This window comes from Abramis brama (assembly GCF_963993115.1).
Source record: "Abramis brama genome assembly, chromosome: 5".
In the NCBI taxonomy this organism is placed as follows: domain Eukaryota; kingdom Metazoa; phylum Chordata; class Actinopteri; order Cypriniformes; family Leuciscidae; genus Abramis; species Abramis brama.
The window spans coordinates 38,668,414-38,807,060 of record NC_139967.1 but is presented as its reverse complement, the minus strand read 5'-3'; the positions used below and the strand labels follow the sequence as shown (position 1 = coordinate 38,807,060).

At 38.2% G+C, this 138,647-nt stretch overlaps 6 protein-coding genes across 13 annotated transcripts in view; 2 read left to right on the top strand and 4 right to left on the bottom strand.

Annotated features, from left to right (window-relative positions):
* Nucleotides 1-1,144: 1,144 nt before the first annotated feature.
* Nucleotides 1,145-6,220, bottom strand: LOC311082915 (annexin A1-like). The gene is made up of 13 exons (XM_084114099.1): nt 5,461-6,220; nt 5,185-5,258; nt 4,921-5,035; nt 4,408-4,502; nt 4,052-4,165; nt 3,842-3,932; nt 3,686-3,765; nt 3,526-3,582; nt 3,105-3,198; nt 2,898-2,993; nt 2,541-2,599; nt 1,434-1,556; nt 1,145-1,306 (listed from the first exon to the last, which is right to left on the bottom strand). The coding sequence occupies exons 2-13, from the start codon at nt 5,227-5,229 to the stop codon at nt 1,250-1,252; spliced, it is 1,026 nt and encodes a 341-aa protein (XP_083970225.1). The 5' UTR covers nt 5,230-5,258; nt 5,461-6,220; the 3' UTR covers nt 1,145-1,249.
* LOC311082914 (annexin A1-like) lies at nt 5,889-16,788 on the bottom strand. Of its 2 annotated transcripts, none has more exons than XM_084114097.1 (13): nt 16,755-16,788; nt 16,534-16,616; nt 16,291-16,402; nt 13,380-13,474; nt 12,467-12,580; nt 12,234-12,324; nt 12,072-12,151; nt 11,924-11,980; nt 8,132-8,225; nt 7,931-8,026; nt 7,581-7,639; nt 6,604-6,726; nt 5,889-6,367 (listed from the first exon to the last, which is right to left on the bottom strand). In XM_084114097.1, exons 2-13 carry the CDS (start codon nt 16,585-16,587, stop codon nt 6,311-6,313), a joined length of 1,032 nt encoding a protein of 343 aa, XP_083970223.1. In that variant the 5' UTR covers nt 16,588-16,616; nt 16,755-16,788; the 3' UTR covers nt 5,889-6,310. The 2 variants fall into 2 exon arrangements, with proteins under 2 accessions (XP_083970223.1, XP_083970224.1); XM_084114098.1 differs by having other exon boundaries at nt 16,742-16,766.
* A 5,977-nt stretch (nt 16,789-22,765) lies between these two features.
* On the bottom strand, nt 22,766-40,518 carry tmc2a (transmembrane channel-like 2a; the record flags this gene model as incomplete). Its single annotated transcript, XM_084114129.1, has 20 exons — nt 22,766-23,130; nt 24,365-24,488; nt 24,626-24,704; nt 24,781-24,906; nt 25,372-25,611; nt 26,373-26,440; nt 26,525-26,653; nt 26,805-26,963; nt 27,114-27,293; nt 32,105-32,293; nt 32,544-32,691; nt 34,075-34,217; nt 34,716-34,814; nt 34,987-35,093; nt 35,313-35,394; nt 35,753-35,843; nt 37,098-37,247; nt 39,617-39,974; nt 40,266-40,304; nt 40,479-40,518. 20 exons carry the CDS (start codon nt 40,516-40,518, stop codon nt 22,922-22,924), a joined length of 2,760 nt encoding a protein of 919 aa, XP_083970255.1. The 3' UTR covers nt 22,766-22,921.
* A 7,659-nt stretch (nt 40,519-48,177) lies between these two features.
* On the top strand, nt 48,178-76,388 carry srek1 (splicing regulatory glutamine/lysine-rich protein 1). Of its 3 annotated transcripts, none has more exons than XM_084114768.1 (12): nt 48,178-48,450; nt 51,573-51,706; nt 57,693-57,808; nt 58,363-58,527; nt 59,215-59,393; nt 59,522-59,652; nt 59,748-59,853; nt 62,323-62,433; nt 62,532-62,663; nt 72,408-72,476; nt 72,563-72,677; nt 74,583-76,388. In XM_084114768.1, the coding sequence occupies exons 1-12, from the start codon at nt 48,323-48,325 to the stop codon at nt 74,736-74,738; spliced, it is 1,542 nt and encodes a 513-aa protein (XP_083970894.1). In that variant the 5' UTR covers nt 48,178-48,322; the 3' UTR covers nt 74,739-76,388. The 3 variants fall into 3 exon arrangements, with proteins under 3 accessions (XP_083970894.1, XP_083970895.1, XP_083970896.1); XM_084114770.1 differs by lacking the exons at nt 48,178-48,450; nt 51,573-51,706 and adding exons at nt 51,737-55,046; nt 57,231-57,361; XM_084114769.1 differs by lacking the exon at nt 58,363-58,527.
* Nucleotides 76,389-87,595: 11,207 nt separating this feature from the next.
* LOC311083319 (interleukin-31 receptor subunit alpha) lies at nt 87,596-112,695 on the bottom strand. Its single transcript, XM_084114767.1, has 16 exons — nt 112,431-112,695; nt 112,277-112,312; nt 111,921-111,977; nt 110,688-110,805; nt 110,322-110,485; nt 109,940-110,088; nt 107,985-108,120; nt 107,557-107,654; nt 101,820-102,033; nt 101,510-101,689; nt 94,322-94,450; nt 93,741-93,890; nt 90,942-91,085; nt 90,696-90,789; nt 90,530-90,611; nt 87,596-88,719 (listed from the first exon to the last, which is right to left on the bottom strand). Exons 1-16 carry the CDS (start codon nt 112,465-112,467, stop codon nt 88,105-88,107), a joined length of 2,403 nt encoding a protein of 800 aa, XP_083970893.1. The 5' UTR covers nt 112,468-112,695; the 3' UTR covers nt 87,596-88,104.
* Nucleotides 112,696-133,657: 20,962 nt separating this feature from the next.
* Nucleotides 133,658-138,647, top strand: part of mast4 (microtubule associated serine/threonine kinase family member 4) — a 141,195-nt gene continuing 136,205 nt past the window's right edge. For all 5 annotated transcript variants that reach the window (XM_084115362.1, XM_084115364.1, XM_084115361.1 and 2 more), the window contains exon 1: nt 133,658-134,137. In XM_084115362.1, coding sequence (XP_083971488.1) covers nt 133,868-134,137 — 270 coding nt within the window. In that variant the 5' untranslated portion in view covers nt 133,658-133,867. The remainder of the gene's footprint in view (nt 134,138-138,647) is intronic.

The window sequence follows — 138,647 nt, the reverse complement described above, 5'->3', positions numbered from 1 at the left end:
CGGAAAACAAAAGAGCTGCATGGACACACAAATCAATCTGAACAGTTGCAATACACAGTGTGGACATCATTTTAGATCAGATTCCAATCGGATACAAAAATATTCGGATTTGTACTGACAGTGTGAACGTAGCCATAGTGAACTACTTTACGGCAACATTTTAGCCATAGTCAACGCTTCATTTACACATGTGGTTGATGAGCTGATGCTGTGCCTCTCTCAACCACAAACGCCTTCTTTCCTCAATTTTTTGCACTCTTCTCTTTAACTTTTGACAGACTATAGAACTCATAATATCTGTTTCATGTACAGAACCTATGGGATGTTGCACGCATGCGCGATCAGCACAAAATGAACCGGTACTGCAGTGCAGTGCATTCAAATGCATATGGGCTGTCACGGCCCAGACGGGTCGACTGAACTAACGTAACGAAGTTCGAACCCGAAAACACGAGGTGGGGAACAGATGTAATAAATTTGAAGTTGCAAAAGAAAGAACGTCTTAAATCAGGATGTGAGTTGAACTAACAGACTGCAATAGCCTGAACTTAAGACCCAACTAATCAATTAATTAAACATTTCGGTTTCTTATAATTTGGATTTGGCTGCATTACTCTATAGTTTATTTTTATTTTTTCAAATGAATTAATTCATTTTGCTGAACGAGATTCAAAGATCCGAGTCAGTAAAATGATCCGAACTTCCCTCTAGTTCACTGGTGTTTCTTGCTAGTCATTAGTCTTGTTTTATAAAAACACCTGTGAACAATAAAGATGATCAACCAATCATAACATTACACAAGACAAGAGAAGCACAAGGCATGATCACATGAGGGCAAGGAAGTCACATGACAAGAAACATGACTGCTAATTTCAAAATGAAAGACATGAGACAAAAGGTGCACCAAAATCCAAAACCAAATGTCACAAAACTTTGAAAATCATATTTGAATGTACATGAACTACTTTAAGAATCATTTAATGATGTGGATACATTATATATATATATATATATATATATATATATCCATTTTGTTCTTAACTAATCATGAAAGTTGCTATAAAGTGTCCTGAAACATTTAAACCACAGACTTTTTGAATGTTCAACTGAATGTATTGGTCAAAGAAATCTATTACACAATGAGTTGCAAAAAGAGTTTTAATGAAATACTCCTGAAGAGCCACACCTGAGAAGATTAAGTGTTTACACGGGTCATGCATACACCCATGTAATGAGCTATCAGATGTATTTATTGAGTGCCACAGAGAGCCAGCAGGATCTTTTCATAATCTCCACTCGTTTCCTTCTGTAAAAACCAAACACAGAAGCCACTTTTCATTCAGACATGCTGGTTTTAAACATGATGGATCTAAGAATGTGAAATTTAATTCAGAAGTTTTTCAGATCACCCATTATGAATTGCAGAGACTCACCAGAATGTCCTCCTGAAGGGTTTTGCCATACATCCTCTTGTATTCTTGAATGATTTTCAGCAGGTCAATTTCCGACCGGCTCACAATGATTCTAGTCAGTGTGTCAGTGTTGGTTCCCAGTCCCTATAAAGCAAGACCATATTACAGATACATTTGTCAATTATTCATAAAGAAGCAATAATCTGAGTCAAATTATTAGACAAACAGCTTAGGAGGAGTTTGAAAGATAAGGAAATTCAAAATGGCAGATTTTATTTATTTATTTAGGAAAAATGTAAAGCCATGGGATTCAGAGATTGGTTTGGTTTGAAATTAGTCTAGTCCATACAGCTCCGGAAATATAAGAAAACGTAAATGTATTGTCCCCCTTATTGTCAATTCTCACAACATTTAGCCTACAGCCTATTGTAGAATCCTTGCTCATTGGCAGCCATTTTTGTTGGTCTGTCCATTTGTTAAAGGGTATCTAAACCCTAAAACTTATTTAGTTAATGATCTGTAAGACTGGGGCTTTATTAATGCTGTTCATTGATTCAAGTAATTTGACATTTGTGTTTAAAGTGTTTTAATTCTACAAAATATGGTGTAAAAACGTCTGAGTGCTGCCCTCTTCAGGTTGAACGGTGGCTACTGCAGTTGAATTTTCTTACTGAAAGTTGTGGTACCCTCTGACGTCAGAGGGTACCAGCTAACCACGCCCTTGCCTACAGAGAGACGCGTCTCAGATGCACGCCCCCCGTCCGCTGGGCTCTGCCTACTTTTCCAGCATTTTTCAAATATTGCCAGTGGGTGGAGTCAGGCTCTGACCAGGGGTTTAGTTACCCTTTAATAATAGTATCTTAGAATTAAAAAAAAAAAAAATTGCTCTGACCAATTTGTGAAAGCATAAATTTGGTTATTATAGTGATATCTAGAGTTGGACAAAGTACATTTTTTTTCCCACCAAGAGTCTGAAGCCCTGATGGACACACTTTAGACCAGAAAGAGACTCATTTGAAAATCTCCAGAAATACAAAAGGTTTCCAGCACGTTCGGTCCTTGGACCAGATAATAAACAGATTCTGAAAGTTTTAAATTTAAGTTCCATGAATTCCTCTGCAGCTTTACCTTCATAGCCAGTTGAAGCTTTTCTGCGAAGTAGGCAGGTTTGTTCCAAGCAGACTTCACTATAACATGAAAAAAAAAAGAAAGAAAAAAGACAGTGAGAACAGCTTTTGCAAGAACCTTTTTCAATTTAGTATAGTTCTTGGATATTTGTATCTAATCTGATTGCGAAGTTTGAGTGTGAGAATGGAACCGCCCTTAACACACAAAGCTGAAGAAAAAAAACCTGCTTTCAAACAGGTTTTTATGGCGCTGCCTTTATACAGATGGCCACTGAAGCATTTAACATTTAAAGAGAAACTACTCTCACACACCCACAGAGATATACACAGACTAAAATTAAGGCTACTATATATTTACCCAAGGTCATCAAGCAGTCTTCAAAGCTTCCATGCAGCTCACCCTCCAAATCTTTGGCCAAACCGTCTTTGCTCAACTGGCCATAATATTGTAAAACTGTAAATTTTAAATAACACTGTTAGTGCCTCAGAAAACATGGGCTGGAGTACACCAGAATGGCATTAAAAGTCAACTATCACTGAAGAAGAGTTATATTGCTTGACTTACTTTTGCCCAACTGAGCTTCACTCCTGTTTGTGAGGATGTCAATCAGAACAGAGCAAACAGTGCCAATCCTATTCTCTCCTGCCTCAAACAGAGCCTAAAACAACAACATAGCAAAGTCAGAGACAGTACCTACACTGTTTAAATGTATAATGCTTATTGCATGGCTGTCTGCTTGGTCCAATTGGTCTAGCATTTGTCAGATTTTTTTTATAATGACTTCAACTGTATAATGGATAACTGTATAACTGTATTTGTGCTTTCTTGTTTTTCATACTAACACAATTTAGAAAAGCTACTGTAAGTGGGACCATCTTGCAACTTCAGTATAATTAATTATGGCGAATGTAAAAATATTGACTATATCAGCTGACTATGTATCTTACATACTTCACTGGCCATAGTGTAAGTAAAGAATCTTTACCTTTGCATCACTTTTAGCCACTCCATCATCAATGTTACGGTCTTCACTTCTGGTAGCCTGAAGTTATAAGATATTGATATAGTAATATATCATTATTAATACACATAACGTATTATTTTATTGTGCTGTTACAACAATTACACTGAACTATGTTTTGTACCTTGCAAAGGGCAACTAGGGTAGTCTCAAGATGTCCTTTAACTTCAATTTTAATATCTTCCTCCAGCATCTCTCCATAGACTGTACAACAGAAAGAGGTTAGCAGCGTAAACATACATCTGCTTGAGGAAAAACATGTTTTTATCTTTCTTGTTACCTTCTTTGAATGTATTCTTCAATGCTGTGATCTCCTTGTTTGATCTGGTCCCCAGAATTTCATTTAAGACAGCCTCACTTGTCCCGAGACCCTGATTATCAATACAATTTTAGTATTTAGATTAAAGTATTGGTATATAGTACATTAACTCTTTGAATAAAATCTACATTTTTAAATTAGATATATTTCAATAAGACTAGTAAGTTGTACCTTCATGGCTCTTTTCATTTCAAAAGCATCATACTCAGGCGGTGTCATCAGCAAAGCAAGGACCACCTCCTCAAAATCTGACTTCAGAGCTTTTTTCAGTGCATCTGCCAGAGGCTGAGGATTAATGATAAAACAAAAGCTATAAGCACAGAACAAAATTTTCATCTGTGTTCCTCTAGCATGGATTTGACTTGGACATATATAAATGACTTGGCTCATTCATCTGCATTGTTTCATAAGTCAAGTTTAAGGGTTGATGGAAAACAAAGTAACTGGATTCAAACAATTTCTGAATATTGAATTTAGTTGAATTGTATTTTTATCTAAAAGATGTTGAAGGATGTGAATATGCTTACTTTTCCTGTACTCTGCTGATAAGCTGCTTTGATCTGTTGTCTTTGAGCATTGCTCCTCTTTACTAGAACCTCCACAATGGTGGCTTCATCCACACCTTCATGAGAGGGAAAAAGGCCAAAATCACATCAGTTTATCATATTAGAAGCTGTTTATGATCATTCTACAGAGTACTGGTGGATCTTGATATAATGCACATATAAAAATAGGTATAATAATTGCACTTGATACCAAGACTACAAATCACAGATACAGAAGAACAATAAAGCTAGATGCATATACAAGTCCCAAGAGAGCTGTATATTGGGTAAAAGTATATTAGCTTTCTTCCTGGTATGACATAATTGGTGGGGTGTGTCCTCCATTCATGCAACAATGCAAAAAATATGTAGGGTCTCATTCATTTGAATTTTTTACTTGATTTTTATCAATACCTGCATCAGGAACATGAGAGCATGTTAAATTTGCATTTTGCATTCAAATACTTTGAATTTAGCAGGATATCTCTACTTTACCTTTGGTCTCAATGGCTTTCTTTAATTTTGCAACATCATTCTGGGCATTAAAGTTTGGATCAGCCTTGACTGTTCCAAAGTATCCTGTCTCAACAGCAGGAGCACATTTAAAACCCTGAGATAAAACATATAGAAACATGCAAGTACAAATAAGTAATGATAGGTTTCTTTTTAGGTAGATCTAGGTTAGTCATCAACTACAGCAGACCAACTTAAACTTTTATCCTTTTGACTGACCATAATGAAGGAAATGTTTTTACTTACCGTGTCATCATTAACTTGTTGGAATAATTTCTGGAAAAAGGCCATCTTGAGAGCTTTGAAGAAGCTATAAAGAACTAAGCAAATGCATAAGGATGAGCTTATGCCCAGACATCACAAACATTCCCCAAATATAGGTAAATCTAAATTCTCATATAAATTACATCAATCATCAATTGCTTAATTATAAACATAGCATAATTAAGACATGTTGCACATTAATAATGACGATCTTTAGTAGAGGACATGCAGTTAAATGCATTTACAAAGACAACTCACTTGTTGCTCTGTGAAGTCTGTGAGAGCTGATCTGAAATGGGTAATTTTGAGAACAGAACCTGTATTTTTATTCCTTGTACACACCCACTGAAAAACTTTGGGCTGGGTAGAGGTGTTAGACCAGGTTGTTCTGGTTGTACCTGTCTGTAAGACTTGTGATAATCTATCATTTAATGGGTTTGCTGTACTTTTCCATTTGTAGTCTAAACCAGGGATGGGCAAACTCGGTCAAGGAGGGCCACTGTCCTGCAGAGTTTGGCTCCATCCCCTGATAAAACTCACCTGCCTGTAATCCTGAAGACATTGATTAGCTGGTTCAGGTGTTTTTGATTAGGGTTGAAGCTAAACTCTGCAGGGACACTGGCCCTCCAGGACCGAGTTTGTCTATCCCTAAACCTAATCCAAAACACATAGGAAATTATGTTGTTCACTAGATGATGCTAGTTTATTAGTTGTATCAACTTGTGGAAATTTTTCTCTTTAATTATGACAATAGACACACAGATAAGGTCAAGTAAGTGCTCTAGCCCTGAGTTCTCACACGGTAAAGAAACCAATATGTTCATCCCAGTGTAAAATACTGCCAGGATTTACAAAGTGATTTATTACAATAAAATATGAATATAGAGTTTAATTGTGATAAACTGTTGGATTACTACTGAGAAAATATGCCAAGTTGTATCTAGGAATATTATATTGAAAATTCACACTAACATTTACAGTGTGCACAATTGACATTTATTCCATATTTAAATGTAACACTTTTCATGAGCCAACTATGGGGAGATTAACTGGTGCTGACATGGACCATTTAATGAATGTTCACATAATCCAGACATGTAAGAGATGGTTATTGAGTTCCACAGAGAGTCAGCAGAATCTTCTCATAATCTCCTCTTGTTTCCTTCTGTAAAACCAGAAAAGGGATTTAAATAGGACAGCTATTGTATTTAATAGGACAGCATGATGAAACAGGCAGTAATATACAATGAAAAAATAAATGTAGAAATGGGGTTGATTGAATTAATTGGGAATAGATTCTGAAAAGTGACCGTTTCATTCCAGAACAGATGTGATTAAGAAAAAATTTCATGTTGACTTTAAGCTAGTTGGTTAGAGCTTTTTAAAATTATGGCGACTTACCAGAATGTCCTCCTGAAGCGTTTTGCCATACATCCTCTTGTATTCTTGAATGATTTTCAGCAGGTCAATTTCTGACCGGCTCACAATGATTCTAGTCAGTGTGTCAGTGTTTGTTCCTAAACCCTAGAAATCCATAATTAGTTAAAGGGTCATGAAATGGAAAATCAAAATGTCCTTAATATTAATTTTGTGTTTTCCACCCTTCTGAAACACCAGGATTTGAAATCGGTACAATCATGACATTATGGTTTTCCTCTAGATGCCATACAGATGCATTAACATGCGTCTGTAAATCAAGGAGGTGTGCTCATCTCTGTCCATCAATTACAAGAGTGATACAGCTGTGAAATGTCAAGAAAGTTGTTCTGTCCTTGGTTGTGGACAAACTGCACTTCCAAAAACTGGACATAGCTACTCTTCCAAAAGAACAAAGTATTATAAATGCATGGATGAAGTTTATTTTTAACAAATAAACTTCATTTTTTAACAAATAAACTTCATTTTTTAACAAATAAACTTCATTTAATCGCTCAAGTGCCTGAGCGATTCAACGACAAAGTTCCCTTTCGTAGTCAAACTTCGACGCCGCATCATGGAGTTTACGCTATTGGGAGGGCCATCAGTGTGACCCGTGTATGAAGCGTGTGTGACGAACACATCAATTTATTGGCTGACAACAGTCCATGGCGTCACAAGCGAAACTTACTGTTTTTAACAGAGAATGAAAATGATGGAAAATAAATTTATTTACAAATATGTGAACTTTTTTGGCACAAAAAAACTTTGCTAACGTCATAAGCTAACCTAAAGAAACATAATATAAAGATCTGAAATGCATTTTCTGCCCCCTTTAAATTCATGTGAAAATACCTAAATAAAGAATGGCTGAGGATATCAAAAACATGTGTAGCACTCAGAGTGCTAGTAACTACATGGACGTGCTGGAAGACGTTCCATACATTCCTTTGCAACTTTACCTTCATAGCCAGGTGGAGCTTTTCTGCAAACAAGGCAGGTTTGTTCCAAGCAGACTTCACTAAACATGAAAAATAAGAATGTTGTGAGGTTTGTATGTTTGTAAGAGGCTGTTGTGTGTGCACAAACCAAATATGTGACTTTGTACTGCTTGATTTAGTTTCTATTGTATCTTTGTACCTATATTTGTGTGATAAAGTTTTGTGTGAAACTACTGTCTGGATCCACCCACAACATGCAGAGCTGGAAAAACAAGCTTCCTAAATAGTCTTTCGCCACTGAAGCATTTAACATGTCTAGAATCTCTTGCAAACACCCACACACAACCTAAAATGAGCACTAGTTTCCTTACCCAGTGTCATCAGACATTCTTCAAGGTTTCCATGCAGCTCACTCTCCAGAACTTTTGCTAAACCCTTCTTGCTGTATTGGCCATAATACTGGAAAACTGCAAATACATTTTGAATAACACTAATAGTGCCTAAAAATAAGTAAAGTCAACTATCATAAGTGTATCATCTATATTATTTTTTATAAGTGGTCTTCCACTTACTTTTGCACAGCTGAGATTCACTCCTGGATGTAAGGACATCAATCAGGACGGAGCAAACAGTACCAACCCGATTCTCTCCTGCGTCAAACAGAGCCTGAGAAAACAATGAAGTGAGCTGGGTAGAGGATATGCACACCAATATAATGGCACTTACATGACCTTACACACTGTCGGGATATTACAACCTATAATGCATACATCTATGTATAATATGTGTTAACCTTGTTGTAAAGCCTGCTTGTGTGAACAACTTATGTTTTCCTGTCCACTGAACAAGAAAACCAACAAGGAAACAGAAAAGGTTATCTAGGTCAACTGAGAAACTTCAGCAAAGAGCTTGACTGTCAGGAATTCTGAGAAGGAGGACCCCAATACAGAATAAACAAGGGGTGTTATTTATTGACAGCAATTAATTGCACAAGATAGGTGAGGTAGGAATACAGTCCAAATAGGGCTGGGCACACAACTGGAGAACAGGTAGGTCCAAGATGAGACAGCAAAGACGTGACGGCTAAAGATGGAGACAAGGCAGCGGCTCAGGAAATCAGAGGCTTGACAGTTGGTAATGAGACTGGATGTAGCACCAGACTAGCTGCCAGACCAGGAGAGTCAACGACCAGGGTGCAACAGGATGCAGGGCAGGAACCAACGCGAGACAAGACAAGACTGAACAGGCCAAGACAACAAGTAATAAAAGCAAAATAAAACTGATAATGAGACTAGAGAAAAATAAAGAAAATAAATACTGTAATAATAGGATCTAGCAAAATAAATGAACAAAAGATCTAGGCTAACTGAAACTTGCAAAAAGAATGTTAAAATATTAATTATGTTTAAATATGCTAATGAGGCATTGTCTAATTAAATATGCACTAATTTGCATACATTTCTAGAACAAAAAATCTGAACAATGGATGAAGGAAAATATTGTTTCATTTATTTGATATATTAAAGCCAAAGGTTTTTACAGAGGGGATTTTGGATATCTCTATTTGCACTCCACAAATCAGAAAATACAGTCAACAGCCAAAAATAATTACATTTTCACCATTTTTTGGGGGAATAAAATGTTGTACAAAATCAGTAAAATTATATAAGAACAAACCCCTTTGTAAAAACCTTCATAATATAGATAAAAATAAAACTGTAAAGTTTGGTGTAAGTGTTACTGAAGTGTAGATTTAACTTTATTTGAAATCTACAGATGCAAATAGATAAAGTTCTCTAAAATATACAGTTAAAAGTGTATTTTGGATGTTTTTTGTCCACTAGTCTGAAAAAACACTTTATGAAAAGGCCAAAATCTCAAAATTGACAGATGCATGAAAAAAACAAAAACAAACAAAAAAACACTGTTTTTGCCTGTAGTGTCTCTCCTTAATAATCAAATCAAAAATAAGAGAAACCCAAAATAATACTTGGAAGAACTTGATCAAGATAAAGACTAGAACTTGACTAGACTTTTGCAGAGCACATGAGGAACAGGTGAACACAATTAGGCCAACGACCAGAGAAGGACTAAACAAGTGGGCGTATTAACGGGAAACAAGGAGGCGGGGTGAGAGGAGTACATGGTCAACAGAGACAGAGCCATTTGCTCAAGCACAAGACAAACAAGGAAACATTAAACAAAGACAAAACAGACAAGATTGTCAGGACAGGGCAGGTCAGGAGGGTCTGATGACTTAAAAGGCAACAGACAGGTCTAACAAGAGAAACAGTGACATATTCAGGAGAGGAGGACAAAGGCAAAGGCAGGGTCCTCCTCTCCTGAAGATGTCACTGTTTCTCTTTTAAGACCTGTCTGCTGCCTTTGTAATGTACAGTAAGTCATCAGACCCTCCTGACCATCTTCTCTGAACTGTGATCACAGGATCTCAATTTTGCTGTCTTGAGAATTAGTTCAGAAACAAATCCATCAAGGCTTCCATTAGAAAACCACTGGGGTGCCTCAGGTTTCAGTGCTTGGCCCCCTCCTCTTCTCAATATGCAAAACTTCACTGAGCTCAAATATAAAGGCATACAGCTCATATCACTGCTACAGTACATGTTGTCCATGCCTGACAACATGTAACAGCATTGTTTAGCTCAGGGATGGGCAACTTCAGTCCTGGAGGGCCACTGTCCTACAGAGTTTAGCTCCAACCCTGAAAAAATCACCTGCCTGTAATTTTCTAGTAATCCTGAGGACCTTGATTAGCTTGTTCGGGTGTGTTTGATTAGGGTTGAAGCTAAACTCTGTAGGACAGTGGCCCTCCAGGACCGAAGTTGCCCATCCCTGGTTTAGTTTGTATCTCACCCTCCACTCAGCACAGGTACAGCAGGGTTCAGTAATGGTAATGGCAGCTAAGTCGGCCAAGAACTGAGTGGTCGCATATGAAACAATTAAATCAGTTAAACCTCACTCTCAACAACTGCCAGGTCATGAAGATTCCCATTTTGTATTGGCATTGATGGTTACATGAACAATCAGCATCAAACTGCTAGTAGAATTAAATTTTAGGGCTGTACCCGGGGTAACGGCCACCCGACACCCCTCTAACTCAATCACTAGTGTCAACCACGCATGTATGAGCCTCCGTTTACCATATTTGATGTGCATAAGAAAATAATCTTCAAAAACAAAATGTACTTTTCAAGCAAAATAAACTTGTAAGGAGTAAAAAGTACTTTTTTCCCCTTCTGAAATGTAATGTAAAGTATTCAGCTGAGTATAGTACAAATACCTCAAAATACTTAAGTACAGTAAACAAGAAAAAATACTTAAGTAGTTTACACCCCTTCTTGTCCAAAGGCACTTCACTTATCCATTAACTCTACTTAAGGCTTAATAAAGGCTAAAATAACAGTAATAAATAACTTTTCTGGTTTACTATCGAAATTCAATATTATAACACTGCTATAATAGTTGTCTCCTCTGTATCCATTGCTTTTGTTATCAAGAGATCTAAATACACCAATAATCACCCTCTTTTTAAGTAGTTCCAGATGCTTTTTTCACATTAATCTTGATGGGCAATAAAACAATCTGTAGAGTTCATAGCTTTAAACTGAACCAACCAGCTTCAAAATGAATCACAACAAAAAAAATTAGGATTGATTATAAAGAGACAATGCAATTATGCCACAATGTTTCAATCATATAGAATACAATTGCCGAAGCACATATGATGTGAAAGCAACACATTTGCTAGTACCTGTAACTTGCAATTTTAAGTTTTAATCACAGATGACAATAGAGAGGCCAAAGTGAAATCTAAATCTTTTGAAATCTAAGTTTCAATATTAACTTCTTCACTGTAAAAAATTTCTAACCCTCCCAAATCAAAAAATTCAAGTGACCGATAACATCTAAATTTTTCAATTGGCCCAAGTGAAATTCTTGTTGCAATAGTCTGTTAACATTGGCTCAATGAGAAATAATACGTCAGACTAATTGAAAAATTTAGATGTTATCGGTCACTTGAAATTTTTGACTTGGGGATGTAATTTTTTTTTACAGTGTTGTTTAAAAGTAAATAGGCCATATATATATAAATAAAAAACCTACTAAGTAATATCATATATTTGATGTTGCCTAATTCAAATGACACTGACTTGTAGCCTCTTCAGAGGAATACACTATAGTGTATGGAAACAATGAATGGGATACTTCCAGATGCCTACCAACCAATCCAAATTCAGAACAGGTTACATGGAAGTGATTTATACCCAGACAAATCAGCATATACAAATAAATCAGTTCATGTGATCAGAGTTGTTACAATGTGCCAGTGGAATCAGCCACAGTACCTTTGCATCACTCTTTGCAAGCCCATCATCAATTTTATAGTCTTCACTCCTGGTAGCCTGAAGTTATGAGATATTCATTTAGCACACATAACAGATTTAGCTTTCTTATCGTGTAACATAAATACATTAAACACTGTTATTTTTGTACCTTGCAAAGAGCAAGCAGGGTAGCTTCGAGATGTCCACTAACTTCACTTTTAACATCTTCCTCCAGCGTCTTTCCATAGACTGTACAACAGAAAGAGGTTCACAGCTACATACACATCTGCATTCACGAAGTACTTGCATGTATTTGGATCTGTGTTGTTACCTTCTTTGAAAGTATTTTTCATCGCAGTAATCTCCTTGTTTGATCTGGTCCCTAGAATTTCACTTAAGACAGCCTCGTTTGTCCCAAGACCCTGATTATCAGTTACATTTTAATAGTAACATATATGCTTTTTAAAACATATGGAAATATTAAGAGACACATTTTTTAAATAGTTTTTTTTTTTTTTTTTTACAGAATAAGAATTATTGAAGAAAAAATATATAACATTGTACCTTCATTGCTCTTTTCATTTCAAAAGCATCATACTCAGGCGGTGTCATCAGCAAAGCTAGGACCACCTCCTCAAAATCTGACTTCAGATCTTTTTTCAGTGCATCTGCCAGAGGCTGAATCATAAAAATAAAATAAAAAAATATATAAAAGTTATTTACATAATACATTACAATTTTCAGTCTAGACCAAGGTTAAGACCAAGGCACTCAAAAGATATTTTGAATGTTAAATTGTATCCTAAGCCTTGTATTTTTATGTCCACTCTAAAAATGATTTTAGATTAAATAAAAAAAAAAAAAAAAAATTGAAATAAGAATAAATTTTTTTAGCCTTTAACATAAACTGCACAGTTTCCTGAAAACTTTAATTTAATAATTTGGCAAAGTCTGGTCTCTTTAGATTCCTTGGGTCATACAGAATACAATACTCAGTGTTCCAAGGTCAGACATACTGCCTGCCAGCCTATTTATTTATTTGTTTGTTTGTTTGTTTGTTTGTTTGTTTGTTTGTTTGTAAAATGCTGTATTTTAAGAATGCTTTCATGCACTGAAAAAAAAAAGACCTACGATTACCATAAAAGTTTGGTGAAAGTGCCACCTGCTGGTAAAATGTTGTAAATTTTATCTAAATTGGCTCATTACCTTTTAAACAACTGTTCTGGCACAATCATATATCATAAAAAACTGGCACAGAACATGAATCGTGTTTAATGCAGTTTAGACAACATCATTGATGTACTAAATTAAAGTTCATATTTCAATTAAAAATAACTGAGAACTATGAAAGGACAACCTCAGCAAGTTACATTTGCCTCCATCCAATTCCTCCAATCTCACATTTACATGCCAGACCATCTTTACACATAAAAATAGGCCAAAGACAAATGTTGTTGGAAGATGTGAATATGCTTACTTTTCCTGTGCTCTGCTGATAAGCTGCTTTGACCTGTTGTCTTTGTGCATTGCTCCTCTTTGCTAGAACCTCCACAATGGTGGCTTCATCCACACCTTCATGAGAGGACAGACCAAAATCAAAAATGAGCCGCTTTGTCAATGCATTTGATCTTGGTGGACTAGATCTGCACACTGTTGGGCTGTTGATTATTGCTGCTGCTGCTGTTGCTGCATGAATAGAGAGACGTGCAGGGATGACATCAAAACCCAGAAGACTAATTCACCACTGGTTCCCTTGAAATGGGGATTTATAAATAGTGATTTTTATTTTATTTAATTTTTTATGAGTTTGTGAGTTTAAGGTCAGTGGTAAACAAAACTTGACGTAAATTACACACCCCTTATCGAAAACGTAACTTTTGAAGCTGTTATTGTTAATAGTCAAGAATTTGGCATATTGTTGAAAGATTAATGCTGATGTTATATTTGAATATATGCCTATTTCTGTCATGAAACTCTAGATGGCGCAGGCTGATGGGTCATTAACGCAAGCTGATGATATTTACAGTGTTAACTACTTGACACAAACTGATTGGTTCATGTCGCATCTTCAGCCAATCAGCTTGCTTGCTCAACAGTTAAATTGCTGGTTACCATAGCAGCTTGCTAAAGGTGAAAAAAAAAGTGAATAAAGAAGTTGTCAGTGTCCGAGGGTTTTATTTCAATATTCCTACAATTTTCTTAGGATTGAAACCCAGAGAACACCCACAAGCAAATATTATATTATTTTTATAAAAAAAAAGACAAGAACATTTTGGACTGTGAGTGTGTCCAGTTTACGTTGTAGAACAAAACGTTCAAGTATGTTTACCACAGACCTTATTTTACTCATAAATTGAAAAGCCCCATTATAAAACCCCAAAGGAAAATCTCGAGGGAACCAATGGCGAATTAGTCTTCTGGGTTTTGAAATCATCCCAGCACCACTCTATAGGCATACATAAATCCAGTAGTAGCAAATCTAGACAGGTGGAGCTGAGGGAAGTGGAGGGTTTCATTGGAACTCTGATAGCATGTTGCAGGACCAGCTTACAGCAAAAACTGAACAAGACTATTTAAATGTTGAACAGACAAGCTCACTGGCTGCAGAATTAGCATAGGCTGTGCTAGTAACTGATGTGATTGTTAGCAGATTGCATTAGCCTGCGCCATCAAGAGTTTCATGACTGAATTTAATCTGGTGTTGCTGTTTCCATTAAAAAACAAAACAAAACAAAACAAACATTTAAATTAATTGGACATGGTCACTAAATGTTCTTAAAACAAATGTGTAATTTAATTTGATTTTGAGCTGAATGCAACATTTTTCGTATAATATAAGTGATACTTCACTTGACTGTACAGGTTATTTTTGTATCTGATTATGTTGATATACACTAAGTAAAACAAAAAATTAGAGAAAAACATATTTTGTGAAAATGAAAGCAGAAGAAACATCAAAAACACCTATGAACATTCTGAATAATTATAGATTAATACATATTCATACAAAAATAATTCCTTGGTACATAAACATTTATTTTTGTCATGCTACCTGTTTTGTCCCAGTGCACATGAATTAGTGTCATGTAGCCAGTGGCTCTTTGCTTTTCAACTATTTATTTATATGAATGCATTCTAAGAACGTTTTTCAGGTATTGCAGGGGTGTGTCCTCCACACCTTTTCTAAAATAAACAACATAAAACTTGAATACACATACATAACATATATCTAGCTGAAAACGAACAATGTTTTATAGCTGGTATCAGGGACATGAGATCATTGTACATGTTGACAATGTATCTACACTGTAAAAAAAAAAAAAATCTGTAGAAAAGGTACATGTAATTTTCTGCCAGGATATTATCCATTAGGTTCATGGACCTTTAACCCTAAAACACAATGCAATGTGTAATTCAAAATACACATAAAACACCTGAGAAAAACCAAACCTTTAAAGCTACAGTCCGTAACTTTTTTGGGTTAAAAATTATCCAAAATAAATTTTTGAGCAAATACATAACCAGCCAGTGTTCAAAACTATCTGCTTGCCTTAGCTCGATTCAAAACAGTAAGCTTGTAATAATGTTTTTAATTCCAGTGGTACTGGTGGATTTCCACGGGAAATTCAAGCATGTCGTTGCGTCATTACGTAGACACATAACACATAAAGAAGGAGTCTCGGCTAGTAGGCTATGTTGCTTGTGAGGATGTTGGAGGTGGAGATTTATAGCCTTTTCTCACAGCACTTGATGTAATTAAACTTATCAATTTGATGGCAGATCCAGAAAGGTTCAAACGACAATCACCAGTGACAACTTGATATTCACCCTTTGTAAAATGCAAAAGACTTCAGACTTCGGAGTGGCTACAGAAAAAAAGAGACTGCAACCGGCCCATGCGAAAACAAGGATAATATCGGAAGGGCATTAAATGTAGTCATGCAATGCTGATGTTGTTAACATTAACAATTTGAGAACAAAGTATAATTTGCAAGGTTTGACGTGATATGATAGTTAGATCGTTAGATTTAATCAAATCGATTTACTGCAATGCTTTTTTCACCTTAGTTGGTCAGAACAAAAGTGGATGTTACTTACTTGTTCAGATGACATTTTGTTGGTCATACTTCCAAAAAGTAGAATCTGTGATTGCGAATGACTGACTGACAGCCGCACATTCTCCTCAAAACATTGGATTCATCCGCGCTGTGCCGTGCCGAGGCACAACCCACGTAAAGTTGATAATTCCGTGAATAACTACAATTCCAGATTTCGAACAGAGATGGCGACAAAGAGGAAAAACTACGGACTGCAGCTTTAAGTAAACTTCCTTCAGAAAATTCCTTCATATTACCATAGTACATTGGGGCCTTTTTGAGTGTATTTACCTTTGGTCTCAATGGCTTTCTTCAATTTCGCAGCATCATTTTCAGCATTAAAGTTTGGATCAGCCTTGACTGTTCCAAAGTATGCTGTCTCCGTAGGAGCTCCTTTAGAACCCTGTGATAAACATATAGCAAGTGCTAAAATATCAGATCATGGACTAATTATTAATATAAGTAATGAAGTTGAGGTGTATTTAATGTGTGTTGGCATACAAAACATTGATTATGTATATATTCTGAACTTACCTTGCTACTGTCATCATTAGTAATTTTCTGGAGAAATTGTTTGAAGAATGCCATCCTTTAAAACCTTTGTTACCTATAACAAGCTAAAAAGAAATGCAAGGTTGCACTTGAACAGTTACAATATTTTTAAATCATTGATTCATTGTCAAATGTCTTCAAAGAGCTTTGTTAAGATAAGTTATTCAAGAGCACTGTAAAACACATTTACAATGATATCTCACCTGTTCCCCTGTGAAAGCTGGACTGAAATGGGTTATTTCAGAAACATAATCACACCTTTTATTCTTTTGGCTGCATGGAGGAGTTAGACCAGGTTGTTCTGGTTGTACCTGTCTGTAGTCATTTAATATATTTGCTGCACTCACCTCAAACTGTAGGATTTGTGGATTGTGTAAAAACTGACATGCAATACAAAGCCTAAACATAAAACGTGTACATGAAACATTGTTCACTAGATTTTGCACAAGACTGTGCACATACTTCTATTAGTTTTCATTTTCTTCTATTTTAATCATAATATTTGTGCACAATTATAGGAGCATAAGTGATAGTTCATCCAAAATGAAAATTCTGTCAGCATTTACTCACTCTAATGTTGTTCAAAACCCCCATAACTTATGTGGAAGGCAAATGGGAAAAAGCACAGTGAATATTCTTCAAAATTTCGGTTGCACAAACTCGCATGACTTTTTATTTTTTGGGGAAAAAAATCTTTCACCCAATTTTTTGGAAGCTCGTAATTACGAGTGGGAAGCATTGGTGGAAGCAAATAGTTTTCAATCATGATAAATGCATTTCTGAATGCTGACAGTGCAATGTAGTTTGTACGCATTATGTGTACTGTTAATCAAGAAGAGAGATAAAGTTTGCCAGAAAACACTACTCATTTAGCCAGTGATAGGCATGAGTGACCAAACTACAATTCCCATCATTCTCTGTGGCAGTATAATAATAATAATAATAATAATAACAACAATAACAACAACAACAATAAAACATAAATGACACATAATGTGCATTCTTTGAGTTTTCCGAACTTGTAAAAACAAACTTCCCAGGAGAACTTGAATGCACCATATGGTCCTAACCCTATGATACTGCCTGAACAAAAGTGGTCTAACTGCACAGTGTTGCCCTAAGGCAACAACAAAACAAAAAAAAAACACAGTTTTAGTAAATGAATCAAAACAAAATAAATCTTTAAACAATCAAACATATGTCTTTACATACTAATGCACATGCATAGATTTTTTAATATAAAGTTATTTCAACTTAAACATGTTAAAAAGTTATATTTATCTTACTAATTGGTGGCACCGTGCCATGTGACTGCTTCATTAAAGGACTGCGCCACCCCCAAACAAAAGGTCACACCCACTTGAGCCCCTCATTTCATTGAACATGTCAGGTGATATTATATATTGAAAAAAAATAAAAAATAATTATATATATATATATATATATGTATGTATATAAAGGGGCGGTGTGCGGTCCAAAAAGGTAGTTTGTTGCCTGAGGGCAACACCATGCCATAGAGGGTTAATTTTACAGTACCATCACTAATGTGTACTTACATGCAGTGTACTTACCTAAGAAAGTGTAAGACTTGATTTTTCTGCTAAGACAAAAGCTGAGATCATACCCCCTGCAATAAAGTAATAAAACACACCCTGGAGAGAAGATCTCAAAGAAAGAGCACAGGACATAGCCTTTGTCCAAACTTATCTCCTCATTTATATATATGCATCACCCCTCTCCCTACTCCCTTCCTTTCCCCCTGATTCAAGTCACTAAAAGTTCACTAAGAATGTCTATATACCACAGATGATGTATCTCGTTAATCTATTGTTTTTTCCTTTTCATGTTTGGTGTCATTTTAAATGTCTCAGTGTGATTGGTAAAATGGTCTCAATTTCATTGCAACTGGTATTATGAGAAAGATTGAAAACTTAGGAGAATTCTGTTCTCCTTTTGGGTGTTGTCTCTTCAAGATATCTGAGAATCCTCTCCACCCCGAAACCAGGTGTTTGTGTAGTAAATATTTACAACCTTTTGTTCTGGTCTGGGTATTTAAGAGTAAGTGGCAGAGCAGTCTTTGGGAACCTGTAACCAGAAAACCCCCATGCAGTGCTGTGTCAAGTGTATTCCTGAGTCTTGCACTCGAAACACACTCACACACCACTGTGTGTCTGTCAGGAATGCATTTCTTACTCTTAGAGTCATCTTTGAGCAATTGATGTCATTTATTTCATATTTCTGATTTGGCTATTTGTGTAAATGACATGATACATTTTTACCTGACAATTGTTTTTGACTCCCCTGAAATCATTATGACCAGTAGATTATGAGGAGGCTGGTGCTACACTGTAAAAAGTGAACAGTTGGATCAACTTAAAAAAATTACTTCAATTGGTAACACCTAAAGAAATGAAGTTTTCTCAACTTAAATTATCACGTTTTTCACGATAAAATGTGATAATTTAAGTTGAGAAAACTTAATTTCTTTAGGTGTTACCAATTGAAGTAATTTTTTTAAGTTGATCCAACTGTTCACTTTTTACAGTGTAATGCAGATCTGTGTGTCCAGGATAGGTCAAACTAAAGGCACATGTATGAACAGAGCAGTAGGCAAATCATCTGAAGACCTTTGGATTTCTGTCTATCACTGGCTTGGTAAGGCCACGGAAATGTACGGAAAATGGCTAATTAAACTACACTTTTTTTACGAGTGAGCAGTAGGGAACCAACTAAAGAGGTATTAGCTAACCCTGCACCCTCTGACCAAGATCAGACTGGCAAGACTGTGTCTGTGAGATCCACGTAATCCCGGGGCGTGTGACTCTGTGCAGCATTGGGTCCCTTAATGAACGAATAATTGAAAGTATGGGATACCCAGAATAATCAAAGATCTAAATTAAATCATAATCAATATTTATGATTATATTCTAATAAGAAACACAATCTAAATTTGATAATCATTTGAAATTGGAGTCAGATTAAGCACAGAGCTAAAGTAAAATCGAAACTAAATTCTACAAATTGAACTTCACAGAACGCTGAAAAGACATACACGCATTATACCTTCGCCCACACCGTTGGATTCCATCGTTGGGCTGACGGGTGGTCTTTACAAAAGTATTGGGTTACTATAGGTAACTATGGGTTAAGGTTATAGGTTTAGGGGTAGGTTCAGGGCTAGTACCTAGTTATAACCCAGTTATTGCAATTACTAATTAGAACATAGTATGTACAGGAAAAAAAAGTGCTACAAAAATTAGAGTAAATGATGACAGAAGTTTCATTTTTGGGTGATCTCTTTAAGATCAAGCTACAACTCCTGACCTGAGTTCTGTCTGTCAAGATTTGTTCTCACGTTGTGTGTGCAAACACATGGCCTGTGTTTTGGGCTATGTGATTGCGTTGTCTTGTGTTGTTTACCACGCCCCCTTGTTCTCCTCGTTAGTCTTGATTGTTCATCGGTGTCACCTGTGCCCTGGTGATGATGTCTCTTATTTAAGGTCCTTGTGTTTGTTACTTGGTGCTTGTTCGTTTTGTATCTTGTCATCCTGTTCTGTGAGCTGTGTATTCCTGTGATCAGAGTTTGTATCCTGCCTGTTAGTTCTAGTCTCATGTTATTGTCAAGTTTATTAGTCTAGTCCTGTCTATGTTCGTTTGCCCCCTCGAGGGTCTTTGTTTTCTGTCTGTTTAATAAATCTGTGTTTTATTTATTACTGTCTGCATTTGGGTTCATAGCCGTATCCCGTGACAGAACGAACAAGCCATTTTTTTAACCCAGCAGACAATATGTCTTTTCCTGCAAAAGGCCAGTCAGAGGACCACGAAGAATGGTGGCTGACGCTAACCACTGATATGAAGGGAGGTAAGACACCGTTTCCTCCCCAGGGAGAGGAGTCCCTGGAGAGATATGTCCAGAGTGTGTATGAGAAGAGGAGATTCATGCCAGAGATCCTCCTAAACTCCTTTTTCATTGCGGGTCTCAATGCACCTCCTCCTATGTGTGAACGGGAAGGGCTGATCCGACGCCCGTTCAGTGAAGTGGTGAACTGTGTGTGTCGGGGAGAACGACAGGGTCCTACTAGGACAGTGACATCTTCATCATTGCCGGTGGTTCCGGAGGGTCGCGTCCTGGCCGTCACAGCGCTTGGGGACCATATTCCCTTCACCTCAACTCCCAAAGCACCCGCCGTAGCTGGAAGCCTTCGCGGAAAGCGAGGAGGACGGGTGTCGAGGGAGTCTGCATCGGAAGCCACATCTACTGAGTCAGCATTGCCTGTGGTGGTCCCTCCACTTGCTGTAATGGTCCCAGTACCAATTACAAATTCGGATATGGTTTCTGCTCCGCGGTCAAGGAGGAGAAGGAGGAAAGCTTCATGTCCTCCGTCCCAGTTTTTTCCGGGACCCGCATCGACTCTCCAGGCCACTGCGGCCAGTCCTGTCCACGCTGAGGTAGATGGGAAGGTGAACGAGTCCAGCCCTGTCCCAGCTAAGGAGTCCAGGCTTGTCCACGCTGAGGTAGATGGGAAGGTGAACGAGTCCAGCCTTGTCCCAGCTAAGGAGCCCAGTCTGGTCCCAGCTTCAGAACCGTCGGCTACACCGTTTGTCTCAGGGTCACAGTCGTCTGTTTTGTTCCCTGTGGTTCCCCTGGCTACCCCTGCTACTGTGTTACCCCGATCTGTCCTCCCCAAGACTGTACCTTATGTGTCTCCACCCAGACCTGTTCGGTTTCCTTGCCCTCAACCCTCGGCCATGTCCAGTGAGTCTAGGACCGTTGCTTCACCGATCCACTCTGGACCCCTGCCGATTAACTCTTTTGTTCCCCCACCCCCCCTCCCCTCCCTTGTGTGTTATTTTTATTGAGTCACCACAATCCTGTTATTATGTATTCTTGTTTGCCATTGTTGTTAGTAGTTATGTTTTGTTGGTTTGTGTCTGATTTACAGTCTGTTATGTCTCATGTGGAGCGTCTGGTAGCCGCTCCGTAAGAAGGGGGTTATGTCAAGATTTGTTCTCACGTTGTGTGTGCAAACACATGGCCTGTGTTTTGGGCTATGTGATTGCGTTTTCTTTTGTTGTTTACCACGCCCCCTTGTTCTCCTCGTTAGTCTTGATTGTTCATCGGTGTCACCTGTGCCCTGGTGATGATGTCTCTTATTTAAGGTCCTTGTGTTTGTTCCTCGGTGCTTGTTCGTTTTGTATCTTGTCATCCTGTTCTGTGAGCTGTGTATTCCTGTGATCAGAGTTTGTATCCTGCCTGTTAGTTCTAGTATCATGTTATTGTCAAGTTTATTAGTCTAGTCCGGTCTATGTTCGTTTGCCCCCTCGAGGGTCTTTGTTTTCTGTCTGTTTAATAAATCCGTGTTTTATTTATTACTGTCTGCGTTTGGGTTCATAGCCGTATCTCGTGACACTGTCAGTCTACAGAGTCGTTTTAGGTGACATAAAGAGCTCATGAGGTTTGAAAAAGAAAAGTTGTATAACTGGGTTCTGTATCATACTATCACACAAAATAAAAAAATACAGAAACGTTCAGAACCAGTTTAAGCGCTTTAATTCATTATTAGTCATTTATTTATCTAAGTGATCATCATCTTCATGAAGTTCTGTCACTAAAGTAAAGAAATGATTGAAATCTTCACAGATCTTGGAATTATTATAAAACACAAAACAGAATAGATAACAAATGCATTGTAACTGTAGTTCAGTTTTTCAACAGGTATATAGTGGTATGATTTATAACATCTCACATACAGCAGCTCCAAAGAGTATTTACACACTTAAAACACAATTAAAAATGCATGGATGCAAAGCATAAGACAACAAAACATCAAAGCAAGCTATATTTTAAAAGAAAAATATTAGAACACACTTTACAAGCAAAACCTTTCACAATTCTTTTTTGATGATAAAACAACCGATATCCTGTTCAAAATGAAGACAAAAAGTATTAGGACACTTTTGGATGTCCAATGTTAATGGAATATGCTTATAGTTAATATGATGAACAACACCCGATAAACTGACTTTATCTTTAAAATCACTCAGTTGTTTAATAGTCACTGCAAAAAAAAAAAAAAAAATCAGTAAACGTAGGGAAGAAGTTAGTTTTAAGAAAAGTTCTGGCATCAGTTTGAAGATGCTAATTGCATTCTAACATTTTTAGATGTGACTGAGTGTCCAAATTCCTTTTGGGGCCACTGTATGTATATGATACGTGCAATTTACAAAGATATTAACCATTTAAAAATTTCTGCAGATGTGTCCAAATAATGTCATAATTTTAAAATTTTCTTTCTCTGGAGAAAACAACCAATGCTTACATTAATTTTAGAGTGTGTGGGAGGGCACACGATAATGAATAGATCAGACATTAGCGTCTAGGGGGTGGCCCTTGACCCCTGCCTGCCCCTGGTTGGCCAGGTAGAGGTCCAGGTCCCCTGGGGCCTGGTGCTCGAGTCACAGGCCCCCGGGCATTAGGATTGGCTGACGCGAGTGACACATCTTTCTGCAGACGCACGTCATTTCCAGCTGAGCCTGGTTTCACTTTTGGAGATTTTCCACCCTGGTCATGCTTTTTTTCTACGGCAGAAAGAAACAAATGGAATGAAGGGTGATACCGTTTCACTGAAAGGTTTTACCTTATTTTTGGATAAATTCTGTAAAACTATTCAAATACACATGACTCACATAGAATTATGCTACCGTTAAAAAGTTTGGTTTCGGTAAGATTTTTAAATGTTTAAAAAGAAGTCTTTTATGCCTACCAAAGCTGCATTTATTTGATTGAAATACCGTAATTATTTTATATACATTTTAAAATGTAATTTATTCCTGCGATTGCAAAACTGTGTATTCCGCAGCTTTTACTGCAGTCTTTAGTGTCACATGATTCTAATATGCTGCTTTGGTGCTCAAGTAACATTCCTATTAAAGTCAATGTTGAAAACAGTATTCTTTGAAGAATAAAAAGTATTAAAACTAACTTTCAAAACCTTTGAACAGTAGTGTATATTGGAAAACAGCAAATGTTATCTGATAATATGGTACACTTTTAAAAATATAGGTTATTTATTGGCATTGATGGTTCCATGATGAACCTTTAACATTCATAGAACCTTTCCATTGCACAAAAAAAGGTTATTTATTACAGTAGAAAACAGTGTCAAGGTTCTGCCCTGTAAGTTCTGTCTGTCTTGTCTTTGTTCAATGTCTCTATGTTAATCTTATGCTTAAACACATGGCTGTGCCTTTGTTTATGTTGCCCATGTTCTCCCCTTGGTCCTGCCTCTTGTTTCTGTTACCACACCCCTTGTTTAGCTCCTGTCTAGTCCTCGCTTACCTGATAGAGCTCACCTGTTCCTTGGTTGTGTTTAAGTCCAATTTTTTTATGCCCTTCCCTCACTAACTTCCCTCCGTCTCATTCACTTGGATGTACACCTATGCTTACGTTGCATCGCCCATGTTTGACATGTTTAAATTGAATTCCCTAAGCCCATGATCACCCAATCTGCTATGGAGCTGATTTATTATTTACAGTCACCCCCCCATCCCCCCTCCCCCCCTGGTGTTCTATGCACCATTCTATAGGCCTACATGTATGCTTGGGCTGTTAAAAAGATTATAAACAAATATTAAATATGAATATATCGTTATGAACCGTTCACTGAAAGGTTCTTTGGGGAACCAGAATGTTATATTTTTCTTTCTATGGCATCACTGTGAAAACCTCCCTTTTGGAACCTTTTTTTTTTTTAAAGACCACCAATTGCTTATGCATGATTGTCAGTAACATAACATTCTATGCAATGCACACCTGCATTTTTCTCCGGATGGGCATGGGACGTCTGAGCGTTTTTGGGAAGTAGATCCTCCAGGTCCTTCATCACCTGGTTAGTGCTGTCTTTGTTGTTCCGTCTGTTCTTATCCTCATCTCTTGCCTAAAAATGAACATTAGAAATGAACACTGGCTAAGTTTTAAAGCACAATTAAATTTTTTTTTTTTTTTACAAACTGGTGCCATCTAACAAATCTTAGCATGGATTGTTGTGTATCTCTGAACATAAACACTACTAACCATCTGCATTTTCTTTTTTAGCTCCATGTTGGCATTCTGGTAGGCCTGTGACACTGAATTCAGATAGTAAATGGCCAGACTGTAAGAAATAAAACATACAAATATAAGGATTTTTTATTGTTTTATGTGATCATAGTTTTTAACAATTTCCTTACACCATGAGAAGTACTGCTGCTATAATGAGTCCAGGGTTTGCTAGGTAGCCTAAGATCATCCCCATAAACGCAGGTAGATCCATATCAATGGTCTCCATAACGATGTCAATCATTTTTGCCTTCCCACTGTGGTAACAGGAAATTAAACGAGCATGAGTAAATTTGATAATAAAAATGAATTTGGGGTATTATGCATTTATGTGTTTGTGTGCATATGAGCTTATGTTTGTGTGTGGTGGGTGTCCTGGTAAAAATTTCAAACAAAATGTCCCCACAAAGACTGCAATATCCGAAGTCCTTGTAGGGACATTTTATGGTCCCCACGAGGAAAACAACTTAAATATCATACAGAATGATGTTTTTTGAAAATGTAAAAATGCAGAAAGTTTTCAGAGATGGGTAGGTTTAGGATTAGAGGATAAAATATGTTTTTTACAGTATGAAAATCATTGACTTATGGAATGTCCCCATAAAACATGGAAACCAAACGTGTGTGTGTGCGTGCGTGCACGTGTGTGTGTGTATGTGTGAGTACATGTGTGTGTGTGAGTGCATGTATGTGTGTGTGTGTGTGTGTGTGTGTGTGCATACCTGAAGGGTCCACAGTCAAAGGAGGGAGGCAAAGTCATGATGGTGTAAACCACAGGCAGGAGACTCAGAAAGAGAATGAGCAGTAACAGGCCCATGTAGAAGTTATTGGATTTAGAAGCTTTAAAGACCCTCTCATGTGGGACGTTACAGGCCATTACAGCCCAGCACTGGTAGTACATGGAGCTCAGGAGCCGGAGAACATTGATGCCCACCAGACCAGGAGCATAGAACGCCCCCATCCTGACAAACAACAGACAAATAAATTGATATCTACAGGTACAAAAGAGTATGTGGCTAAATATTGTTTTGGAATATGTCCAATGTAGAGTTGATAGTAATTGAAATGTCTAAATTGTCTCAAAAAGATGAAAAGCTTCAAAGCATTTTAGAACCTAGTGTCAATCCTGCCTAGCTCAAACTTGCCTCAACACACCTGCCTGTAAATTGAGTATGCCTAGTAAGACCTTGATTAGCTGGTTCAGGTGTTTCATTTGGAGCGGAAGCTGAACTCTGCAGGACAGTGGCCCTCTAGGAGCAGGATTGAACACCCCTGGTTTATTATACACACCTGATTCATTTAGCTGTTTACAGGGACTAGATCTCAAAGAAACAGGTGTGATTTCTCAGGAAAACTTTTTGGTAACACTTTATTTTACAGTGTCCTTGGTAAAAATGTTACATGTACTTACTATAGTAATAAGAGTAAATTATGCATAATTACATGCAACTAACCGTAAACCAAACACTAACCCTAATTATATGGTAAGTACATGTTGTTAATTAATACTACTCAGTACTTGAATGTATAGTTATACACTGTAACAAGGAAACCATAAAGTGTAACCAATTTTTTATGCATTGTAATATCAGTCAGCCTAAAGAACGGTATAACTATAAGGCTAGCTGTGCACTAATCCAGAAGCTTTTATTAATTTTTTTTATTTGAGCCATTGCTTATATTTTTTATGTTGTTATTGTGCTGTTTGTGCATTTGGTCCTACCAGATCATTCCTTGGTTAAATACCAATCCCAGCACATTGCCGCTTATATCAAATTCACCATAGGAAGGCTGAAAATGAAAAAAGGCTGTTAGTTATCAAAACCTAAAATGGCAGTTTAGGTTGCTGGTGATGAACCTATATAACGGACTCACCCAGCCAGCCTCCAGATCCCAGCACCAGCAGTAGTTCAGGAAACGTACAATCAGCGCTCTCAGGAAGTCACCAATGAGGATGGTCAGATAAGTCACCTGTATATCTGATATGGTCAGCTTCACAAACTCCTAATGGTGGGGTGGGAATGGTTTGATGTACAAATATAAAGCCACAAGAAATGTGCAAACAAATGTTTAGATCAGAATATTTCATCAATTAATCACAATATACAGTAATTTATATATGATTTCTGCTGGAGAAATTAGATGGACACTTTACTAATCCCACTGCAGTTTCCCAGCAAGGGCCTCTGATGCCATCAGAGGGATCAAGAGGAGGTGGGGTGCCTGTGTAATTTGGGTTGTTGGCCGTGAAGTTGGCATAATACTCCTTAACGAACCAAATGCTGGCATTTTTTATAGAATCCTCTTCTGCAAGCTTGAAGAAAGAAAAGGTTTTGTTCACTTAAAAATCACTGATTCCCAGCTAAAAAAAATCTTTTTTTAGCTTCCCAGGTAGCTTTTAGCTTTTTTTAAAACTTTTTTTAGATTCCCAGGAAATAAAAAGGGTTATCATCAGAAAACTTACTTTCGAATTGACCTCATCGAACAGAGCAAGCAAAAATGTGTAGAGGTTGCCAAGGAAGAGTGCAAATATACGTCCCAGCTGCCACTTGAGAGCGATACGTGGATGGTATTCTTCCAGCTCTGCGATAGTCTCAAAGAGCATCGGACCAACCAGCCCCAGCAGAGACATGATTATCTCCATCTGAGATACAAATATTATTGTTATTACATCATCTACAGGGGTTGGACAATGAAACTTAAACACCTGGTTTTAATAATATATTTGTATCATGTAGGGCCTCCTTTTGTACCCATTACACCATCAGTTCATCTTTGGAATGACAGATACAAGTCCTGCAGTGGCCAGAGGGATTTTGATCCATTCCTCTTCCAGAACAGTGGCCATGTCACTATGTGATGCTGGTGGAGAAAAACGTTTTCTGACTTGCTCCTCCAAAATACCACAAAGTGGCTCAAAAATATTTAGATCTGGTGATTGTGCAGTCCATGGGAGATGTTCAACTTCACTTTCATGTTCATCAAATTATTGTCACAAGTCTAGCTGTGTGTATTGGTGCATTATCATGCTGATACATGGCACCAACTTCAGGGTACAATGTTTGAACCATTAGGTGAACATGGTCCTCCAGAATTGTTCAGTAGTCCTTGGCAGTGACACACCTATCAAGCACAGTAGAGAATGCCATGATATTGCAGCCCAAACCATCAATGATCCACCCCGTGCTTCACTATGGGCAGCAACAGTCTGGGTGTTAGTTAGTTAGTTTTATTTAAAGTTTGACAAGGCAGGATATTGAAGGACAAAACCCTGAAATGTATCAAACAGAACACATACTCAAAAACAACCTTACCTAATTGAAATAAATTAAATAAATAAATAATAATAAATAAAACAACCAGGTAGAGTAAAAACAGATACACAAAAAACCTGGAATACATCAGGCATCATGCAAAAAACAAACAAACTGTAAATTATTTATAAAACAGTTTAAGAGCACGTGGAATAAAAGAAAGTTCATGTCTTTTTGATTTACTCCTGGGCACAACAAACTCCCTATGCTGCCGTAGTAGGTAAGTAGGTCTTGGAGCCACAGACAGGAAACAATGCAGTGGTGATGAACTGTCCTTGAGTAGTTTTGTAAAAGTACGTATAGTGGCCTCGTCGCGCCTCTCACTCAGTGATGGGAGAGTAGAAGTTGGAACACCTATTATCCGACAGCAACGTTTTTGGACCCTCTCTAGCTCATCAGAGAGACCTTTAGGTAGTCCACCCCATACTGGGCTAGTGTACTCAAGGACTGGCCGTATAAATGTTAGATACACTTTCATTAAAACATCACAAGGGAGACCCGCATTTTTAGCAACACAGAGATAGTGTATTCTAGGACGCACCTTCGAAATCATGTACTTAATGTGGGCATCCCACGACAGATCAGAAGAAATTTGGACTCCAAGCAGTTTAAAAGTGGAAACTCTGCCAATTGCATGTCCTGATATTACGGGAGAGGAAGGGCAGGGAATGTTTTCATCTTTCCTGGCGCTTATGACCATGTCCACTGTCTTACCTCTATTCATTGCCAATGAAAATTCCTGTCCCCAATCCGCCACTGAATCCAAGGCCCTCTGAGTTAATCCTGGTAGGGATCCCATTAAAAATTCAGTAATTGTTAAATCATCAGCATATTTTACCGGAATTACTGAAGGAGGCAGAAAGGAATCCAAGCTGTTTATGGCGATGACAAAAAGCAGAGGGGATAGAAGACCACCCTGAGGAACACCAGCTGTAATTGGATAGTAGTTAGACACACAGGAGCCCCACTTCACCTTTTGCTCTCTGTTACTCAGATAGCTCCTTACACTGAGCCAGAGCGGTCGTCTGACATTCATGTCAGCTAAAGCATAGAGCAGTTGACAATGATCAAGTGTGTCAAAAGCTCGAGTAAAATCAACAAAAACAGCATGGATGTTCAATTTAGGATTGGCGTTAAGTGCATCATGCCAGGATTGCAAAATATGAATCAGAGCAGTATCAGTTGATCTGTTCGCCATGAAGCCATGTTGTGATGGTTGAATTTTAGCAACTGTATCCTCCAGAATGGCATCTCTGAGGATTCCTTCATACACTTTTCCAACACAGCTGAGTAATGAAATCTGCCGATAGTCTACTGGAAAACTAGGCTTTGTTTTTTTGGGAACAGCCTTGACCACAGCCTCCTTCCATTGTTTTGGGAAAATATTATTTTGCATGCACGTGTTAAAAATATCACATAGCACCGGTGCCAGTTCCTCGTGAAAGGTCTTTAATATCCAAGGAGGAATGTCATCAGGACCAGCCGCCTTTGCTGCCTTCACTTTGCGGAGTCTGACCTTAACTTGTCCAATACTCAAAGGAGGTATACTACAACTGGATAACTTGCCGGCAACCTCTTCCTCAGACGGAGAAATATGACTCGCATAATCCCACACAGAAGCAAAATGCTTTGCCAAGTTGTCACACTCATATTGCATGATGTTATGATCCTGAGACACCACATGACTCTTATCTCCTTCCATCCCCATTAAAGCCTTCACAGACTTAAACCATTGTTTAGGCTTGGTGTTTTGCAGTTTCTCGACCTCATGTTTATAATATTGTTTCTTTGCATTCTTAATTTTTTTGGCAATAATTGTTTTTAGTTTACTATAGGATGTTTTATTGCCAGAACAAAAGGCACGCTGTCTTTCTTTTATCAGATCTTTGATTTGTATGGTCATCCAAGGTTTATCATTATTTGTAATAGAAACTTTCTTAAATGGAATTGTTTTGTCTAAGATAGACTTGATCGTGGAAGTGAAGGCACTAACCTTAGCCTCGGGGTCCGTAGCCTCATGAATGTGAGAAAAATCAGAAGTATTCATGAGAAGGCCCAATTGCCTATTTGTTTCAGAAGTACGTTTTCTACAAAAAATGTGCTTGACAGGCTTGGTGGGCCAGTTTCCAGCATTTAGCAGGATAGTCTCATGGTCAGAGGAGCCAACAGGAGGCAAATGCTCTGATGACTCATACATGGAGGAAATGTTGGTAAAGATTGAGTCTAATTGACTGGTCTTCCTTGTTGCTCCAGCCACTATTTGTTTCAGACCATGTCTGCTACAGATGGTTTCAGACTTGTACTTATTTGTATCACCGAGTATGACAATTGCGGCCTGTTGGTAGTTGCATTCAATATTCCTAAGGCAGCAATCCAGGTACTGAGTGATTAGTGTGTCAGGTTGTGCTGTTGTTGAAGATTGCGGAGGAAAATACAGCACAGCTGCGATAATACAACTTAACCCTTGAGGGAGACGACTGGGACGTAACCAGACCCACAATGCTTCATGTTTGTCGTCTTCTAGGTGAGTCAGTCGAATCTGAGTGATGTTTTCATCGACATACAAAGCGACTCCTCCTCCCCCACAGCCCTCACGATCCTGCCGATGTATTGTATATCCAGGCAGAGTTACAGTTGAGTCTGGGATATCAGCATTTAGCCAGGTCTCAGATACAGCAATAACTGCTGAGTTATTAGTCACAGCTATACTGTACAGCTCATCGCACTTGTAGCGTAAGGAGCGCACATTAGAAAGTAGAAAACCAGGCATGATTGGCATTGATTTATGTTGGTTTATCTTAATGTAAATTAGGTTCTTAGGATGGTAGCAACAGTCAGAAGTAAACAGGCTTAGCTCAGTCAGCTTGCTCTTAACATCCACTGTGGTCCCACAGAAAGAAGGACGATTTCCAACAATTGTAGATATTGTGCGAATGTAATTTTTCCCAGCTTTCTTACCCCTTGGGCGAGATCTAAGTCGTAGAATCCCAGTTTGCTGCAAGATGGTTTTAACTTCAGGAGCCAAAGGGGATGAATATCTTTTCAAACTTATTAAATTTTTTAAATTGTTCTTAAAACCGAGTTGTGTCATTATTAACTTGGGGAAAGACAGAGACAGTTACTTGAAAGGTTGCAGTGGAGAATTTTCATCCATCCAGCTGTAGTCGAGTAGGCCGCAATTTTCCTAGAATCCATCAAATATCTCCTCAGAGTAATTCCATCCAAATGTCCTGATGCCCAATTTAGGAATAAAATCACACTATAAGGTGATCTGTTCGTGCATTTCTAGACTTTGTTAAGTTAGTATTGTTTAAAAAGCTAAAAAAAGGTATGTTCTGAGCAGCTCAAAATTCATGCGGCTGCCCTTAAAAGCGCCACCTAGTGCGCAAATGTTTTTTTCTCCTCGCAAATGTTTTTTTTAGCCTCTTTGGGGCTTCTCCACACCGTAACACTCACGGACTCATCAGAGACCAATACATGTTTCACATTGTCCACAGCCCAAGATTTGCACTGTTGGCACCATTAAAACTGACATTTGGAATTGGCACGAGTGACCAAAGGTTTGGCTATAGCAGCCCGACCATGAATATTGACTCCCGTCAAACAGTTTTGGTGGAAACTGGAGAGTTGAGGTGCACATTTAATTTGGCAGTGAGTTGGGCAGCTGTGGTTTTATGTTTTTTGGATACAATCCGTGTTAGTATCTGGACATCCCTTTCAGACAGCTTCTTCTTGCTTTGACAGTTACTCCTGTTGGATGTGGTTCGTCCTACGTGGTGGTATGCCGACATTACCCTGGATACCATAGCTCTCCATACACCACAAAGACTTGCTTTCCTGGTCACAGATGAGCCAGTGAGACGCACACCAACAATTTGTCCTCTTTTGAACTCTATGTCTCCCATTATGTTGTGGATTGACATTTTTTTTATGTCCAGATGTGCTATTGCTTTGCTAATTCAAGCTTCACACTGTGCTCATACTGATAGAATGTAATATCAGTAAAGATTGGCCACCAAGTCTCACATATACAGGCGTGAATCACAACATTGGTCAGTGTTTCAGTTTCATTGACCAACCCCTGTATCTTGTTAGTGTACTTAAGAAAAGATATTGAATGTGGTTTTGTGCTTATATTTACCTCATTCTTCTCGTACCATGAGAGGTTGTCCATGTTCGCAAACTCTTGGGATCGTTTGACCACAAAGTAGATGAGATAGCCACTTCCACCTAGTGTACAGGTGATGAGAAAGTTGGCTAAGACACGCAAGAATCTCCTCAGATGAATGTTCTCATCCTTTTGGTTCTCCTGCTCATCCACAATGGACTCCTGCAGAACACATTAGAGGTTCCAAACTGAGAAAATCTCATGCAAGACCATTTTGGAGCTACAGAGTGATAAAAAAACATTTATTTAAACCATATCACTTGATCTGGCCAGATTATTTGGTCTTACAGAGAGTTGACCACCTCAGATCTCTGAAAAGACAACCAGACCATGAAACAAAAAAATGCAGTGGTCAGCACACACACACATCAACACCTACCCAAAACTTCCACATATACACAAAAGCACATACTTTGAAGCTGGTGGTGATGGAGGCGTATTTATTGTCGGCTGTCTCCGCGTTCCCAATAAGATAATCCCAGCTGGTGAACATCTTCCAGGCAAAGGTGAACTCACTGTCTTCTCCATCCCCTCCCCCCACATCTGCGTTTTTAGCCATCCTAACAGCGAGAGTGGACTTTATTCAACACTTGTAAAGAATCCATTCTCGCCGGCAGGATAACAGAAGCGCAATTTCCAATTGCAGTCAAACAACAATCATGTTTGTAATACTCATAGAATGATACTGTGTGGTGAACTTTCTTTTAGGCTATCTGGAGAAAATGTTTCGTATTTAGGTGAAGTGGTTCTTTTTTTAATGTTAAATATGTCTTCCATTCCCCAGAGGGTTGACTGCCCATGTTCACTAAAAATATGACAATACATGAAAGGATCAATAAAAAATGGTGATGTTTCTTAATTTGAAGCGGTGGAAGGGAAGATTATCATTAATTTCAGTACGTTCATAGAAAGCAACCATGACATGACATGAGGGTGAGGAAATGTAAAAAAAAAAAAAATGTAGTTCCTCAATTGCAACTTTTTTTCATAACTTTTTTCTTATATTTGCGCCATTACTTTGTGCAGCTGAATTTATATCTCACAAATACATCTGTATTTATTTTATATATCACAAAGCATATGTCATGATGATTGTGACTTTACTGCTAACAATACTGACTATAGTTCAAACATTTATATCACACAATTTTGACTATTTCTCGTAATTGCAACTTTATATCTCAAAATTGCTACTATTCATAATTGCATCTTTTTTTATCTCACAATTGCCTTATTTTTTGTTTCTGACATGGGAAACATTCTTGCATATTTCTTTGACAAGACTCAAGCTTCTCCCTGTTATAGTAATGCTAAATGTCGATCTTTGCATCTGCAGAAATTTTGTTTTGAATGCATGTGTAAAATGCACATGTAAAGCAGATTGTAGATATACAGATAAACATTCAGAAAATTCAGAAACTACAATTATTCAATCAAAACTGAAATGTTTTGCAGCCATTTTCTGTGACTTTGCAAGACCTCTGATTCATTAACTGTCACAGGTAAATAACTAGAAGAGTGACAAAGTGCGGTAAACGGTAAAACTATCTCTGCTACAAAACAGTGTGATTATGATTACCATAATAAATATGATAACAAACACCAGTTTGCAGTATCAAGCAGCATAACAGACTGTTTTTTTTTTTTTTTTTTTTTACAATTCCACTAGTGCTAAAATTAAACACTTTACCTTTAAATTGGAGTTATTTGTTTTTCAGCATTAGCTGTCTAATCTGACAAGAACTTTGTTAACCATTATAGATGTACAATTAAAGACAATTAACTAGATTCTGTACAACCTTTTGCCATCTACAAAGAACAATAATACTTTTTAAAGAAATTTTTTTTTGGTATAGGCATACACATTCACAGTCATATGTACTTCTCAAGAACATTTCATGTCATTGCTACAACATCTAGCAATGAATGAAAGAGGGACTCACGTTCGGATCACAACCATGAGACTATACCCGAAGGACCCAATGCCCACCAAGAGGTAGGACAGAGGGAGACGAAACTTCAGGAAGCCAATGGTTCTCTGGTTATTATAGTAGCCATAGAAAAGTACTGAGTACTTGCAGTAACCCTGTCAAAGAGAAGGCATCAAAAAGTGTTATTGATAACCATACATTTATATTATGGTAATAAGAAATGTGACAAACACTGCATAACTGTCTAATTCCATGACACAACTTTCAAAGAAAATATCAAAAAATCTGGTCAAAAATCTGAGACTGTTTTAATAATCTGGGGGTTTTAAATCTAATTTAAACCTGTAAATAAACAGAAAAATTAAAATGATGCAAAATTAATGAAACTTTTTAGATTCCGTTGTAGCACAAGATATTAATTCTCAAATCATGCTGGAGAACATGATCATTAGGTTTTACATGACCTTGTGGAGTTCTTGTTGCTGCTATATCCAAAGGGTGACATAAAATACTAAGCCGTTCTGAAATTCATGTTTATTTTCAACTTTCACTCTAAATGTTTTCTGAAAATTTTATATAAAATGCAAAATAGACCTTTTCACTAGTGGTCTCAATCTTTCGGACCCCATTGTATACATGTATCATGATCTTACATTGAAATCCGTGAGAACAGCATAGTCCATAGCAGTGGCTTGCTCTGGTCTCGGCACAGTTTTCCGAGGAATGGACCCATATGGAAGTCCCATGAGAACCTTGCAGATAATTCCATATGTTTAAATCATTTGTGAAGGACAGCAGCCATTTTTTGTAGATAGAAATATTAGAAAGATACTTTATTGATCTCCGGTAAGCCAAATTTAAAGCGAAAGAGCATCATTGTATACTTATGTAGGTAAAACACAACATAATTGACAAAACACTGACCTCTGGTATCACAACCAGGCCAAAAGTCAAGCCAAAGAGGACCAAGTTCATACCGTACATCCAACGGAGGAAAATAAAGTATGAAGCAACTGAGGAGCCAAAGTGACCTGCAAATGGATGAAACATCGCCAAGGCTCAGAATATGGAACTTTTAGTCGAGTATCTATTTTTTTTTTACTTGCAAGAAAATTTCAAATAAATGAATATGGCTCAATTTCTAATTCGGTCAAAGAAATAATTTTCTATCATCAGTAAGACAGCTGAAATGATACGCACCATTCCTGTATGTAAAGTGAATGGGAGGGGATCATTAGTAGGCTACTTACTCTCAACTTCCTTTATTTTCCGCTCCCATGGGATGCACGATGTCCTAAAATTTTCAAAATCTCTTTGAAACTTTATCCATTTCTGTATGATGAGGCACAAAGCAAACAGGGAATGTTAGGAGGCTGCAGGTAACTAGATATTTATGTTTTTCAAGAAAATGTTATTGGCGTTTGCCTACAGTATACACGTTGCCACCGTGAGTTTTGCAGTGTGGTTGCTAAGGTATTCAGGTTTTGTTTTAACCCCTTGCTTTGTTGTTGCTAGGGAGTTCTGGGTGATTACTAGGGCATTGCTAGGTGTTTTCTTACTGGCTCTAGAGTAAAAAGTCCACTCCAAAATCTCTATCTGACATTCTGGTCTGATCTCTCTTAAAATAGGAATGTTTTATTTTCAGCAACAGTCATAGTGATGCATAAAGTGAAGATGTTCATATTCCTACCTTCATCATCATCACTTTGTAGGCATACAGCTTCCTGCCTTTTCCTTTGCCCAATGCACCTTCAAATTTATCCACAAACTGCTGAGCCTCTCTACAAACACAAGGAGAACATGGGATTGTTAAAAGGAGGAGATTAAAAACTTTACTTTACTGTAACAGAATGGTGTTTCATAGAAATCGCACAATGGAGGAATCTCAGAATTTGTAGGAGAAAATGCAAACCACATAAACTGAAACGAAAAAGAATGAACAAAACAGGGAGTACTTATACACACGATTAACAAGGGAACACAGGTGAACAAAATCAGTAATGAAGGCGACAAACAAGGAGAACTTAGTAACTATAGAAACTAATACTGCACATGAAACAAAGGAACATTAACAAAAACATAATGAAACATAACATAACATTGACACTTAACTGGATCACTGTATTAATCAATAAGCTTCAAGGACTATAACTATCTCTTTTTAAAGCTACATTTAAGCTAAAATACACAATAGAGACAGATATGATGTGGATGTCAATGCCTAATAAAGAAATAAACCCACTTAAACTACTAAACTTAAAGGGATACTCCACCCCAAATTGAAAATTCCATCATCATTTACCTTCAAGTTAGTAAATGCTGACAGAATTTTCATTCTTTGGAGTTTTAGAGTTTGTTTATTTATTTAATTTTCATTTCAGGGAGTATCCTTTTAAGTTACATCAGTAACTATATCTTTTAGTGGAAGAATTAACTTAACAAACCAATTAACTGGTCATTTTTGACTGTTTTTTTTTTTTTTTTTTACTTATTGGAATGGTATGAAACTTGATAAAGGTTTTGGCTCTTGCTATGTGAACACAGAGACCCAGACAAAAATCATGGACATTATTCAAAAAGGTTAAATGGTCCTAAAAAAAAAAAAAAAAGTCGCACATGTACTTCTCGGGGGCAAAAAATATCGCATTTCAAATAAATGGGAGACAAATTTAATCTAGTGGAAACGTTTGGTACTGCTCCCAAACAAAATCTTTTGAATGCTCATTTCTTGGAGCACAACTTGTTTAAATTTATGGCTTTGATTTTCTCATAGTTTTAGAGCAAAACATGTTTTGGAAAATATATATTTTTCAGGTCCATGCTCAAAAAGTGGTTAACATGTAATACAGTAAATGGATCATAACTATTCCATTAATATAAGTTAGTACCATACAATCCCCTAAATATATTAATTGTTTTATAAAAACAATAAGGCCTTGCTGTATCGTGAATTTAGTCACGTCTTAATGGGGTGTCTTGAAGCTTATTGATTCATTATAACATTTTTTTGCATTACATTTAAGATTTCTCAGTACTTGAGGACTTTAAGTCGTCTTTTCATTCGCCAGGGCTTGTTCCTGATGTTTGCTATCAGCTTCTTCTTCTCCTCCACCTCCTCCATCAGTTTGGCCATTTCTCCTTCAGACATGGACTCCTCCTCTTCATCTGATTTGGAATCATCACCACTAAGACATAGAACATGATGTGATCAAGTGCTTCATTCATAAAAATTAGTTGTTTTGTCTTGCATGAACTTCAAAAGTGTTGTTTAAAGCTGGAATACACAACATGAATTGTGTACAGATTTTTGCCCACATTTTCAGTCTGGATGATTCAACACTAGTTGTTTGTTGTGCTGAAAGTCTGGTAGTGTGTGATGCCTCAGTTGTTTAGTGTATAACCATTACAAAATCTGCAAGTGTATGATAGTGTTTTTAAAAGTTGTGTAGTGTATTCCAGCCTGTAAAGGCTTAAAACAACAAAATACAATTTTAAAGATAGATTTTATAAGGATAAGAATTATAAAGATAGTATAGATTGGTAACCCTTAATTTTTTTATGTTTTTACTATATGTCACATTGTGTTTCTGTCTGAGTCTTGTTTTCATTAGTCACGTCTTCTTTTGTTCTGTTTTCCCGCCACTCATTTGTTTCCACGGTAACCTTCATTAGTTCTGTTTCCCTATGTATTTAATCCCTGTGTGTTGACTTGTTCATTGTCTGATCTATGTTGTATTAAGTGTGTGTGAACCTTCTGCCTGTCTTTGATGTACCTGTATGATTTATATTGTGAGTAAAAGTTTGCATTGGAACTTTTGATTCTTCTTCATCTTCTTCTGCCTTCTCACCACACCGTGACAGAAGATCGGACCGCCCAAAATGGACGATAGGGTTAGAATTATTGTCATGGCTCAGGAGAGCCAAAACTTTTTTTCATTTGCCAAGGACTTTTGCTGCCTTGCTGTCACCAGCGCCCTTGACGACAAGGTGCCCTTGCCCTGATGCAGCGTTCACACCGCACGTGAATTGGGCACGTCAAATTCGCGTTTATCGCGTCTAGTTGGACGCTTGAACATTTTGAATCCACTCGTGCGTCCAAAGCGAATTCGAGGAAAAATTCTTCTTGTGGGAGGGGCAAGTGCTAGGCCGGGTCTGTTTGCAAGATGGCTGATGTTGATCGAGCATTCAGCGAGAGAGTCACCGCTCGTATTTGCTCTGGAGAGCAGAACAGCGGCGTAGGGGTCATCGTCTCCGTACTTGGGTCCACCAGACCCTCCAGAGGCGTACCCAGTTTGGCGAGTTTCACCACTTGCTCCAGGAGCTGCGCCTGGATGACGGCCGCTTTCAGCGGTACTTCCGCCTGTCCCACGCCCAGTTTGATGACCTGTTGTCCCGAAAGTTGGCCAAAGTTCCGATTTTTCAACTCGGGCTTCAGACGCGAATTCGCTTCAAACGAGTGAATTTGGAATTGGTCAAATGGTCATGCCTTAACTGCAATTTCTAGTATTGCATTAGTATTGCATCCTTCTCATGGGGATTTTATAATTTTTGACTTTTAAGTCTGAGTTAAATCTCTTTTTTGGCTTATTTTATTTGTAAAAGAAAACGTGCCTAATAATTATGCACACCTGAATATAAGGCGTTTTTCTTTTCCAGCCTTCATGAACAATTATATATCAAAATGATTAAATACAAAATTAATAGTAGTTATACGATTAATGTGGTTTGGAATTGGTCAAATGTGCCTGGAAACAAAATATGATCAGAAAATCAACGTGCCTAATAATTCTGCACGCACTGTATAGTAAGTACATGTTGTTAATTAATATTACTGCATACTTACCTGTATAATTACACTGTAACAAGGGCACCTTCAAATAAAGTGTAACCATAAAGAAATCCTTTAGTACTTATTTGTGTAATTACTCTGTAACAAGGACATATGAAAAGTAAATTGCAAAATATATTTTTTAGAAAAAACAAGACAAAAATTTAGATTAGTTAAAATCTAAACCACCACCACCACCCCACCATCCCACCACACACACACACACACACACACGCACACACGCACACACACACACACTTTGTAAATGTTCCTACACCCACAAGACAAACCAAAATATCGGGCGTATATGGTTAGAAGTTGATAATGGAGATTAATGGCATGAGCTCTAACTAGTACACGTGTGTGTCTAGAGTGTATGGGGAGACATAGTATTAAAAATGCAATGGCTTTAAATAGTTAAAATGATACTGTCGCGGTTATAGGAAGAGGCTCGGATAGTTGACCATATGTTTTCTAACAACACTTACCACTTTTATAAATAATACGGAAATATGGCATGTAAATTACACCTTAAAAATAGCAACATTTCACTAAAACTTTGGGGATGGACTGTAAAAGAGAAAGTTTAAGTTGGCCTATCTATTACTGGAATTAAAGAGTTTTGTCTTATATTCAGTGATCTCTTGGTGTAGGTGTTGTGACTCGTGAGCAGTTAATGAAGTCAATTAATTATCATTTAACTATCCAGTTCTTGTGTCAGCATACCTACTGTTCTTTTTCTTCTTTTCATCTTTGTCACTGTCTTTGTCATTGTCCTTGTCTTTTCCTTTCCCCTGTTTTTTGTTTCCACCTCTCTTGCTTTTTCTGCCGGACTTCTCGTTTTCCCCATCTCCCCCACTTCGCACTTTTCCTCTTCTCCTGTTCCCAGCACATCTCCTCTGTGGAATATCATCATCGCTGTCTTCCTCATCTGCCTGTGCAGCTTTCTTTTTCTTGGCTGCTCGACGACCTCTGGGGGGTTCATCATCCTCATCTTCATCCTCACCATCCTCACTGGTGACTGCTTTGCCCCGTTTACCGGCTGCGTTTTTTTTAGCACCTTTGCCTTTTGCTTTTTTGTCCTCTGAGAAAAAGAGAACACAATTGGATTGTCATGAAAATGCATAAAAACAATACATTCTTGCTGAGTAACAAAAGATAAACACAGATTGTTACAAATTCTGAAAGAAAAATAGTGAGGTTTGCCCCTTCAAAACTTGCTGTCACTAGTCACTTGTCACTATATGTAGAAATTTCTAGTTGCTGAGTATTTTCTAGGTTATGAGCAATAGAAATGTTGATTATGTTAGCCTTATACACCAACATTCTTAAAAATGAAAAAGGAAGGCGAAAATAAGGAGATAAAATTTCTTACCTTCAGCACTCTCCACTTCTCCATCAATATCTATTCCCACTACCAAAAAAGAAAAAAAAAATATGAGTAGCTCCCTAAGTGCAGATTTTCAACAGATTACAGGATTTAAAAAAAAAACAAAAACAAAAAAAAACTTATTATTAAAATAATGGTCATTAGGGTTTAATGTAACTATTAAACTATTATACATTGGAAACAAAAGGTACAACTCACCATCTTCCAGTTTTCTTGCTGTATCACTTTTCTTTGGCATTTTACTGCCCTTCTAATCTCTATTAGCCTCTGAATTATTTCCCTTGCATCTGTGGTCTAACAAATTACCACACAGGTGTGCAGCTGCTCTCGAGTAACTGACTCCCTATTGCCATAGCAACGCCACGTGACCTCACCTGTGCGATTGATATTAGTATGTTAAATGAGCTGGAACAGTTGTCTGGTCGATTTGAGTTCAGATTAAATCTTTTAGAGAGAAAAAAATATAAATAAGACAAAGGAATTTATACAAAGCACAAACACAGCTCAATATTAAAATGATCTGAGAACTTACATGAAGTAAAACAAATCTAGCCTTTCAGAAGCGTTTAAATTCCATCAACGTTTAAAGGAACAATCAAAAAGTATTCTGGATGACCCGCAGGATGGTGCGCCACATCCATTTAAACTGTTTGATGCACTCTCACTCATCGGGACACATGACACCTAACGCTGCTGTCACAAGAAGAGCTTCCTTAAAGATTTAATGAAGGTTTAGGTTTTCCTTCAAAGACAATTAAACACATTTCACACTATGTTAAGTTTTGCACTTTCGTTTTAGCATGCACATTCTTTAAAATTGCTGTGTTTGAGAATCTGCAACAAGAATTATTATTATTACTAACTGTCAGCAGTTGTCACAGTAGAGAGATTCAGCCTGCAAAGATTTTGATAGCAGAAGGTATCTTGACCAGTGTGTACTGCATGTAGACATATAGTAAACACACTTAAATATACAGACACTCAAGCACACGGTGAAACTCTAAGCAGACAAACAGATATATGTGATCTCCTGTCTCGTCTGCACATATGACACCTGGTAGATGACACTGCATCTCAGTTTTCACGTGCAAGTCATTACATGTTCATTAGTGTGAAGCTGCAAAAACATACAATGTGTGCACATGTGCATAGCACTATCTATCTATCTATCTATCTATCTATCTATCTATCTATCTATCTATCTATCTATCTATCTATCTATCTATCTATCTATCTATCTATCTATCTATCTATCTATCTATCTAGGTTATGGTTAGGGGGGGAAACCCTACCTGAGCAATAAAATCATTTGATAATCATATTCAAATCATGTATCAAATATGAATAAATGGTTTTGTCGCCAAAAATACACATATAAATCCTATACATAATTAACAGCTTATAATAATTAATATTGATGAGCAAAGCCATTGCCTTGAGCAAATAAGCGGCTGCTTATATAATATCAGTGATGCCGACTTACAACACACCAAGTTATAGGTTACATATGAGGTTGCATACAGGTTACTGTAAAAACTGAACATGTGCAGATGTTGCTTTAAGATGGTATTTCTACCTGATTCTACCCATAAATTCTAATTTTGTTGTTGTAACCTACTTCAATCAGTTTTATGTAACATAAAACAAGGGAATACTGTTTTAACTTAATTGAGTTACTGTAACAATTGTCCGCTGAAAGCAAGATTGTAGAGAACTCAAGTGCAGTTTATTTACAAAACGTGATCAAACATAAAACAAAGGCATGACATTGCATGAACTCAAAACATAAACATGGACATGACGCTTACCACAGTGGTTACAGGGTAATAATACTTGAAAAGGACACGAGGCAAACATGAGGGCTTAAATACATACAAGACTAATGACAAGACAAGGGACACTTGTGAACAATGAAACAATGAACCAATGACAACATGACACATAAGACAAAGGAACACATGGCAGGATCACACGACTAACACAGGGAATCACATGACAAGACATGAAACATGAACCAAAACAAAATGTGACATACCCCCCCCCCCTCTAAGGGTGTTCCCGACGCCCAACATAAAACCAAAATAAGACATTGAAAGTTCAGCGGAGGCGGTCTTGAGAGAGGGGGAGTGCAGGGGAACAGGACTAAGACCATGGCATGGCGGGCCTGGGCCGTGTAGCATGGGAGGACCTTGGTCGTGGAGTGTGGGCGGACCTGGGCCATGGAGCGTGGGAGGACCTTGGCCGTGGAGCGTGGGCGGATGTGGGTCATGGAGCGTGGGAGGACCTTGGCTATAGAGCCTGGGCAGGCCTGGGCCGTGGAGCGTGGGAGGACCTGGGCCGTGGAGTGTGGGCGGATGTGGGCCATGGAGCATGGGAGGACCTTGGCTATAGAGCCTGGGCAGGCCTGGGCCGAGGAGCGTGGGAGGACCTGGGCCGTGGAGTGTGGGCGGATGTGGGCCATGGAGCATGGGAGGACCTTGGCTATAGAGCCTGGGCAGGCCTGGGCCGTGGAGCGTGGGCGGACCTGGGCCGTGGAGCGTGGGAGGACCTTGGCCGTGGAGTGTGGGCAGATGTGGGCCATGGAGCATGGGAGGACCTTGGCTATAGAGCCTGGGCAGGCCTGGGCCGTGGAGCGTGGGCGGACCTGGGCCGTGGAGCGTGGGAGGACCTTGGCCGTGGAGTGTGGGCAGATGTGGGCCATGGAGCATGGGAGGACCTTGGCCGTGGAGTGTGGGCAGACCTGGGCCGTGGAGCGTGGGAGGACCTGGGCCGTGGAGCGTGGGCAGACCTGGGCCGTGGAGCGTGGGAGGACCTGGGCCGTGGAGCGTGGGAGGACCTTGGCCGTGGAGCGTGGGCGGCGCCGGCAGTGCAGGAAGCCAGGGCAGAGCTGGCCAGGGCAGAGCTGGCCAGAGAGGCACGGCCTCAGTGGCCCTAATAAACGACCTATTGCCTCCCCCCCAAAAAAAAATTCTGGAGCTGGAGTCCTCTCTGGACACTGGTCAGGGGCTGAGGGCTCTAGCATGGCGGCGACCATCTTGGCAGAGGGCTCTGGAATGGCGGCGGCCATCTTGGGACGTGACGCTGAAACAGCGGCGGCCATCTTGGGACGTGACTCTGGAACGGCAGCGCCCATCTTGGGACGTGACTCAGGACTCACGTGCTGGAGCAGATGTGTGTGCTGCCCACACACACAAAATATCTGTGGCCACTATGATCACTCTTTTTTTGCGGTTACCATTGTGCTGAAGAGTAGCGCATGTGCTTAGGCTGTGGGCACTTTTATGCTCAATACTGACACCTGCCTTAACTTAGTGGTTCATACATAATGATGAACAATGTTGATCCAACTAAACTGATTTATTGTGAATAAACTAAATTAAATGTGTGTAAAAATAAATAAAGGGTAATGAATTATTATTTTTTTGAGTGTATTTACATCAAGGTGGAAAAGGACTTTCATAATATAAAACAAAAAAGATTATTTTAAACTTATGTATCCAGTACCTAGCTGGAGAAATCAGGTTATATCTACTGACAGTTAAAAACTTGTTTTGTTTTTTCAGGTTGGTTGAATTCAGGTATAATCAGTAAATCTAAACAAAACCAGTGAAGATGTTACCACATGAAGTAAAACATTTTTTTCAGTGTAGTGCTCTTCATTAAGATATACAAATAACAAAGAATAACCTTGATATCAATGACAAACCTGGCTGTAAATTTAGGTAGGGAAGATTCTGGGACTTATAGCGCTGGTTTATGATAAACATTTTGTAAGCTGAACACATCAGACACATATTTATTTTATTTTATTTATTTATTTGTGTGGCAGAATTCTAGTGTCCTTTGCGCTATTCAGCCTGAGGGTGGCACTCTAATTATGATTGACATACTTCAGTACACACGACAAACGTATAGAATGTCATCTTAAGAATTGTGTAATGTAGTATTTATTGCTTCCCATTGTTGTTTTAGAATGTTGCAAGTTGTGTAGGAATTCCAGTGAAATGTCTAACAAATAAAACAAATATAAAATAATCACAACATAACTATTGTATAAAGTATATCCACATGAGCACGTTCAACCTAATAAAGATTTATACTTTCATTAATTTGATACGCTACTCCACATAGGAAGAACAGACTTGTAATCTTTGTAAAGTTTACGTGAGGTGACGTGAACATAAGCGGGGAAGTTTGAAATATGCCCCAAAGAATCTCCATTAGAGCGCGTTGCAGTTTCATTTTAACCACATATTTGCATCGGACATTTGTGGGGTGCCGCAGAGTTGGGGAGGGACGGCTCAGGAGTCGATGCACGCCTGCGAAACCACGAGCTAAATTTTAATATCCTGCTCACTTTACGACTTAAAATAATCTATAAATTCCGGCCATGCCATTCAGTTGTTTGCTTTCCACTATACAAATGCAAAGTTGAACCTATTTTTTGCCTGTGTTTTAGGTTGATGCTTATACGTTTTATAGAATACAGAGAGGGAAAGATATATGCTATCTTTTCATGGAAGTAGCCTATTGATGATAGTGACGGCAGTGCTTGTGGAAAGTGTGGGCTACACTGAAAAAATAAGAGTCTTGTTGATTTTCACTTGTGCTACATTCATTGATTTGGAATTCCAAAGAAACAATTCTCAAGATTCATTGTTTGAAACTCTAAGACATGGTTTCACTACTTTCCAGGCAGTGAAGTTGCATCTGAATTTGTGTCAAGTTTTTGACATTTTCACATTTGAGTACCAAATGAAATAAAGTAGCACAAGATTAAATGGAATATTAATAAAGCTTTTTAATGTTTTTTTGAAATACCTTTTCACTACTTTTCAGATAGTGAAAATGCATTTGAATTTGGTATAAAGTTTCAGACAATTTGGAAAAAAATAATTTACCCTAATATGACAAAGTCAGTTATAAATGATGGCACATAAAAAAGGTCAAAGGTCAGATGTAGAAAACTAATTTTGGGAAAGGATTTTAGCCTTAAATATATATAAAATATAAAGTCCTTTATTTGATTTTTTTTATCAGGATTAAATAGGCCACAATTTGAAGGGACAGCCATTTGTAGTGGTTTCCGGAACTGATGTACACTCAATGGCTAGAAAATACCCATAATGCACTGTGAGGATCGTGCTGAATAAATTCCCTGAATATGATGCCCGCTTCTGAATAATCAATCCATCCATTTTCCAAACTGCTATATTAGTGGAGTAGGAATGAGGGTATAGGGGACAATTTCAAATACAGCTATAATATCTTCAGTATTACTTGGGGAATTACAGTTAGACTACATATAGAGACCACATAAAGAGACCATGGCTGCTTTTCCCAAAAGCTGGTGGCAATGGTTCTAAGATCAACTTAGGCATACGATGCTTTTGGGAAACACAGCCTATGTTTCAGTGAAGACCAGGAATCAAATTTAAAGTTCAATAAGTTGACAGAGAGCTTTTAATATTAAGTAACAAAGTACCAATATATCAATCCTTTACCAAATATCTCTGAGTAATATTAAGTTGCAGGAGAGTAAAGGAAGAGAAGAAGGGCCTATACAAGCGAGATGCAAGAGCCAGGTAGAGTGATATAAGAGCTCTGCAAATATTTATCCTATATAGGTTCAGGTCAAAAATATCCTTCCTTCAGCTCATGGTCTCTTGGTATCACGTTCTGCAAACGTAGCTAAACATTGTTGTTTCACACTATAAAAGCAGAAAGAGCCAAATGAGCATTTTCATCATTTCTAGACCTTATGCAAATAAATCTGTACCTTAATTCTAAGTAAGATAACCAACTCATGACAAATTGTATATTAGACAAGATACCGCACATCAACAAAAGCAGAGAGTGCTACACGGGTGTCTGTACGTAGTAATTTTTTGTTGCTATGCTTTGTACTAAGAGCGACTCCTACATGCTGATCAACCAGCTGTCTTTGATGATCCACTAATTACTATTAGTTTAAAAGCCCACTGAAGTGCCTTGAAACGCACAGAGTTATTCAATAAGTACTTCTCATTTCTTTTTTTGTGCACCCTCACTCATAGTTCCTCTGGAAGCTTCCTTGTTCCTCGCCTCCTCACAGTGCAATTAGAGAATTGAGATGTCCTTCAAGATGGCTAACTTTGATCGGTTTCTGGGTCACTGGCTGGAGGATGGCGTAGGAATCGAGGAAGCATCAATTTATTGAGAAGCACCCCATGAGTTGACATAATTTCCACTGAACAGCGAGACAAATACAGGGCGGGGACATATCGATCAGCTCCTGATAAACTTGATAAAAATGATTCCACATCATTTCTTGGCTCATTTGGGAACATTTTATTGATTTATTGATAATTCCACCTCCTCCGACCCCAAAATATTTTTTCGTTGCCCTAAATCATAGAGAAAATTATTATGATACAATGCTCAGAGAGCAGTACAAAAATAAAAGACAGTGTGTAGAGAGCTTCATGGAATGGGTTTCCATGGCCGAGCAGCTGCATCCAAGCCTTACATCACCAAGTGCAATGGAAAGCGTTGGATGTAGTGGTGTAAAGCACGCCACCACTGGACTCTAGAGAAGTGGAGACGTTTTCTCTGGAGTGACGAATCACACTTCTCTGTCTGGCAATCCGATGAACGTGTCTGGGTTTGGCGGTTGCCAGGAGAACGGTACTTGCCTGACTGCATTGTGCCAAGTGTAAAGTTTGGTGCATGGGGGATTATGGGGTGGGGTTGTTTTTCAGGGGTTGGACTTGGCCCCTTAGTTCCAGTGAAAGGAACACTTAATGCTTCAGCGACATTTTGGACAATTTCATGCTTCCTTTGTGGGAACAGTTTGTAGATGGCCCTTTCTGTTCCAACATGACTGCGCACCAGTCCTGACCTCAACCTGATAGAACACCTTTAGGATGAATTAGCGGAGACTGTAAGCCGTCTATAACTCTGTCTCTCCACCAATAAGCTGGTGTGTAGTGGGCGTTCTGGCGTAATATGGCTGCCGTTGCATCATCCAGGTGGATGCTGCACATTGGTGGTGGTTGATGAGATCCCCCCCTTCTAAAGCGTAACAAATAAATGTAACAAATTATTACTATAATTATGTAATGAGATTTCACTCCATGTGAAAGGCCAAAAAGCGGTTCTTCTCTGCTGTAAAACAGAGGTGTACATTACACTTTTTACACATCACTTTGGGTGTTCCTGTGTACCCAGGCACCCTGCATCTTCCCCTCTTGTAACACATTATTTGCCATTGTGAGGTATTGTCCAAGACATTCTTGAAAAGTACCCCTTATCGCACAACGTTGTCCTGAGGCAACAAAAAGAAAAACTGAATTTGTGAACATGCAAAATAAAATAAAACTTTAACCTTAAACCTGCCAAAAGGCTTCTCTACACCTTCAAACACACACACACATACTTTTTCAAACATTCTAATTGGTTGCAATAATTTAAAGAAACATTTACTGAACATAGAGCTTAAGAAAACTTTCCAGTTAATGACAGAATTTTCACTTTTGGGTGAACTAGTAGGCTAGAAAGAATAATGAGTTTATGACATTATAAGACATTATGACACATTATGAGTTTCGTCATAGTATTGTATAAACATAAATGAATGAATCAATCAATTAAATATGTTAAGTATTGTTGTTCACCTAAATATACTGTAGCTATGTATTTATTTCGCCTCTAAAAATAAAGGTTATTAGCCTACATATTTTGCAATAATTGTTTTAAAAAATGTTATCAACGAATTTATGTAATAATTTTGGCATCTTTATCGGAACTGTTAAGTAACCGAGATTGTTTATTCCAATTATCCCTTTTACGCGTTCACTGGTTACATTACTGTATTTTGTCATGTCGTCTGAACCTCCAGACCAGCGGGCGGCGCTGTTGTGTAAGCAGAGTTCATTCCCTGGCTGCTGTACGCAGCAGCGCTCCCTGCTAACGAGTTTCCCCGCAGGTCAGCGCCTATCCGAGAGCTGACCACTCTGATGCATCATTGAATTTCAGAGTATTGAACCTCAGTCTATTGCGAAATGAACGGGATGCCTGGAACGAACGTGATTCAAATCACTAATCTGTCGTCGGCGGTGAGCAGTGATCAGATGAGAACTCTGTTCGGCTTCCTGGGGGACATCGAGGAGCTGCGACTCTACCCGCCTGAGTGAGTCACAACAACAACAACACACACACAGACACACACACACACACACACACACCCACACACACCTGACAGAGTCAAAACAACACGTAATAGGCAGATGTAACGTTACTCGTCATCTTATCATGAACATATCAGATCACTTCATAGTGATGATAATAACACACGCACACATTAAACACATACTGCATACATACATATCACATCACATTCGTACACACGACATCATACATTTTAAAATCACCTGCACAACCAATATCATCACTATAAACACTTTATAGGCCTACACAGCCAATAACACACACACTGTACATGCACATCAGAACTGATAAGAATGTAACTTAAATGTGTACCTTGAAATGCAATGTAAGTCGCTTTGGATAAAAGCGTCTGTCAAATGCGTAATTGTAAATTGTAAATTTACATCAAAGACCATGCATCCTCACACTATCGAAAAGACAAGTATGACATCATACAAACGTCACAGATACCAACAGCTCACATGGAAATAACAATGACTGTGTGTTATGTGCACTACCATAAACCATTACACATTGCTCACTTACTCACCTACACTTACACTTGCATACATCGATCGATTTAAATATTTGCAGATGCACAATTTTGTGACACACAGACATAGTGATTTAATTATTTTGTATCTTTATTCTAATAGAGTTTAACAGTCTGGTTCCGAAAGTAAAAATCCCATTAATTTTCTCCATAAATAGGGGAATTGATTTTAAACTTGGTATATGGTGTATGGTTTTGTTGAAGCCATCTGCTAGGGCTGGGCGATATATCGCATGACATTGTTATGCGCATCTCGTCAATAAAGCCGGTTCCTTGATTAGTAGTAAATCGCCATCACCTGCTTTCAGATGGAGCGGCATTTACTACACAGAGCCGTAGTTCACTGACAAGCTGAGCCATATCGCATTAATTATCGCAGGCGATACGTCCGTGATAATTAATGCGATATGGCTCAGCTTGTCAGTGAACTACGGCTCTGTGTAGTAAATGCCGCTCCATCTGAAAGCAGGTGATGGCGATTTACTACTAATCAAGGAACCGGCTTTACTGACGAGATGCGCATAACAATGTCATGCGATATATCGCCCAGATTATTTCAACTACGTTTTTTTTTAAATAATTGTGTTCAACAGTGGAATTCATGATGAAAATCTACACTCTTAAGAAAAATGGTTACAGTGCCAGATTAGGGTTCCCCGGCTTGTAACAATTGCAGAACCCATTTTATAAGGTTCCATGAGGATCCATGCTTTGAAAGTGCTATATAGATCCTTAATTGTGTAAATCATGTTCAGCATCAATTGCCATTTATTAGTATATAGGCCAATTCCAGCGTTATGAACGTGACATTTGCAGTCAAAACTTGAAATATAAATTCTCAGAAAATGCATTTGGTACAAATATATTGAAACGTCTGTTTATATATCCATAATCCCTTAAAGGTGCTCTAAGCGATGTCACATGTTTTTTAGGCCAATTTTTTTTTTGTCACATCCAGCAAACATCTCCTCACTATCCGCTAGCTGCCTGTCCCCTGAACACACTGTAAAAAAAACGCGGTCTCTGTAGACAGCCCAGGCTCCACAAATGGCAAGAAAAACAAACTGGCCCAGCCTTGGCCACAAAACATAACAAACAGTGTTCCAGCCAATAGCTGACAAGAATGATTTGGGAGTGGGGGTTGGGGGCTTAGTGCGCGTGCACCTGAAGGGGGGTGTGGGGAGTGGAGGAGAGAGAAACATGAGGAGGGAAGTTAGCTAGAGGAGAGATGTCCTAACAACGAATAACATTAAAATTGTATATTCTTGAGAATTTTGATATGGCCGACACACGACCAAAGAGATGACGTTCCGATGAACAAATAACAAAGAATAGGGAAAACGCAAAGTCCCGAATTTACATCGGAAAAGCGTTCAAAAGGTGGCGAGAACTCCGCCGGCAGAAGAGCTTCCAATCCGACATTCAGGTGGCTCTGTTTTTGCCTGACAGGTGGGTAAATCCAGTTTGTTTTTTCTAAATGGTTCATGACTGTTTCAGGAAGCACGGAAGGGAGGGGGAGGGGACGGGATGAGGAGGAGGGAGCCTCCGTTTTGTTTGACAATACTTCGAACGTCAACAAGAAGTGACGTCACCCAACATCGCTTAGAGCACCTTTAATAAAGGACTCCAGACAATCGAAAAATATCAGTCTACAAACGCGTTTTATATTTTAGATGAGGGAAATATACATGCGTTATGGACGTGACAAAAAAAATCTCTATGTTTTATAAAACATATGATGCCTATAGGTGGCAACATATTTTTTTAGGAATTCTGTGAATTACACTGCGCAAACCAAAAGTTTTGGCTCTTCACAGAACATAAAATATTTAGGATATTTTATTTTATTTTATTCATATATTGCCGCATGCTCGAACATGACCGTCATTTACGCCGCCACCACCCAGGTGTTGATAGCGCCCCAGCGCAGACGAGACCTGAACAGCACATGTTGCTATCTGTGTTAAAACTAAACTTATTTAAGCGTTGCCAATTTAAACATTCAAGAGCAAGTTATACAGTCGAGAAAGATATAACAGTATCAGTATTTTGTGTCCTTGCATTGTCTTAAAGTGACAGCAGCCTAATATTCCTGCTGTCTGTGTTTTTAATGTTAATCAAACAAAAGACAAGGACATCACTCACTGCTCTTGATTGAATAGCTTTTGTAACTTCAATAAGGATTCATCTTTAATTTACACAGTCAAATATGCAATGTTATTTTACATTTGATTACTTTATTCGATTTCTGTACCTGAAAACTAATGAGACCTACCAGGAAAAACCTGAAAAGCAATGTTTATTTTAATTGCATCTTTGCTCTGTTGTATTTATTTGTGCTGTTGCTTGTAGTTCGATTATTTGTTCTTATTTTCTTTATTTTTATTTGACAGTGGTCCTTTCCCCCCTGAACATATCACACACCGCTATATCTGCTATATCTGCTATATCTTCCTTTTCATAATTGACCAGAAAAAAAACAACAATCACATGCAACAAATTATTCAACAACACAAAAGGCAATTAAATCACTTGTTTTTCTTCTCTTTCAGCAATGCACCTCTTTCCTTTTCATCCAAAGTTTGTTACATAAAGTATCGAGACCCTTCCAGTGTTGGTGTGGCACAACATTTAACCAACACAGTTTTTATTGACAGAGCTTTGATTGTTGTGCCCTGCGCTGAAGGTTAGTATGTTTGCATGCGTGTTACATTCGTGTGCCTGATTATACAATGACACTGGGTATCTGACTGCAAATCAAACCTTTGAGAAGAACAAACTATAATTGGCTTCCTGGCATTATTTTGTGTGTTTTTGTGTCCCAGATGTGTATGATAACCATGAGTTCTGTGTGCTGAGATATCACTGTTATCTGCTCTGTTTTATTTTGTGAGTTGAGTGGAGGTGGGTGGAGTGACACCAGCTCTCTTTGTTTATCAGTTGAGCTGAAGGATGTGGAAATGAAGGAGGTGATTAAGATCATACTTTATGTAACAGCGTCAGGACTTTGTGAACACACGCTTTCAGTGTTTTGCTAAAACTTTTTTTTTTCATTGCTAATGAAATGCATTGCTAGAAAATTAAATACGCAGAGATTTTTGATGAATAGAAAGTTCAAGAGAACAGCAATATATATTTCTCGACTGTTACTTTTGATAAATTTAATGCATTTTTGCTGAATAAAATATTTTCTTTCGGAAGAAAAAAAAAACCCTTACAGACCACAATCATTTGAATGTAAATTAAGACACATTGAACAATAAATTAAGACACACCATGATTGAAAGAACAAACTGTTTAAAATATGTGTATTTATTTGGCAGATAAAATTTTTAAATGAACATATTTAATTATTTATATAAGTAACTCTTATTTTTGTGCATGTGACCAATAATTCATTGCATTCTAGCAAAACTTTTTGACAAAGATTTTTTGATTGTCATGATTTTGTTTGTTATATTTATAAAAAAAAACAATGATCAACTTAAAGATTTCAGGTTCTGTTAAGAGTGAATTGTTACACCCCATCCTTTTAGTGGCCCTTGGTTTAGCAGTATGCGTTCAGAAATATAATGGTAGGTAACTGTGTAATTCTGTGATTCTAATATTATTAATTGTCCAGACTTGCTTGCCTGGTGAATATAGCTTTACATTTTTAATTTGAGTTGCTTGCTATATTATGTGAATTGTGAGAGGTTTTGTTTGCTAAAACTGATGCTTTAGCTCAATGTTTCTTAACTCCAGTACTAGTGACCCACCTACCAGAATGTTTAAGATGTCTTTCTAATTAAAACCTGATTCAGATTCAGCATCTTAGTGTGTTGAAGACATTTAAAGCATTCTGGGTTGTGATTTACCTCACAGGAACTATGGCACGTTTAGTTAATAGGGTGCAGATTAGTGTCCCTTGAATTGTTTATCACTATAATGGTACAAATCCTTTATTCTGTTGAGTGAGATATATTGGATGTTATCTAACATAACAATTGGCATAAAATGTAGCTAGTGTCCAGCACATCAAATGTCTGTACACAGGTTTTTATTCAAATTGATGCCCTCATTAGTTAAGCTCAGTCTTGTTACTAATGTTAATGTAATAAAAACAATAAAACACATTTAATTTCTGGGAAGTATGTTATATATGTATTTATATTAATAATATTATATATTTATTTTAATTGATATAACAACTACAAATCAAAACTAGCTGGCCACAACTGAGTGACTTATTCTGGCTTATTCAGTTTTTTTTTAAAAGATTGTATCCACCTTATTCCTACGCCCCATGAGTGACGCTTTGCGCGAAATGAATTATGGGTGTAACTTCCGTTAAGCTGTAAACAATCGGTGAAACGCTCGCTCTATGAACGCAATATGTTAAAAAAGTGTCACAATGAGATGACATTATTCTACTCACCCTTCAACCATTGAACATTAAAAGGAAATTTAAAAGTGTAAAAGCATCAACAAGGTACTTTTAACAGATCAAATAACCCCAAAAGCCTTTGGTTAAATATCACTGTAGTAATATATATCTGTATTATGTAACTTTATGTTGCCTTAATCAAAAATGTTCATTAACTTCAGCATTACGTGATACTATTTCAAAGTGATTTCCTTCATTTTGGACTGATAATAAATTGCATTTACCTGTGAAAACAAACCTGGAAAGAGACGTGAGGATTTGAGGAGAATAACAAGAGATTCCAGTGCATTCCAGTGAAATATTAATGGAATATATCGTAAATTAAATTCGGGAGAACAGACCACAAATGTGCAGTGTATGTTGTCCTTTTTCATACTTTTACAGCGGATTGCAAAGGGGAAAAAGAAAATAATCACGAGGAAAAGACTGAAAAGAGCTCTTGCCATTGATATTCTTATAACAAGTCATGTGAAAATACCAAGTATAACGTTATTCTCATGATGTCTGAAAATAAATCATGAAGGAAAATTGACAGCTCATCCAGATCCAGTCAAACTGACAGATCAGCTTTATTTGTAGGGCAACCTTATGATTTGAAATGATTCGTTTTAGCCTTTTTGAAGGGAAGTTCCCTAAACCGGAAGTGCCTCCCATAATTCAAAACGCAGTAAGGTCGTCAGGAATAAGGTGGATACATTTTATTTGCTTAATTTGTTTGGCTAATGTTCATTGGCAAACATAAAATAACACTAATCAAAGTTTTTAACTGTATTCAGACATGTGCCACAACTGCGTATAAATATAGAAAATAAACATTTAGTTCCCCTCCTGAAGTTGACCGTTTTCCGAAGGTTAAGTGCCTAGTTTCACTGACCAAGAAACATTCAATCACTTCATTTTAAGTGGTTTCAAGCTCCATTTTTGTTCCCTTTTCATGCAAAGCGTAGACTATGAAACAAGCGTTCGTAAGCAGAGTAGGCTACAGGGTATGAGGTGAAAGGGTGAGGTCTTCTCAAGTATAATGTGCAACCACTGGCTAACCACTTGTTTCTTTCACTGTAAACATCCGTATTCATGAAAAACATGGTATCTAAGAGAGCTTCCCTCTTGCCTGAAATGCTTGTCCTCGTGACTTGGTTCTGGATGGCTTAAAACGTTGATTAATTTGGTTTCTGTATGTTTTTTCTGTGTTGATTATGTGTGCATATCAGATGACTAGAGTGACCCAGGCTACACTACTACACTAGCCTGACTCAAGGCTTTGTTTTCCAAGACACTATACCCGCCGGGGCCCACGCTGCCTTCAAGGGGGGAATGTGACCAGGAGCGTAGCCGCTGAACCTTCCGAGATGGACACCTTGTCTCTTTTATTTTATTTTATTTTTTATTTTAATTTCCTTTTTTTATTTCTCTCTCATGTTGTCTCTTTTTGCCTCTTAGAAGAGTTGCATATTCATTGTGTTGTTTTTCTTTTTTTTTCTTTTTTTTTCCCCCCTGTCCCCTTGTCCCTCGTCCCCAATCCCACAGTTGCACCCCTTTGCCTGTCTTTGAAAGCTGTCCAGGTTGACTTGACGCCCAGTATTGGAGGGAAGTTTGAACGGTACAAGGGCAGCTGTTACTGATTTCTAATGCATTAAGATCTCCTCCTCTCTCTCTTTCTCTCGCTCCTCTCCACTGATCTGCTCAGGGTTCTACTTTGGAAAATAATCTTCACAAAAGTATTCAGACATCAATTTTCTGTTTTTACTGAATTATAGGTACTGAAATACAAATTTTTCAGCATTAGACAGCAATATAAGACAGCATTAAATTCCGTCAAATTTTCGATGTTTTATTGAGATCAGGATTTTAATTGTTCTTCAGCCACTAAAATGCTAATTTGACCTTGTTTTTGGCATTGCTGTCCTTCCAAAAGAAAAGCAAGTTTTCAATGCATATTTTCTAGGGCTGCATGATATGTTGAAATAAAATTGACATCACAATATGGCTAAGTGCGAATATCAAATAACAAAGGTTTGCGATTTAATTAAATCAAATAATGTGCTAGGCCTATAGGTTTCAGAGTAAAGCTTGACAGATTGTGTTTATTTACACAATGGTTCGTCGATTTTACATCGAAGCCTGATGGCTTAACATTTGAAAATGAAATCAAGACTTAAAAATTAGTATTGTAATTTTACAGATGTACTTTCATTTTTATGAAACTTCAAAACGTTTTATTTTTTATGAAATACTCAATTTTTTTATTTGACAATATAATAGCATTATTGCAATATATTTCTTATTTTGTTTCATATTTTTAATCATCACTAAATTCAGTAATTAATATGTTTTATATTATAGTCAAATTTAATGGATCAATAAAAGCAGGAATATGGCCTGTGAAAACTCGAGATTTTTTTTTTAAACTTATGTAAATTATTATATTTTATAAATTATTTTTAAATTGAGCTATTCAAATCATCAATTTCTGTATTTTTCATAATCTTAATTTCATAATACATATAAAAATTAAAAGAAATCGCAATGTCCGTTTTTTTTCCAATATTGTGGAGCCCTAGTATTTTCTGTATAGAGTCTGTAATTCAGTAAAGTGACAGAACTGCTGCTAGAGAGTGTTTAGAATTCCTTATTTTTGCAAGGCACTGTTTTTCAGTTCACTGTAATGACAAGGAATATAATTTTTTTTTAGTAAAAAACTCATACCATTGTACATGTTTAAAGGGTTAGTTCAACCAAAAATGAAAATTCTGTCATTAATTACTCACCCTCATATCGTTCCAAACCCGTAAGACCTTCGTTCATCTTCGGAAAACAAATTAAGATATTTTTGATGAAATCCGAGAGCTTTCTGGTCCCCTATAGACAAAAACGCAATTACCACTTTCAAGGCCCAGAAAGGTAGTGAAGACATCCTTAAAATAGTGCATGAGACTACAGTGGTTCAACCTTAATTTATGAAGCGACGAGAATACTTTTTGTGTGCAAAAAGAAAAGAAGAAAAGAAGCAAAACTAACAACTTTATACAACAATTTCTTCTCGTCTGTGTCAGATTCCTATGCTGTTCACGTAGTGAACACAGCGCAGGGCTTCTGGGGCATGCGTTGTGGTGCTCACGTGAACAGTGTCGGAGACTGACACGGAAGAGAAGAAATTGTTGAATTAAGTTGTTAGTTTTGCTTGTCTTTTTTTTTGCGCACAAATTATTTTCATCGCTTCATTAAATTAAGGTTGAATCACTGTAGTCTCATGCACTATTTTAAGAATGTCTTTACTACCTTTCTGTGCCTTCAAAGTTGTACTTGCATTTCTGTCTATGGGGGATCAGAAAGCTCTCGGATTTCATCAAAAAATATCTTAATTTGTTTTCCGAAGATGAACGAAGGTCTTACGGGTTTGGAACGACATCAGGGTGAGTAATTGATGACAGAATTTTCATTTTTGGGTGAACTAACCCTTTACCTTTAGCATGGTTTTGGGGAACATTGTCTTTAGAGTAATTCTGAAGTAGCTGAACGTCATATTTGAGGTTTTAATTTAGTTCTTCACTCATTTAAAAGCACAGATATACAAATAGTCAGTTTACCCTTGAGTACTATAATCACTGTCAGCACAGAGCATGCGTATATTTTACCAACACTGGCACGTATTTGGAAAAATTACATTTGTTGTTAACTTTATTGTGAAGGCAACACTTTTCAGTGGTGACAGTTTGAGGGGGGATTTCTCTAAGACACTTAAAATGTTCTTCTTTTCTGTATCTGATGTTCTATGTGCTATTAGTGTGATGCAGCCAACATGAACGGTTGTCTTGTGTTGCACACCCTTTCCAACACTGCGACACGATCGCCCCAGGGAGAAAAGCGCCCATGCTTGATATCGTATGGTTCATGACCAATATGTTTCCAGTACAGGTGACCCATACCATAAAGTGTTAACTCATTCTCTACATGTTCTGTTCTGATCTTTTTTTAAAAGAGAGAAAAGGACAAATCACAATGTTCTTTTCTCTGTTTTTTGTGCAACAGTCATCCTGTTTACAGTATGTCTTGTGTTGATAGTAAAAGGAGAGTAGCTATGCTAGTTCAGTTTGTTTGATTGTTCATGGTCGGGGTTGGAGATGCTCAGGGTGGGTGTTAGAGCACTAGGCTTGTTGGAGGACTCTCCTCTGAATCTTGGGTCGTAGAAGCAGCAGCTGGAGACGTCTCCATTGGCCACCCTAATGCCAGTGTTCTTGTTCTTCAGGAAAAATCCCTGAAGAGGCAAAGGCTCTCTCGCTTTTGGCCCCCGCGGCACCCGTAGCCAGCCTGATGAGTGGAGGAGGACTTCTGCCCATTCCCAGCCCCACTACGCTACAGAACGTAAAAACACACTCTCACAAACTAAGGCTGGAATACACTACACAACTTTTTACACAGATTTTTTATGTCTGATTTGCATTTTTGGAGGAGTTGACACTAGTTTGCTTAGTCTCCATATTTTGGGCAGTCGGAGTTGATAGATTTGACTTCTTTTTTTTCCTTCAAACATGTTTGATTTGACATGTTGCAGGATTTCAAACATGTTTGATATTTTGAGCTGATATTAGAAGACATATAGTTTTAATTTGTCATGCGTCTCCTACCAACGAGACGCGTGTTTCTGCATGAGTTTGTTGTTTTTGGAACGACTTTGAAAGTCGTTTAGTGTATGAAACCCAGTTTTTCTCTGTAACCATTTACAAAGTCAACAAGTGTATGATGCCTAGTGTTTTAAAATCCGTTCAGATTTTAAAAACCGTGAAGTGTATTCCGGCCTTTACTGAATGATGAAAAAATGTCACCTACATTCTCATCAACTGCATGCCACAGATTTACTATTTAAATCCCAAATATTCAATTGTCAAGACACTAACGTGTGTCGTATTTGGGGGCAGCGAGGTCTTCCTTTAGCTAATCTGGGGGTCCTGAAGTCTAGTTTGGACACGTCTGTGGCGGCTCTGAGTGCAATCGCTTCGCAACCTCCGCTCATGGGTAATGTTGATCCCTCTAAAATTGACGAGATCAGGAGGACGGTGTATGTCGGCAATTTGAATTCACAGGTATGTGATAATGAATTAGAATTTATGGCAGAGGCAAATCTCTTTACCTCAAGTGCAAATAGCAAAAAAGAAAGTAGTGTAAATAGTGTTAGATGCTATTTATACTTGCATAGTGTCTAAGCTGCAACAGATAGAGGCTGTCTACACTGGATGTGATAAAGCAATTGTTGCATATCTATTTGTTCCCTGTGTCAGAAATGGTAAAAGTGCTTGGAGTACGTCAGAAGTAGAATAGGACATTAGTTTACTGTTTGGGATTCGTGTCGCGCTGCATCCAGTGTTGACAAAATCAATTTTTATAATGGATGCTGCATTATTGGGTCCTTGTTTCTTAACCCTAATCATATTCAACCTGCTGATCAGTAAAGGTGTGTTTCAAGATCCAGGAAAGGAGCCATGGTTACATGGTAACAATATGAGCTGCACGCGTCTAAATTGGTGTGCCAGCCAATCCGATCAACGCGAGAACACCACATCCAATTGCAATTATTGGCCTGTTAAATACTTGTTAAACACTTTATTCACATTATAAGATACTCGTTAGGCTCTTTATTTCCACTTTTTGAATATTTGCTTATATTGTATTCACTAATATGCCAATGTATTTAAACTGGATATCGAAACTAACGCAATATTCTCTTTTGTCTTTCAAGCTCATGCTGTACTTGTTTTGTCCTTCTCCTGTAGAGCACCACAGCAGAGCAGCTCCTCGAGTTCTTCAAGCAGGTGGGGGATGTGAAGTTTGTTAGAATGGCTGGAGATGAAACACAACCTACACGTTTTGCTTTTGTGGAGTTTTCTGATCAGGATTCAGTGTCACGAGCACTTACATTCAATGGAGTCATGTTTGGGGATAGGCCACTCAAGTGAGTGTTCTCCATTGAGAAAGACAACTCGCCAGCGTTGTTTAATTCAGTAAATTCATTGCATCCCATTTCATCCATGTGATATGCATTTAAATAGTAATTAATCAACATAACGTCATCTTTTTCAGAATTAACCACTCCAATAATGCTATAGTGAAGCCTCCAGAGCTCACGCCACAAGCTGCGGCCAAAGAGCTGGAGGACGTCATGAAGAGAGTTCGAGAGGCTCAGTCAACCATTGCTGCTGCCATTGAGCCAGGTCTGCCCTCTCAAACCTAGACTCTCACACACAGTAATACTTTCTCAAAATGTTTTTCTTTTTAATTGATGAGAGTTTTGATTTGTTACTTTCAGACGACAAAAATCGCTCATGCAGTAGATCCAGACATTCCAGAAGGTCAAGAACTCGCTCTCGCTCCCCGTCACACTCACGGAAAAAGCGATCCAGGTCGAGGCACAGGTAGATTACACACATTTTTAAACGTACTTGCCTTGTTAACTAATAAAAGCTTAGTAGCATGCTAAGCTACAAGCTACTCACAGTATAAAGTACGATCAATCAATCCTATTGAAAAAGTAATAAGCCACACCAGGGATGGGCAACTTCGGTCCTGGGGGGCCACTGTCCTACAGAGTTTAGCTCCAACCCTGAAAAAAAATCACCTGCCTGTAATTTTATAGTAATCCTGAGGACCTTGGTTAGCTTGTTCAGGTGTGTTTGATTAGGGTTGAAGCTAAACTCTGTAGGACAGTGGCCCTCCAGGACCGAAGTTGCCCATCCCTGAGCCACACTAACATGTTACTAACAATGTAACTTTTTTTTAACAGGGAATATATCTATATACAGTTATGTAAGGGTAATATTGTTTGTAACTGTACATCTATTAGATAATATATCATTTATTTTAAAAATAAGTTACATTTATTTAAAATTATTTAAAAGCAGTAATTATCAGTATGTCATCAAATATATATATATATATAAAATGAAATAACATTCTGTTCAAACACTGTTGAGAGAATTAGTAAATCATCAAATGAGTTTTTTCGATGGGTTATTTTAAAATTATTAGGCTGAGTTTACACTGGCACAAAAAAATCTGGGAAAAAATCTGGGAAAGAATCTGGGAACACAGATCGGAATTTGTCACTTCCAAATGAGGTTTTAAATCTGATACATATCAACATGTTCCAATGCTGAATTTTTTATATATCCTCCTAACCATTTGTTAACAAACATGTAATCATTACTTCAATGAGATCATTGTTTCTCCCTTAAATTAACCCATTATTATCTAACTGTGTGATTTGTATATGTACACTTCTGAAATGCATAACTTGGACACAGTCATCTCTGATAAAAGATCACTCTAAATTGTAATGTAGACACATGCATTTTGTGTAAAGCTGCTTTGAAACTGATTCCCCTTGTAATTCCAATCCACCACAAGGCGAGGGTAACACGTTTGGCCAAAAGATAGCTTTTTAATGTCGTATTATGAAGCAGATGTGGCTGTGTGCACTTGCACTAAAACTCACGCACACAGAAACATTCAGAAGCATAGAAACTGGTTATTTTTTTTATAATTGCTGTTATTTTCCGGTCTATATCAGTTCAATCAGATTTTGTGCTGGAAACATCCATGACATCTTTTAACTTATCAATGGCGACAAATAATCATGGCCACCCGATGTGAATTATAAAGTAATTTTAGTATTGCGATCACCAACAGAATAATTTTGGGAGGGGATTAATGTAAACACAGATATCGGATACCAGTCATGTCTAAATGAATGTAAACAGGCGGGACAATTCAGATATGATCAAAAGATCTGATCTGTGCATTAAGACTTGCAATGTAAATGCAGCCTTAGTCAAACTAACAAACTCGTCAAATTGAATCCGAAAAACTGTTAATCATCATTTGAATGTTATTCTTGATTACAGGAACCCAGCAGGTCCTTAAAAAGCCTTAAAATATGTTATTGAGTTCAAGTTAAGTAAAATTAACTGTCATAAATGGCTTAAATATTTTACATAGAATACCAAATGTCTTAAGAGTTCTTAAAATTTAGAGCCAGAAAAACAAGAATCATGATGAGGCCTGATTTGAGTATTTAACTTCAAAACGCAATCATTTAAATAAATACATGTAAGCATTCTACTTTTCTTAGAAAAACATGGCACACACAGCATACTGCACATTTATGACAAGTGATTGCTTATGATCTAATGTTGATGAATTATGACTGTTTACTTTATGAGTTTATATTGTAATATGTTGTAGATGGTTGTAATTATATTTTATTTCCCTCAGCTTTATGAATGAGCAGCTGGATGTAGAAAAGCAAAGGCATTTCAAAATAAAGAGTCGCAGAGTATTTTATAGCTGGTTTATTATTAAAAGTCCTGCATTATGCAATTTTTCCTGTTATTATTGGTAATGGTATCTGGCATTTAATTTGAAGTACACTCTTGTAGCCTTTCTCTGGGCTGCCCTGTCACAGAAAGGAAAGATTAAGAACATTATTAAACTCATTCATTATCTAGATTTTACCCTTATCAGCACAATAATCTGTTTATTGTCGTTCTTTACACATTTTTATCATATAAGCAATAATCTAATATCGATCTCTGATATATTGCTACCAATATGTATTTAGTGCATGTATACATGTATAGATTTGTTTTAAGATTGTATGACTTTCTTCTGTATGGACGTTCAGTATTAATTGTATTTGTTCAGTTCTTAAAAAATGCCTTAAATTTGATTTTAAAAACTGCAGATACCCTGCATTAAATAACCTGAGCTTTAGGCTACTTGTTATACTTGTATAATTGGACATCATTTTTACTTGTTTAATGTTAATAATTTATGTATTGTTGTAGCAATGGGAAAATAACTTATTTTATCAATGGTATTTAAAGGGGACGCCCGTCCCAGAGATCACGGCAGAAGTTGAACGCCTCACGTGGGTCCCATAAGAGACGCTCACGTTCCCGAGAAAGGAAACACAGCCGGAGTAGATCTCATTCCAGGTTAACCTGCACCACCACACTGGCCACTTTATTCTCAGATTTTGTTTTGTCCCAAAAAAAAAAGACAATTTCAAACCGATGTTGTCTCCTAAACACAGGGACCGAAGGAAGGACAAGGATGGTAAAGTTAGGAAGGGCGATGGCTGGGATGAAAAGAGGCTGCGGGACAAAAAGGGAAGGATGCCTTCCAAAGGCTACGTTGGCTCCAGGCGTTCCCGCAGTATAAGCAGGTCAGAAGAAAGTGTTGTTAAACCTGCAAAAAAAAAATCTGTTATGAAATGAGAGATTTTTTATATATATATATATATATATATATATATATATATATATATATATATATATATAGTGGGCAGTGCATTTCACACCTAGGCCTTGAGTGGTCTCCTACCTGAATTAATCCACCTCTTAATACGCTTTTATAATTGTTGTAAAATTGCTGTTTTATTGTAGCCTGGAAATCCAGACCCAAATCTGAAATATTAAGGGTCTGGCATTGAGTAATGAAAATCACCCAGCAGCCATTGATGCAGCTCGGCTACAAGTGCATAGTTAATGAGCATCATTACTCAGTGCCAGAGTAACTCGCTGAGCAAATTCAAATTGTGCTCTCGCGAGAACTCTGGATTTCCAGGGAAGTTTTATTTTGCACCGGCAGTTATAGGGTTAATGCGGTGACTTCGGAAAAGGCCGGGTAGAGAGAAACTGAGAGAAACGAACGAGTGAGTTAGTCTGGTGCGTTTGTGTTTTGCTTTCCGATTAAGAAGTTCAGAAACGGAGCCTTCCTTGTCTGTCGTTCTTCAGACGTTACAATAGTATGAATGTTTGAAAAAAAAAAAAACGTTTCGATCATAAATTTACACGAAAAATTAAGAAGAAAATCATATTCAGCACGGAAAAAAATGGGGACAAAAATAAGCATGATACTCACCAAAACTATTGATTATTTTTTACACAAAATCCATCCTAATTTCTTTCCTCAAGAAGACTTAAATTACTCTGTTGTAAAGGTTATCTGTGCGTTTCAGTTCCAACAATAAGTCTTTTCTATCGAGGCTAACAAGTCGAGTTTGTCCCGTCGTATTTCTGTCAAGTTTTAATTCGCTTTAGGGCCGGGAATGTCTGCTCGACAGAAGCAGCGGACACAGGGACAGTCACCGCAAAACATGACGACGTGTACAGCTGCCCCGTGCTCTCACACAGATTTTTGAAGGAAATCAATGAGATTGAATAGATCTCTAGATTCGGGACAGTTCAAATAGAGTTCCGTGACTCTGCATTAATCTGGTTGAAGGCTGATTTATACTTCTGCGTCGGACCTACGCCGGAGCCTCTACGCTGTATGCAACGCGTTGGTTTTCATTTATACTTCTCGTTGTCCGCATTGACGCGCAATTACACTTGCAGAGGGAGCATGTGAAACCCGAGGGAGCGGTCCTAGCAAACCAATCACAGCGCTTGCGTCCGCGTAGAGTTGACGCATTGTTACATTTTTGGAGAGGTGCACGTCAGGGTACGCCGAAGGGTACGCGCGTGCGCTACACACAGCCTACGACGTAGCTACGGCGTGAGTTCGACGCAGAAATATAAATTGGGCTTGAGGCTGAATAAGGGATTTTTTTTCCGGTAGGTTTGAAACTGCTGGGGGTCGAGGAGGGAAAAGAACATTAATTTGTGGGTTGAAAAACTACGAAATCTACAGGAATATATTTTAGTTTATGCAGTTCGCTATAGATGCGGTTTGCTAACTCTGACTACTAGTACACGCTCTGACCATCATATCAAAGGACATGAAAATGCAGACGTTATTGTACGCCTGCTAGATGGCCCCGGTGCAGTCAAATCGAAATCTGATTGGCTGATTAAATCTGACTGATTTTCTGATTGGTTAAAGCAACAGTTGCATTGCCATTTATTTTAAGCTACAGGCACCCGCACTATCGATTCTGAAGGCCTCAAGGCAGATTTCTTTGACCCTGGCAACACATGATGGCTGAAATATGATTGGATAAAAGCTCTAAAATAAATATACACCACTGGAAGCAGCACAACCAAGTGAAAAGATATGGAATTAAGAGAATGTACTATTGGGAATAATTTAATACACATTCATGGAAATAATATATTAATGTCAGTGATTCTGATAGTGTTTAGGCCTGCAAAGGCGGCCTTGCTGGACAACTTTTTAAATGTTTTTTCCTGTGAAAAAAAACTTCAATAGCTTTATTGTAACTCTACCCCCTTGCTTTATTTAGTATATGTGGAACCATAAATATGCAAATTAGCCCCGCCTCCACTCACTTTCACCAGCTCAGAGATCCACTCGGCCAACTTTGCTGTAGTAAACGCTGCACAATGGTATCGCTCTTTACAACGTCAGACACATAACGGTATTGTTATGAATATCCTTTTGCTTGACTACGTTATCAAATGGCTAATAATGTTTTGCTGATGTTACACAAACCATGTTCCCATTCACCATCTCAGTCTGCCTTTTAAACATCAGTATCCTAAGAAACGCTTTGAACATCATTGAACGTCAGTGGAGAAAGGCATATAGTTCATCATAGCATTGTCATATACAGCATATACATAATTCACCCGTTATATTTGTAAATGTACCTGATTTTTCATATCAACAGAAAAATATACCGGGATAACCTGGCTTCAGAGCATAGTTAATGATATGCTAAAGCCCGCCGGCACGTTGACGTGATTGGTTACAGGGTAGTTTGTGACGTAAGGAACATCAGCGATTTACAAACCGTGTTTTTGAGACTGTCTTTGGTAAATTGCAGTTTTAACGTTTTAACTTCCGCAAGATATTTGTTCTCGTGCGTCAAGCAGGTTCGGTTGAGCTTCTGTTTATTTCCGTTAATCAGTTTAAATATGAATAAAAGCCTAAATTAAATCTGTTCATATAAAACTGATCAAGTCTCTTCAGAAAATTTGGACTAAACCTCTCAATTTATATGGATTAGTTTTACGATCTCTTTATGGACTTTTTGAAGCATCAAAATGGTAGTGACGTAGCTGTCAATGGAGAGGGCCAAAAGCTCTCAGACTTTATCAAAAAGATCTTCATTTGTGTTCCGAAGATGAACAAAAGTCTTATGGGTTTGGAATAGAATGGTTGAGTAATTAATGACATAATTTTCATTTTTGGGTGAATTATCTCTTTAATGTGTAGATTTTAATAAAAGAACTCGCTCTCTCTTTTATCACGGTATATTATGGTATTATCACGAAACTGAATTTTTGGTTTAAAAGGATTAATAACTTTTTTCTTAAAGCAAAAAGAACTGGACATTAAAATGTTTTTTAAGAAAATTATAAAGAACTATAAGCAACACTTTACAATAAGGTCTCATTAGTTAACGTTTCGATTTTAATGTTTATGAAATGTTGAAACTAACATTTACTAAGATTAATAAATGCTTTAGAAGTATTTTTCATTGTCAGTTTGTTAACTAGTGAATTAATTAATGTTAACTAATGGAGCAATGGAACAATTAAAGAATCTGAACATTTTCAATCAATATCTAGGTTGTGTTGTAGTGCAGACTCCAGATTAAAATGAAAAAAATGTTAAGTTTGAAAATAAATAGCCTATTAAGTCTTTTAAGCAGGGAACTACACTGCGACCAAAATGGTCGCATATGCGACCTTTTGAAATGCCATTGCAACCCTAATTTTTAATGGGTCGCAAATGTATCACTGATTTTTTTGTACCTACCTTATGTTTTAGGCAATATGCTATGATTTACTATGAGCATTTATTAAAACAGAAATGTGTATTTTAAGAATACGTTTTATAACGTGCTCTGAGCATTCAACACATCAAGTTGGCTTCAGCCCCGCGACCCCCCCGCCCCCTCCCGGAATGGTGTAGGCGTAGCCTAACGTTGATTTAAAAAAAAAATACCTCTCGTTAAGACACACGCAGCAATCGCATATATATCTCAACATAGCCTACAATCTGCACGTGTTGAAATGAAGCGGACAATTGACTCCTTTTTTAAGAAAGGAAGTTCAAGTGTAACAACCATCACTTGATGTCGATTCAACATGTCAAACGGAGCCTGTGAGTGAGTGAGAATGATGAGGCTGAGAAGGATTCGTCAGGAAAAGCACATGTGGGAAAAACGATACGGACATATGAATTTCGACACCAGTGGCTCGAAGAATACTAGTGGTTAAGGTACCAAGACGGAGCAATGCATTGTGTGTACTGTAAATTCTGTGGGCCTTCAATTGCAGGACTGTCCAAATTTGTAACTGCGTCAAAACAATTCAAACACGAATCATTGAAGCTTCACAATGACAGTATGAAGCACGCATTATTTTATGGATTATATTTATTTTATTTTTCCTTAAGAGTTCAGGAGTCTGCCCATTTGTGCCAACCATAGCATGTTGAAATCCAAAATAAATGAATTTTGCACTTTATTGTGTACTGTATTTTCTATTGCAGTAACTTAAATCTATCCCAACCAATGTTAAAGAAAACAAGAAGGCATGTGGTTTAAAAGATGGCAAGTAAAATAAAAAGCACATCTGTATGCAATACAGTTTTATTATTGTTCATTATTATCCAGAGCGGCTTACTATAAATAATTTGTGCGACCAAATCATGTTTTGCGCCAGTAACTGAAAAAGTTAGTAGCGCAAGTGCCACCAGTGGAAAAGGTTAGTGTAGTTCCCTGCTTTTAAGTATTTAAAGCTGCAGTCCGTAACTTTTGCCACTCTTGCGGTTAATAAACAGAACTGCATGTGTCTTGCTGAAGAACATTGTAGCCGGAGCTACTTCTCTGTGTTTATGTCTATGACGAGTCATGCAGGTACTGGGCTACTCCGCAGTGTTACCACCCGTACCAGTCTAAAATAGTCAAACACTTATTATAGGTGTACCGTAGTGATTCATGAATAAGACAAAACCCTGGTTTGGAAAATGGATTCATGATGTACTTGCTTATTATATAAATTTTGTACATTTTGAGCACAAAAAAAGTTACGAACTGCAGCTTTAAGTATTTGTTACGTACCTTGTTAACTAGATGTTATTTGTCTAGGAATTTTATTAGACACAAAATATTTTGCATGCGTGTGTCACGACAGTAAGGGGATTGCAAAAGAAAAGGAGCAGACAACAAACCAACAATTTGGTCATATAATATATATAATGAATATTTACAATATGTACAACAAAAAGAATCTGGAGGAGAGGAAGGAGCAAAAGAGGTGCTTAAATCAAAAACTGAATAAAACAAAAACCCTTCTAGGTTTAACCCAACATATACTAACTAACAACAAAAGTAACAAAAAAAAAAAAGAACAAAAAAAAACCATACATAATTAGCACCACCTCCTAAGCCTAGTGCATCTGATACAATAATGAAACCTGCGTGCTGTAAATGTAGGTCACGACCTGCTTACCTGACTCACAACCTCTTCAGCGAGTTTAAACGATGTTCACTTGTAATTGAGGAGCAGATTAATAGTACAATTATTTAATCAGTTCATCCAATGAACAGAAAGCATAATCAGTTATCAATTCTAGGAAATATATTATCTTCCTGGCCAAGAAAGAATAACCTTTTCCAACTAAAGTAAATAAAGTACTAGCAGGGTAATAGCATAGGTATCGCTAGATCAAGATGTTTAAGTGACTTCGATATGTGGCAAACACAGAGACAATAAAGCGTCGATATAATGGTTTAATAAATGAAACTAGGGTAGGCTACACACACAACTAAACTAAGCAAAGATTGTATACAGAATCAAGAAAGTAAAGAAAAGTGAAGAAAGAGAGAGAGAGAAGAAAAGAGAATGGCAAGATTACAATCAGTTAACCACAACCTACGAGAAACATCTGAGAATCAGGGTCACCTTAAAGGGGCACAATAACTTAGAAACGCATCTAAAGGCTGCAAACAAGTACTTGCATTGACTTCGGTTGCTGAACAAGTCCAGATGCAGGAGATTCTTGATGATTTTGCCTGGAGTGCGCTGAAGCGTTCGTTTGGGTTCTTGGTGTGGTCCACGTTGAATCCAAAGAAATGAACTTGGTCCAACGTTGAATCCAAAGAAGTTAACTTGAAGATGAAGTTGCCGGAAGGAGACAGGAAAAATGTTGTCTCAAAGAGATTGAGCAAAGATCTGAACTAATCAGTCACTCTTAAAGGTCCTCTCAGTTCACACTCATTTGGTGAGGTGGCCAATCAAATATGACCGGGAGAAAGTCTTTGTTCATCTTATCTCCATTTGCATGTTCATGCTGGCATGGAGAATTTGTGCAGTCTTTACACAAAAGTATGGTACAAATATTTATAATGCAATTTATCATAACATGTTGTACACCATTGATTATAAAATCAAAAGAGGATTCTTTTGATATCAAGAAAGGGGATTTGAAGACATTAAAGCAGCATTTGAACATTTGAAGTTACTCTAACATAACTAAAGAATCATAAGTCATAACTAATAAAACATAGAGACATGCATAAAACTCAGGAGAAATACTATAAACATTTGGGAAAGTGTGTGGGTAAGAATGGAGTAAGTGTCCTTGTGTATTGGAAGTTTATCTCTATTGTCTTTAACCAAATGGCTAGTGCCGTCTGGACTCTCGTGCTGTCTTTTACCCCTTTTCCACCAAAAAAGAACTGGTTCGGAACTGGTGCTGGTTCAAAGTTGGTTCAATTTGCGAACCTTCTCAGAACCTGTTTGTTTTTCCACTGACTAGAGAGCCCAGCAAACGATGTCGTTACGTCACTGTGTACGTTGCCATACGTCTTCGCTTTCCCAGAAACGATTGCGCCAACTTCAAGCATAACAATTACATTGTCTTTCTGCAAATGTTTCTCCTGGCTTTGCGATCCTATATTGGGGTCAGAAGAAGACGTTTAGAACACATTTGTGCTGCTCGTCTGGATTACTATAGAGTCTAAACTGATCTCATAAAAATACGTCTCTATAGCACGCATTGTGTTTATCGTGCAATTTATACGTGAAAATGAGTTTTTACGTGCATATGATACGCAGTTTTCGCATAGCAATACCAGTGTTTCTCACAGGATTTTGGTAAATCTGTGTTGAGTGGACCTCGGGCCTTCTAAGGGGGTTTGGGGGCATGCCCCCCCCCCCCGTAAGAAAATTTTGTGCATTTTAATGTTAAATTCATCAATCTGGTGCACTTTGAGAGTTCAAAATTAAAAGTGCCAACCCATATTCAATGTGCAAATTAAACAAAGAAAAATTCAAACCTCTTTTAGTTGTGTCTGTCTACATTACACTACTACATAATAATAGTTATAATATTAATCCTATGACAGTAATAGCCATATATTGTAAAACAAATGCACTGAAAAATAAAGGATGGTCATTAAAGCGGTAATGTTTGCACTTAGGTTTTATTACGCATTTAGGAGAGTATTGCAAAAAGCTGCTTACATTAACCTTACTTTCGAAAAAATAAAATAAATACAATCATGATTTTTCATGAAAAATTATGTTAGAATTGTAGGCCTAAAATATCTTGGTATCAGCTTGTTTTCATCAATGGTATAATTAATACAATTACAATTAATTTGGTTTGTTGTGATTAATTTGTGTTCATAATCAGTAAAAAAAAATAATCTTCTAACAAGATTAAACACATATGAACAATTAAATTATTATTGTATTATTAATTATTTGTATATCTTGAAACTACCCAAGCAGCGTTTCATTCTCAGATGTGACGGCGGAATGAATACATTACCAAAATGTGATTGCAGAAATATATTTAAATTATCCATCAAATTGTCATTTTCTCCTTACTGTCTTACGAGTTAACAATAATGCCTGACTAGTAAATTACTTGGTGAACAAAGAAAACATTATGGCATTAGGGATTTGAATTAGTTAATGCCTAAAAATGTAAAAGTTTTACCTTATAAATAGAATATTTTAATTAATTTTAAAATTCGTCGCCAGAGTGAATGGGAACATGATTTATTGAAATTATTTGAAAAAAATATAAGTGTTTCTTAAGTCAATACGTTTTAATGGCTTGTCAACTTTCCATTCCTCCGCTGCGTGATTCTAGGCACCACCGGATTGTTGTCAGCGTGAAACACATTTCTGAGCTTGTGAATGCTGATTCTTGTCAGTGCTGGATTCTAGTCAGTGCTTGAGCACTGGTCTAAGACTGGAAAAATAATAGAGTCGTTGCAAAAGTAACGATAGGCTACATGTCGCTTTAAACTGGAAGATTTTAGAATGTTAGGCATTCTAAACGCGCTTGAACACTCATTTAAACAGCATATACACAACTTGACTGCACATGATATTTTTGACATTAGTGATACTGCTTTCAATCATAATGCAATAGAAATGAACACAAAAAACCTGCCTAGTGCCTACCTACAACACTGACGGTGGACTTGCGGTCAGGAGTAGAGCGGCTGCACGAATGTTTTTTTTTGTTGTTGTTTTTGAGCGCTGCTGAGGTATTCTTTCACGCGCACCATAGATGCGCGTGCACACACAATATGATATCACACTCTGCGCATATGTTTTACAACATAATTTAACAAAAACATAGTCCTAACACTTTTTAAATAGCCCCCTTAAAGTGTTTATTACAACTAAATTACTAAATGCTTAAAATGAATAAAAGTAAATGAAAAAAAATTTGCGTTACATATTTAAACTCGTAAACGCCCCCCATTAAGACCTGAACGCCCCCCTTTCAAAAATCTTGCTTCCAACGCGTTGTTCTCTGAACGCCCCCTGGGGGGCGGTACCGCCCCCGTTGAGAACCACTACTATAGACGGTGGTTACATTCGAGAAGAAGTTCGACAATAACCCCGCCCCCAGCCCCCGACGTAAGCATGACGTGGTAAAAGAACGGTTCTAGTCCAGCAAAGAGTTGGTGCCGCTTTGAAACCAATTTTCCTGGCCGAGAACCGGTTCTTTGGCTGTCGAAACACAAAGAACTGGTTCGCGGGTAGGCACCGGCTCCGAAACGGCACCAGCACTGCCTTGGTGGAAAAGGGGTATTTGAGGGTGGCAGACACAGTCTCTTGCTCAGATCGTTCAGGAGAGCAGAGGTGATAACGGTCTTTGAAGAGAACTGGCTTGAGGGCCAATGACAACAAGGGGAGAGGGGGAAGGTTTTATGATGCCTAGAGCATTTTGGATTAAGTCCATTCGTTACACAAGAGCAGCAACCACAAACATTTAACGTTTCACATCAAGCATGTATTAAGCGCACAGAATAAACACCAGCACAAACAAACAATGAGAACTACCAGATAGTAGCGACTGCCAGATAGTAAAGCAATAAAGCCGTCCTCACAGAGCGTGCCCTCTCTCAACCCCAGAGGCTGACGCCATTAATGTTAGCACCATTCATAAACTGCATGTGACAGGCGATTGGTGGCGCGTTCACAGACGTCAGCAGACTGACAGGTGGATCCTCCAATCTAATTTCAATCCTTAAACAGACAGGGTACACACAAACACACACGTGTGATAACATATGCAAAAACAAACTTGCGTAGCATAGCGTACGTAACAATTTGGTTCTATGATGAACATCATTGCGAATACAAAAACCTGAATGGCTGTTTAAAACATTTAAATACTGTTCAGAAACAGAAAGTAGTGCAGCTGCTTTGTTTATGAGTTACCAGTGTAACCGCTGTGCCATCTGCATTCACTTGTTTCAGAAAGCTGCAAAGGCCGCAAAATGCAAATATTTTTCTGAACTTATCACAAACAATTGTCATAAACCTCAAGTTGTCTTTCCCACTATTAACTCTGTTTTAAATCCTTCTGTGCAACTTTAATACAGTTTTGTGTCAATGTATAATTTTTTAGGAAAGATGTTTAGATATTTTCACTGGAAAATAAGAAAAAAAAAATTAGTTTTTTAACAATATTTGTTTTGTGTGCGTTTAGATTGTTTTTTTCCTTCTTTATCTCACAGAGGACATAAGAAAAGAAGTAGATCCAGGTCACCCAAGCGGAGAGCCAGGTCACCATCACAATCCAAAAGGTTTACTGCGTGTGACAATTTTGGTCTGACACTATTGTATTGGCATGTTCATTATTAAAATCTTAATTTCTCCTGTCCATTTTCAGAGGCAAGAAAGATAAAAAGAGAGATAAAGGATGGGACAATAGCAGAGAAAGGATGGAGAGCTCAACGTCCAGGAGGAAAAGCGGGGATTCTGACCATAAATCTAAACCCTCACTGGTGTGTCTTATTTTAATTTTAAACACTAGCTCATTTACACGCACATTGACCTTCATTCATGTAACGCAAACAGAATAAATTTTGGTCTGAGGTTAAGTAACACCCTTAGTATTAACGTTAAATTAACACCAACACATTTTACACAGCTGTTCCTAGAAAATCTTTGTGACACATATTGTTAATAGCACCATGGAAGGACAGTCTCTTTATTCATATTGTGAAACTACATCATTACCAGGTACAACTAATCTCTGGAGGCATATGAACTAACGGTTAAACAGTGTGGTGGCATTCAGATAGTTGTGGTTTTGGTCGTGGGAGAATAGCTAATGTTAATATGTCTTCTTTACACCAATTTGTCAATTTCTTCTGTATTCAACTCACTGGATCAATAACCGTTTTGCATTGATGCTTTTGCAATTATATTAGTGATGTTTGAAAACTCTAAACCTAAAGCTCATAATGAAGGACTCATTTCTCCCCGCACACCTCAAAGAGCTCGCTGTGCACATTCAGATTAAATTATTTGCATGTAGCTCAGCCGTAACGCGGCGTGCTGCTCTAGTTTTAATAGATAAGAAACAATGGACCACAGCTGATCCTTTCACAGATTGACTTTTTAACACCTTTTTTTTTTTTTACGCCTCTCTGCATCTGATAACTATCATTATGACTGTTTTTACTGTAAAGCTTTGATATATCCTCTAAATGTGACGTCTTTTTGATAAAGTGTGAACCGTTCTCACAGGATTTATCTTTTTGACATTTTTGACGTGATGAAAACACTTCTGAAGCGATTACTTGGTACATCAAAGCATCTGAGCGTCTGAAAATGAATGTTCAATGCATCAATTACAGAATATAAAAATCATACATTTTTCATCCAAAAATATTGTTTTATGCCTAGGGGTGTAGTGTTTCAATAATCGTTTCTTAATGCATTTATTTATATGCATTATGTGACTTATCTTTTCTGGTCCACCTTACTAAAACAAAGTCATTATTATTATTGTGCATCTTAAAAAAGTCAAAATCAAAATAATATATTTTGCATAAATACAATGAAGCCTTAATTAAGGATGTTTATTTGTGATTAGTTTCATGACATTTAAGCACAATTTCCTCACAATTCTCATTGCTATAATATAATAAAATAATGGCAGAAGTTGATTTTGGGGTACTTGAAGATTCACCCTCTCTTCCTGGTCTTTTCCATCATTTCTATTTATTAAAGTAATAAACAAAAAGAGCAATTCGTCAAAAAAATATATTTTTTTGTAATACCTACGGGTGTGGTGTTTCGCATTGATTTATATGAATTATGTGACTTATAAATATGACTTAAAACATGAATCATTTGTGTTTGCTAATAGTTTATTTAAAAATACAGTAAAATATTAATATTATAAATTATATATTATTTAATATTTTATATAAATACAGTAATGTGAAATGTCAGGTTTCTATTCTAATATTTTTGAAAATGTAATTTAAAATTTTCAGCAGCCATTAATCTAGCCTTCAAGGTCATGTGATCTTTAAGAAATCATTCTGATATGCTGATTTGGTGTTCAGAAACATTTCTCATTTCTTGTGCTGCTTCACATTTTTGTAGAAACCATGATCCATTGTTTAGATAAATAGAAAATTCAAAAGAACAGCATTTATTGAAACGAAAATCTTTTGTAACAAAATATTTTTACTGCCTTTTTACTACTTGTGAATGTTACATGTGGGAATTAAAGATGACTTTGGGCTATGAATACCCACGAGATTATAATTATTGAACGGTTATTTAGATGAAGCTTGCAGCCTGTGGCATGCTGACTTTATTCTGGTTTCAGTCAGATTTACTGAATGGAAAGTGTTGTTTGCCCTTTTCTGAGTCATGGTTTGATTTTGCAGATGGAAAGGAGCTACGAGCAGGTGGACCAGGAGTATGACAGTGACATGGACGGGTCAGGCTCTTTGGGAAGCGATGACAGATCTCCTAGAGCTCACCTCAACGGCAGCTACATGAGCACTTACGCTGAGGAGGATGATCTCTCTGCAGCTGAGTGATCCACATCTACCCATAATGCCAAGTCTGGAGAGCACAGCATTATGTATCATACTGTAACAACTGTCTCAGTTTTTAAAGTGCTTTCTCTTGCGTCCATTGCTGTGTGATTGTAGGCTTTTGAAAACATTTTCTACTGCTGTGAATATGCTACCTGTCATATGATATTCATATGGATGAAAATGTAAAGTTGTGGATAGATCTACATGTGCAGAGAGATGCGGTATATTGAATGAAGGTGCTTGTATTCAGGTCACTTTTTTTAAATCCGTTTTGGATTTGTTTTCTTTTGCATGTCTCTTTGTGTTTACACTCTTGTGGAAAGATAACATTTTATGCTTATTTCTAGCTTTTTTTTTTTTTTGGTCCATCTTACTAAAACAAAGCCATTATTATTAGTGTGCATCTCAAAAAAGTCATGTTTAATTCAAAATCAAAATAATATATTTTGCATAAAGACAATGAAGCCTGTCTTTAGGATGTTTGTTTGTGATTATTTTCATGACATTTAAGCACAATTTCACCACAATTCTCATTGTGATAAATGTATGTATGTGTATATATATATATATATATATATATATATATATATATATATATATATATATATATACAGTACTGATCAAAAGTTTGGAAACATATTTTTAAAAGAAGTCTCTTACACTAATCAAGGCTGCATTTATTTGATCAAAAATACAGAAAAAACTGAAATATTGTGAAATATTAAAATATAATTTATTTATGTGATGCAAAGCTGAATATTCAGCATCATTACTCCAGTCTTCAGTGTCACATGATCCTTCAGAAATCATTGTAGTATGCTGATTTATTATCAATGTTGGAAACATAACGCATAAGTGTCATCTTTCAAAAACATTAAAAATAGTAATGTTTCCAAACTTTCGACCGGTACTGTATGTATATGCTGAAAAGTGGAAAGGCATTTGTCATTAATTGTCATGAAAATAATGGCAGCAGTTGATTTTGGGGTACCTGAAGATTCACCCTGTCTACTTGGTCTTTTCCATCAGTTCTATTTACTAAAGTAAAAAACAAAAATGCAATTAGTACATGTGTAGAATAACACTCCCAGTGAACTGTTTCTCAGCACATTGTGTGTTGAAAGTGCCTAGACAGAGACTGCGTGGCAACCGAATATTTAACAACTGTAAATCAAGTCAAAAGGGGTTATTTATTTAGCATTATAACAAAGCTTGTGTAAAATGCATAGTTTTATCTTTATTTTTTAACAGTATTTAGTTTGAACCAGTGTATACAGAGACCTACATTAATCTCTTCATACAAGTATTGTGTGGCATATATTCAGATGTTTTAATGGGTTTTCTAAGAATCCTTTTACCGATTGATGAGTACAGTAAAATTATTAACAGTCTCATTTACTACAATTTAAAGCTTCTGAATATTATTTATTTTTTATATTATGTATTTTTTGTTCAGTCTAATTTTGTAAGTGGTTATATAGAATTATATACAGTACTCGTTAGCAGCAGAACTAATGAATAAGAATGAAGTGACTTCTCAATTTTATTGATTTGTGAGCGGTGTGATTCTCTGCATCTGTTTAGAAGTACATGTATAAATGATTTTCCCTAACATGAAATTGACATTAAAGAGGTTATACTTCCAGTTTATCTATATTACTGGCAAATGTTTTTCTGAATGCGCAGCTCTTTACATTGTGTGAACAAAATGTGAGTGGTGCTTGTGCATGTAAAACTCCTCTTATTGGAGTTAAGTGCATTTTGGGGGCACAGGATGAGTGACATGCCAAGTTCCTAGTTTTAAATGTGTAACAGTCCTTATGATTTTAAAATATAAAACATGAAAAACTCTAATGCAGAGAATGATATATTGTAAAAATATGATTATTATACATGAACAGGAAATAAACATATACATACAGTGAAAGTAAATGAGAATAAAAGTGGTCCATACGACTTGTATGCTAAATTTCCTTTTTGTTTAGCTTGCAGACTGTCATTTTCACCAATTGAACAGACATTCCAGTTTTCATCAGTCTCTGTACGTACTCACCCATGAATAACAAATTTATCAAAATAACACATACAATCATAACTCCTACACATTCAGCCTTTTCCATTAATCCATGCCCATCTCCATATATCACCTCCATTTTCCTAACCATATTTTGTTAATTTTTAATTCAATCAGGCAATGGATTTACTCAGTTGTTTAATAAAATATAACCAGAAAAAGGTTTATAATTTTATTATATAATATAAATATATTATATAAATTATGTAAATGTTTATATAATTTGATCCATTCTCCAAAGTAGTTGTTCAAAATTAACTCAGATTTGTCCATTACGGACCACCTTTTTAGCTTATTACCATACTTCACATCAATTAATAGATTTTCTACTTTTCCTGAAAACATTTGCACCAATCAAATTATTAGATCTATATCAATATTAAGCCCTAGTTTGATTCAATCAAATAAAATCATCAACATCATCACGAAACAGATTCTTCCGCTAAACTTAAACCATTAGTTGGTCCACATCTTCCTCCAGGTGTGTTGATCATCTCGTTCGCCCCATGGACATTCCGTCTTCACCAGGCTGACTCTTTGCGAGTTGTTTCAATGGTCTTTCCCTCATTGGCAAGGGAGGCCGTTTTTATGATTATTCAACTAGACCTGGCTCTTCAGTCTCACCTGGCTCTTGAAAGCCCATTCCCATTAGCTCTTAATCTATAATTTTCTTCTCTTCAGGGTGTTGTCCCCTGGCATAGTTGCAGACACTTCTCACAATGAAAAACAAGCCATTCAATGAATGCGGTTTCTGGTGAGTGTTAAGGAGGAACTCACATTTCTGGGTTAGACTGCCATAACTTCTCACAGCTCATCCCCCCTTAATGATATAATGATGCTGCTGGCCTCATAGTCATCGCTCCACTCTCATACCCATCTCACATAACACACCTCCCATCAGGAGATGCCCAGTCGCGGCGTGACCCCCTGCCTTAGGTTACCCTCGTTTGGCCAAAGAGGATCTTACCATAGACTGTAAAAAAATATGGATGTAGTGTCCGTGACGTCACCCGTAGGTTTCTGAAGACCGTTTTTGACATAGATATCATATAATAAAGGCTAGATGTCTCGTCCACGCTGCTGGCCAATGGAGGTCGACGTCCACACACGGCGGCCATCTTACCACAGGGTGCTCGCTCACTTGTAACATGGTGCATGTACTTTTAAATAACCATAACTTGCTCAATTTTCTACCGATTTTCAAATGGTTTGGTTTGTTCTAAACGTCAGAGATGTAGTTATGACACTGCATACATATGAATAATTATAACAATGGACTTCCATATGAAAGAATTATAGCCACGTTAATAACGTTTGTAAGAAACCAAACCGTTTGTAAATCCGTCAAGATTTCAGCGAGATAAGAGGATTTGTGTGCGTGCTGATCACTCACCTTAATTCACAGCTTCCCTGTGGCAAGATGGCCGCCGGTGATGCCGGAAGTGACTCCGCCTTAAGACATCTAGCCTTATATGGATATCTATGGTTTTTGAAGCCTAAAGTGGGCGTGGCCGACTGTTGCCATCTTGGCAGCGCGTCACTCCCGAATTTATTTATTTTTACAGTCAGACAATGAGCTGAGGTAACGTGACAGCTAACAGACAGCAGACAAACAGCTAATGATGATTAATGACCACAGCAGCGGGAATCCACCTGTAACTCAAAAGTGGACATCCTTAATTATGCAGAACTTTAAGGCTTAATATAATGTAAACGGATGAGTTATTAAAAAATTCACCTCCCTCACAGTTGTCATGAAGGGAAAAATAAGCTATATAGACCAAAGCCACTTTTTGCACCAGGCTGTAAACATGTTTTTTTTTCTGCTGTAAAGTTGGGTATTTTAACATGGGGGAGATACAGATTTGACTCACTTGTGCACCCAGCCTCAAGCGGCCAGTCGATGAATTGCCGTTGAATTAACTTCCGTGTTAGTTTCAAGAGAGAGACAGGGAGGTTGCCGCTTGGATCTTACCCGTCGTTGAGTAATCACTTCATGCACACTGGTAACCGCTTTTCCCCATAACAGAATCTTTGACCGTTTTCTTAAAAATAATCAGTTGTTTTCTGGAGCTTAGCGAAAGTACATTCAAGAGTCACCAGAGCCATTCAGACTGCCTAATAGTGTTAACACAGGGAGACAGGTTAATAACAGCAGTATTTAATCACTTAAATCCATTAAACATCTTAAAGGGTAACTAAACCCCTGGTCAGAGCCTGACTCCACCCACTGGCAATATTTGAAAAATGCTGGAAAAGTAGGCAGAGCCCAGTGGAGAGGGGGCGTGCATCTGAGACGCATCTCTCTGTAGGCAAGGGCGTGGTTAGCTGGTTCCCTCTGATGTCACCGACCACCACAACTTCCAATAGGAAAATTCAACTGCATTAGCCACTGTTCAACCTGAAGAGGGCAGCACTCAGATGTTTTTACACCATATATTGTAGAATTAAAACACTTTAAAGGGTCATGAAACCCTAAACCAATTTTTCTGAGATTTTAACAGAGGTAGGTGTGTTTAACACCATAGAAGACAATGTTATAATCTGTAAAATTTAATAATAGGATATAAATGGTTAAATTTGAGTTTGTATCGGCTATTTTCGTCTTCCGGGTTTGAAATCATAATAATTAATATGTACATTTAATATGTTTTATTCGATAGAATTTGATGACAGGGCGTTCAGTTACTTTTGAAATGACAGAAATAGTGTCAGTGTATTGCCAGCTTTTAAAAAAAAAACTTTTTTTGCTTACGTTTTACGACACATTTGTAATGATATGCAATAACAGTTATCCCTGCCGTGCAATACCACACCCACACTCCCCTCCCCTTCTCACAGCCATCCACGCCCATTTCAGTTGCATTTTTCAAAAACAGTGTGAGCTAGACTTGCGCTGAAATAGGGGGGTTTCATGACCCTTTAAACCCAAATGTCAAAAAAATTACTTGAATCAATGAACAGCATTAATAAAGCCTCAGTCTTACAGATCATTAACTAAAAAAAGTTGTTTTAGGGTTTATTTACCCTTTAAAAGCAGCAACCTAGCACTGCTGAGATTATACTCAGTGAAATTAGATCACAACCGTCCATTCAGTGTACATCTACATCTGTAGCCGGAGCCATCGGCCCTGTTTCGTGGTGGAGACTAAGATTATACAGAGAAGTTACTGGTCCTAAAATAAACTAGTCAAAAACATCACTTCTATCGTTTAAGGTCTGTATTATTATTTTAAAGTCATTGAATTTTACTTTTAAAACATTTACACACAAATTGCCCTCTAAATGTATAAAATCTGACCTGCCTGTAGCATGATTTATTTTAACATTTCCATGTCTATGATTTTCAACTGAAACACTGTGCTTTACTATAAATAGCTTATTAACACTTAGAACACAGGCTCAGATAACAGCTTTTAACTGACATTGAATGAGAGAGACTCTGAGGCATTCAGGACTGGTACACTGCACTCTCATCAACTTTTAACATAGTTTCATTTTACTTTCTTTTGACTCTAGCCCAACTTAATACATTTGCCAGAATTTACATGCATTTTCAAACAAACATTTATTTTTTAATTTTTTTTATTTGTCTTTTGCCCACAGATCAGGGAATTTAGACATTATTAATTTCCACTCAGATTGAGTCTCTGTCGCACTGGCAGTTTCAGCCACAGCACACCAAATCATGGTGGGGCCAGATTCAGATAAGCAAACTGTTTCATTACAGCCTATCACAAGCTTATCTTTTGAAAGCAAACCATCAGCTTCTAGTTCTTTAATGGTCAACACTAAATGTCGTACAACCCTTTAACCAACACACTTTTCCTTCACGTTCAAACACTAACAAGCTGTTTGTTTAATCAGATGCCTTTCTACACATTTTACATTTAGCAACTGTTAATCCAGTAATACTGCTTCTGCTTATTTGATCTTAAAAAAAGAATTATTTTTTTATAGTGACCGCATTTCACATTTCATCTCAATTTCAGTTGTCAAGTTCTCAATTACCGTAGTTTAATATCTGACTTCAATGTTTTTCTAGGAGTTTATCAATCTGCAATTAGGATTCACACTATCTTTGAGGAGGCTAGCACTCTCTGCTTGATACATCTTTTGCAGTTATCATTGTAAATCATCCGTGAGATTAATCTCTATATCATCTAAACCTTTTTTAAAGTTTCATTAAAACACAATCAACCCTTTAGTTACTTTTATGTATTTTGCAACTCATATTTTTAGTCATTATCTGTAATTCTACATCAACAATACTTATCCATTCACTTTAAAACAGCCGGTACTTATTATAGATCTTTTCCTTTAACAGGAATTCCTCAAGTCTTCAATCTTATGACCTTATTTTTATCTCCTGTTCTTTCTTAGACAAAACCTTTGATTTCATCAAATTAACACTGATCTACTTTCTAACCCACATTAACACTAGAATTTCCCTTCACCTCTAGTTGAAATTTGTATCATTTCAGCTCTGTCTTTGTTTGGAGCCAGTCAATTTGTTGTTTATCTTTCCAATCAGAATCAAAACTATTACATTTCTTAATTTCTGCAAATCTCTTTGAAGTGAGAGCTTCAGAGCACAGCTGCTTACAGCGTTTGCTCTCTTCTGTCTCACTATTATATTTGTTTCAGGACTGTTCAGTTACTCTTCATAAAGTATACAAATTTGTACTATATGTCATCAATTTCATTAAAACTGGTTTGAAACAGTATTCCTCTATCAAATGGTTAGTCTGCAGATTCAACTTAATATTATCAGTATTGTCTCAGTCCCACTTATCTCTACTGTTTCACAAAACCCAAAAGATTATATTACACATATCTCAATCCCTCAATTGCAGAGACAGCCTTATAGCTTTTTGCTCCTTTAACTCTTGTTATAAAAATATGGCATTTCCTTCTTCAATACCCTTGTTTCCATAACATTAATAAAATAAAACAAAATCACATTTTTACACACATGTTGAACGCAACCACAACAACCTTTTTGTTTATCACTGCCCTTTTCAACTGATTCATGACCCCATAGTGGCTGTTTTCTATCTCCGTGGATTTTCCCAATTCGGCGCACACCTAGTAATCTGTCGGACGTCTCCAACAGATCCGATTTTTCACCCAAGACCGGACAGGGGTGAACTTTCCAGTGCGTAATTAATTACGGTTTACTCAAAATCTTTCCCTGAAGCACTTTCCAGCGCTCAATTTAAGTTCACCCAATTAATCTGGTGCGGTTCTTTTGAAACCACTTAGCGGCTGAGCACAATAGTCTCAGCCGCTATGGTTCACTCACTTTTATACCAAAATAAAAGACATTTAACTGTCTCTTACCAGAGATTTTGTTGCCACCCGGGTTCGTTTTCACTTAATTCCAGTGGTTGCTTCCTCCGGACCCCTCGGAACAGCCCCCCGTCCCTCAAAACTGTTTGGGGTAGGGCTGTGACTCTTGAGTCCAGGAGGCCAATTCACCGTCCACTCTCGGGTCCGAAAGGCACATCCAAGGAATCCCACTTCTGACACCAAATTGTTGTGGCAAAAATTTCTTGAACATCATCACTGCGTAAGAGACACTGAGTCAGATTGTCTTTTAAAGTAATTTATTCTCTTGCAAGAGAAGGTCAGTCAGTCATACAGACATTCAGAGCCTGTCTGCCTGCAGAGTGTAAGACAAGGAGGAGGAGCTGTGCGACACCTTTTATATTCTTTAACAAGGTCTCCTTCAGCTGTTGCTTTTCCTAGTAGTTTTCCACTAACTTTGGCACACTTTTGCACGTACTCCTATTCATCACTACCTTTGACACTAGGACCAACAAATTTAGATGCATCCTGACCTCTGAGGTCCCTCTTCAGCTATCCCCATCCTGTCTCACTCTGCACAGATACAGGTGTACAAACATACATATATCCTGTTCACATACCACAATATAGTAGGGTGACCAAGTCCTGTTTTCACGTCCTGTCCTGACCGTCCTGGCTGTTTTTTATAAAGTGATGAAAATGTCCTGGTTTTCATTATTTTTCATTGGGCCATTAAGCGTGTACTTTAAATACACGCTTGCCTTTGCACACAAAACATATGAAACCGGCTTTGACTTCACCCCGTCTTGTTATAATATAGACGATAGAAACATGTGACACATTACTTTGCAATATATGTTGAAGATTGTACAAATTTTCCATTACACCTGCATCCTGGAAAAACCACACACTCACTGCCAGCATTCATGTCGGCACTCGTCTCCAGACTGCATAAACAGCAGCCATTCCACACCGCAGACACATGGATAGGCGACGGCACTATTGCCTAGTAACGTTCATCCTGGTATATGCGACATCCACGGTGTGAGCACCACACCGTACAGTGTGTTCTGGTGACCAAATAATGCATGCGGCAGTAAGCAGATATTATTGCATAATGTTGCAACTGGAGGCAAGCCGTGGTTGTGCCAACACCTAGCACTAATGTCCACTGCAACTGCGATGCCGGTGCTGTCATGAACATAATACAAGCGTGTTTAACACTGTGCAGATGAAACATGAAGGCAGCCGTAACACTGGTGCCAATCACCCAGTCAGTCATTTACATGACTTAGTCGAACACGCCGACTCGGTTGCTGCAACAGCTTAACACGAATGCTGAACATAGATTAGTTAGCTTGATTCCTGCACAGACAATACATGTGTTGCAAGGAACATCCAGGTTATAAACACATATAGGCCATAGCAACATGTATAGCCCACCTGGCATGGGTTTTTCCACAAAGGTTACTACCTGTGTGGGAGAAACCACAAACCAAAACTTTTTATACCATGGATGTGTACAGCAATGCGCATAGATATAACCCACGAGGGTGACCATTGGTGCAGAAATAGCTTGAAAAAGCGGTATAGCCAGTGTATCATCACATAAGGGCTATGACCGGCACCAGCGCCAGAGTGTGCGGTGACCAGTGTAAGTGACACTAGCCCCTTTCATGAAAACCAACGGCCAGCCGGTGTTTAACACTGAAAGGCAAAGAATAGCACAGCACCAGCGTAAGTAGCAGTAGCGTACGCAGCCAACTTCCTCACACAAGCAGCCAGTGCTTATCGTAGAAAGCGATGGACAGCAGCCAAGTAGGCATGCATAATGGCTAGTGTAAGCAGAACTTCAAGAGAAGACGACGGCAAAGCCGGTGTTAACAGAAGGCAACGGCAGGGAATGGCCTGAGCATTTTATATAAGACAAAGCGCCGCTTTGAGACGGGGGGCTGCTTATATTACACAAGCGAGCGAGTGGCTGGAACGCTCTTTATTCCATACAAGATGGATCACCACTCTGACAAGGGGCTGTTATATCGTGTAAGTGCCAAGCTTTTTGTCTGCTGTCCATGACAGATCACTGCACTGAGACATGGGCTGTCATAGTTACGGGAACGCTGCGGGGGAACCATCCCGAGCTTACCTCAATGGCGAGGTGTAGATGGCGTCTTGAAGCTGAAGGAAAAGATTCTGAGGCAAAGGCGTTCTGTGCGGCCCTGTAGTGCGGGGAAGCCCACCTCTATTTTGCGTGCTTGAATGCCATTGGCGGGCCCGTCATCCGCCCGTGAGATTTCATAAGGCTTCAATCGATTCGAGAAAGGAGGGGATAACCCCCAGTGCCACCTTTCGGTGACGCAGTGTCGAGAGACTGACTCGAAAGGGAACCGCGATACACCACCTCTCATGAGGTACCGAACACGATCCGCTCGCCCCCAGCTGCCCCGTGTCTCGCGCGAGTATCTCTTCCTAATAAACAAGAATGAACATCTGAAGGTATGTTGTTGAAAGATACAATAAAACTAACTGAAATGTATTATATCTTGTGTAATCACTCAATCAGGGTTTCAACGGAGGAAAGACATCAGTAAACCAGCTTGTAAACAATATCCCACGTAGCATTACATTTACCTCAGGCAAGTCATTCAGTGTCCACAGCTTGTTAGAAATTAACTCCAACTTGAAACAGATGTGTAAAAAACATATTTCAAGTGGAATTTTTTTTGCTGTTCATTAGGGGTGTAACGGTAGGCTACACAAAACTGACGGTTCGGTACGTACCTCGGTTATGACGTCACGGTTCGGTACAGTTCGGCACAGTATGGGGTGGGGTCTAGAAAAAAAGATTGTGCTATTGCGAAGTCCACGCAGAGTGGAAAAGTATACTAATATATACTGCTAGTTGGGCTGGTGTACACCTCTCTGAATTTTTATGCCGGTGGAGACAGCAGCAGGGAATGAAGTCACTAGGCAGCGTTTGTGCACGAAGATAGCTCATTTCGGACAGACTTCTGAGGCAGCGTAGGAGTTTTATGATCTACAGCAATATAGAGAGAGCTTTGGTGAAAACTAAGCAAGCAATTAATTACTACAATAGTCATTTCTTTCAGGAAATGACATCAAAAGTGAAAAATGTTGGTTAAAAACTTACATTTACACACAAACCTACCACCAACTGCAACTTTCAGATGCCATCTTTATTTTGTAGCTCAACTGTCACAGAATAGAAAGTACAGGATTGTGGGATATCAAATTTTGTGAGAAAAAAAGTCTGAATTGCAAGTTATGACTTTATAACTCACAATTGCGACTTTTTATCACATAATTCTGAGGGGAAAAAAGTCCAAATAATTTTTTTTATTATTATTATGTGGCGGAAACAAGCTTCCATACAGGAGACAAAGTGAACCTAACTAGGTCTACCAATGTAACATAGCCATAGAAACCAAAGCAGATATTATAAACGAAAGAGCTCCACAGGATACAAATAGGCAGTGCTGGGTAAATTACAAATTGTAGTCGGTTACTGAACACAAATTACATGATGGAAATTGCAGTATAGGTAATATAATCTGATTGCCTTCAGATTTTTTGACCTAACTCGTTTATCACATTGATTTGAAAAATACAAAGAAAAATAAAATGTATTCCATTCTTTATCAACAACATGAAGTGCATTTGCATTAAATATTACATCAGGGTTTTCCAAACTACGGTTTGAGAGGAACTGCAGGGGGTTTGTAAGCAGATGAAAAGCTAATAATTAAATCTTAAAATAATAAATGTAGATATTTTAAATTTGATGAAGAAGCATCTACTAGAAGCAAATTTAACCATGATAGATATTGATTTACCATGATAAGGAATTGTGTGGTAAAGAAATTAAGAACAGCTAAAGCAGACTTCTTCCTGACCATAATAAATATTTGTCCAGTCAATGCAATGGAGCCTGTTTTTTAGTATAAGGCCTGTTACTGATTTAGACGTTATGAGAATGATTAGATCTTTTAAACCATCTAGAGCAAAATATAAATATGTTATGGATGTAGTTATGCTTTAAGAGTCTATTTAGACATTAATTAAACCTATTAATGGAATTATTAACCTTTAGATTTCTCAGGGTAAAGTTCCAAGTTTTTGGAAGTCGGCTATTGTTCCAGTATTTAAAAGCGGATATCCCCTTTCTTTTGTTAATTATAGGCCAATCAGTATCCTACCCACTGTTTCTAAGGTTATGGGGAAATTAGTTGCAGATTAGCAGTGACTTGAATAATAGTTAATTTACATTGCATCCAATGCAGTTTGGCTTTAGGGCAAAGTATTCAATGGAGACAGCAAATTGTTTATTGTTTTTTATAGACAAAATTAAAACTCTTTTAGGTAAATGTGGTATAGTTGGAGCCAAGTTTCTTGATCTGAAAGCCTTTGACACTTTTAATCATAGAACTCTCATATCCAAGTTATCTAGTTCTAATTTCTCCTTACATACACTCAGTTGGATAGAATCATACCTGTCAGATTGGTCTCAGCGAAAATCATCAATCAACATCTACTTGTGTTCCTCAGGGATCTATTCTGGGTCCATTGATTTTTGATTTATATAAATGATCTTTATTTTGTATGTCCTGGCATTAATATACAAATGTATGCGGATTATACTGTAATTTATTTACATTCTAATAGTTTGACACAAGTTTCTAATGATCTTGGTTCTGTCTAATTCTATGGTTAATGTGTAGGCATGGTTAAAGGTAAGCTGCTTGCAACTAAATGTGTCTAAAACAGTATGTATGTTTTTTCAAACAGTATCAGTAAAAAGACAGATGTTTTTGTGTTAGGGGTGAGGCTGCAGGTTTCTCAAAATAAATACCTTGGAATATTGATTGATTCTAAACTTACATTTAAAGCTCAGGTAAAAAAGGTTTGTAAGCAGGTTAAGTTTAATCTTTATCATTTTTGGTTTACTAGAGGTTATGTGTCGTTATAGAGGCAGCTAAGATGTTTATGCATTCTATGGTTATGTCTCCCATTATCTATTGTTTAACAACCTGGTCTCAGGCGAGTTCAGTGACTCTAAAACCATTAGAGTCTATACAAACGTACACTTAAAGTTCTTGATAAGAAACCAATACACTTTTATCATTGTTCAATATTAAAAAAATATATATATAATCTGCTGAGTTGGGAAAATATGATTAAATATGCAAATGTATGCCTGATGTATAAGATTATATATGGTTTAACTTCTCCCCCTCTTAGTCAGTTAGTATTTTAGTCAGTCAATTAGTATTAGTATTTGTATTAGTATAGCAATTTATAATAATAACCTCTCAATTTTGTGTGTATTTACAGCCAGCTGACTAGTGGCTGGTCTGTGCGTGCAATTCCACAAAACTGAAAGGCTATCTGAACATAAGAAATAGGCTTTTTTTAGAAAGGAAAATTTAAAAGATAAAAAAAAAATATCAGGGAGAATAGATACATTTTTTAATGTAATCATGTAATCAATACAGTAAAAAGTAACTGTAGTCTGATAATAAGTATTTTAGATAAGTAATATAATCTAATTACAAGTAATTTTTGGAATCTGATTATGTAATCCAGATTCAAAGTTATCATTTACTACCCAGCACTGCAAATAGGATCTGAACACATACACAGTCAAATAAGTGGATTTGGACTGACAGTGTGAACCTAGCCTTAGATGGAACGCTCCATTTTAGGTAAAGATAGGGCTGTGTCATTGTTGTAGGAGTCTTTGTCATGAGCACTGGGCGTTTCAGAATTCTGAGCCTTGGGTCCAATCCACTGCCATTAAAAGTGACGTCTTCCATCTTTTATGGGAGGCATTGAGTAGTGGCTAAAGCTCAGTCAGAAACAGGACAATGAACCTTGCACCCTTAAACGCGGCCCCTATAACCTCGGGATGTTCCAGAGTGATTTTCTTTGTAACAGTTCTGTAAATCACTGGATAAAAGCACTTCAGAGCACTGTGATTTCTGGGTTCAAAACTTCAGCACCATTACATGCCCCTGATGGGTTATTAGACTGTACATTTCTTGAAAAACAGGACTGCCGAATGTAATCCTGCCCTGGATGTACAGGAACAAATTCTGGTTTCACTGTTTGGATGGATGGACCCTGAATCCCAATCATAGTGACCTGCTGGAAGATCTCCATGGTGGTGTAATCACTCATGAAAACAACAGCAGGTTGGGATGCTGGAATGAAGTCCGACCGTGTCATGTTGGAGATGGTCTCTCCACGGTCTTTGCTTTCTAAACTTGTGATGTCATTGTCAACAGAAGTGCTCAAAGTGGAGTCTGTCTTACCGAAGTCCATAGGGAAGGTCTCTGTGGAAACAGACTCTCTGGTGGGGATTTGCGTTGGGGTGTCTGGAGGTGTGATCTCATCCAGGATGGATGGGCTGTCCTGATCTTCACTGAGAAGAAGGATGGTGGGCTTCACACCAGCGTGAGAAATGGGAGGACTGCTGAGAGGAGTCGCCTCCCTTTTGCTCTCAACAACACACACTGTACTGGAATCACATCCCTCACTCTCCTCTAACCGCTGCCTGTTCAGTGGCTCCAGGATACCCTACAAAGAAAAAAGAAAGAAAGTGACCAAATGATTCAAAGTCCATATAACCATGGGTGTCAGTTTGGTTTGAAATGTGCTGGGGACAGAGACCCATTTGGAAGTGCATTTTCAGAAGTGCTGGGTACAATGACGCATTCTTTTTTTTTTTTTTTCTCTCTCTTTCGCGCAGGTCATGTTTTGAAAGACGATGTCCTGTAGCTTACTAATGTAAATAAATAAAAATGTATACAAAAATGTGATGATGACCGACTCGTTTTATGAAGAAGAAAGCCTTAAGTTTTCAAAAAGCATTAGAGATATTAGAGACCCACTATTCTACCATGTTGACAATATGACATGACGTGGTTTACAATGGTTTACCAAATTTCTCTCTCATATTGCTCCTCATAACCACTGAAAACGGTCAAAAAATCGAACCAAAAGTCAAATTATTATGGACGTTATCTGACATTAAGTGTTTCTGCTTCACATTTTCAGCAGGGCAGCGGAGCGACTGTGGGTTGACATGAGAACCTCTTCTCTTGGGCTTTATATGTAAGTCCTAACGTGAAAAAGCTTTATGGTTTAATGTACCTAAACAACGATCACCAAATTTCTCTCTCATATTGCTCCTCATAACCACTGAAAACTGTAAAAAAATGTAACCCAAAGTCCAATTATTATGGACGTTAAGTTAAAAATGGTGGGTACAAAATGACTCGTGGCGAAATCTGGTGGGTACGCGTACCATCCCCACCGAAATCGACGCCTATGCATATAACTTACACTGTTCAAACATCTCATCATGAATTAAAACTTAAAACATTTTAGTAGTCCTAGAGGATCCATGGTGTCCGTGGCTTTTTCGACATGGTACCATGGTAATACAGTGTTGTTTGGGACACCATCAAATTATTGAATACTATGGAGTTATAAATACCATAGGAACAAGGTAATCATTCAGTATGATTGATGTTAATCTACTTGTTCAAAAAATACAAACGCAATTCACCCACTACAAAATGTATACTTTTATTCAGAAACGATACATTAATTTGTTTTAAAAGTGACAGTAAAAACTTTACACAGTTAAAAAAAAAAAATTCAAATAAATGCTATTCTTTTAAACTTTCTATTGATCAAGTTTAACAGGTTCACAGGTTCCAAAAAACTATTAAGCAGCACAACTCTTTTCAACATTAGTAATAAGAAATGTTTCTTGAGCATCAAATCAGTATTTTAATAATTTCTGAAGGATCTGATACTGAAGACTGGAGTAAAGAGTGCTGAAAATTCAGCTTTGCCATCACATAAATATAAATTATATTTTCAAATAGATAATGTTTATTTTTTTTCAAATATAGCTGGTTTTACTGTATTTTTGATCAAATAAATGCAGCCTTGGTTAGCATAAGAATTTAATAATATAATAAATACTTTTTTTTGAAAGTACACATTGAATACTTGTGATTGAACACATCCAATGATTAAAGGAAATATGTTATTACTGTTTTGTTTGTGGTTACACCACATGACATTTTTAGTGTCATTACATTTAAAATTTTATTTTATAAACGTTTTTCAAAAACATGAAACAACGTGAATACAGATATTCAGTACCTTGGCATATCATGTAAACCATAGTATTACCATCTGAGGTCATCACTGCCTCAGTAGTTTTTCGTATACTCTTTTTTATATATAATTTTGTATATTCTTATCACAAAGTATTGTTTTATCATTATATTATCTCATATTGTCTTATATTGTATTATATTATTATATTGTCATTATATTGCATCATGTATATTGTTATTATACTTCTTACCAGTTCATAGGCAATTTCAATTTTCTGAACAGCATTGCTATTCTCAGGATTTGGTATACTTGGCCACATCAGTTTCTTGGCTCTGTAAAAATCCACATTGAGCTTTACATTAGTTTTTGGTTATATAGTGTCAGTCTTTCGGAAAATGAAATGCACGTGTCTTTACCTGTGCAGAAGCCGACAGCTGAGGTGAACCGCTAGTAAAAGAATTATTATTCCCACAATCACCGCAGCTATAATGCTGCTCAAAGCAGTGAATTCTGTCGGAATAAACCATGTTGTCAATGCATTTGTGACTTTTTTTAATTCATGTAATTAGAAAACCTCCTGACAGACAGACACACTCTCAGACACATTTACTGTGTATCATGAACAGCTGTAAGGCAGATAAACTTGAAAAATAGGAGTTTACCTGACGGGTTTGTGACAAAGTGTTTGAAATCACTGCGCTCTCCTTCTCCAGCCGCTGTAAATGCAGACAGCTGCACACGGTACGCACTGTTGCTTTCAAGATTCAGCAGCTCAAAACTGTTTATGCTGGGATCCACTTTAAAGGCTGTAAATGTCAAATGTAATAGAAAACAGGCTAAATCAGACAGCAGTTAAAAAAATATCACATGTATAACTGTATTATAGTGCATTTAACTGATTCTTGAGAACTGAGACAAAAAAAGGTTTCATTAATGTGATTTTAATTTCATTCATTCCATTTATTATTTATTTGCCCATAAAGCCCTGATATACTTCAAGGGAAATCGAAGAGGAAATTTTGGTCCTGCACGGTCCCGCCATCCCTCCCCCAAGAGCACCTCCGCTCCACCACCTTCCTGAACTTTTGTCTTGTTTTGTTGTTGGCGTCGGGAGCCACCCTTAGAGGGTGGGGGTTTCATGTCTGTCATGTTTCTTGTTACAACTGTTGGTAATTGTCATGTACGTGTTACTGTTTTGATTTCCATGCCACGCCACGCCATGTCTTTGTTTTATGTTTGATCTTGTTTTGAGAATTAAAGCTGCACTTGGGTTCTTTCTTCAAACTTGCCTTCAGTGTATATCATTACATTGATAAACCACGCTTTGGTACAATTCCAATTGTCATTACATTTCATCAAAACATTTTTCAAATGATAATCAGTGAGCTGTTTATTAATATAATGCTAAATTTTATAAGAACCATTATCAAGCCTGAGTTGACAAAATAAAATAAAAAATTCTACTGTCTACTGAAAAATGAAATCTGTTAACTATTATAATTTTCTTGAAATAATTCCAGATCTTTCAAGAAATATGGGGTTGATGGCTGTTTTAGAGCACAGTTAAAATTAAATGTATGAAACTTAAGACCTAAGATCAGAAACAAGTGGTAAAGGAATGCTCAGAATTTTTGAAATATCTGACACAAACACAAATTCAAGCCAAGTGACAAATAATAATAATAATACTAATAATAATAAACTTTCCACTTATAATTTGAAATCTACCAGTAATGTGTCTAATGTTTCATTTTAAATAATAACTTTATAATAAATTTTTTTTATATAAGTAATTAAACGCTTACATGCCACCTGTCACAGCCAGTGGCGGAGCCAGGATTTTTTCATAGGGGTGGCCAGGCAAGGGCCAGCAACCAGTCTGGGGTGGCACAGAAATCTTAATTTATCATAAAAAATAATTTGACAATAATTGGACTGTTTTAGTGCATGGAATGTAGTCATGGAATACTGAGTGAGTTTTATATTTTTTTTATTATTACCCACCACCTCATATTAAAATTAATTAAATAGTAATAAAAGGGCACACAATATAGCTAAAGTTCAACTTGCTCAGTTAGCTTGGTTCTGGTTCTCAAAATCTCCAATAGCTTGTTCTATTGTAGATAACAGATAACTACATATAACTACTGAAGTCCAAAGATTATTCAACCTTCAAAGCGTTTTATATAACCAATGAACTCTTCAATCAATTCTGAGTTTGTCAAAAAAAAAAAATTTAACTTTCTATATCAGTTGTCAAAATAAATAATTGCAACAGTTCTATCATACCTAAATTAAAAAGGAAAACAAAAGTTCTCTTTTGAATCCCCATGTGCAAGAATGTGAACAAGGCGGAAGTCAACGGCACATAATGTAAAATGTTATATTTTTCATAATGTAATGTTGCCAGAATGTAAAATTAGTTATTTTATGGATTTAAAAATTATCCATTTTTGTTTGTCCTTTACAAATGAACGCAAAATGAATGCATATCTTCTAGTACAAATGCACAGTGCTCATATGTATTTGGACATTAAAACATTACCTACATATCAATTTGTGCCTTATATTTTGATCTCAGATAGCAGAATATTCAGACACATGTGATGTGACGCATATAACAAATACATGCATGCAGTTTTGACAGCTTTAATCGCCTTTTTGATTCTTACATGAGTTAATTGACGACAACTATGGCTACAGCACACCACATTTGCGCGTGATGTGCGTACCGCAAGCACAGTTCAACGGCTGTCAGACGTATGACAGAAAAGTTAGTTAGTTTTACTGACATTTGGCCTGACATCTCATCTTACCGAAGATAGCCAACTGAATAAGGACAACGAGCTTTTCTCAGCATCTGACAGAAGTGTCACAAGCTTTCACACACATTTTCTAAAATAAAAGTAGCATCAGAAAAAAAGAGAATTACGTTTGTTGTTGACTGCACACTATTTGACTTACTCGAAACGGTCTTGCAACTCACCAGTTGAGAAAGGTTGACTCTATATTTACTATGTGCATATCACTGTCTGATGTTCTGCTGAAGCTCATTCGGCACTTGCTCATTTCCGCACTCGTTTGACTTGCGCCTGTCGCTGAGGTGAAATTGAAGTGTGCGTCTGAGAGGTCTCACGTTTTTTGTGGTCTTAAAGAGACGGTTCAGCGTTTTAAAAAACACAATTTTTGTCGATAAAAAAAGGACAGAAACAGCAGTTGTGAGAGGGGTGGCCAAAGGGGTGGCCAAGCTTAGACCAAGGGTGGCCACGGCCACCCCTGGCCACCCCCTATAGCTCCGCCACTGGTCACAGCAAAGGTTTCCTGGTATACAGCTGAGAAAATTAATTCTCTTAATTAAGTCAATGAAGGTGAAAGAAACAAGCCTAACATGTTTTGTCCCAGTTCTCAAGAATCTCTGATAAGCATTTTATGATGGTGAATTGTATAAAGCTTCTCCTCACATGTTTCAATATTGTCCTCTTTGTAGTAGTATATGTAGTAGCCTAATAAGAATCCACGCAAGTCTTCCTCAGACACGGGACTCCACGTGATCACTGAGGAATACTGGGTAATATTCAAAATGCTCACATTCCCAGGAGCACTAATCGGACCTGAAAAAGTGCTTCAGATCAGTCATATAGAAAGATAAATCTGTTGTCTATAGCAGACCAGTTAAAAAATGTAGATATTCTGACAGTAGCCTATATTGTGTGAATCTTCAGCATTTTACCTAAAATGTTAACTTGCACACATTTCAGTAGCACATATTTCTCAGCCAAAGAAATTCAATTTGACACTTTTTTAGACTACAAATAAATGATTTTCAAATAAACAATATTATTGCATTTTAGATGTTAGCTTCTTAACTAGCATTAACCAGCACAACGTCCTTTGTCGATCAGCTTAATAGCGAGGTTTTGCTAGTGAAAAGCACATATACTGGTCAATCAACTACACTACCAGCACAAACCAGTATATTTATCAGGCTGGAACTGTATTAACAATTCTATATATTAGCAGTTTTATGAATATTTGGACTCACTTCCTTCTCTGAAATAAGCTTGGGCTGTGCCATATGTCATCTCACTGTTGTTCACATTCTTCAGGTCGCAGGTGTCCAGGTATGGTCTGGTGTGCAGAGAGAAATAATATCTCGTATAGGGCTGAAAAACTAAATTCAAAGAAAGACAAAAAAAAAAGTGTAGAACACTGTTGCAATTCTTAATGCTGTAAATAAATAAAGTTCTTAAATCACCCTATAATCGAGGTAAAATAAATATGGAAGTATCCACTATGCTGATAGCAAAGCATTAAATAATATACAGTAGGCTAGTGGCCAAAAGTGATGTCTGGCCTAGGAAAATGGACATTTTCACCCTTTATTTAAATATTATAAAAAAATTGTTAAAGATTTTGTAATCGTTTAACGTAGTTGTAATGTCTCCGTTCCCTTCTTCAGGGAAAAAAGGGTTACATATGTAAGCAAGACGCTATGAACATGTGCAAAAACTTCACATTTAAAATATTAAAAAAATATAGAATATCCCCTCCGGACATCACTTCTGACCACTACTGTATATGCTGTAACACTCATTTGTGTCCAGATCAATGAATTTATTCCAAAAATAATAAAAAGTATGAATTAATATCGAATCTCTTCTATAAGGAATATGTTTTTAAATCAAAATAATTTTTAATGTTATTTGTGGGGCTCATAACACTTAGTTTAGCCTGATCAATCCTTTATTATAATATATTATTGTTGTTTTAAATAGTAACAAATCAGTTTTGTTCTAAGATATTAATATTTGATGTATTGTTACATCCACCAGCTGGAGTGCCTCTCTTTCAGAGGGCACTTCTCCCAACACCTGTGCTTTTCCATTATGAACTTCATTTCTCAGTATCCATTGCCTATTCTCATGATTGTGATGATGTTCAGCTGTGTGTGATTACCCCTGTTAAAACTTGCCTATATAAGCCCTGTGTTTTCACTCTAACTTTGCAAATTTTTTTGTGTTGCAGTGCAATTCTGAGTGCTTGTATCCTGGTTTCCCATATCTTTGTTTCCATGTCTTGCTGTCCTGAAAATCCTTGTTTGCCTGTGTTTTGGAATCCATTGAAGGGATGGAGAAATTAAGTCTTTTAAATCTTAGAAGCTTTTCTCTGATTCTTTTGGGAAAAGATTCAAACCATCAAGAGTGTCATCTTGTGGCAGGTAAAATTTTTAGCAGCCATAAACCCAAGAGCACAGCTCCGTTGTTCTCTTTCATAGGTTCACTCAACGCTGCGGATAGCGCAGTGGGATATTCTCTGAATGTGCCGATTGTCTGAAGCCCTATAGAATCACGCCAATTCATTGGCTGATGGCGCTCGTGCAATCTGGCTCCGCCCTGACGCTCTTACGTCGCATCATCATGAATGCGCGCGCGCGCCATCTTCTCCTCAGGTTTCTCTGCCTTCACGAAGCGGTCACTTCACCCTTCGCTCTCGATTTTTCTAGCCTGAAAAACGGATTTCTTCTTCTTCTTGCACTTCAGCGACTGCATAAGTGGAACTCAGTTCTCCTTCCAGTGAAGCTGCAATGGAGTATCAACGTTGCTCTCCGCCATGTGCTCGCTTCATTGCAAGTGACGACCCTCACAGTAAGTGCGTCAAGTGTTTGGGTTTCTCACATGCGCGCAAGGCCGTTTTAGGATCGTCTAAATAAAAAAAAAAACTGATTTCACCAACCTAGTAGGTTCTGTGGAACAGGGCTATTCCGCCATTCCAGCGGTTGAGGATACTTTGGCCAGCCATCTTGACCCGTCGTCTGCGCCGTCTTGGAAGTCACGTCCCCTCCTTCCCTCTAAAGCATGTAGGACTTCTTCCTCTCTTATCAGGAAATCCTACATGGCGGCTGGACAGGCAGGCATGACCCTGCACACTATGGCCATTCTTCAGGCCTACCAGGCGGATGTCCTAAAAGAAATGGATGAAGGGTAGTGGTGTGACTCTTGAAGCTGTGAAAGAGCTTCGTAAGGCTACGGATCTGGCTTTAAGGGCCACCAAGCATACCGCACGCGCTGTAGGCCGCTCGATGGCAGGTGCGGTTGCTGCGGAACGCCACTTATGGCTTAACCTCACCAAGATCCGCGACAAGGAGAAAGTTTTCCTCCCTGACGCCCCTATCTCCCAGTCGGGTCTGTTTGGGGAGGTGGTCAACACGGTGGTCGAGAAATTCTGTGCCTCCAAGTCTCAGTCGGCCGCGTTTAAGCAGTTCATGCCCAGGAGGGTTAGGGAATCCTCCGTTCCCTCCCCTGCTCGACCCAGAGAACGTCCCTCTCTTAGAGCGGAGTTCCCTTCTAGGAGAAGTGACCCGGCGCATCTCCCACCTTCCATGGTCTGGGGAGCCCGCGGTCGCTCGTTCCCCCGCCAACGGCCTCACAAGCGTCTGCAGCTGAAGCGGTCCGACAAACCGACTGCCCCAACTGCCTCGAGCCGTTCCTGACCCTCTGGTCAGAAAAAGGAGAGCTCCTCCACATCCTCGAGGTTGGGACAGACCGCGCAAGCGTTTCTGCCCACCTCTAACCAGCTCTCCTTCCCTTACCCTGTCACCTTCGCCACCCAGAGTGTTTCGAAGTGCAGGCCCTATTTTACCGTCTCTGCTCAGTCCGGCACGGGAGGAAGGAGACGCCTTTTGCTCTCTCCCCTCACCCCCGACACACTTTATAACTACCGGTCGCATCCTCAGAGACACTTTTCGTTTTCCTCTGGGAGCAGACAGGCCCGGTCACCCCGACCCCAGCATTGATGCCTCCCATCACGTGTCAGGACGCCAGGTGCTCTCCTACACAGCCAACCACTCAACCCCACGGTCATCAACATGACACCCTCACTCAGGTATGTCGTCTACATTGCAACACCCCTCTTCCTCTTTCACATTTCTTTCAAGAATGGGAGCGCTTACCGGGGGTATCGCCTTGGATTCTTCGCACAGTTCGGTTCGGCTACACACTTCAGTTCTCCCACCCTTGGCCAATGCAGAAACTCTATGCCTTCACGCCCATCAAACTGATCCAGGCGGTTCTGGCCAGAGTGAGGGAGAGCGGAGTCCGCCTCCTTCTGGTAGCCCCGTTCTGGCCGTCTCAGCCATGGTTTTCGGAGCTAATTCCTCTGCCTCCTCTTCCCCTGGAGGATTCCAGTCAGAGAGGACCTGCTTTCCCAACTTCAGGGCAGGATATGGCATCCTCGCCCAGACATGTGGAAACTGTACGTTTGGCCGATCAGAGGCCGTCGGCATTAGGTTTTGATCTCCCAACTGACGTTCAGGAGACCATCACAAGTGCTAGAGCCCCTTCTACAAGGAGGCTATATTCTTCCAAATGGAAGGTTTTTGAGACATGGTGCTTAGCACATGATAGGAACCCAGTTAACTGCCCTGTTGGCTCAGTGCTGGAATTCCTGCAGGAGAAGTTTACCTCCGGAGCGGCTGCCACCACTCTCAGAGTTTACGTTGCAGCTATTGCAGCACATAGAGAATCGGACGAGATTCCCCTGGGTAAACTGAGGTTAGTTTTGGCCTTCATGCGTGGGGTTAGGCGCCTGAAACCGGTTCGCTCCCCTAGAGTTCCCTCGTGGGACCTATCTGTCGTCCTAGAGGGTTTGACGGAGGTCCCCTTCGAGCCCTTGGAGTCAGCTCCGGAACGGATTCTGACTCTTAAGGTTTCTCTTTTGTTGGCTTTATCTTCTTTAAAGCGTATAGGGGACTTACAAGCTCTCTCTATTAGCGAGTCATGCTTGGACTTTGCTCCTGGCCTGGTCAAGGTTTCCTTGAGGCCGAGGCCAGGGTATGTTCCCAAGGTTCTCTCCACAGCGTTCCGCTCTCAGGTTGTTAACCTTAACGCTTTCCACCCTCCTCCTTTTTCTTCTGAGGAAGATAGGAAGCTTAACTTGCTCTACCCAGTGCGTTCTTTGAAGTTATATGTAGACCGCTCAGGCGGTTGGAGAAAATCTAACCAGCTTCTGGTTTGCTTTGGTACTGGCTGCCGCGGGCTTGCTGCATCAAAGCAGAGAATTTCTCACTGGGTCATGGAAGCTATCTCAATGGCTTACGAGGTGCGTGATTTGCCTTCACCTCTTAGCATAAGAGCACATTCCACCAGAAGTGTGGCATCCTCTCAAGCTCTTTTTAGAGGAGCACTTTTGGAGGACATTTGTGTTGCGGCAGGCTGGTCCTCTCTGCACACTTTTGTAAGATTCTACAATTTGGATCTTGACATGACTCCGGGTTCCCAGGTTCTTTCTGTTTGAACCTTTCATGGTTATTGTTTTATTGGTGCCAGTCATGGCAGCGCTCATTGCTTGGCGAGTTTGGTATTCCGTTCCCACTGCACTATCCGCAGCGTTGAGTAAACCTGTGAAAGAGAGCGTCTCTGGTTACTTGCGTAACCTATGTTCTCTGAATAGGGAACGAGACGCTGCGTCAGCTGCCAAGCTCCTCGCGCTGCTGACAGTTTTTCTTTTCGGCAGAGAAATCTGAGGAGAAGATGGCGCGTGCGCATTCATGATGATGCGACGTAAGAGCGTCGGGGCGGAGCCAGATTGCGCGAGCACCATCAGCCAATGAATTGGCGTGATTCTATAGGGCTTCAGACAATCGGCACATTCAGAGAACATCCCACTGCGCTATCCGCAGCGTCTCGTTCCCTATTCAGAGAACATAGGTTACGCAAGTAACCAGAGACGTTTTATCCATTAAGCACAAATAAAAGCCAGTTTTCTGATAACATAATTCACATATTAAAGTGTGGCAATAAATTAAATCTAACAATAATTATAATAATACTAATTATAATTATACCAACAGATAGGGATGGGAATTGATAAGAATTTAACGATTCCGATTCCATTATCGATATTGCTTATCGATCCGATTCCTTATCGATTCTCTTATCGATTCTTATTGGGTGAGGGAATAAGTACAAATTTGTTTGTATTAACTTGCTTTAATATCTGATCAGAAGACACAGCACAGAGTATACACAAATTATGTGTAGCAACCTCAGAACAAACCTAAAAGTAGGTGAGCTACTTCTCAAAGTAAAGTCCAGGGACCTATAGCCTAGGGCAGTGTTTCTCAACCAGTATGCCATGGCACACTAGTGTGTGCCTTGAAAGATTATCAAGAAGAGTGCCTTAGGATTAGGAAATTGACAATTTTCACATTCATTGGTCCGGACAAAAAAATAAATAAAACTGCCATTTATGTGCCATAAAAACTAAAAACACAGACTGAAAACAGTTTAGGAAGAGCTTGTGTCTTTTGGAATATTAACAGTGCTCATTTGGATTAGGCTATTGAGTTACTAAAACAATCTTTGTCAAATAATACACAGGTTTTCTTCACATTTTGAACGTTTTTGTTTCCATTTGTTTAATTTCAAGATCTGATGTGACTTATCCATTGTTGTTTTTACAGCTACAAAGCTGGGAGCACTAAATGATATTCAGTCACATTATACACGATTTTAACATTAAATAAAGCACAAAAATAGTACCTGATATTATCATAGCCACACTTTGAGATTGTTGTTCCAGCGCGACGTCGCAGTAAAATAGGATTCGTTTCAAATAGAATCGTCGCGTGTCGCGGCTGGTTAAACTTTGATTAACATGGAAAATTATACTTTTTATCGCGTGTCGCGCCGTCGCGTCGCATGTAGTTAGGACGCGGTCAGAGCGCTTCTGCCTCGATGCCATGTTTGCTCATAGTGTTTGCTACGTTCTGAACCAAAACAACGCAGCACGTGTGTGACGTCGTGTCACATTTGAACGAGCGGAACCGATAAGCGGAATCGTTAAGCAGGCATACTAACGGTTCCAAGGAATCGATTCACTGGGCACCGGTTCTGAAGAAGAACCGGTTCTCGGTTCCCATCCCTACCAACAGAGTTGTTTAATGCAATTAAATGGTGCTCTATTTTTTATTCTGTTTATATGGCAGACTATATGATCATGTATTATAGGCTATATATATATATATATATATATATATATATATATATATATATATATATATATATAAACAAACATTTAATAAATGGACTTGGAACACTTTTAGAGTAGCAGTCTGGGTTCAAACATTTCGACACGCAAAGCAAAGTATTGATGTGACTGGAAAGAAAGTGAGGCTTCGTTATTCATTGATCACGTGCTTCTCTGAAAACAATACACGCTCCGGCACGGAACTTCATGAGAAATTGAGCTGCGTACTCGATACATGCATTGAAGCTTCAGTTTCATATGTAACATCGTAAGTGTGGATTATTTGCTATGTGTTTTGACCATTTGCCTGTTATATGGATTATGATTCTGGATTGCCCCAATAAAGCTGAATTTGGATCTTCAACCTGTGTACAGTATCTGAGCAGTACGTAACATGTATGTATATTTGTATGTATCTTTGTATGTATTTGATGGATGTAAATCAAAAGTGAGTTTGGTATTATCTGTGTTTTGGTTCTTTGAGTGTAGTTTCTTTACCTGTGTTTAGTCCCTGTGGCCTTGGTTCCTATGGTTTCTTATGAGTTGACTGATCGGTCCCACCTGGGACTTGTTTTACCCCTCACTATCTTGTGTATTTAAAATCCCCTATTTGGTTCAGTTCTTTATCTGTTCTTGTTGTTTGTGTTATTCATCCCTCTCTGTATTCCTGAGTGCCTTTAGTCTTTTGTTTGGATTATTAAAGTACCATTTGTGCTTAGATCCTCCCCTTAACCAGCCATGACAGGTATAACCATAGAAATGGGAATAACCAACAAAGAGTCACAAAGAGAAATCCTGTAGATAATCATGTATGTGTGTCAAAGTCAGCAAGTCTCTTATAAATGTAAAAATGTTACCATAGAATAGGTTTAGGTCAGATTTACAAGTTTAGGTCAGATTGTCAGTGGATCTCATATTAGTAATTAAAAACATTTTTTTTTTTAAACAACTTTTTATTTTTATTATTTTTATTATTAAAATATCTATTACTTTTTACAAGATACTTATACCACTTTTATTTATACCGTGTTTTTAGAATTATTAAATCAATAATTACAACATAAAAACTAAGATTACACTCCTAAGAACTTTTTTCTTTTTCATAATTTTGGACATCTTTAGTGTCCATTAATCCATTATACGAATATACTGTTATACATTTATTTCATCCTACTTATTATACGAGAATAAAAGGGAACAGTACTTCTCTTAGTTTTCTCGGTTATTTCTCTGTGCGTCTGCTTCACGTAGAATGATTGGAAAGCTGGAATATGTCCTTTGGCCCACCACTCCACACAGTAACACACGCTAGAGACCGAGCTGCTCCAGGACAGACTGAAACTGTTGTTCCTGGTTATGTTAACACTAAACAGCCCAAACGAATCTAAAAAAAAAAAAAAAAGTAACTAATACCTCATTAAATGTTCAAATATACAGTGTTTACAGCTAATATACAGTACAGCTAACCAGAGTACTTTGCATGTAGCATGCAACAACATACAAAAGCAATGTACCTTTCAACTTATACATTTGCTCAATGGCTATACTGGAAACAGGAGATGATCCAACACTGTTCAAAGCCCTGACGCTGATGTTGTATGCAGAGTAAGACAGGATTAGGGTGAGAGATGGATCTTTAGTGCTGAAACTGTTACACATAGTGATGTTTTCCCCGGATGCTTTCCCCACGGTCACATTGTAGTCAGCCACACCCTCAGTGTTGGCATACTGAAAGAAAGGATGTTCACAATTGACAAAAAATCCTAATGTATACAGGGTTCCTATGGGAACTTCTATAATTTTTTTGGAACTAATCTTAATGGATCTTGGTAATACTTTAGAATTTTGCTTCATCATTAATGAGTAACTACACAGGAACAAATGTGTAGTGCATTATCAATATTCTAACAACTAATATTAACAAGAAACTCTGATTACAGTTTTTTTCTTCAATTACTAGGACACATTTCTCAATACTTGGGCCACTTTTTCAAAACTCTTCCCACAGTGAGCACAACAGCAGTATATCTGAGTTAAACTGTGGATCATTTATCACTGCTTTGGCACAACATGCATTAAACTACGACATCATTCAAATTACGTGAATTTATTTGTCACTCAGACACAAACACCACCAAAACTCTTCACACAGTTCTCTTTAGCATCACTATTATTATCTCACATCGACTTTTTTTCTTCTTCTTCCTTCTTCTTCTTCTTCTTCTTCCGTACAAATTTTGCCACCTAACTCACCCCCACGACATTTGTCATGAATGAAGTGTCAAATTGTGCAGCTTATTGAGGACAACGGAAAACACTGCTCTGACTTTTATAAACAATTGGGCGTACAATGTTCATCCAGCGGGCGAAAAATCCCAGACTTAACATTGGACAGAAGTTTGTGACATCATATCTCCACAACAGAATGTCATAGATACTTGTGGATGGGCTCATTTGACTCTGCCCAGCAAGCAGCCAATAAGTAGTGACATAACAATGACATAGAAATGCCCTAGCAACCAGTTACAGCACCCTAGCAACCACATCATAGATTTCCATTGAAATAAGGTGAGAGGGTTACCTGTTGATTAGAACACCGTAGAGACTTCTGGGTGGTCTCTTTTGACTCAGACTAGCAAGTAGTCTTTAAATACCACCCTGGAAACCTTCTAGCCACGCCCTAGCAACCATTTAGAGCACCATGCCAACTGTATGGCAGCATGAATAAGCTATATATCAGCACCAGAACATCATAGAGACATGGGGTTGGCTCTTTTGATTTGGGCAGACATCCAGTCTATACCTTTCAACCATGTAACTGTCTAGCCACACTCTAGCATATGGCAACATGGTTGTAAACAAGTATCACCATGGTAATTGTGTAGCCACACCCTAGCAACTGTATAGCAACATGAACAAGCCATAGCATTAGAACATTGCACAGACTTGGGAGTTAGATTTCTAGCAGTCACAGAAAAAAAGATCCTAGTAACTTATAGGGCTGAGTTTTGCAAGGACCACTTCTTCAGCACAGCACACTTACTTCTATATATTTAACAATTCATTATATATATAAAATTAAACAGACTAACTTTAGATGAAAAACTTCTTGATTCTGTAATCGAATTACAGTTTTTTCACAAATAAAGAAATTGTTTTAAAAAATATATAAATAAAAAGGAAGTAAACACTGTATCCAACAGGGGACTCGTAATCTGGTAAGTTTGTACTCACTGATTCATATTTTTTTCAAATAAAGACAAGATAACATACATACAGCACACAGTAAAAATGACATGAATATAGTGGGCAACGGAATACAGCGCAGCATAGTTTTAAATCAAGGTTTTAAAGTTTATCGAACGAGCTGTGAAGCTGAAGCTGATCTCCTGTACGCATTAAATTCACACGGACTGACCATCACACACAGAGTTACTTTACACGTTCATGCAGGCTAGAAATGCACACATCAGACGATCTGACAGCTGAATTCGACTATATCTGCAAGGTTTGTGAAATTAAAAGTTTATTAGATATTCAAAATTTTGTTTAAATTATATTAATGCGTATTTGCTAAATCCTGACAGTAAATGAGAAAGCAAATGCTATAATACGTTTTCGTATACAGTTTACTTTATTTGTTTAACACAGTGGTTCTCAACCTCTCCTGCAGGGACCCCCTGACAGGCCATGTTTCTGTTTTAACCCTGAAATGGCACACCTGATTCAATTAATTAAAAGCTTAATGAGTAGTTGACTAATTGATTAATTGACTAATTCCTACTCTTCCTACTCTAATAACTACTCATTAATTGAATCAGGTGTGCCATTTCAGGGTTAAAACAGAAACATGGCCTGTCAGGGGGTCCCTGCAGGAGAGGTTGAGAACCATTGGTTTAACAGTTCTATCTAGTAAAGTTCTCAGTGCTGTCAAAATAAAAGTCCCACATCCAACACATCGGCCAAACTGAAAAACTCATCGGCCGATGTAGATATCGGTCAACCACTAATAACAAAGTGTTTTTGTTGGGTAGAAAACCTTGGGGTCCTAACGATTGAAAAAAAAATCGCACTGTTTTATACAGTAGTTCACTACTAGCTAACCAGTAACTATTTTTATCTCCCAAATACGACTAAGAAATACACTTCTTATAATGAATGTGAAACTAATCAATAACATACAGGACAGATTAACATTTTAACCAGTACTTCAATTAATAATTAATTACGTACATGATGAATATGTAATAGCAGACTTATGATTTTGGTAAGTTGTTAAGTCTTTCCCCACCAGTTTTTTTTTTTGTCAGCAAGTTGTCAGCAACCGCCAGCATTTTTGATAATTTTCATGAAAATGTCATGGCCCCCAGAACATTTTGTTGTATCTGAAACTAAAAAAAAAATAAAAAAAAATGTTTTATTATAGCTTCATGAATTCTTTATTTTATCAACACTTGAATGTGGGTAAGTTTCATTCAAAAAAAGCAACGCTTTGAACAATTTTTTTTTTTTTCAAAGACTACACCATGCATAAGCAATGTTTTTATAGCTTGTTTCTGCTTCTTTTTTGCCTGTGTTTTAATAAAAAAATTATCTACTCTTTCAGAAGATGTGCAATAGCGCCCCCTACTCTATAGTTTTCATGACTTTACTTGCATGGCCAAATTTCCATCATTCCTCTGAACTTTCCTTAGTCCCTGGTCTAGCGTTAACGTTGTGTTTTAGTGTGTAGTGATTTGTTTTCCCTGGTGTCCATTTAAAGTCAGTTTGATCGTCTTCTTGTATTCTCCCTTGGATTACTAAAGGTAACTCGTAACAAAACACTAGACCAAGATTAGATTAGGTCATAAATTATGGATTTACCTGCCGTGCACCTCCTTTTGCTGGAGCAAGGAGAGTGATCCCTGGAGGACCAGACAAGGGACTTTTTAGATTTGCCATGCCTAACACACTATCTGGTCCCTGGGGGGATTTTGCCGGTTTGTGGAGTGGGTGCTGGCAAAAAAATTACTCTCTGTTAACCACCTGCTTTGCAGATGAGGACAACACCAGCCCATCTCCAAACCCAGAGCCTAACTTCAGCCATTCCCACCACGGACCAAGAGCCTAAGCCCACCGCAGACAGGGAGATCGAGCCCCGCCACAAGAACAGAGCCAGAGACAACTGAGGCCATCTTTGTTTTTAGTGGAGTACAAGGACATGGAGTGGAGCCCCTCCCATACTCCTGCTACTGAAGATGAGCTGTGCCAGGTTTCTACATTATTAATTGAGGAATTGGAAGATATGATTCCCCAAAGTCTCTTGTTGCCACAGGTCGTGCCCGACTCCTGCATCTCCGTTGGTCCTGCCCAGCTCCAAATCTCCTGCATCTCTGATGGTCCCACCCAGCCTCCCTTTCCCACCTCCTCTACCAAAGACAGCCAGACCTTCAGCCCCACCTTTGCTGGTTCCCTTCAGTCCCTCAGCTCCCCCTCTGTTTACTCCACTCTGCTCTGTGGGTCTGCCTTGGGTCTTCCGATCTCCAGCTCCACCTTGGCAAGGGGATCCCCTGGCTCTGCCACCAGCTGCCGAGCCTGTCACTCGACATCCTGTCGACCAGTCGGCTCTACCTTGGCTCCTTCCTTCCTCGGCTCCACCTGGGACCGTCATCCTCAGAGCTCCACGGGGATCTCTTATCCCTCTTGCTTTGCCTTGGTCCATTGTTGCTCTGTCTGCACCAGGGAATTTCAGCCTTCAGCTGCAGTTTGTCCCTTCATGCCTTCGGCATTGTTGGGCTCTGCCTTTCCTTCCAGTTCCCCTTTGGTCCTCAGTACCCATGGCCCCACCTCAGTCCTAAACCGCAGCTCTGCACCACAACTCCGTCTTGGCCTCCAGGAACTACGGTGTCATCTGGTCTCGTTGGCTTTTTGGCTCCGCCTAGGTCTCCGTCATCTCAGTCTGTCGTACCCCTTGTTCCGCCTGCCAAGTCTCCACCAGGGCTCCTCCCTCCCTCTCTGTGGTCCTTCATTCTGGCTGTGCTCTTGGTCGGTATCTGGATCCTTCCTCTGTCAGCTCCTCCTTGGTCACATCACTCTCCAGCTCTATGTCCTCCTCCAGAGCGCCCACCCTCTCTCCTCTTTTGGACTTTGTTATTTAGTTACGGCACAAGGATGCGTCTACCGGGAGGGTGGTGTAGTGTTACGAGTATGTTAGTTTTAGTGCTGTCAACGTTTTTTTTTTTTTATATTATATTTATTGTAGCATTTTCAGATTTTCAGACTAATAGACAATACAATCACAGGACAGGACCAAACACAACTATAGTGCTGTCAACGTTAACGTGTTAACGTACGCGATTAATTTTTGTCCAGTCTAACATGTTAAAATATTTAACACAATTAAAGCAGCATCCGTTTTTTTCTGTCATCTTTTGGCTAACGTTACATTATATGACCACGCTCTTATTCACGCAAACACTTTTAAAAACGCGACAAGACAAAAGAGAACGCGCTGTCTGTGAATGTCCTGTCTATGTGACACACAACGCACAGAAAGACGCGTACCAGTATCGTGCGCACCAGAATCGAGTTCTCTTTCACGCTTGAACGAACAGTAACACACACGTATGCCAAAATGTCTGTTTTATCGAGTATCTTTTTTTTAAAATCGATTGACAGCACTAGTGCTATCTATTTAATCTATTTAAAACTAGTGCTCTCAATCTGTTCTGTTCCTGTTTGCCTGTGTTTGCCTTGTTTGTTTCTATGGTTACTGATTATGTTAAGCAACTGTCTCTAGTTCTCTTGATTAGCATCCTTGTGTATTTAAGCCTTGAGTTTTCCTTAGCTCCCTTGTCTAGTGTTAACATTATGTTTTAGTCTGCAGTGCTTTGTTTTCCCTGTTGTTCATTAAAAAAAGTCAGTTTGATTATCGTCTTGCATTCTCCGTTGAATTACTACAGCTACCTCGTAACAGTTATAGTCTTGTGTAGTTATTCATTTATGACAGAAACATTTAATCTAAAGTGTTACCAGTATCCTAAAGGGAAAAAATAAGACAAATCTAAGAATCAAATAAGATTATACTATATATAAAAAAAGTTATTATCCAGAAGGATCTTATTTGATTCTTAGAGGATTATTAGTGTATCCCATTAGGATACAAATATGTTCCAAATAAAATAGTTAAAAAAAATAAAATAAAAACCTGACCAACACCTAAAATATACATTGACACCACAGATGGTGTTGAGAAATGACATAACTTAGTACCTCCCACATCACGACCACTTTTCTCTGTCCTGCTGATATAAAACGGTTTTGTATATGGTCTTGAGACTCCCATTGGATTGATGGTGCATCTGTGAGTTCTGAAGAAGTAAAATTTTGAAAATACAGTGGTCAATTAAATATTAAATATAAAGTGTGTAATTTCCCTGCCACCAGCGGCACAAAATAGAATTGTTTGTTTGAGCGGAGCAGATGGGAATAACAGTGTCTCAACTAATGCTGTGAGTTTAGTGTAGCTCTAAGATTTGTGTTTGAATTGAAGAAGTGTTTGTAACTTGTAACTGTCTGTTTCATGACAGAAATTACACACTTCACTATTAAAAGAAAAGTATACAGTTTTAAGAAAATACAGAAATCAGTAAATACACACATTTGTATTTAGCCACTTTGAAAACCTGTCTTCAACTCACCCCGCGGGACCACGATGACCTCACTGAGCGGACACTGCGCGCACTCTTCATTGTGATCACAATGTATTTGCAACTCGTAAGGCACAGAAGACGTCACATTCCACATATTACATTCTCTGCTGTTTTTAGACTGTTGCTGCAGAGTACAAGAGTACAAAATGAGGAGAAACAAGCTAGCACATTAACATCTCTAGTGTCAGTTGGAAAAGGTCCTGTAGTAGGCCTGAACCTATATTTTTATGATTGAAGTTAAAAAAGTGTAAAAAATTTAGGGTTTAAAGGATGGATGGATGTATGGATGGATATATACTATAGATAGATAGATACTATAGAGCTGGTAAGTCCCGCCCCTTCCGCTAACCCCACTGGACCTCTAGGTTGAAAAATCGTCAATGCAAGTGAATGTGAGAAAATAATTATTTTCTGGTCTCGTTTGAATTTTGCCATGAATGTGAACATATGTTGTCTGTGAATTTTTAATATAATTTTTCGTGTGAAGAATGCTACAATTTAGCGGGTAGAAGTTTGATACGGTTAGACTTTGTGAGAGCACTTTGTGGACTACAACTAGTTTTTACCTCAGACGGGAATCTGAAGAAAGAACAGCCCATTTGGTTTGAATGGTGACATTTGGGTACAAAACACACAGGCATCTCGATCTGTCTCCATAGATTATCGCAGCATTAGCACCGTGATTTGACAAGTGGAGGGAAAATGTGTTGTGGGGTGACGTCACATAAGCGACATGTAGTCTTTCTCGTTATGTCTTTTCCACAACTGCTAGCCAAAGAATCATACAATATACTGTCAAACTCGTAACATGAAAAATTATACAAAAAATTCACAGACAACATATGTTCACATTCATGGCACAATTCAAACGGGACCAGAAAATAATTATTTTCTCACATTCACTTGCATTGACGATTTTTCAACCTAGAGGTCCAGTGGGGTTTTAAGGATGTGCGGGACTTACCAGCTCTATAGATAGATAGATAGATACTATAGATACGATAGATAGATAGATAGATAGATAGATAGATAGATAGATAGATAGATAGATAGATAGATAGATAGATAGATAGATAGATAGATAGATAGATAGATAGATAGATTGCACATAAAAAGATCCTCATATTGTGTAGTTTGTGCTTACGCATACTTTTGGGGTTTAAACCCACACAAAGGTTTGTAAACGAGGCCCCACAACTTTAACCACAAAGCCACACCACACCCTAGTGTACAGTGCTTTCTCAAATCTACACTGATCCACACTCTTTTACTGTAAACTCCAGTGCTGTGAACAAACACACCCAAGATATTCCTAATTGCGACGGCAAAAAATGTTCCCATTTTGCACTCATCTGACATAAGGACGGGTAAATTATTTAATGTGTGCTAGCGAAAATACATTTGTAATTGATTTGATTTTATAGATATATAAGTATTCATAATGAAAATTTATTTCAAGTAATTTACACAAATGAATGTCACAATGTGTGTTATTTGATTAGGAAATAATATGCCCTCATAAAGTTAATAAATGTGTCTGAAAATCAATTCCACGGTGTGAATATTGTCACAGGGCTTTGCACTATTAAGTTAACAATAGTGCACATTATGACGTGTCATATTATTTTCCATATGCAGGATAAAAAAGGTGACAATGATAGTTGCAATTAGACACTGAAACTGACACTGATATACTCTGAAACTGCAGGGTGCAAATATCAACCTGATCTCACAGGAACTATTTTGCGAGGTGTCGATTTCTTATGAATTGGCACGATGTGAATCGTACAAAAACTATTTTTTTTAAAAAAGTAAGCATGAAGGCCCACCGCTAATCCCACCCCTAATCATACCCGTCGTTGGGGCGTAAGCAGAATTAGCCACCAATTCACCAAAATGTAAAGTAGTTAAATTGCCATAAGATTGTGTTAGTTGTTACTGACCTCTTTCCATGTTGCAGTGTTGAACTCTCTATACTTTACAGAGAACTGTTTAATATAATTTCTTTCATCTCCCCAGTCCACTTTAACAGACAAATGACCAGAGCTTCTTTTAAAAATTAGATTCTGTTTAGAGGGAGGACCGCACCGTGCTGAAATGAAACAAAACATAAAACATTTTAATGCAGAATCACATTCTAACCTGGGGAAATTTCTGTCTGGTAACAGAATTGTCAAGCAACTTTTACTAATATTAAAATTTCTAGTAATTTCCAAGTAACTGCAGGCAATAAATCAGTATATTAGATTAAGGTCAGAGGTTAGAAACACTTAAAATCATAATACATTGAAACTGATTCATAGTATATATTGTTGATTAACATACTTATCTGTGATGAATGTCCACTGAAATTTTTGTAGGTGCACCTGCTTTGATCTTCACTGGTTGCAATTACGTGACCTATTATATTCGAATCTATTACTTTAAAGGCACTGAAAGTCAATTCAGTTGCATTCTTCTTATTTATGGGTTCACAAATGCATTGTCTCCTACGCAGAAAACAAACAGTGTGGATTGTTTAATATAATTCTCACTTATCATGTGGAGAATTGTACATTAACTTTTACATATGATATTAGGAAGTATTAACAATCAAACAACAGCAAGAAAGTATGAAGCTCAGCCTCAGACTGCAGTCCAAACAGAATAAAGTTGAAATCGTCATATTTCTCACTTCTTACGTTTACTTACTGTTGTGCGTAGAGTGTGGATGGGGTTGATAAGTCTCCTCCATTTTTCCATTCACAGATGAACTTACGATCAATTTTATTAATCGCAAGTTTTATGAAGCATGTAAAATCATAGACTCCTAATAAATGAGAAATATCCACTGATAATATAGACAAAAATGAATGTTACTTTCTACAGATACTGAAAGAAAAACTTGAAACTCTTCAAAATGAAATGAAGAAGCGCTTGACTTTTGGAAAATATTGTTCATCCAATTTTTAGTTTCTATTCATTTTCAAGATTTGCAAAGATTTTGCACACATTTTTTTATTTTACAAGTCCAGCCCATAAAACAGCACAAAATCAAGACAAACAAACAGTGCTATCTACATAATGTATTTGGCAGTTATACAGTTACTAGAAACTGCACTAGAGAACATGTGGTATGGGAGCTGTGAGATGTTAAATATCTCTCTTTCTCCTAAGTGCACACACACACACACACACACACACACACACACACACACACACACACACACAAATAATTAAAATAATTAAATAAAACAAACACTGTAACTCAGCAGAGGATAATTACATTGACAACAAATGTTGGTTTTGTAGTTACTGTAGAACTGTTTCCCACTCATCTCAGGAAAGTGCAATAAAAGCAAGGGATATTGCCATTTCGTCCTAAAATGTAACTAACTTCATTGATTAAAGGAAAATATGTGTTTAAACTTTTTTTGGTAACAGGGCTGAATGTTGAGCTGAATGTTAAGCTAGTAAAGATAGTTACACTTTTTGTGTAAATTTATTGTTGTTGTTGCATACTTTAGGCCTATTAAATGCCCGAATATTTTGTTCCTTATTTTATTTTATCTAAAATAAACACCTCTCCAAGCTGATATGCAATGGAAAAGGGAAGAAGAATGGAAATTGGAAAAAGGCAAGCATGTAAATAGACACTCCAAAGAAGAAAACAGTAATCCTTAAATGGTATAGGGGGAAATTATTAAACTATGCTTCATCCAAAGAATAGCTAAATATGTTTTAATGAAACATAAAGATGTTTGCCTTGCCATGTCTCCAACAATTTAGTGGGGATATAAAACCAAAAGATGTGTCATTGTAGGCTACACTTATTCCTAATACAAATAAAGTAACATTTATGTTACACTAAGAAGTATTCTAGTTTACTCCAATCTAATAAATAAAAAGACATAGCTTACATAATTTGTGCTGGTCATTTCTTACCTTCTGTGTTATTACATTTATCTTTTAATAAGGTCAAGTTCTTGCAGTCACAGGAACCTTTAAATTTGAAATGAAAAGCTGTATTAAGCGATTGCCACAATGTTTACAGCATGATTTGAAAATGTTTCAAAAAGCATATTGTGCTTAAATGGAAACACAAAATGTGTACAAAGATCTTATGAATATAAAGTACACATATTGTTGATTGATGGCCTGTAATCCAATCTATATATAGTCCCAACGTCAAAAAGTTTCTCTGTTCCATTTTTAAAAACAGATTTTTTTTTATTTTTTTTACAGGGTTCAATGTGGTCTCAGACTCAGACCCAATACACAAACACACACACACAACTGACCTGTTGACGCTTCGGTTGTACAGAGAAATAAGAAACCTGAAAAATTAATAAACCTACTGAAATAACATCACTTCAGCAATGATATCAATGAAATGCTATAATGTGACATATTTCCGTGTAAATACTTGTTTGAAAACACAGCTAAAGCACATACCTAGAGTGAAGTAAAATGCAGCCGACCACTTGCGCATTGTCGGATCCTCTTGACTGTCTGCTCATGGTACTCACACGCAGCTTACCAGCTCACTGAATAGTGAGGGGTATTCCCATCACTCATGAAACTACAACGCAACAGGTCCTCTTGAAATCTCATAGGCTGTCTATGAAGTTAGAACAAAGCGAACTGCCTACCTAGACAGCATATCTGGGCAACGTTTAGACGCGCGCAGCATTTTGGCCATGAGCCTATGGGTGACAAACAATGCTGGCACATAGCAGGAACTCAGCTGATTCAGGCAGTGCGTAGCCTATCATGCACGCAAAATTTATTTTTTATTTATTTTTTTTTTTTGCGGTAAATGGCACGAGAAATAAAATTCGTGCTATAGATACGCACTTTCATGAGATCGTGTTGGGTTAAGCCGCTTATTTGCTCGTGGAAAAGTGTTCTTTTATTTATATAAGATTTATATTTAGCCTATATTTATTTATATTTATATTTTTATATATATATATATATATATATATCACACATTTTGTCACATTTAAGAGATTAACATGACACACCATCATGTCAGAACACAAAAGAAAATATTTTGAACAATGTCTGTTTATATAGGCCTATATAGCCTATAGGAGATAGAGTTCAACTGAAGAAAGACATATTAATTAATCCTCTTCATTATCAAATTGCAATGAAACTGACTCATACACAGCTTGTGCAGAAAAGAAGTTTCACTTCTGCAAACTATGAATAGAACTCACTTAGGTTATAGTTGAACTTTGCAGAGGCTCTTGACACTTAAAATCATTTAAGCCTATGGCTTGAGAACTAATTTTCTCACTAAACTGTGGGTTTGTCAACCCTAAAATATGTTTTACAACATTTTAATGATAAAAATATTGCCTGGTATAACTTGAAAGAAAAAATTGTACAGATTACTCTTTAGTTTTTCAGTATGGGAAGACCTGGTGACCAAAGAAATCCTCGTCCTTGTGGGGACATTTGTTGGTCACCCACGAGGAAAACAGCTAATACATCATACTAAACAGCTAATAAAAACATAAAAAAAAAAAAAAAAAAACTAGAACTAGAGCTAGAGCTAGAACTAGAACTGCAGAAGGTTTTCTGTGATTGTTAGGTTTAGGGTTAGCTGATAGCATATTCAGTTTGTTCAGTATAAAAACCATTATAATATCCCCATAAAATTAAAACCCAATATGCTTGATATGTAGTGAAAAGGAGATAACCAACTATTCAGATGATCCATGATTACAGATCTAGGCCAAACATGAACTTTTTTACCCCATGTAAAAATGTTATAGTTCCCAAGTAGTTTATAGTTCCCACCATTAAATAACCAATAAGTAGCAACTATACTGTATGTAACCGTTAATTGGGACATATTATTATTATATATATATATGTTATGTAAGGTATTTAGCCTATATCATATAAACTATCTTAATGACTTTGAAATATTATATTTTTTATCTCATGGAAAAATTCAGTAGTTGTTTAATATGGTCACAGTTGTGAACATGCAGCATAAGTAGTTCAAAATGTGTTGTGGGAACTTGCTATTTTTAAGGGAACAAGCACTTTTCTTAGATTACTCTAAGGCCCTTTCAGCTTTTGAGAAATGAGTGAACGGTTTCACATGACAGATCTCAGAAAACCAAAGACGAACTGTGAGGTAAGTTCACTTCTTTGCTTCTGTAGAGCTTTCAAGGAAACATATTTGCAGTTTCATGTGCAGTATATACTAAAAAAATCTGAATGTTGACTAAATGATATGATACTTACTTTTCTTATATCTCAAAGGGAGTCTATGTTACTAATAAACTGCATAAGGGAAGATAATCTAATTCAAGTTTATAAATATCAGAAGACCATTTTTTTATTTTACACAAACAAGTCCAGTCCATAAAACAGCACAAAATCAAGATGAACAAAAGTGCTATCTACATAATGCATTTGGCAGTTATACAGTTACTAGAAACTGTACTGAGAACATGTGGTATGGGAGCTGTGAGATGTTAAATATCTCTCTTTCTCCTAAGTGCACACACACACACACACACACACACACACACAAAAATACATGAATACAGGAAGAGACATGTTCACACTTCAGAGACTTCAACGTTGGGAGGCCCAATGTAGGAAACACACTGCAGTGTAACACTTAAAGCTTGTGACTCCTTAACAGCATCTACACATTTCTTCACAGTTCATCAACACAGAAAAGACATCCAGGCAAAAGTTTCACAATTTTATGTAAGATTCACTGTGTATAGTTGGAGTCATCTAACAACCTGCAATGTTGTTTATGTAGAAGTCTCACAGGTTTCAAGCGAGTTTTTACCCAGCTTGTTGCTAACAGCACATGGAACATGTGACAGCGCGAACAACGACAACCACACGATGATCAAGGAGTTTGATAAAATTTGTAGACACCAAGAACATCCTCTCATTTTGTTTACTTATAGCACACCTCATTCTGAGAAATGGATGTGAGCAAGACTGAAATATTAAATTTCCTTTGCATTTTCCAAATCTTGGTACTGTACAACATCAAAATGTCAGTCAGCCATTTGTGTTAGTCTGCTTGACAAAAACATAATAATGCAGTCAAAGGGACATTTACAGGAAATTGGTCATATATTGAGAGTGGTGTACAGCACAGTTTTAAAATCCCCCACCTGTATGTTTATCTATAGTTTTACTACTCATCGCTTTGATCACCTGACGAATGGAAGGCGATGGTCTTGATCCCTGTCTTAGATAAGAGTGTGTGGGCTGTTTTTCTCTTTGTGATGTGTGTTTGGCTGATTTCATAAGATCGTTTTTTTTAGGGTTAAAGGTTGAGGCTGAATCAACATCTTTTCAGAATGTTACAATGATAGTGAGATGATAATGAAAGTTAGAAAAATCCAGAAAGTATTTAGACACTTTGTTTGTTTTTTTTTCTCACATTTTGTAGTTACAGCTTAATGCTAAAATGCATTAAATTATTTTCCCCCAGTTTTACTCTAATATGCATTTTCAGCTTTTTTTTAACCTTATATTGCTACAGGTGGACTCCAGTCAAAGAGAATTAGAATGTGTATGAGCTAATAGCAATACTTGTGCCAATGTGATATTTCAGTTTTTCTTTTCAGAAATTTGCAGTTATCACAAATTTGTTTTTACATTGTCATTATGGGGTATGAAGAGTAGATTGACGTAATTTTTTAAAAGCATTTTAGCATAAGGCTGCAACAACAAAATGTGAAAATGAAAGGGTCAGAGTGCGTTCTGAATCCACTGTAAGACACTGTAAGAAGATAAACCTGTCTCATAAATTAAATCAATTATTCTTTAATAAACCCTAAACCACCAACCCTAACCCCAATTCAAACAAACAAACAAAACCATTTTAATTGCACTGTGTACATGTAATGTTTTGGATAAGTTTTTTTTTTTTTTTACATCTTTATCAAAAAAATTGGACTTAAGATCATATTTGGAATAGCACAAGCCAACCTAGTCATACAATCGAACTATTGTAGATGAGCGCCATCTGTTGTGAAGTGTACTAACTAACTAGCTATTGTACTATGAGTGTTTATGTTTCTTGACATGTATTTGACAGCTACAGAGTGAATCTATAAGTCTTTCTGTGATTTATAAGTTTTGGTTAGTTATGTCAGGTGTGGCACAGTGATGAATATTAGGCCAAACACTTGCTGATTAAGAGATCACAGAGCACCTCTCATCGCTTTTTAAAGCTTATAAAGAGACTTGGTTCTCTTAATACTGTGGGGATCTTAAATCAAAGAAGATTATAAGAAATGGTAGAGAAAACTGAGGTTTGCCTACATTTTACCTTGTTGTTTGAGTTATAATCACACGAATGATAATCTGAGAGCACAAGACTCCATTTATAAAGCACAGTGACCACAAGATTGTGTATGATCTGAGCATGTACAGAAGATAAACAGGTACTAATATGCCCATGGAGCCCAGGCTTATCCTGTTGGGGGGATATTTCACTGATAAGCCAAAGGTTTATCTGAGGTTTGTAAGATTAGCTCTTCTAGCAGCCATAAAATGTACATTGAGGTAGGAGGATTCTGAGCCTCCTTTCACCTCTATGTGGACTAAAGAAGTATTATCTTATCATATCATAAAAATAATATTTCGGTTGAAAAAAAGTCAGGATTTGTTTGTAAAACACTGGGGGAACTTCCTCTGTTATCTGGATATAACAACAGAACAGAATACATAAACCTCATCCGATTATATCTATGCCCTCTTGTTAAATTATGTTTGCTTGATGTGTTAAATCATGCTAGCAACATGTTAAATCATGCTAGCAACATGTTAAAACATGCTATCAATGTGCTAATCATGCCAGAAACATGCTATCAACTTCCTAAAACATGTTAGCAGTGTGCTAGTACATGATAATTGACTTCTTTGAGTAAAATCTTCAAAGTACAAGCTCAAAGTTATTTCAAACTTTCAGACAAAAAGGCTTTGTCAAGCCAACATCAAAGTTTGTCATCAAACTTTACTTTATACAAACTTTATATAGTTTATTTATACTTGAAGCACTGTGGGATGGAGGATTGGGATTTGCTATAGGGTTGTGTGTATGGGGAATATTTGCTCTAAATTTGTATGTTGTACTGATATATTTGTACTTATTACAGTTTTTCTCAAACACTTTTCTCAAAACAATAAGTTCAAATCACTGAACAAGTTTCTTTTTCACATCAGATTTGAATTAAAGTAAACTGTGTTGGCACGTGTGCAAGAGAATTAGTAGCCTACACTTGTCTACAATTTGCACAAGAACTGAATGCACATAACTTGCTAAACAAAAAAAAAGATGTGTTGATTATCAGTGAAGTTGCCACACTCTTTACAAATTCTAAACATTCTTTTTGTAGGCTACTACAGTATTGACTTTTCCCAGGAAAGTGTTACCTATTGAAATCTGTATCTAAAAAGCTCAATGTTATACACAGTAGCATTCAGCTATACAAAACTGACATTATTCTATAATATAGTAAATACTCAGTGTTAAAAAAGGGAAACAAATATGTATAGATATATATATTTGTTAAAACAAACAGGTTGACCAAGAAATAAAAATGACATATGATGTCATATTACTCATGTAAACATACTGAGTATAACGCAGCTGAGAAAAGCAGACGAAGACGAGGATCTAAACGCAGGGTGATTTAATAAAGTAACACAAAACAGAGAACACAGAACTTGAAGAACAAAGGAACAAAATCTTGGGAATCACAGAGAGAGGCAACCGTTACACGTACAACAACTGACAAAGTAACAAGTGAAACACAAGGGCTATAAATACACAGGGACAAACAAGCTAAGCTAGATAACAAGGGGGCGTGGCTAATTAGAAACACATGGGAAGACTAATAAACAAGAAAAACTACAAAGGACTACAAAACATGGCACAGAACAGTAAATAACAAAAGTCCACACAAGACAAGGGGAACACAAGACAGGAATCATGACATAGCCCCCCCTTTAAGAAGCGAATTCCAGACGCTCCTCAGGAAAACAGTCCAGGAGGGTGGTGGAGCGGAGGCGGGCCTGGAGGCGGGATGGAGGGCCAGGCCCGTGGAGCGGAAGAGGACCTGGAGACTGTGGCAGAGCAGGCAGTGAAGGTGGCCAAGGCGGAACAGGCAGTGCAGGCGGCCAGGGCGAAGACGACCCTTCAGGCGGCCAGGGAGGAGATGACCCTTCAGGCGGCCAGGGAGGAGACGATCCTTCAGGCGGCCAGGGCAGACGGTTCAGGGGGACCAGGCGGACCTGGCGGTTCAGGGCTACAGGGTGGACCAGACAGTCCAGGAGACCATGGCGGTGCGGCCTCCATGGTCCTATCAAGGGACCTCCTGCCCCCCCCAAGAAAATTTTCCTTGGGGGCGGCTATGGGGTTATGGACAGGAACAGACACCGGCTCAGGAACAGGAACAAACACCGGCTCAGGAACCGGCTCAGGGACAGGAACAGACACCGGCTCAGGAACAGACACCGGCTCAGGAACTGGCTCAGGGACAGGAACAGACACCAGCTCAGGAACAGACACCGGCTCAGGGACAGGCATGGCGGCGGCCATCTCTGCTGAGGGCTCAAGCGACGTGGCGGCGGCCATCTTTGTTGAGGGCTCAGGTGACGTGGCATTGGCCATCTTGTCTGGAGACACTGGCTCGGGGGCGGCCCTCCTGTCCGGAGACACTGGCTCGGCGGCGGCCATCCTGTCCGGAGACACTGGTTCGGCGGACGTGACGTGAATGGTCTCTGGATTGCCGGGAGCCAGAGCGCCTGACATCAAAGCAAATTTAAAAGTGCTGGCTAATGCTAATCGTAAATTCTCTAAGATTATTATTAACGTCGGCACTAATGATGTTAGACTCAGCCAGTCGGAGATCACAAAAATTAACATTAAAGTTGTGAACTGGCAAGTATGATGTCAGGCACTGTAATTTGCTCTGGCCCCCTTCCTGTTCGCCGGAGTGATGAGATAGTTAGTAGATTGTCCTCACTCAATCGCTGGCTGTCAAAGTGGTGTCCCCAAAATAATATAGAATTCATAGACAATTGGAAAAGTTTTTGGGGCAGACCTGACCTGTTGAAAAGAGATGGTATTCATCCCTCCTGGGATGGTGCTGCTCTTCTCTCTAGTAATATGGCACATAGTCTTAGAGCTCAAACATGACAATCTGGGGCTCAGGTCAGGAAGCAGACAGACTGGCTAAACCGACCATCTGCTAGCTGTCTCACGTCACCAAGGTCAGATAAATCCCATCACATAGAGCCTCTTTCATCTAGATATCATCATATAGAGACTGTGTCTGTTCCCCGAATTAGGACATACAAAAAACTCCTAAACTCATTCAAGGGTAAAAATTTTATTGATGTTCAACAAATAAAAAACAGATATAATACGGATGAACAAATGATAAAGCTCGGGTTGCTGAATATTCGATCCCTTACTTAAAAAGCACTTATTGTTAATGATATGATTACAGACTATAAATCTAGATGTGCTGTGTTTGACAGAAACCTGGCTAAAACCAGACAATTATATTACTTTAAATGAGTCAACCCCGCAAGATTACTGTTATAAACATGAACCTCGTCTGAAAGGCAAAGGGGGAGGTGTTTCTGTAATTTATATTAATATCTTCAGAATTACTGAGAAGTCTTGTTTTGAATATAATTCTTTTGAAGTGTTGTTGCTTAATGTAACATTATCTAGTGTAAATGATAAATCACGTTTAACATTTGTGCTGGCTACAGTATACAGGCCACCAGGGCACCATACAGACTTTATCAAAGAATTTGCTGATTTTCTATCAGAGTTAGTATTGGCTGCAGATAAAGTCCTAATTGTTGGTGATTTTAATATACATGTGCATCCATCCATCCATCTTCTACCGCTTATCCGGGGCCGGGTCGCGGGGGCAGCAATCTAAGCAGGGATGCCCAGACTTCCCTCTCCCTAGACACTTCCTCCAGCTCTTCCGGGGGGACACCGAGGCGTTCCCAGGCCAGCCGGGAGACATAGTCTCTCCAGCGTGTCCTAGGTCTTCCCCGGGGTCTCCTCCCGGTGGGACATGCCCGGAACACCTTCCCGGGAAGGCGTCCAGGAGGCATCCGGAAAAGATGCCCGAGCCACCTCAACTGACCCCTCTCGATGTGGAGGAGCAGCGGCTCTACTCTGAGCTCCTCCCGAGTGACCGAGCTTCTCACCCTATCTCTAAGGGATCGCCCAGCCACCCTGCGGAGAAAGCTCATTTCGGCCGCTTATATCCGGGATCTTGTCCTTTCGGTCATGACCCACAGCTCATGACCATAGGTGAGAGTAGGAACGTAGATTGACTGGTAAATCGAGAGCTTCGCCTTGCGGCTCAGCTCCTTCTTCACCACGACAGACCGGTACAGGGACCGCATTACTGCAGAAGCTGCACCGATCCGCCTGTCAATCTCCCGTTCCATCCTTCCCTCACTCGTGAACAAGACCCCAAGATACTTGAACTCCTCCACTTGAGGCAGGAGCTCTCCACCAACCTGAAGCGGGCAAACCACCCTTTTCCGACTGAGAACCATGGCCTCGGATTTGGAGGTGCTGATTTTCATCCCAGGCAATACGAACCAAGCTCCTGCTCCGGTCGTACAGGGACCGGATAGCCCTTAGCAAAGGGCCCCGGACCCCATACTCCCGGAGCACCCTCCACAGGCCGCCGCGAGGGACACAGTCGAATGCCTTCTCCAAATCCACAAAGCACATGTGGATTGGTTGGGCAAACTCCCATGAGCCCTCCAGCACCCTGCAGAGGGTATAGAGCTGGTCCAGTGTTCCACGACCGGGACGAAAACCACACTGTTCCTCCTGAATCCGAGGTTCTACTATCGGCCGGATTCTCCTCTCCAGTACCCTGGCATAGACTTTCCCAGGGAGGCTGAGAAGTGTGATCCCCCTATAGTTGGAGCACACCCTCCGATCCCCCTTCTTGAAAAGAGGGACCACCACCCCGGTCTGCCAGTCCAAAGGTACTGTCCCCGACCGCCACGCGATGTTGCAGAGGCGTGTCAGCCAAGACAGCCCCACAACATCCAGAGACTTGAGGTACTCAGGGCGGATCTCATCCACCCCCGGTGCCTTGCCACCGAGGAGTTTCTTGACTACCTCGGTGACTTCAGCTTGGGTGATGGACGAGTCCGCCTCCGAGCCCTCAGCCTCTGCTTCCTCAATGGAAGACGTGACGGCGGGATTGAGGAGATCCTCGAAGTATTCCTTCCACCGTCCGGTGATATCCCCAGTCGAGGTCAACAGCTGCCCACCTCCACTGTAAACAGCGTTGGTAGGGCACTGCTTCCCCCTCCTGAGGCGCCGGACGGTTTACCAGAATCTCTTCGAGGCCGACCGATAGTCCTTCTCCATGGCCTCACCGAACTCCTGCCAGGCCCGAGTTTTTGCCTCCACAACCACCCGGGCTGCAGTCCGCTTGGCCCGTTGGTACCCATCAGCTGCCTCAGGAGTCCCACAAGCCAGCCAGGCCCGATAGGACTCCTTCTTCAGCTTGACGGCCTCCCTTACTTCCGGTGTCCACCACCGAGTTCGGGGATTGCCGCCTCGACAGGCACCGGAGGCCTTACGGCCACAGCTCCGAGTGGCCGCGTTGACAATGGAGGTGGAGAACATGGTCCACTCGGACTCAATATCTCCAGACTCCCTCGGGATCTGGTCGAAGCTCTGCCGGAGGTGGGAGTTGAAGATCTCTCTGACAGGAGATTCGGCCAAACGTTCCCAACAGACCCTCACAGTACGTTTGGGTCTGCCGAGTCTGTCCAGCTTCCTCCCCCGCCATCGGATCCAACTCACCACCAGGTGGTGATCAGTTGACAGCTCCGCCCCTCTCTTCACCCGAGTGTCCAAGACATACGGCCGGAGGTCAGATGAAACGACCACAAAGTCGATCATCGACCTCCGGCCTAGGGTGTCCTGGTGCCATGTGCACTGATGGACACCCTTATGCTTGAACATGGTGTTCGTTATGGACAAGCTGTAACTAGCACAGAAGTCCAATAACAGAACACCACTCGGGTTCAGATCAGGGATCTCTGAACCTCACGCACAACCTCAGGCTCCTTCCCCGCCAGAGAGGTGACATTCCATGTCCCTAGAGCTAGATTCCGCGTCCAGGGATTGGGCTGTCTAGGCCCCCGCCTTCGACTGCCGCTCGATCCACTTAGCACCGGCCCCTTACGGTCCCTCCTGCAGGTGGTGGGTCCACGGGAGGGTGGCCCCATGTCGCTCCTTCGGGCTGAGCCCGGCCGGACCCCATGGGGGGAGGCCCGACCACCAGGCGCTCGCATACGAGCCCCAACCCCGGGCCTGGCTCCAGGGTGGGGCCCCGGCTGCGCCATACCGGGCGACGTCACGGTCCTCGTTTTTTTTTATAATAATATACATGTGATAATATACATGTGGATAACGATAAAGATGCATTGGGATTGGCATTTAAAATATCATATTCTGAACTCAATTGGAGTTAGACAACACGTGCCAGGACCTGCTCATTGTCGTAATCATACTCTAGATCTAATATTATCACATGGAATCAATGTTGATGCTGCTAAAATTCTGCAGCAGAGTGATGACATCTCAGATCATTATTTAGTCTCGTGTAAACTTCATTTAGCCAAGGCTGCAAAGCCGACTCTGTGTTACAAATATGTTAGACCTATCACTTCTGCCACTAAAGATTGCAGATCTTCTGTCTGATAACATCTCCAAGATGTTAAATACCGTTTGACTAGTAACCAAAAGTCCAAATTACATTCTCTGCTGCACCAACTTAATTGATATAAATATTAGTGTAGAACATTGCATAGAAACTGTGTCTATTCCTCGTTTAGTGAGATCAAATAATAAATCTACTGCAGGATCTAGAAAAAATCTAATTGTTATTAAAACAGAAAATCTCGCTATTAGTGAACAAAAACATTTTCTAAAGCTAGGTCTTCTAAACATTAGATCACTCACACCTAAGGCAGTTATTGTAAATTAAATAGTCACAGATAATAGCATCGATGTACTTTGCCTTACTGAAACTTGGCTTAAACCAAATGATTATTTCGGTCTAAATGAGTCTACTCCATCAGGATACTGTTATAAGCATGAGCCCCGTCTGATTGGTTGTGGCGGCAGTGTTGCAACAATCTATAGAGATATTCTTAATGTTACCCAGAAAACAGGTGACAAGTTTAATTCGTTTGAAGTACTTGTACTAAATGTTACGCTCTCAGAAAAAAATCCCTATTATCTCTAGCTTTGGCAACCGTATATAGACCGCCAGGGCTTTACGCTGATTTCTTAAAAGAGTTTGCAGATTTTCTCTCAGATCTATTGGTCAACGTCGATAAAGCATTAATTGTTGGAGATTTTAACATACACGTAGATAATTCAAAAGGCGTTAGGGGCTGTGTTTACAGATTTATTAAATTCCTTTGGGGTCAAGCAAAACGTCACTGGTCCCACTCAACTTCTAAATCATACACTCGATTTAATTATATCATATGGAACCGATCCAACCGATATAAATATCGTTCCACAAAGTGATGATGTCACTGACCATTACATGGTAACTTGCATATTACGTACTGCTGTAATATGTCATGCGGCGCCGCATTATCGACCAGGCAGAACAATCCTTCCAGCCACCACAGATAATTTCTCAAATTGCTTATCTGATCTGTCTCAGCTGCTGCCTGAACCCAAACAAACAGATGAACTAGAAGAACTAACTAGCACTATGAGTACCATTCTCTCTAGAACATTGGATATTGTTGCACCCACTAAATTAAAAAAGGTCAGAGAGAAAATTAAAGCACCATGGGACAACAATACTACGCATGTTCTAAAGAGAGAAACCCGTAATTTAGAGCGTAAATGGAAACAAACTAATTTAGAGGTCTTTAGAATCGCATGGAAAGACAGTATGTCACGTTATAAAAAGGCCCTAAAAGCAGCCAGGGCTGAGCACCTCCGCAAACTAATAGAAAATAACCAAAATAATCCAAGGTTTTTATTTAACACCGTGGCTAGACTAACAAATAAACAGACGTCACCTGAACAAAATATCCCGTTACAGTTTAGTAGTAATGATTTCATGAACTTCTTCACTGAGAAAATAGAAAGCATCAGAACCACAATTGTAAACGTTCAATCTTCAATCGCGCCTTATAATTCAGCCTCAATTATCACCCCGCAAGAACAATTACAGTGCTTTACAACTATAGAACAAAAAGAGTTAAATAAACTTATCACTTCATCTAAAACAACAACATGTTTATTAGATCCTATACCAACTAAACTACTGAAAGAAGTGTTACCTATACATAGTTCCCACAGGCCAATTAATGTCACGTGACCTCCCCGGAGACGCCATCTTTGAGGGCATAAGCTGCTGTGTTTACAAAGTTTTACAAGCAAATTTCGAAAATTTCTTCCTATTTATAATGTTACGAAAATCATGAAGAGACAAAGTGACAGAGATTATAAAGACACTCTATTAACACAAGACAGAGAGAGGTACAATGCGAAAATTTCAGTCAGAAATGGTGTGGATCCGTATGCGCTAAACTGAGCACTGATTTTGCAGCTTTGGCTCAGATACTGTATTTTCCATGTGTACCATTATCTGGTATTGGCTAGGAGTTTTAACACATGTAAGCAATTCCGAGCCTGGAAATATGTGCATGAATATGAATATACACGGTAATTTACACGGTATGAAAATAAATAAAACTCGCGTGCAAATTAATTAATGTAATGCGGAACTACTTTATACGCGGGTTCTTTAGGGACATAATCTGAGATTGCCGTGCTGGAATGTGTGTGTGTGAGTGTGTGTGTGTGAGAGTGAGAGAGTCGCGGGCGCGATCGAACAGTGGAAACAATGTTGTTTTTGTATGTTTTTAATATCTCGTCATTTTGTTCATACAGGACATAATTCAAACTGCAAAGTGTTAACTTATATTTGTGTACACTCGCAATAAAAAACAACAAATTCTTGCGTGTTTTGAGGGAGTTTCTTTCCTGTTTATCCTCGCCAGCCATAACCTCCGTCGTTGTTCTGACAAAAGCTTAACGTTAGTCTTCTCACATTCATGAAGTCTAATGACGGGTATACTGTAAAATCCAAATTTAACTGAACCTCCGACACGATTTAAACATCCATTGACCCAGCAGGAGATCACCATTTTCACTTTTTATCACGAAATTAACTCGCTTCAGCTTCTTCTACTATTGTTCTGCCCACAGAAATGGCGCCGGGTCGGCAAATGCTAAAAAACTAAATTTAACTGAACCTCCGGCACGATTGGAACATCCATTGACCCAGCAGGAGATGACCATTTTCACTTTTTAATCACAAAATTTCCGTTTCAGCTTCTTCTTCTCATGTTCTGCATTGTAAGAATGTTCTGTCAGGTCCATTAAGTCAAGAACACAGACAATAAAAATAATTAAAGAATTTATATTGAATAGATTGCAAACAGGTTGATGTTCCTGAATTGAATTTGGCGGTATGGCTCTGTTCAGGGAGTCCTCTGACCTTTCATGAGCACCATGAAATAGCAGAGAGTCAGAGGACAGCAGCAGCAGCAGCATTAGGGAACGCTCACACAGTTTAGGACTGTGAGAGCTAAAATATCCCCCCAAACAAAACCACACCTGGCAATCCTCTGAGATACAGAGGATGATTTTATTTTAACAATTTATATGCTTAGTAATCTACAAATATACACGGATAATTTGCAATATGTTATAATCAGATGAGTCCTGACCACCCATGAGTTAGCAGAATCAGGGGACAGCAGCAGCAGTATGTTCTGATCAGATGAGTCCCCTGACCATCATGAATTAGCAGAGTCAGGGGACAGCACAGTATGAGGAGATAGCAGCCGCATATAGGGACAGCATTATCAGCATAAGGGCTCTCACATTATTTTGACTAGATGAGCTATTCCCCCCAAAACAGAAATTGAGTGTCTCGAACGGTGTCGTCTGAGCCACCCTAATTTAGCAATTATATTATGGTAAAAATTATTAATTAATTACTGAAATGACTATTCAAGACCACAATAGCTAAAACATGCTGTTGCCTAGAATTATCTGTCTTTGACTGTTTTGACAGTCTACAGTGTAAGCGCTATGAAGAGATGACTAAGCCACCTTCTGAGAAACAAGCTAGATGAAGGAATTAAACATCTTTTTACCAGCGTACAGATCAGCAGAAGCGAGCAGCAAGTATGAATGAGCAACTGAATGTGCTTTAAATAGGGCGCCTTGTTTGAGCTTTGGCCATTGAGCAGCGAGGGGAGTTAACGAGCTAATGCAGCTCAGCTGGAGCAGATCAGCTGACGGGACAGTGTTGTTAGCAAACAGCATTAGCAGCGTCTTGACTACCTGGCCTGCCAGAACTGACGCTGACGCTCAATTTGTGTTCTGCCCTCAGAAATGGCGCCGGGTCGGCAAATGCCCGTATGTTGTGACGTCATGTGGGAACTATGTATAGTGGAAGAGCCTCTCCTCAATATTATTAACTCATCTTTATCTTTAGGTCATGTTCCAAGAACATTTAAATTGGCACTTATAAAACCACTCATTAAGAAACCACAATTAGATCATAATAACCTAGCAAATTATAGACCCATTTCAAATCTTCCATTTATGTCTAAAATATTAGAAAAAGTTGTGTCCGCTCAACTGGGCTCTTTCTTGCAAGAAAATGACATCTATGAAAAGTTTCAGTCTGGATTCAGGCCGCACCATAGCACTGAAACTGCGCTCGTTAAAATCACAAATGATTTACTTTTAGCTTCTGACCAAGGCTGTATCTCAATCTAGTTTTACTGGATCTTAGTGCTGCGTTCGATACTATAGATCACACAATACTCTTAGATCGACTACAAAATTATACTGGTGTTCAAGGACAAGCATTAAGCTGGTTCAAATCATACCTATCTGACCACTACCATTTTGTCTATTTAAATGGAGAAAAATCGATCATAACTTCAGTAAACTATGGAGTGCCGCAGGGATCTGTGTTGGGCCCTCTATTATTCTCAATATATATGATGCCACTTGGAAATATTATAAGGAAACATGGAATTAGTTTCCATTGTTATGCTGATGACACTCAAATATATATTTCATCACGGCCGGATGAAAATGCAAAATTATCCAAATTGTAAGAGTGTGTTAAAGATATAAAAGATTGGATGACGCGTAATTTTCTTTTATTAAATCCAGACAAGACAGAGGTACTACTTATCGGTTCAAAAAAACGCCCACAAAACCTCTCACAATACAACTTTAACATAGTAGGATGTCCTGTTACTTTATCCTCTACAGTAAAAGACCTGGGTGTTATACTAGATTGCAACCTGTCTTTTGAAAATCATATTTCATATGTTACAAAAACAGCCTTTTTCCACCTTAGAAATATTGCTAAGCTATGTAATATGCTATCAGTTTCTGATGCAGAAAAGTAAGTTCATGCATTCATGACCTCGAGACTAGATTACTGTAATGCTTTATTAGCTGGTTGTCCTGCATCCTCAATAAACAAGCTACAGTTAGTCCAAAATGCAGCCGCTAGAGTTCTTACTAGATCAAGAAAATATGATCATATAACACCGATTTTATCATCACTACATTGGTTACCTATAAAGTTCCGTATTAATTACAAGGTATTGCTACTGACTTATAAAGCCCTAAACGGCTTAGCTCCAGTCTATTTAACAGATCTTCTATTGCCCTATAATCCATCGCGCTCTTTAAGATCACTAAATTCGAGGCTTTTGGTCATACCTAGGATATCCAGATCCACCAAAGGAGGGAGAGCATTTTCACATTTAGCTCCAAAACTCTGGAATAGCCTTCCTGATACTGTTCGTTGCTCAGACTCGCTCTCCCAGTTTAAAACTAGATTAAATACGCATCTCTTCAGCCAGGCATTCATATAATATTTTTAATCTTACAGTTCAAACTACAATCCGGCCTCTAGTTCATAAATGCCAGAGGAGAACTGGCCCCCGACTGAGCCTGGGTTCTCCCAAGGTTTTTTTCTTTTTCTCCATTAGGTCACCTGATGGAGTTTCAGGTCACCATTACTGTAGGTCACTTGATGGAGTTTTTCGGTTCCTTGCCACTGTTGCCTTTGGCTTGCTCAGTTGGGGATATTTTGGGGATATTTAATTTAATTTTATCAATCAATAAATTCCACTAGAAACAAACCTTGTTGTATTATTTTAATTTAATACTGTGAAGCTGCTTTGATACAATCTGTATTGTGAAAAGCACTATACAAATATACTTGACTTGACTTGACTTGACTTATCAATAATCTTCCTGATCAGTTTCATCATCTCAGCATCCCGAATAGCTTAGAATAACTAGATATTGCGACAGAAACTCTTAACTCTCTCTTTTCCAGCACTTTAGACACAGTTGCTCCGTTGCGCTTAAAGAAGATTAAAGAAAATAGTCCAACGCCGTGGTACAATGAGCACACTCAGGCCCTTAAGAGAGCATCCAGAAAAATGGAGCCCAACTGTAAGAAAACTAAACTAGAGGTATTTCGCATTTCATGGAAAGACAGTTCGATTGCATACAGAAAGGCCTTAAAAGCTGCTAGCTCTGCTTATTTTTCAAACCTATTAGAAGAAAATAACAAAACCCTAGGTATTTATTTGAAATTGTGGCTAAACTAACGAAAAATAAATCTTCAACCCCAGATGTTTCCAAGCAACACAGCAGTAATGACTTTATGAACTTCTTTACTAACAAGATTGATAATATCAGGGAGAAAATTATAACTATGCAACCGTCTACTACAGTATCACATCAGGCTGTGCATTGTAGTGTCCTTGAAAAAAAAGAGGAAGAATTTACTAAACTTACTAAACTCGTTAAATCATCTAAATCGACAACATGTATGTTAGACCCTATACCGACTAAGCTACTGAAAGAGATGCTTCCAGAGGTCATAGATCCTCTTCTTAATATAATTAATTCATCTTTGTCATTAGGATATGTACTGAAAACTTTTAAGCTAGCTATGATTAAATCGCTTGTTAAAAAACCACAATTTGATCCTACCGAATTAGTCAATTACAGGCCGATCTCGAATCTACCTTTTCTGTCAAAGATACTAGAAAAGGCAGTATCCTCACAACTATGTTCCTTTTTAGAAAGAAATGATATCTGTGAGGATTTTCAGTCAGGATTTAGACCGTACCATAGTACCGAGACAGCTCTCGTTAGAGTCACAAATGATTTGCTCCTATCATCCGACCGTGGTTGTATCTCGCTATTAGTGTTACTCGATCTAAGTGCTGCATTTGACACTATCGACCATAACATTCTTTTAAATAGACTCGAAAATTATGTTGGCATTAATTGCACTAGCATGGTTTAAATCATACTTATCTGACCGTTATCAGTTTGTAGCAGTAAATGAAGAGATGTCTCATCGATCACAAGTTCAGTATGGCGTACCACAAGGCTCAGTACTAGGACCGCTGCTGTTCACTCTGTACATGCTACCATTAGGAGATAGCATTAGGAAGCATGGCATTAGTTTTCACTGTTATGCTGATGATACTCAGCTCTATATTTCTTCACGCCCGACGAAACTTACCAATTCACAAAATTAACGGAATGCATAGCTGATATAAAAAATTGGATGACTAGCAATTTCCTACTACTAAATTCTGAAAAAACAGAGATTCTAATTATTGGACAAAAAACTTCCTCACATAATAACCTAGAATACTGTTTAACACTTGATGGCTGCTCTGTTAAGTCTTCGTCGTCGGTTAGGAACCTGGGTGTGCTATTTGATACCAATCTTTCATTTGAAAGTCACGTGTCTAGTGTCTGTAAAACCGCATTCTTTCATCTTAAAAATATATCTAAATTAGGCCATATGCTCTCAATGACAAATGCGGAACAATTAGTTCATGCGTTCATGACATCAAGGCTAGATTATTGTAATGCTCTGGTGGTTGCCCTGTATGCTTAATAAACAAATTACAGCTGGTCCAAAACGCAGCAGCTCGAGTTCTTACCAGAACCAGGAAGTATGACCATATTAGCCCTGTAGCCCTGCATTGGCTCCCTATTAAACATCGCATACATTTTAAAATATTGCTGATTACTTACAAAGCACTAAATGGTTTAGCTCCGCAGTACTTGAGCGAGCTCTTAATGCATTATAGTCCTTCACGTCTATTGCGATCTCAAAATTCCGGCCAGTTAATAATACCTAGAACAGGGATGGGCAACTTCGGTCCTGGAGGGCCACTGTCCTACAGAGTTTAGCTCCAACCCTGAAAAAATCACCTGCCTGTAATTTTCTAGTAATCCTGAGGACCTTGATTAGCTTGTTCAGGTGTGTTTGATTAGGGTTGAAGCTAAACTCTGTAGGACAGTGGCCCTCCAGGACTGAAGTTGCCCATCCCTGACCTAGAATATCAAAATCGACTGCTGGCGGTAGATCCTTTTCCTATTTAGCACCAAAACTTTGGAACAGTCTTCCTAACATTGTCCGGGAAGCAGACACACTCGGTCAGTTCAAAGCTAGATTAAAGACACATCTCTTTGACCTAGCATTCACATAATACATTATAGACTTATAATTCAATGTTAGGATGCATAGATTAGGTCAGCTGGAACCGGGAACACTTCCCATAAATCCTGATGTACTCGTTACATCATAAGAAGAATGGCATCTACGCTAATTTTAGTGTCTTTGTTTATCCCGAGGTTTTCCCGCAGCCTGCCGGATCCAGGCCGTATCCAGATCTGACGAAGGACCTTCACCTGGACCCGATGTCAATGCAGTGCTGAAGTGCCAACTAGTCTCTCCCTATGGAGGATCCCTTTACCACTCTACAGATAAAGCGTTGCCGGAAAATTCGTTTCGCGTACCTACCCCGAAGTGACAAAATAAAATAAAATTCTGTATCAAAATTTATAAGGAAAGACCAGTACTTTCAGCGTTTCTCACAGGTTCGCATTTAAAGTCTATGTAGAGAGAATGGTGTCGTCTTAGCGGCCCCTAATTTAATAACAAATGATCGTTGCGACGGAAGCGAATCAATCAAAACTAACTTTAGCTGGAAAATAACTTTATTAAAGAACCGCTATAAAGCCAAAACAATCTCTGTTACCCTAAATTATACGTTTGTCTCTGTAAAGCTGCTTTGAAACAATCTACATTGTTAAAAGCGCTATATAAATGAGGATGATTTGACTTGACTTGACTTGGATCTGCAAACGTGACGTGAACAGTCTCTGGATAGGCAGACGTGACATGAGCGGTCTCTGGATTGGCAGACGTGACGTGAACAGTCTCTGGCTCGGTGGTCTCGGCGGAATGAGATTCTGGCATGATGGCCTGGGGAGTTGAGAGCGCTGAGACCAGTGAAAATCTCGGGATATCAGCTGCTCGGGCAGATGTCAGTGGCAGATCGGCCAGCTTGGACACCAGTCCTCTCCACCCTCGGACGGGACCAGTGGACGCAATTGTGCTGGCTGATGGTGCGGTCTGCAGTGGGCCACGCTCTACGGCCGATGGAGCTTCGGCTGTATAGCCATCCTCCTCCACTTTGCCCACGGTGAAGGGAGATCCACACAGCCGCAGAGCCAGATCTATATATTGGGCCAGGGTCCAGCCAGTATAATCCTCCATCATCATTTGGGCGATGTTCTCATCCAGCCCGCTCCAAAAAAGGTCCATAAGCTGGGATTCATCTAATGGTGCTAGATGACAGCAAGTCAAAAACTTCTCCACATACCTTTCAATAGACTGACCGTCCTGAAAAATGGAGCAAAGCACTTTCTCAGGATACTGATTACCTCCTGCTAGATCCATATCTTGGTCAGTTGTTCTGTAACGCAGCTGAGAAAAGCAGACGAAGACGAGGATCTAAACGCAGGGTGATTTAATAAAGTAACACAAAACAGAGAACACAGAACTCGAAGAACAAAGAAACAAAACCTTGGGAATCACAGAGAGAGGCAACCATTACACGTACAACAACTGACAAAGTAACGGAAAACTACAAAGGACTACAAAACATGGCACAGAACAGTAAATAACAAAAGTCCACACAAGACAAGGGGAACACAAGACAGGAATCATGACACTGAGAATGGTCTCGTATTATTTGCATATTACATTGTCATATATTTTTTCTTCTTACACGTTTAACCATTTACAAAAATAAAGTTGCTTTATTCATGCATGGCTGACAAAAATGTTTTTAATATGCACAAATTTGCAAAGTTACATTACAATAAAATACAGACCTCACAACAATGTGACAACTTTTTTTTTTTTTTTGTGATCAACAATGTTCATTAATAGCCCCCCCCAAAAAAATGTTTATTTAATCAAATAATAATTTGCAAATATGAATATTTACTTTGTTTGTTTTATCAAAATATTTAATAACATTATGCAAATTGAGATGTTACAATGCAAAAAGACATTTTAAATGAATTTTGAAAGAGCCAAACCAATGCAAAGATGATATAAAACACAAAAAGAGTGTTTAAAAAATTATTATTATTATTTTTTTTTCTTTCTTTCTTTCTTTCTTTCTTTCTTGTTTATCTTGTTTCATATGGAAATATGCCACATTAGACTGAGATCTTTCTTTAAAATAAATGCTACTTGGTTTAATAATTCAATTCAACTCACATTTATTTGTATAGCGCTTTTCACAATACACATTGTTTCAAAGCAGCTTTACAGAAAATGCATGAGTCCACATTGAAATTTAGAGTGATCTGTTATCAGAGGTAACTGTCTAAGTTATGTATTTCAGAAATGTAGGCTACATATACTGTACAAAATCACAGTTAGCAAAAAATGAATTAATTTAAACAATGTAATCATTTAATGCATAAACAATGAGCTCATTGAAGTAATGCACACTTGTTTGTTAACAAATGATTATGACATTTAGAAAAAAAATCTATATATATTATGTTAAGCAATTCAAATTCATGCATATGGTGCACAATAAAGCCAAATCACAGCTACATCTTTAAAATCATGTAAACAATTAGTTTCTATCGTTATTAATAGATGTCATCAAAACTATTTTTTTTGTTTTTAGCGAGCCATGAAAGGTGAGAGATTAACTTTACCAGTGTTCTCTCAAGCTGTTCCTATAGCCTATAGGCTGCGACATCACACTTTTAAATATATATAAAATAAATAAATAAATAAAAAACACTTAATATCATATTTTACAGTTCTCAGCTTTCCGCAATGTTTCAAGTCAAACACGCCTCTTCCAACGTGATTACTCGGCAACTATTGTGTTATCGTTTTATTTTATTTATTTACTTATTTACTTGTAAATACGCCGTCGCTTGGTCATTCATGTGCTCGGAACTCTTACTTAAATCTCAAATGGCATGTGTGGTATAAAAATGGCCAGTGCCCCTTATTTTAATAAAACGATACTGTCCCGTTTATATTCCTTTCCGTGTTCTTTGGACAAACCTTTTTCTGAGAGTGCGCCATTGATTTAAAAGGACTTGACCAGCTTTTCTCATTGGCTGATGGGCGGGGTTTGCTCAGCCAATGAGCGCAGACTTCAGTTAAAGACGCTGCAGCGATGAGTTGAGCAGAGGACGCGCTCCAGTGCTGCAATACAAACTTCACTTTCAATGGCTGGTTAACACTCATGTTCGTTCAAATTACAGCAGCACAGTGAGGGAAGTTCTCTCGGGCGCTTAGCTGGAGCTCAGATAAGTTGTCCTTCAGCATGTCAGTAGTTTAAGACAATTACCGAGATGTTTTAGGGCAATGGAGAGTGAGCAGTCAGAAACATTTGGAGGCGACGGTGGAGACAATTCATCAGGCTCCGACACGCTGTCAGAAGGCGAGGCGCGAGCCGAGACGTATGAACCCGAATTACAATTTGAGGAATTTCAATGTCACTCCTCAGATTTTGTAGGTCTTGACGAAAAAGTGAAGGGAAATGATTTCGCTGCATGCTGCGACGAGATAAAAGCAAGAAATGGGGATGAACAAGATGAAGGAGAAAATGAAGGGGACAGTGACGAGGACGAAATGGTAAAGTACATTGATTAATAGCACTACTAAACACTCATGAGACATTCAGTCTGTGTATGTTTGATCACCGATGTAAGCGCGCGACTGCAGGTGTGTTTGTTTGAGTGAAAACGCTCCGCAGTGCTGCTGTTGACACGGTGAAAAAATATTTCCCGTATTGTTACTGTACTGGGTTTAAGTTAGTTTTGGAGTCTGTTTGGGATAGATTACAGGTGTATATATTTCTCCTCTTTCGTGAGAACATGCATACTGAATTGCGCTCGTGAGACTGTTAAGTCACATACTGAGAATGGTCTCGTAGCCTATTATTTGCATATTACATTGCCATATATTTTTCTCTTCTTCTACACGTTACCATTTACAAAGATAAAGTTGCTTTATTCATGATTGGCTGACAAAAACGTTTCAATATGCACAAATTTGCAAAGTTACATTACTATAAAATACAGACCTCACAACAATGTGGCAACTTTTTTTTTTTTTTTTTGTGATCAACAATTCAGAGTTCCTTCATTAATAGGCCCCAAAATAATTGTTTATTTAATCAAATAATAATTTACAAATATGAATATTTACTTGTTTGTTTTATCAAAATATTTAATAACATTATTCAAATTGAGATGTTAAAATGCAAAAAGACATTTTAAATGAATTTTGAAAGAGCCAAACAAATGCAAAGATGACAACATTTTGAATAAATTCTTTCTTTCTTTCTTTCTTTCTTTCTTGTTTATACTGTTTCATATAAATATGCCACATTATGGAAATAAAATGAGTTGTGAATTTCATTAAGTTATAAGTCTAGAGGCATATTACTATTGTACATCTCAGTGCTTGCAGACTCTTTGAGGGAGTTTCAATCATTAATTTGATTACAAAGCTGTAATTTGTAGGTGCTTGTTTACACAAACTTTCTCGCATACGGTTTTATCTTGTTTCAGTTTCATTCATCTGTATATGTCCTGTTTGGTTGATAAAAAACAGAAGGTCCTTTTGCTTGTTTCATACAGGAGGTTCTTACAATTAAAGAGGGATAGTATAACTTGAAAAGTAGGTTAGTCATTGTCAAACTTTTTCTGACTGGTTTATCCAGCATGATGTCAGACCTTTTCACTGTGACGTCTTATTGCCTTGCCTGAGGATTAGATGGCTTTGTTACACCAATCAGATACCTGAGATTCTTGTTACTCTCAAGAGCCATGTCATCTAATGTTTGCTTGCAGTCAGGTCAAGTGAGTGGGAACGAGTGGTTTGCGAGAAAGATCTACCCTTTTTCCACAGTATTAAGGGCCTTTTTACACTGAGTGCGATTAAACGATGTAAATGCTGTGCTGAAGATAGACTTCTAAGAAACAGTGTGACTTACATTCCACCACAACTTATTTGTTTACATAAAGAAATTCCAACTACTGCATATTTATAGACCCTTCATATGAACAATAATTAAAGGGTTTAATCTACATACTATGATGTTTTAGCAGCAGAATTAAGGACATGTAAGTATCTGGATTATTGACCATGTAATGTTGTTGTAAAGGAGGAAAAAACAAATATTTTCATTAAAAATAAACTGTCATTATCGTCTGATACTATCAATTAGCCTACGTACTTTGTGCTGTAGACATGGACATTATGGACTTATTTGAAGTATCTTAGAGTAACATTTTAAAATGCATTAATATAGTAATCATTCGGTACTATGTGTATACCATCACAATATTTACTCTTTAAGGGTAAAAAGAATGTTGCATGCTCCAGTCACATGTTTTACCATGCATATATTCTTGCTTCATATGTCTAAAGGGTGAATGTTGCTAAATGTCAACGTAAAAAAACTGCATTTCATCCTAAAAGTATGTTCATGCACAATCAGCAGATTGTGTATGCATGCAAGATGTCTAAAAACCAAATGTATGGTTGAATCTATGCATCTCATTTCATGTAAAACACCCCAAAATGTTTGGGTCTTCAATTTTAATTTTTATTGTTACTGATTTGACAGTATCTGGGTTCACAGAATAAATACATTTTATAAATTTATATTGAATGATAACACCACTTTTAGTATGAGAAATCCATTTATTTACTGTTCTTCAAAGAACATCACTCACTGCACAAAATTACTTACTTCTCAAATTTGACAGTTCATTGTAATTTTTACTATTGTGAACCATATTGTTTACTTGTGGTGGTGGTCTGTCTCAGCCATGTGAGCATAGCAAAGCTGTCTTGCGCACTTACAGTAGTTCGACCCAAACCTGAACACTTTCACTCATCAACCCCATTTCAGGTCTTTTAAATAGCCTCTTTCCCTTTTCACCCTTCCCTCATGAATACTGCCCCAGAAAAGTAAAGGCTGTGAATGCAAAGACAGCAACACTGCGACACTGTCCTGAACGTTTCTTTGATGCTCAAAGGTGTGGCAGATAGCTTTCTGGGACTGTGGTTGTGGTGTAGTGGCCAGGGTATAGGCTAACTGGTTTTAGCCACACTGTAAGAAAAAAAAAAAAAAAAAAAAAAAAAGATCTCAACTCATTATATGGTATATTGGTTTCTTTTTTCTTTTTATTGGAGTTTTAATTCCTCTCTGTACCATTATTATTATTATTATTATTATTATTATTATTATTATTATTATTATTATTATTATTTATTATTATTATTATTTTTTTTTTCTTCAATTTAAATACATTGGAAATGAAGTAAATTAAGTTTAGTTTACTAAAATAAAATGCCTCTTTTTTTTTTTTCTTTTTTTTTTACAGTGCAAGTGGCTCTGAATGTTAAACACTTTCTCCTTTCCAGTCTTAAAGGTGCAGTAAGTGACTTCTGAGAAATGCCGTTGAGATTTGAAATAACCCCAAACAAACATTCCCCTCCCTTCATTCAACTCCCCTCCCATGCAATTCAAGAGTGGATGTCTCTTTATCACAGCTGAAGCGAAGCAAAATAATGCTTCATGAAAAATAAAGCAAAGATGATGACAAAAAGGAAAAACAAAAAATGAACATAGAATACAAGAGTATATATCTATGATTCTGTGAAAATCGCAAAACCAATGTTTCTCGCTTATGGAGCAGAATTGTCTGGCTACTTATGTAACCTCCATTCCCTGAAGGAGGGTACTGCGACGTTATGTCAGAACTGAACTGAAGAATTGGGATCTCGTCTGAGAACCCAAAAACCTTTGTGTAACAAAACGAGCCAATGGACAATATTGTGATTTAAAATTGTATTATTTTTAAGCTCTTTATCTTCTGTATTATTCAACAAAGACAAGCAATACATCATTGTATTGTAGGGGTGGGAATCTTTAGGCACTTCATGATCCGATTCCAAATCGATTCTTGATCTTTCTTTTTTTAATTAATTTATTTTATTAATAAAACTTAAAAATGTTTTTATTTAATTACATATGTAATTATAAGTACTTTTTCAAATAATATAGCTAATATAGCTTCAAAACATACAAGCTAGTAAATAATAAAGAGAGAAAAAAAAAGATTACAAGCAATAAACAAAGTGCTTTCAGTATTAAGGAGTAGGCTATCTGAACGTTTTCCATTCAAGAGCTGTGAGGGATTTTTCTATTTCTCAGCTTTACTGTTGTTGGATTATTACTGGTAACATCATAGACAGCGGGAGATCTAATGAGCTGCATTCACTCTAATGAGCTGCATTCACACTAATGCACAGATCTCTTTTGAATATTAGACGTTTTGTCCTGTCTGTTTAATCCCTTAAGACATAACTGACTGTGTTTACGTTAATTTCACGTCATAAAACCATTTTGAGATGAAAGTACATTTAACTATGGAGTCGCACACAGCCGCATGAGTGAGTGCTCTTCACAAAGCGAGCGTGAGTATTTGAAATTGAAAGCAGCCCTCTGCAGAATCGTTGAATACTGGTCTTATAAACTGATCAGTTTAAATATACTTCTATGAGGAATAAAGTAATACAAACTTTACGAAAGGCCAAAGGCAGGTTTTGTTTAATGAACATTATTGAGGGGTCAAAAGGGTATGGGAGAAAAATCTGGCCAACTATTAATAGATTAGCTGGAAAACAAAAGAACATGGATAAAAGTTTTGAACTTTAAAATTAACAGTATATAAGTAAAGGATTCTTTAACTATAGCTACTAATTTTAATACACATTTGATAAATTCAGTTGATGAATTAACCCAACTTTTTACCATAAAAGGCATTACTTACAGACCTATTAATTTTGATCAGCCTATTTTTCAAATAGATGAAATAACTGAATTAAAAGTAGCTAATATTATTGATGCATTAAAAAGCTCTTAAGCAAAGGGCTTGGTGCTATGGGCTTGACATTTAAAAAAAAAATCTAATAAAGATTCTTTAGTGCGCCCAATAACACACACGGTAAATTTGTCCTTTAGGCAAGCAGTTGTTCCATCTGCTTGGAAGGTGGCTACAGTTATCCCAATTTATAAATCTGGAGATAAATCAAATTTGAAAAATTATAGGACAATTAGCATCCT

Bases quoted from the DNA above. Each gene is read 5' to 3' on its own strand.
- LOC311082915 (XM_084114099.1), bottom strand. From the start codon at position 5,229: ATGGCCTTTTTCCAGAAATTATTCCAACAAGTTAATGATGACACG. The intron at 3,933-4,051 runs GTACAACTTACT...ATTGATAATCAG, and splicing joins AAATGAAAAGAGCCATGAAG to GGTCTCGGGACAAGTGAGGC. The intron at 1,557-2,540 runs GTAAAGCTGCAG...CTTGCTTTATAG, and splicing joins AGCTTCAACTGGCTATGAAG to GGACTGGGAACCAACACTGA.
- LOC311082914 (XM_084114097.1), bottom strand. From the start codon at position 16,587: ATGGCATTCTTCAAACAATTTCTCCAGAAAATTACTAATGATGACAGT. The intron at 12,152-12,233 runs GTAACAACACAG...TCTGTTGTACAG, and splicing joins GAAAAATACTTTCAAAGAAG to TCTATGGAAAGACGCTGGAG. The intron at 6,368-6,603 runs GTAAGTCGCCAT...CTGGTTTTACAG, and splicing joins CGCTTCAGGAGGACATTCTG to AAGGAAACAAGAGGAGATTA.
- srek1 (XM_084114768.1), top strand. From the start codon at position 48,323: ATGAACGGGATGCCTGGAACGAACGTGATTCAAATCACTAATCTGTCG. The intron at 51,707-57,692 runs GTTAGTATGTTT...CTTGTTCTTCAG, and splicing joins TGTTGTGCCCTGCGCTGAAG to GAAAAATCCCTGAAGAGGCA. The intron at 72,477-72,562 runs GTTTACTGCGTG...GTCCATTTTCAG, and splicing joins TCACCATCACAATCCAAAAG to AGGCAAGAAAGATAAAAAGA.
- LOC311083319 (XM_084114767.1), bottom strand. From the start codon at position 112,467: ATGCGCAAGTGGTCGGCTGCATTTTACTTCACTCTAG. The intron at 110,806-111,920 runs GTAAGAAATGAC...CTCATTTATTAG, and splicing joins TAAATGTAATAACACAGAAG to GAGTCTATGATTTTACATGC. The intron at 90,612-90,695 runs GTAAAGACACGT...GGATTTTTACAG, and splicing joins AGCTGTCGGCTTCTGCACAG to AGCCAAGAAACTGATGTGGC.